We start from the raw sequence: 144,179 nt of genomic DNA on the forward strand, positions 1-144,179 counted from the left end.
AGAGAGGGGACATTGGGATTGAGCCTGCATGTCTATGAATAAAACAGTTTACCCACTTTTATTGTTTTGGACGATGTGTTTGACTCTCAGCTAACAGAACTACAGTCAGCTGACGACACTGGGCTTCCCCAATTGTGGTTTGTTTTCATTCAATCAGACAATACAGCAGTGGGTGTAGCAGACACACCTGGGTGGGTATCTGCACGGATTGCACCTTCTTTATTGAAATATATTCCTATAAAAATGTGAACAATCTGTTGTAAGTGCAGAGTTATGATACAGCAAAAGAATGTAATAAATTAAAGTAAAAGCCAAGCGCCCCCAACAACATGAAATGAGAATTTCATACAAAAGCAGCGATCCATCTCTTCCGTTAGCAGCTTCAGCGCCGCTCAAGGTCACCAGCAATCTGCTGCTGTGTTCAGATCTGTGCGAGGTTAAGATCTCTGGTGTGTTAAGTGCAGCACAGGCAGCTCACCATCTATCTGATCGATAGAGATGATTTTTTTTTCGGTGGTTTTTTTTTTTTTCCTTCTTCAGGAGAGGCTGCTCGCTGGACCTCACCAGGCAGCAGAGTGCATGTTGAGCTCCTTTAAGACTCCGCCTCCAGGTTCCTCCATGGCCACTTTAGATAATGAGATTCATGGATGATAGTGTCTCAATTGATCCATCATCCAGGACCCAACTCCCCCTCGCAGCAACAACAAACTGGCAGGAGGTCATGACCTGTGTGCGTGCGTGTGTGTGTGTGTGTGTGGGGCGGGGGGGTGATAAAGGGGGAATGGCTGCAGGCAGAGATAGATTTATAATCCAATACTCCTTACTAAGGTGGTTACCAAGCGGTCAATGGCTCTATTTTTATCTGCCGTGTTAGAAAATCTTTTAATATCTCTATATCGAGAAAGCATTTCTATAATCCAAATGCTCCGATATGTGCAGCGGCAGCCATTATCTTAATATAGGGATGGCTTTTCTACTCAGACTATAACTGACTGTGTTCACTCATATTCCTGTATTATTCCAAATATGACAATATTCAGAATTTGACACGACTCAAGGTAAACACATTTGAATATTGCAAATGAGGCCTGAGTGGCGAGCATTTTTTAACGTTTCAATTCAGACGTGGTTTTTTAGGGCAGTATTATTACAGTTTCAGGAGCATTCTTTGGACATGTGTATATAGCGCAAACAATATTGTTCTTTTCGTTGCAAAACTTGCAGAATGGCGACAGCAGGGGTGCAACCCTGGAGCACCTTGACTGCAGCTGGTAAAGAAGGCAGATTCAATTCATTTAAAAGGACGTAGCCGTCAGAGATAAATCATGGGTTGTTTTACGTTAACCGGAGTATGCACGGCCCCATGTAAACAGGAATGTGTCAGTTAACAGCTGAGGTTTTTTTCAGAAAAAGGGCAAAAACAGCATATTATGTGCATGTAAACTGTGCGTACCGTGGAAAGTAATCTGAGGCCCAGTTTGACGGTGCATTCCAGCTTTCTGTCTCAGTGCGGCCACATCTGTTTCCCATGTTGACGCAGCCCGACCGCAAACCTTCAGCTTCCAGGATGCTCTGCTCCCGTCATGTGATCAACCCGCTGACTCAGCCCATCACGGGATGTCTCGCTTTTACAGAAGTGTAATATAGAAAGAAGTAATCTTACATCACTGCGGGAAAAAAAGGACATCCCATTTTCGATATGCAGCGCCGAGCCATTATAGCCCCTTTGGGACAGATTACGCAACACTAATGCTGTTCCCTGTTGAAATGAATTGTGTGTAAGCACTTGAAAACATCATTTACATTCTTCCCCCCTGCCAGTCTACTGAAAGGCTAAATCCTGATCTGAACTGTGTGCACTTTTCACTGACCGGTTCAGAGATTAGAGCAGCAGACACCAAAGAGGTTTTGCAGGTTTGTTCTGATTCCAACAGATTAGACTTTGTTGTCTTTTTCCATTCCGAGCTCAGATTGTTTGTCGAGGGAAAAATAGGAAGTTTATCCGCTGTAAGTTGTTGTTGTTTGAGTCACACACAAAGATTGTTCCTCTTTCTGAATGTGTGAGAATGTTTTAGTGAACATTAAAAAGGAGCACAGAAAACAGTCAGTTGTGCAGTGAAGTTGTCATCAACTGTTGAACAAAAAGATGAGATAAAACAATTATCCATTATTTGTCAAGGCAAGCAATACGTTTGATACATGATGTATTTTTAGCATATTATTTTTGAAGACAATTTGTAATTTTTGGTGTTTAATTAATCATTATGACATCCACTGGATTGAAGGGAACCAAAACTGTTGCTTTAAATGTATTGATTAGTCATCAAAGGAATCGCTATGCTCCAGTTTAAAAACTAAGCGGATGTGTATATGTGTGTTTTCTGCAAATTTTCCCATTTTTTGAGGATGGAAATATGTTTAGTCCAGAAAAAAGCTTTTTCGCTTTCTTACTGGGATTTAGATTTACAATCTGCATCCGACGCTCATATCTGTCTGTTGCATGTAAGGCAACAGCTGCTTGTAGGACCGACATACAGCAACTCCACGCACATTTTTATACAAAGGACTTTCAATCAGACAAGAGTTCAAGACCAGTGATAGTCTCCCAAAGTGCTGCTGCATTATCTTGAAGTTACTTCATGGGTTCCTCCACCAGGAGACCCAGCAGCTCCAGAAGAGGATGGAAGCGGCTTGGATTAACAAAGAGAGCAAAAACAGCAAAAAGTGACATCTCTTTGACCCCTCACCACTTTAACTATGCCTTCAATCCGTAAATCTGATTATTTCTGAAAAGAACTGTTTGTTCTGTCCTGTGTAATCAGTTCATAAGAGAGCAGAGGACAGAAAGCATTTTAAGTTCTTGCATTCATCCAAGCAGATTAGACCAACTTTGAGCCTTTTGATTCCAAAACGGAGACTGTGTACGGCAAAGACTTAATATCTATTTTGGGAGAAAACAAAAAGTAATGTTGCAGCGCGTTGTTGCTGTTAGTAAATCCTATGCATTAGGAAACATTTCAAAAGGGTATATTTGAAAAATGCTCTGCCACCAGGTGACTCACAGTGCAGCCGGCAGAGAGAAGAGACATCCCTGTTCCCGTACAAATTACATTAGTGTATTCATATAATGGGGGTTAAGAGGGTTAAAAGAACTTCACCAGAATGTGAAATGAGCTTGAACTAACCATACGGCGTTCACGGGTTCATTAGAGGCAGCTGAACAATATCTGGGTCAATATTTATTGGGTTTTAGCACATATCCCACTTCTTGAGATACAAAAACGGAGTTGGAGTTAAGCGGTGACACGTGCGACTCCATTGTTTTGTAAGCTGCAAACAACGAAAGGATCGTGAGATGATAGCCGGTGGGCTTCCGCCTCTTTTCTCCTCCACCTGGACTGTTCACCTGCGTGAAACCAAAGCCTGCTCAAACATAATTGGTCAATACTACGCAGGCAATAAATGGAAAAACCAGGACGCTTGCGTTTCTCAAATCTTGTCCCATTGTCGACAGATTCTGCATATAAACGCATAATATAAGTTTAAAGGGATTACTTTTCTCTCTCATGGAAGATTTCCCTCCCAATGTCCGCCCAACTCTGGGTCCGTCTAAGTTTTGAACGTGGCAGGGACAGTTACATGCACTCAGTGTCGTTTCAAAATGAACTTCCAACACATCTTAACTCAGGTTTTAGAATTGCTTACTCATCAACAAAACATATATTAGTTTGGTTTTGGAAAACACAAGACTCAAACAGAAGTTTGACCAGATCTTTTGCTCTCTTTACGAAGCAAGTTGCTCTGACGTCTCATAACGACTGGATGGATTTCCATTGAGTCAGTCCATTGAATCAGTGAGGAAGTAAAGCTCAGCATTGCCGAATGTGAGAAATATGTTGTGGACGTGCGAGATTGGAGGGCGTGTAGAACAGGTTACTGTAACATTATTTGCCTTTTCTGTTTTTAGTTCAAGAGCAAGCCATTTCAATATTTGGTACACACAGTCACGGTCACCAGAGGATGAAATCCATCGGGATACTCCATTAGCTTCCTCTAGCGTCCCATGCTAACTCAACATCTACATTCGGCATGAGAATAGAAACAGGGATACAATGAACAACATGCCGGTGGTGCTAAAGGTGTGCACATTGATTAGAATGGTCCTCTTTCGCCTTCACACCTCCGGGAGTCAATGCATCCACGCTGTACAATACGTTTCCCTCGATCTACGCCATTAATCAGAGTCTCCGTTCCCTCAGGGCTTGCTTGGTGCCAAAATGAAAAATGGTCACAAACAGAGTGATTCCTCATCTTAAAAGAGGTTGTGGTGTTGTTTACAATTTTAAAATGACCTGCACAAGTTGGCATTGATTGCTCTTTGTGTCAATAAAGCAGTCTGATCAGGCATGAAAATGTGTTTCATGAATATGGAACATTGCGGCGTAGTTTAATTCTTAGTTTCCAGATAAATGGGTAGAATAATTTGTATTCCCGTTGGGGTTTTTAAATAAATTTGCCTCCAAATCTGTGTGGGTGGTAATTTAATACAGAGCCTGCTGGTGGGTTTGTGCATAAAAAGGGCCAATTCTTTTTCGAGTAATGCTTCTGGACTTTGGCACGTGAAGGTGTTTTTTTGGTCTTTTTCTTGCGCAAATATTCTTTCATCTTTTACTCGTCTCTTCTGGTTTATTTGTGTGATTATTATTATTACTTTTTTTTTTTTTTTTACCATGTTGAGGTTAATATGCAGATATCCTTTTTAAAATTTCTTGACATACTTTTCTTTTAAAGTAGGAGTGTCAGTGAAACACATTGGGGAAGGTACATAATCTTTGATCAAAAACTCATATCCACAAATTAAATCTACTTTCAAGATAGAAAAATGTACTTTTCAGAGTTGGCTTAAAATTTATTTTGAATTCAAAACAAAATGTGGACAAACGCACCTACCGTCCTTCGCACCTTATTAAAATAAAATTCATCTCGATTTACTTTTTTCAGACCATATGTTTATTGGAAAAAGAAAAACACAAAATTCTAGATTTGAATATGATGCATTTTTATGTCCATCTGTTGATAAGTAAGTACAGGAATAAATATGACAAATAGATGCATAATGATCTCTCAATTTGCAGTCAGCAACCACAAGAAACTGTCATCGGTCATGTGGGTGCGAAACACATGTATAAGCAGCCGATCACTGCAGAGGAATCATTCGCGCTCAGAAATGAAGCATAAGCACTAAATCCAACGCTGACATCTGTGCAATGTGTGTGTGTATGTGTGTGTGCGGGTGTGCGTGCGTGCGCTTGGGCCTTGGACCATCAGCTCATTCTGGACCTTCCCTTCTTTGTATCTGTGTCCCTTGTCGTTGAGAAAAACATCAACGAATCCTCAGTAACTGGCAGCAAAACAAAGTCATTCATGATTCCCGACATCTAATCTCTTTAAATGGCCTGGCCGCCGTGCAGCTGTGCCTTCGATTGATGCACACATGTGCTGCCACGGCTGAGGGATAAGTATTTACTCTAAGCAGAGAGAGAGAGAGAGAGACAGAGAGAGAGAGAGAGAGAGAGAGAGAGAGAGAGAAAACTCCCCCTATATAACTCACGGTGAAATGAAAGCCCGATTCACAAACACAAGCTGCCAGCACACATTCATAATTTCTCCGCTGGTTGATCCGTCACGTGCCGCTCTGTCAAGGATTAGCCATCGACATGCGATTTTAGAGTGCCTCACACTTCTGTCCCCTAATTCATATTTTTAGACGAGGGAGACGCAGAAATTGCTGACACTCTGGAAATTAAATGAGCTCAAGGCTCGTAGTTTCGAAGACACCCTCTTTATAGTCGTGCCGATCATTTTTAACCTCGAAGAATACTTGAGCGCTCTGCATTAGCTGGACTCTCATTAGAAAAGGCAACAGCTGAGTCCTCAACATGGATTTAAAAGCTAAAAGGTCTATTTGTGCTTGTGTGCTCTGGTTTGTGGAATAGCATTAGTGTGACCTTTGAAACCAGTTGATAGTCCAATAACAGCTTCCTTTCATAAAGATGGAGATTTACATCGGTGGGCTTACGGAGGTTTAATTATCTGGAGCTTCAAAGCTTCGGAGAGGAGCCATGTTGGAAAATGTTTAATCGAAAAACAATGAGAGGGGGATTAAACAAATAGCTGCCAACCCTTACGATGCAAACTCTGCAAGAACACTGTGTTCCTGCTCACAATGTGTTGACGATTCTGAATGCAGTTTGTATGAGTAAATGATTAAGTAGTGTTGGGGGACAATTGCTTCTGTTTTTTTTCTCAGTTTCATTTCCCCAAATAGCCCAGTTTGTCACAAACTTCCATAGCACCCTCTTGTTTTGAGGGAATGTGGGCGGGGGTGTTGATTGTTTTCTCTCCGTCTCATCTCAGGGATGCAGGACGGGCCGGATCTGCAAGAAAATAAATAATCCCTGCATATTATTGGTGGATATAGGAACGGGCCCGGCCTGTGTATGACAGCAGGAGGACCAGATGTCACTGGCAGCCATTATAAAAGGACGAGTTCTTGACAACTCCCCTTCCTCTCCTTTCCCACCTACCAAAACACTTCCTATTGGTATGCGGTGCTGAGGTGCATGCTGGGCAGAAGCCGGTGTTGGTCAGTGTTGACTAGGATTCAATACTATACTCTTATTGTATAGAGGTCTATGGGAAAATGACTCTTCTTCTCTCCTGATTTAATCCCTCAGTAAACATTGTCAACATGAGTTTATGTCTCAATCTCTAGTTTCAAGTCTTCTTCAATACAGCATGATGTTCATTTAGTAAATTATGGTCTGTTTGACTAACAGACCATGAAGCAGGGTATGCTTTAGGGCGGGGCTACGAGGTGATTGACACCACGGCGTTGTTCTGTCTGGAAGTTCGCCCGCTTCACAGTGTGTTCTCAGTTCAAGCTAATACATCGTTATGATTTTAGTCATACTTAGCTTAACCCTCTAGTTTCAAAAATGCGCTGACAAGAAGCCGACAGTCAAAATGACGAACTCAAGGTTTCAAACAGCAGTCGACAAACCAATGGAGCGGGTGGAGGGGGGGTGTCACGGTGCCTATGCAGGTGTGAACAATATAACCTGACATTTGAACTGTTACACTGATTACATTGGTGCCAACACTGTTACTGCCGCTGTTACCTCCACTACTCAAAACAATTTTGTATTGTTGATTATATTGCTGATTTTAGAGGTCCAAAACAATTGTTTTAAAAACCCAAATGAATTTCAAATGACTGATTAATGCAGCTTTAAATATTGTCACAACCCTGCAAGCAGGCTGAACAAAAGAGGGGAGGCCACACATGAGTTGTGACTCATAATACATTTATTCGTATTATTGACATATCTTAAAAAGGAAATTAGTGTAATGATAAACCAAATGAACCAAAACCAAACCGGGTGGAAGCCAAGGGGAGAGAGACTGGCTGACTGCCATCGGTTCATATCGCGCTGCAGTCAGACCGTGAGCCCGCCAGGCTCCTGAGGGAGAGGCCTGCTCAGAGAAGATCGACACAATATGAACAACAAATGTGATAAAGCTCGTACTGTCGGCTGACTGAAGATCCAGCATCGGTTTAACTTGAAAATAACGTCATTGCAGTGTTGTTGGTTTGACTCCCCAGTGGACGTCCAAAAGTTTTCATCTTTCCACAGTTTTGTACCATCAATCCAAGCAGAGACTACATGAAAATGTTTTTTGTCCACCCCCCTCTCCCTTCCCACACACATACACAACAACAGAAGAGAGCACTCGGAGGTAACCGACCCGCAAATTATTCTCCTCACATTCCCATGGACATGACGGACGTCAGCCGTGGATTTTGGTTTGCAAAGCGGCCGCATGCTGTTGAGAGTCTGCTCACGTATCTACCTAATCATGCAGAAACTGCTCTCTACAAATTACACTGATTTAAAGGCTCGGGGATGGAAGCAAATTAGGTTCATAGGTACATTGTAGTGCCAAGAAACTGATACAACCGCACAGCTGATGTTTACAATATGATTTCCCAGAGCGGCTGCGGTGTGAATATATACATATATATAAAAGTAAAAAGCTCTCTATTGAGAAACTTGTCTTGTCTTTGCCAGTGCTCCTATTATTTTTATTTATTTTTTTTAGGATTTTGACAGGAGCTGCACCTGTGGGCCAAAGGTCAGGCTTCATGAAAACTCCTTGCTAATTGGCTCTGGCCCCCAGGGGCCAGATCTAATTAAACCCCTCCGGAATTTACCGAATGCTTTACTGTCCTCCGAAAACCCCGACTGATACAGTTTCATGTAGATTATTTGTTCCCCTTCGGGCAACACCGTCCTCTATGTTCAGCTATTGATGAGCTGTCCATACAGTCGCATGTGGAGGCTCCCTCCAACATATTCCAACATGGTTTCCCATCGCGTTGTGCTGACTGCTGTAAAACCCAATAACCTCTCGCACCTTCCTATGCACCAATCACAGCCTCCATCCTCTCGTCGGTCAAGAGCAGCTTCCTGCCTGGCAGATGCTCGGTGTTCTGCTTCAGGGAAAAGAGGAAGCGCAAGGCTGCCCCGCTCTAATCAGAGAACCACAGGCGAATGAAGATTAATTAAAATGGAAAGTGGGGTTGAGGCTCAATCCGGCGTCGCCTACCAGGAGCCAAAATGCAGAACTTAAAGCGCTCTGAAAATCTGCTTACAGTCTGAGAAACACAATCTCTGTGCTGCGAAGGAAATCCCTGACGGCATGTACCTTTACAACTACCAAATTAATACTGCAGCGAAGTCGTTGACATTGTAAGAATCAGGAATAAAAGTCCCAGATGCATTCTGTCAGGTGTTTTGCTCAATTCCCAATTCAGCTTAAAACTTCAATATGTCAATATGAATAAACCACAACCTTGCAAGTGGCCCCGAAAGACTGCTTCAAACCCCCTTATATGAAGGTTTTGAAAGGAAAGAACTACATTTTATCGACTTTACAATTTGTATGGGCCGGCTGTGGCTCATGGGTAGAGTTAGGCTTTTTTTTTTAGGTCTAGCTTTACCAAGGGGCATTTTTTAAGGGTAGAGAGTCCAAAATGAATAACGTCCTGCATGAAGCATGAGCTGTAGCATGACAGGACTTCCTTATCGGACTGCCCGATAGATATTTATGTCATATCTTTTTGAAAAAGGAAGAAGCTTTTACCTCAATGGTACAACAGAGCAGATCAGGAGCCGATTGTCACCAGAGGAACCAGTCAGACCACGCCTTTTCTAATATTGACTATGAAATGGTTCGGTCCCGTCCCAAAACCAGACCAGAATGATGCTTGATAGCAGAGTCACGTCTCAGCTCCCAAAAGTAAAACCTGATTTTCGCAAAAAGAAGAGAAAGAAGTAAGGGCATCAGCATCCACTTTTTCACAAAGAAAAGTGAAGAGGTTCATATACAGGCCTGTTTTTCTGATAATGTGAATTAAGAAGCAATTATTTATTAAGGTTCAGAGAATTTTACATTCAAGAATGAATTACATTTAGACTGAAAAAGACTTCCTTTAGCACATTTCTGATAGAGTCTCAAAGGATCCCGCTGTTGTCGGAATCAACGCGTCTTTACAAAAACAACTTCATGAGTTTGGAACCCAACTTGCCGAAGGGAGTTTATTTTAATTTTCGTCCATCTCCACAGACGGCCTCGGTTTTGGATGTCTGCTCTCACCTCAGTCTCGGTCTTTCTTCCCAGTGTACTCGTCTGTTCCCGCTGTTCATGAATGGAGCTCTGACAGACACACTTGCTTGAATCCAGAGGGAAGGTTCTTTGGATGGGTGACTTTGCAGATAATGCGGGGATGCATTCACTGAAAATGTTTCAGCGCCAGTTGAATGCCTGAATAGTTTGACGATGGCCTTCGAGGTATGTTTGCTCCCTTTTGGTGGGTGTGCTGGGGCTGAAAACCAACGCAGCTGTGACAAAAAAAAACACCAGAGCATTTTAAAAACCGTCGCAATGTTCGCTGAGAATCACTCGGAGAGAGAAATGCCTGTACGTCCAGTTATTTATTTATTGGGTATCAGCTGCAACACTTTGGTGGATTGTTTAAAAGCATGTTTCACCTATTTTGAAATCCACAGATAAAATACGTCCAACTTAGATTATATTCAGGGCAAGTAAAGTCTGCATAAAAGTTCATATGGTGTGTGCACGCTTACTTCTATACTCGTGAAGAACTTGGGCAGAGACATTTGTGAACTATTAGGCAATTTTTTGGGAAAGTGGTTGCCGGCTATTCAAAAGGTGGTTTGCGTATGCAGGATTTGAACTTCACCCTTGGATCGTACCCGACATGAACTCCATTATTCGTCATCCGGGCACAACGTGGGGCGATTGATCGTAAAAGTCTACACTCTGCCCTGCGGTTATCCCGCCGCACACTGTGCACAGTGGAAAATACGGCCAGTTATTCGGCTGACAAAATGTGAGTTGACTCCGGGGCTTCTCGACTCAAATTATTAACATTTAGAGGCCGGCTCTCCTCACAGAAGCACTTCTGTCCCTTCTTGTGCACAATCGAGTGCAACACAAAGGATACCCTGAAGGACGGACTGTCTGAAAGTGTATTCGTTATCCCAAACTGGTCGGCAGGATCAAAATCCCAGTTTCATTTCATTGACATTTCATCAAACACATTTGGGACACATTAAATACCAACAGAAAACATGTTCCCACTTCCCATGATCTGAACTTGGCGAAGCGGTTTCGTTGGAAAGTGTGTGTGTTTCTTACATTATTTAAGTTGAGTATGTGAACGTGACTTTTGGTTTAACGTAGAATCCGAACAGCCATCGCTTGGGTGAAAGTCCTGGGTGTGACGCATACGTCCAGCCCGAACTCTCCTTGTGCAGATTTGCCTGCAGTTTAATTTCATTATATAAAAAAAAATTGAGGACAGGCTTCCAGTGCAGCATTTAGAACAGCTATAAACACTTTTCCCGTTAGAATTGGTTCAAGTACATTGTGCAGCTGTGTGTGTTTGTGTGTGTGTGTGTGTGTGTGTGTGTGTGTGTGTGTGTGTGTGTGTGTGTGTGTGTGTGTGTGTGTGTGTGTGCAACGTGAGCTCCATGTAAAGCAGGTGAGTTTTCCGCCCGCAGCAGGGAGCGCCTCTGTTGTTCCGACCGGAGAGGAAAAGGTCAGTCCACTGGAGGGAACGATGATGAAGAGGAGGAGTCACATTCTCATTTTCCAGCATCTTCGATCAGAAGTGCTTTTATAAAACAACAGCTGTTGTTGGCTCACTCGATGCACTCGGATATATGTTGGAATGACCGTGGTGATCCTGGTTTTAAAGGACATTTCCCAGCATGTCTGAACTGAACTCAGTTGATCAGTTTTTATATACAGAAGGCTCATTAAGCACAAGCAACGTGTGTATAAGTGTGTGTGTGTGTGTGTGTGTGTGTGTGTCTGCGCGTTGGTGTTTACGTGTGCATGTGCATGTATGCATGTGTGAGGGGACGAAGGGGGTATTCCTCTCCTCTAGAGTCTGAACCTACTCATCTTTATTGTACCCAGCTGTTGTTCAATCCAGAGATTTGGCTTACCAACGCTTTCCTGCCCATCTCTCCCTCCAAGCTGTGATAGTAATGTACTGTCCTGGACTCATGCCAGCACTCACTCAGTGTGGGGGATAACAAGAAAAAGGAAAAAGGAAAAAAATAATAATTTGCAAATCCCCTCAGAGCTGACAGCTTGGGGATTTTGCCACCCATGTTATGATTATGTGCACGTCTCCGGCACCCTGGATGTGTTTTAACTGTTACTTTGTTGACAACCACAAAAAAAAGCTGCTGTTATGTGCAGCACTGTTCTGGATTTGCAGCTGGGTTCACAGTGAAGCGTCACTTCATTTACTGACTAACATGTATTTCAGTAAAACAGATTAAGTGTTTGGTTTTTTTACACCACTATTATTATTTTTAAAGCTTTGGTCATCATTTCTTTTGGTTTTTGATAACATTGAGTTCAGCAAGTTCAATGATAACATCGAGGAAGACAACAGCAGCTTTAAACCTGGAACTTCCTAAAAATCTGCTTCAAACTGCACTTATGTGACTTTGATTGTGCATTAAATGTTGTGAAGGTCACATGTTGTATGCACACCCTTATACTTATCAACGTAAACTTTAGTTGTCAGAAGTGCAGTTATATCATTTGTAAATTGAAATAATTAATGCAAAATACAAAACTTTAATGTTCTTAAAATGCTCATGTCTTTGTGATTAGTGCTTTGAACAAAGTGCAATAGTAATATGCATAGTTTTACAATATTATTGTAATATTATTTGACACAATGTTTTCCTTCCAAATCCCGACTTCTATCAGAACAAGCACATTATTTCCTCTTATCATTGACTATTCATACAAGTGGTGGAAATATGAATAAAAAACGAACATGACCATTAAATTGATCTTTTTTTTTAAATTTGTAAATTTGTATTCATATTTAAAATGGAGTTCCGATAACTCCAAGTAACGACTTTAATCGGGTTTGTTACAACTGTAATGGATTATTCTTCCTTTCACTCGTTACATGGATTTAAGGCATTAGGTCCCCAACACATGGCGCGGATCCAGCCGTACCCGCGTGGTGTTTGTGCTCCAGCCGAGCGGAGGGATGGAGATGGAGATGCGGATGGCGCAGCACTCAGCAGCGCGCGGTCAGAGCGCGGCAGCTTCTCCACAGCATCGCGCGCACAACACGGCAGACACACACCGGAGTCGACCTAAATCATTCTTGTAGCGCAATTATCCCATCACTCCCCCGAGGAGTTTCTGCAGCCGAGGAGGAGGGGGGAAGAGGGGGGGAAAAGGACATTAATGAAGGAGAGCGAAAGTGGATTGCGCGACTTTGATGCGACAGATGTTGGAAAAGTCGAGTTGAATGTAGACAGAGGGAGAGGAAGAGGGAGAGGAAGAGGGTGAAAGTGTCCTGAATGAGATGTTTTTCTGCTGGAGACGGACGATGAGCATTGAAGAGGTGGAAGCTTTGCTGCGATGTCTCCTTCACTGAAAAGCTTCATCAGGTGAGTTTTCACCTGCTTCTGAGTTCATTTTGATGCGTATTCCTCACAAAACCCCTCCGACTGCTTTTTATAGGGTTTTTAAAAAAAAAAAAAAAAATCAGTTTTACTTGTTGTTAGACGCAAATTAGCTTACATATTTTGGCATCCTTTATATATTCATCCATCGTTTTTGATAGCATTCCTTTGGCGTGTGTCTATGGCAATATTCTTTGCTCCCTTATTTATGACGATAATAATCATTAAATGTGGAGATGATTTAAATGTGCCAGATAGTTTTATGATCGTATTCGTGCCGTCTTTTTTGGGTCCATTTTAGGATTGTTGCACAAAGGGAATTCAATAAGACTTTCCTCAAGATTAATTCAAATCTGATGTGTTGTGGCAGGAAGGCAAAAACTTAAAAAATGAGGCAAAACATGTGAACCCAGAGAAACTTTACAGGTGCGTGTTGAGATCAAGGCTGTGTCAGAAGAGACACCTTAGTGCAACCTCACGTTGCTGCTGGTGTAATTTTATTATTTTTATTGATGTGTTTTATTCTCACCTAGACAAAGCCAGATATAACAACGCTGAAAACACTGCTAGGATATTTGTAGCTGATGTGTTTGGCACCATATGGAGCTTAAACACTGACCTATATTAATATTTAGTTTGCATCCTTTCTTAGATCTCTTGAGCCCATCCTTGATAGAAAACTAGAAGAATATGCCATAACTTTTACTCTCCAGTGTTGTTGCCTTGTTGTTTGTGTATATCTGTCTTTTTTTTATTGCTGTTGTTGTGGTTGTTGTTGTGTCATTGTTGATTTGCACTCTGGCCGGCTATGTGAGCAATAATCCTCTGGATACTTTGTTCCATAAACCTAAAAAAGGGCCACAGCAGTGTTTTAACACAGCAGGATTACAGCCGTCAGTAACATCGACCTCTCTTCCCCCTCCGGGACGACGTGAGGCTCGTTTAAATTTCGATGCTTCACGCTCACGCCGGCTCCGATCAAACCTCCGATTGTCGCCCTTAAAAAAACTCTATCGTTTCCGAACTTGGCTCCTCCCGATTGATTTGATTATCATCTCACCTGCGGCCGGAAATAAGCCAGGATCAGCATTTCGGAGAGGACGCAGAGGTGAAGTCAGCACCAAACACTATGTCCTCTCCACTCCTGTCATTTAATGAGGACACACATCACATCCGTTGCAATGTGGCTCTGGAGAAGCAGATCACCATCAAGGGGGAACCAAGGATTTGACGCTTGGGATTCTGCCAAATGGGCAATTTAATCAGAGGGCATTTTATGCAGAGGAAGTATGTCAGTCTTCTTGTTAGGGGATGATTTATCTGGACTGTTATATTGGGCAGCGGTGCCACTTAAATTGATTTCAGCTTCAGGCAAAGAAGTATATGACATGTTTTAAACTAGTTTCTTTGCTTTGCCTTCGTGGCCTCAGTGGCTCAGCTAAATGCACTATTGTAGATTGGGGCAGCAGCTAAAAGTTTCTTTACCTTGCTGTCAATCATAGAACGTATATCAGTGGACGTAGGCGGGTGTCATCGTGATGGCACTCGTTGGTTTTGTCATCGTTATCTTGGATTACAGCCGGCGCCATCTTTTATTTTAACGCAACCGATGGACGAAAGTCACTATATCTGTACTGAGGAGGAGTGAGGTAGAGTGGAGCGACCTTTCAATCACCATGTAGCTCCACCCTTAGTCATACCATGCTTTATGGTCTGACTCTAAATGACCATAATTTACTAAATGAACAGCATGCTGTATTGAAGAAGACTTGAAATTAGAGATTGGGACCTCAAACACATGTCTACGGTGTTCACTGAGGAAATAAATCAAGAGAGAAGTAGAGACATTTTCTCATAGACTTCTATATAACTAGAGGAGTCGCCCCCTGGTGGAGAGTAGAGAGAATGCAGGTTTTAATACAATCGGCTTCACTCGACTCAAGATGTATAGCTTTAAGTTTTTAGTCAGGTTTATAGGTTAAGGTCAGGGAAAATAATTTGAAAAGTATTGGTCATCGTTTAAATAAAATGTCCTCGTTGAGTCCAGCAGATCTAAAATGTTTAATTCATGTCCTGCAGCTCCAGATCAATGTTTCAGTTTCACACATTGTGTAGTTTCTTGCAATCCATTATTTCGTTACTGTGCTACTCAGCTTGTCACAGGCAGACTTAGTGAGGGGTCTATGTTGTTCAGTGAGGCTGGTTTGACGCATCGATCTTGAACGCCCCTCGTACTGGGATGGTACTTTAGGCTGGTTGTGCTGGTGAAACGTCAACGTCTTCCCGCAGAGTGTACATCTGACATTTACATATATATACGTAGATGTCAAATGTATATGATACATACCTGCTGCATTAGAGCGGAAATAGTTAAATCGGTATATTAGAAGCTCATTCTGCTCATGTGTTAAATGCGTTAAAAAAATTAACTAATTAATCATGTAATTTAATCATAGCGCGTTAACGCGTTATTTTTCACAGCTCTAATTTACACACTACGTTTTCATTCCTAACTAAAATTTAATTCACACCGCAGTAGAGTTCAGTACTTTAGTTTGTGCTTTTCGCATAAGGATACACTTAATTTTCATATACATTGATTCAAAAGTTGAGTTTCTTTTCATCGAAGTCTTAACCGAACCTGCTTTTGCAAGAGCTGCACATGAAAAGATCTTTTCAGGGTAGAATATGTGCACCGCCCTTTTGAACCCACCAAAGTGCACAGACGCACTATTCAGGCCACACAGTCATTTGAAGCCTTTTTGAAGATGAATAGAAAGATGAGATGTTCACTGCCCCTGGAGAAAAGTAGTCAGGGCATGAATAACGAGGTGAATGGCACTGGCCCTGAGCTTGTGTCAGCAGCAGTCTTGTGTTGTTTGACCATAAAAAAAGCATCTTTGTATTTGATGGTTTCTTTTATGCATTTTTTCTTTCATGACATTTTTACTTTTCCAAGATGCGTGTGTCCTTTACAGTTTGATTATATCGTTGTGTTTTCTTTGCATGGGCTTCTTATCTCAGGCCTTTTTCTTTCTTTTTTTTAATCTATAAAATCTGTTTAGAAAAGTTTTTTGTAAACTTCAATTAAAGAAGGTAGTAGTATTTGCTAAACTATCCACCATTCAAATCATATATTTACATATATATGATCATTGTCACGGTTTTTGTGCAGTGGCCACAAGGAAGATGACCTAGACGCATCGAGGCAGAGCCGGTGGAATTATAGGAACTATACCAGAATCAAAGGGTAATGAACAGGATTGTCATTTTAAAAAGAGAGTTAAGTTTCAGGACAGGGACACAATACCTACAGCGGGTAGTAGTTGGAAGTGATGGTAAGGAAGCAACATCTACCTTGACCTTCCTTGAAGATCTTAAGACAACTTGAGAGTGGGAAAGTACTGCGGATATACGCTGGTGCGTAATGAGGGAACAAGAAACAGGTGTGGCAGGGTGGAACATGGTAGGCTGATTGGCCAGGAGAAGGAAACTCTGGTGGTATCTTGTGGAAAGGTTGGGAATAACAGGAACTGCAAAGTTCCAGGGGCCAAGTAGTCCTGTTTGGCCCAGTCCTGCTTACCACTGGGCTACTTTTGGTACCCATCTATCAAGCTGTCATCTTTTGTCTTTGGTGCTCAAGGTTATTTATAACTCTAAATGCATTAGAGCAATTTCTAAAACACAAATAAAAGGAGTCAGTATTGTTAAACACCATCTTAAACCCCCAGCTTCCACACCTTTTAACTGTCAGAACTCGGAGGGGATCCATCCCTTTATACCTTTTCGAAACCATCAGTCGGACAATAATTTATGCGACAATTGGCGACTTGGGGGCAAGGTTTGATCTTTTTTCTCAAGCTTTCTTTTGTTGCACACTTATTTCTGTCATGGTTTGCATGTACAACCAAGTTCAACACAATGCACGCCTTTGAGGACAGACCGTACAAAAGTGCACCCTGATCCTCATTTGTATGATTAATTGCATGCACACTACAAAGTCATGTAAAATAGCAGAGAGGAGGAGGCTATGCAAACTGGCTTTTTGAACCCCCACTGATCACCAGCAGTGAAGACCATCAAATGCAAAAGACACCCATTAACTGTACTTTCAGAAGTGATTTCATATGCATCCGCCTAGTTTACCATTTAGTCAAGGTTGTGGGGCTGGAGCCTATTTAGCATGCAACGGGGGAGGGAGGGACCTTGGAGAGGTGGCCAGTCCTTCAGGGGGGTCCAAACTAAAATAAATTTATATACTGATGTCATAGTTAAAAAATCGGGTCAAAGGGTATTTACACCCAACCGCTCGTGCTTACTGGTCCAGGTACTTGTACTGCAGCATTTTCCTCCACATCCCTCTCTGTGGAAGGACAAAACTCCAAAGCTTTCAGAAGCTATGACAGTATTGCTAATTTATTTCCATGCTTTGCACCTTTTGAAGTTGTACACTGGTCCAGCAAAGGCAAAAGTAGTGTAACGTTGTTATTCCACAAAACCTCTCAAGAGTTTGTCCTCATCCAAGTCAAGGTTTCCAAGTCGGTGTTGTATTTTGCATTAATTCTGATTAGAAGAGGTCAGGGAGGATAGTTTGATGTACTTTGCAATAGATCTCAACACTTGAGTCCACAATTTGGGTTCTGTCTCCAACAGTCAATGCTCCTTCCTTTTAAACATGGCTGCGATTGTTTCCCAACATTAATCCATTTGAGTTGCCCGATCTTAGTCCTACATAAAACATATAATTTTTAGAGCAATAACATGGGACTGACAGCAAATGCGTATTTTGTAATGTAGTTTTAGGGACTAGTTGGCAACTCCACATACCAGCAGAATGTGTTTCCACCAGTTCTCCAGCCTTTGATGTAGATTTGTGTCGACTACGGTTTTGAAGCCTTGAGTTCAGCAATTTGTCCGTCGCCAACTCGGTTTTTAATCTTTCCAAAGTTGTTGTTTTTTTCAACCAGAAGTGGAGGGTGGAGCTAAGTACAACCGAATGCTGACAAAGCCATGGTCACAAACTGAATACACACAGTGAAAGGGTTTGAGTTGTTAAATGGAAATACAGACTCCCAAACACTGAAAACGATGTGGTAGAGACCTGTCAATCACAAGGTATCCCCGCCCTAAAGCAGACTTTACTTTATGGTTTACAATGTGACCATCAATTATCAAACAAATACCATGGTGTATTAAAGAAGATTTGAATGCTCTTAATGGTCGGATTGTTTTTTGTTTTAAGGCAAGTGATCATGCTATTAGCAAAGAGTCCATTATCAGGAATTAATGCACTTCCTCCATGTTGTCCATTAAATCCTGCTAATGGAAACCTCCCTTATTTACTTTTCTATATCTAAAAAATACAACTGTTACAATTCAGGGCAACATATGAGTGCAGAGATGCCAGACGAGGATTAAAACTAAAGTAATTATACATACATCTATGTCTCTCTTCTCTATCCAGTCTTCATTGTTTCCCTTTGGAAGTGCTAGCAGTCTTTTGCATGTGTAGCTTACACAGCGACAGAAAAAATATATAATACAAACTCAACAGCAATGGACACGTCCCCTCACACATGCACAGCACACTTCTTCTTTTTTGTCTTCTTCTTTTTTTTTTTTTTTAACTTTCTGCTCGGTCCAGCTCAGGATCAGTTGGAAACCGGTGGGATTGCGTTAGATTAGTATGCCAAAAGAGGTAAAGCTCTACCTCCACCCTAGAGAGGGGAGATTAAAGAGTTGATCGCTTTTCTATACAATACCGCCCAAAAAAATGACAATAGTGATTTTTCCCCCCCCTTTTGCTCTTCAACTTCCTTACTGCCTCTTAATTTACCTGCAGAACAGAATCAGCACCTCAAAGCTTTCTTGGACATAACCTTTATGTTTTGGTAGAACAAGTGGATTTGTAGAGAGTTTTTGTGTCTGATGATTTTAAACATGAAAAATAAAAAGTAACTAAGGACATTTACTCGGATGTTGTACTTGAGTACAGTTTGACTTGAGTATTGCTTTCTCCTTTATGCCATTTCTCCCTCTTGTATCTGCTTATTAAAGAACGTCTCTTATTTTTCTCCCTATGCTTCTTTTCTCCCCTTTTTCTTCAACTTAATTTTTGCTTCCCAACTTTTATTTTTAGTTCTTGCATTCATTTAATCATTTGTTTTCACCTCCTTGCCCTTCTCTTTTCAATTTTTCCCCTCAATGCTTTTCAATGTCATTTTAAATGTTTCTCCTCCTTTTTTCTTCACTGCTTCCCCCCTTTTCTCGTCATTGGTACTTTCACTCCTCATTCCCTTCTTTTTGACCTCATTGTGTTCTCGTGTTTCTTTTAAGTGATCAGAAACAAAAAAAATGTGTGGCTTCTGCTTCAAATATCTTTTACTTTTGCTGTGTGATAATTTGTCATTTTCTATTTAACCTTTAACACTCACATCTTCTTTTCCCACTAATTTGAGGGACGTTTTGGTTTTCCTTACAGTTCTTCAGAGTCTATAATAGAAACATGGTGACATATTTGATATCTGACCGCAAACACCAACAGCCTGCTGCCCCACATATGAATGGATGTTGTCGTCAGTGTGCATGGCCTGATGAAGTTTGATCAGTGTTTGACCCGTTCCAGGTTAAGAGCCCTCTGTGTCCCATCAGTCAGCTCCACTTTAATGCGTGACCTCCGCTCATCCCCCTGATCCACGCCGATGGAACGGACGCATCGCCGCTGTTAACTGAGACGACCTAATTTGTCACATCGCATAGACGCTGCGCTGAGACTAATTCCCTTCCCTCATTTATTTGTGCTATTATTAATATTGCAGACGACGCACTTTGCGTGACGCCGCGCAGAGTCTTAACTCTCTCCTCGTCAGAATGAGGAATTACAGCAGAGTGCTTTACCCAACACGCAGTCTGGAACAAGACCGACGTGAGTGGATCCGTCACTGTGACCCACTTCCAGCACACGTTACACGGGTGTAAATACTCCAACACATTCATACTTATAGTGCGCTCGTCCCTTTCTCGCTCCCTCGATCTCCTCTCTTCAAACTTTCACATTCAGACAACCACTTTTGCGTTCACTTTTTGAATTTTCCCTTGACATGGTTTACATTGACGTTTCATGTAAATACATGTAAAGGAGCAAAATGGCATGACAAGAGGACGAGCAGACAGAAAACACAAAGAGAGACATTGATTGACGAGGCATGACGAGGGACATTAGAACGCACAAAGCAACAAGTTAAACAAAACAGCCACACTCCAAAACACACACACACACACACACACACACACACACACACACACACACACACACACACACACATACATACACACCATAATGAAAGACATTTCTGATTTTGGAAACTGTTGTGACAGGTCTAATCTCAGTTTGTTCCTGAGTAAATACTTCAAAGTATGCTACGTAAAAACAATCCAAACGCTTGCATGTAATGCATCTCCGTGTGTAGCCACAGAGGCAAACAATCAATATAATCCTGTTTGTCACAGACACTAGTTTGCTGCCAGACCGACGCACACTTTTTTATATCTCTCCCACCACATGCCAATTTCAACTACGCCATCAGGCAAACCCACCCTTCATCTGTGACATTAGTATTCATGGCTCTGCTTTTCCCTCACAGTCTTTCAGAATTAGAAAACGGCTCATGCTTAACCTCCGCACAGTCCGTAAAATGCTTTGCAAGGGGGCGCCAATATTATGTAATTTAGACACAAATTAGATGAACATTACATTCCACAGTTTCACCTTTCAACCATTTTGTCATTCACCACATTTAGCTAGTAATTAGTAAGGTAAACAAAAATCTGATTTAAATGCATAACTGGGTTTTTAAGTCAATTATTGTTCAATCTGCCAATCATTTATTAGAGGTCGACTCTGTTTGATTTATTTTCCGGGTTTTTCCAAATGGAAACACTCAGTCGTGTGTAAAAAGCAGCGACGTGGGTCACCAATGGAAGTTATCCAATAGTAATAATATGAACGCTCTCCGTATAGTCAAAATTAACTGTTTTGGAAATAACTGAAAGGGCAAGTCTGGATATTTTGAAGCAGGGTTGAATGTAAACCGAAGCCGCTACAGCTTCAGTTTGCCGTTGCATCGATAGTTTGTGTTATTGTGTAACTCTCTGATCCAAACAGCATTGTCATTGTGCAAATAATTTGACTTTTTGGACATTTGGTGTGTAATTTTCAAGACACATTTTAAATGGCAGATGAGAAATGACAACTGGAAAAATGTACTGCATTTCCTACAAAACTTTGATTTAGACATTAATTTCCCTGATGAAACAAGTCCACATTGCATCAGTTATCAACCAATCAAAGTCCATTTACAACATGCAACACTTCAGTTGCAGGCTGAACATGAGCATATACTCCCATGAGACATTATTTTATGTTCCTAATATGTCATCATCTGCTGACTCATTGGCGGGGCCCGCAATCTTTCCTCCATATGTCAATAATAAACTTATTTCCTCTACTTTTGAATTCTTCACACACTCCCCTTGTAGTGGGAAATGTGTTTTCCCTATCATGTCAGACATTTATTTGTTTATTTAACATGCAGGTCTTGTTTACAAGTCCTTTCGCCTACAAACTCAAAGGGGAAAGACCACGGGACTTTTTGTTTTCCTGCTCCGCGACCCGACAGCTGTTCTGCCAGCAAACCTTTTAATATTTGCTGCTTGCATGCAGGAGGTCTCAGGGGCCGTCACACTGCAGCAGGTGCCAGAAGCCCATAAACACACACACACACACACACATCGACTTCATCACACACTTTTAACAATTCAAGTGCACACACACTCACACAGCAAAAGAAAAACGAAAGTGCAAAGACACACGCTCGGGCTCTGTGATCCCCACACTGTTGTTCTGTTCCAGACGCTTTAATTGGGGATTTGAGCCGGGCTCTTGTCTTTCTCACTGTGTCGAGCTAAAAATAGCACTCTGACAAGTGTCAGAAAACCCAGCCGAGCTCAGACTTTTGCATTCTCTGTCAGATGGGGCCGCTTGGCACCGGCATCCATAATCAGGGCGTCCAAACTCGAGAGGGAAACAAAGACCGTCACTCTGCGGCCAGGTGTGAGGTCATGTTCCTGTTTAATGCACCTGTTATGCACTTGTTTAAAAAAAATATATATATATATATATTTTGCCAAGTGACAGGCAGAGATTGTGTGTTGAGGAACAACATATAAGGTAATACTTAATAGAGCTCCTTCTCAAAGCTAATGAATCCATGATACATGCAAGAAGAAGAGTTCAAGTCAATTGAGAGTCATTGCCTCCCCTTTGTTCCTTAGTACAGCAACACAGTGAGATGAGCAGCTGTTCACGGGAGCTTTTTGATTAATTTTGACGCTGAGCAGAAAACGCTGGCGTCGTGAAAACGTTCCATCAGAGCTGAGCTGCCGAACGAAGCATTTTCTGCTGAGCATGATAGAAACACGACAAACATGTCCATGGGAACACTTTGATGGGCATCAATGATGTCATTTCTTTAAAAGGTTATTTTGATCGATATAATCCTTTCATAATCCTAACAATCGAGGGAACAAATGTCGGAGAGCCAAGTACTGACTAAATGTGCAGCTGTGTGAGGAAAGTCCTGATTTAAACACGGGGTGGCAACTGTCCACAGATTGATAGAAGGCGATAGAGGCCGGCGCGGAGAGACTTGATGGGTTTTGCTCGATGACAGAAGGAGGGACGGATCGCGGGGAGTTCATCCAAACGTCGGCCGGACTCTGCCAAAGGATTGTCCGAAGCGTCCGAAGTGTCTGAAACACCCGATTGGCTGGGATATTGATTGCATCGAGGCATCGTGAGGGTTTATTAGGTAAGAGTTGGCTTCAGGAGAGTGGGTTTTATTTTTCATTTTTGAGTCATGAAAACATAGAGCAAATCCAAGAAACACCCAGATGGACGGACTTCCCTCGGTAAAGATAATTAAAATAATAAAAACAGAAATCCTAAGTAAACTCTGACAAGATGAGATGTTAATGTCATTTAAAATTTCACAATCACTATGTTACATTATGTTTTGTATCAAGTCTTAAGTCAATGTTCACTTTTGGGGTTTAAACTGGACATGAACAGCGGTCTCCTGGGTGAAGGCCTTGTGTTTGTTTTAGCTCTCATTACATAACAAGTGTTCCAACCTAACAAGCATGAACGCAGTCTCTTGGGTGAAAATCCTATGTTTCTGTATGGGGTAGTTAATTCTATACAACAAACTTTATTTTAACCCCAAACTAGAATCTTTTCTTTAAAGTAAGTCAATTTTTGGGAACATGTTTTTTACTTTTGTTAAAGACAACATACAAACTGTTGGACAAGAATACCTTGAATTAAATGCCATCTTTCTAATTACAAAAAATATATATTCTGCTCTTAATCTACGAGGTCTTCTGGGCTCGTCTTGGTCAATTGTTGGACCTTTTTCCAGCCTGACTCAAAGTAGGAAAGACAAGAGGGACTACCCTGGCAATAGAAGAACACTTTCTTATTAATTATGGTTATAAGCCAATATGACATTGTTCAGTATTGCATTTCTGAAGGAAGCATACATTAAAGCTGTTTTAAGTTCTCAAGTGTTTTACCAACAGATTTTCAAATGACTGTTCTAATTTCATCAACAGAAACAACCAGTGGCTGTGCGTAATAGAAAATACTCAGGGTAATTAACGCTGTAACGGGACACTCATGTGACTACGCTGGACGCGAGGGTGAGAAATACATGTCGAAATTACAAACGCATCTATTTCCTCGCTTTCTAATTTGACAGACGGGGTCAGTCCTGGCCGTGACTCCGGGGTCGCGACCTTCGGCTGGACCGTTGCTTTATGATGTGTCCAAAAACACAGGGGGAGGATCGATTCTGAGTTCTGATTGGCTGGAAGGGCGGAGAAACTGACAGCCGACCCGGCTGGGATATCACACACCTGCCAGTCTCTGTCTCTCACAAGTTGGGGGGATCAACACATTTAGAACACTGATATTGCTTCTTAAAGGCTAGAAGCCAATAATCAATTATTGAATATTTGCATTTTGGAATCCAGAGACAGAGAGACAGGTTGCAAAAGTGTCTTAAAGAGCATCATGGGACAATAAAACGTAAATATATTATATTTTTTTGTGGGAAATAATGCATCAGACTTACTTAACAAAAACAACAACAAAATTGATAAATGAGAGATGAAATGTAATACCAAGCTTTTGCAGAATGTTATGCTGCAACTGTGGCCAAGAAAGCCTCCCCCTCATCAACTATAACTGGCTGAAGTTTAATAAAAAACTAGTATCAGTGTCTGGTGGCGTCTGCATGCTGATATATTGGTCCAACGGGAGATTTGGGAGTCTCAGAGCACGAGTGCTGGGTTGTGAGTCAGTGCAGCCAGCCGGTATAAGAACTGTTTGCAAGAAGAAGCAGAGATGAGATGAAGACGGCGCAGCTCTGGGACTGTCGACAACTCTGCTACTCAGAGGAGAGGCTGCAGCGAGGGCGAGTCTGATGCCGCAGGTTAGACTCAGGCTGGCATTTGGATTGTCTTTTGCTGTATTGTTACAGTGTGATATGTAATAATATCTCTGCTTGTGATGAACAATGTTGCTCTATTTGAGTGAAGCCTATGTTTTGGGCTTTGAGCTTTCGGTCCCGTTGTGGGACATTGTAGGTAAAGTGTGAGGAATAAGAGTTGAATTATTTTTAAGATTAGTTACCTTTTTTTGCACGTACTGTAGCAAGTCTCAGTGGTGGGTGTTAGAGAGGGAAGTACATAATTTACATCACATACTTTCCTACCACCTGTTTATCCAACTAGAAAGGGTAGACACTGGCAGAATAATGTAATTATGTAATATTTCACAGTGCAGCACTTCACATTAATGGAGTTCTTTTTGGACGCCTTTTCTACAGAAATGCACAGGTTGCCTTCTTTCTTCCCACAGTTTAATCATCAGTAACATTATTGTTCATTTTAAATTTTCTATTTTGATGTGTCACTTTTTTAATCTGGTTTGGAGCACATTCATTCTACTTAAGATTTATTTTTTAAAAAGTACCTTTAAATCAGTGACTACCTAACTGTGATTTGGATGATTTGGATTACATTCTTTACATCATGCTGTTAATGGGGTTTTCATACACAACTGACATATGGATTTAAACTTTTTTTTATTTCAGCACAACAAAAAACGGTAATGGATGCTCGTAGTTAAGAAAGAAACCGTTGCAGATTTGGTTTGAGTTGTTTATTTATACAGTCATTATTCTAAAATAGTACAACAATAGAAATGAAATAGTAAATGAACAAAAACAAGTGTTGCGACATAAACTCACTTGTAATGTAATGTAAGTTATCAGCCCCACGGCCCATATTTCTCTCTAAGGGCTTTGCAATCTTTACATCATACCATGTATTCTTAATTTGGAATAAAACAAGTACCACGAATACCTTTAGGGAGCACAAAACCTCTGAAAGATGAGCAGAGTAGTGATGACGTCCCAACTTACCATCTTAACTCTGATTTGTTTACATTTTGTGATAACAAATACCTATAGTTTATTCTAAAAAAACTATATTACACTCATTTTGTTTCTGGCTCCAGTAGGCATGACATCGTGTCAATCGTGGGACTTTGTCAGCAGGAGAAATAGTGTCACCATATGTGGGTCTCCATCATACACCTGAGGACTTTTGGGGTGGAGGAGCTGAACATGGTAGGACAGTTAGAATCAGCTTGACTTTTCTTTACTTCAGGTCTACCTTGGCAGCTCAGTCATTCGTCTCCATGAGACTCGCTGGCACAAAGTGAATCTTTTATAAAACTAGGGCAGGACCGCCTGCTGAGAAAGTTGTATTTGAAGCTATTTTTCTTATTTTTTTGTTGTTTTTTTAATTCATCTGGTTTGCCATGTTCTTCTTTCTACGACAGCTGAGAAGGGTTGGACTAATGCAAACGCCACAACCAAAAAGATCACCGGAGATTGATTGTGCGCAGGCCCAGCACATCTCAAACAAGTAGATACCGCCAGCAATAATAGTTGCCCTGCTTCATTGTCAATATCTGTTGTATCAAAACAGAATACAACAGTCAAAGACAGTTGTGGGGTTAGATGGATTTATTCTAAAATATAACTAAGTATGTTGGGATTTTGCTTTGTGTTTGGGCATTAAGTTAAACTTTAAAGCCATTGTTTCTTAATTCTTGCCCAGACTTGTTTCTCCCTCTCTGTCTTGAATCCAGTCCACTCTAAAGGGCACGCTACTGACTGAATCTCTCCAGAGGACTTAACTCAAGTCTGATTCCAACTTGACTGCCACTGGTTATGAGAATCTGCACTCTGAAACTGAAAAGGTATGTTGACGCGCATTCTAAAATAAATAAGGAAAAATCAATGAAATGCAAACATATCCTGTTTGGATTTCAACCCTATTTCTTTTGGAAACATGAGATTAAGCATTAATATTTCTGCATGAATTGCCCAAAACACCTGCACTAATGTCTTTGTATGTGTGTTCTCAGGCAGGGGGTAAGATGTTTGTGGAGTCAGTTGTCCGATGGGGAGCTTGGAGCATCCTGTTCCAGTTTGGACTGGGTGTATCTGCAGGAGGTTGTCCTCCACGCTGCGTGTGTCGTCCTGAGGCTAAAGAAGTGATCTGCTCTGGCAAACATTTGAACTCTGTGCCGGAGGGCTTTTCCGGTGATGCCAGACGTTTGGATTTATCTCACAATAAGATTAAGACTGTTGGGCGCCGCCTGTTTTCTGGCCTCCTACAACTTCAAGAGTTGGATCTCAGTGATAACATAATCTCCATGATTGAGGTGGAGGCTTTCCAGGGCCTACAGAATCTCAGGACGCTTCGGATTAAGAATAACCGGCTGAAGATCATTCCGGTTGGGGTGTTTTCTGGCCTCTCCAGTCTGCGGCTTCTGGATTTGAGCCAGAATGAGATTTTGGTCTTCTTGGACTATACCTTCAAAGAACTGGGCAACTTGCAAACACTGGAAGTCGAGGAGAATGACTTGGTCTTCATCTCCCAGCGGGCTTTCTTTGGTCTGCAGAATCTGCAGGAGCTAAACTTAGATCGCAGCAACCTGACCTCCGTTCCCACCGAGGCATTGTCCCACCTCCAGAGCCTGATGCGTTTTCGCATGCTACGCCTCACCATTTCTACACTGCCGAACAACGCTTTCCGGCGACTACATCGTCTGCGTAGCCTGCTGATAGCAAACTGGCCAGCCTTGGACACTGTAGCTAGCAACAGCCTGATTGGTCTCAATTTGACCTCGCTTGTCATCAACAGCTGCAACCTAAGTACTGTTCCTTACTCAGCACTTCGTCACCTGGTGTATCTGCGCTACCTGGACCTGTCCTACAACCCCATCACTGTTATCCAGGGTAATCTGCTCGGGGACCTCCTAAGACTCCAGGAGTTACACCTAGCAGGGGGGAACCTGCTACGAATAGAGCCGGGGGCCTTTAGGGGACTAGCCTATTTTCGCATGCTTAATGTAACATCCAATCAGCTCACTACTTTGGAAGAGAGTGTCTTCCACTCTGTGGGGAACCTTCAGGTGCTGCGGTTGGATGGTAATCCTTTAGCATGTGATTGCCGGCTTCTTTGGGTTGTCCGTCGCCGCCTGCGCTTGAATTTTGATGGAAATCAGCCCACTTGTTCGTCTCCTGACGCAGTGAGACAGCGTGAATTCAGAGACTTCTCTGAGAAGGAACTCCCCAGGCTGTTTACATGCCGCCCTGCCCGTGTCATGGACCGCAGGCCGCAAGAGGCACGAGTAGAGGAGGGCACTACTGTTGATTTTTCCTGTAAGGCCGATGGGGATCCATTCCCATTCATTACCTGGATCTCATCCCATAAGAATGTAGTTACTCCAACAGGACGCATCCGAGTTTTACCCAATGGGACTCTAGAAGTGCGTTATGCCCAAGTGCAGGACAGTGGCACCTATCAGTGCCTGGCAGGCAATGCAGCCGGGAATGACAGCCTGACTGTTGGTTTGTACGTGAAGGGGCTCCCTCGTAACCGAACCATCCCATTCTTCTCAGAGGAGGGCTGGGTAGAGCCTTCAAACTCCCAAGCCGCCAACTCCTCGGCTCAAATGTCTAAACCATACCCGTTTGATGCAAAGACCCTGATAATCGCCACCACCATGGGCTTCCTGTCTTTTCTTAGCTCTGTTGCCATCTGTTTTGTCTTCATGTTCTTCTGGAGCCAGAGCAAAGGTCAGATCAAGCACACAGCAACTATTGACTTTGTTCCTCGGTCTTCGATGGGTGGTGGTGGGGAAGGAGCGGATGGCGGCAGGTTCACCATGAAACTTATTTAAAGCCAAGGAAGAGGTGAAAGGGGCCTCCACATTGACTGTAAGTTACTCTGCACATGGACCCACACTTGGACACTCAAAGACAGATACCTCCACCCAAAAGCCCCTTCTGAAGGCAAATCACAGCCAGTTTGTTGAGCGTGTGCAAGCCCTCTTCTAATTTTAGAGTGGAAAGTCTGAGCACCCACTTTGCTAACGAATGAATATCTCATGATCTTGGATTAGAAAGATGTAAACAGATGGACGGCAGAGCTCTCTCGCGGTTGTTGTGCGTTTGTTTTCAGCAATTTTTTATTTGAATAAAGCAAATGAACAATTACTTAGCACAGGTCTAATTTTGTATGTAGCATGTAAGTATAAAATAGTTGAATACATTTTCACAGATTTTGGGATTAACACATGAAAAGAGTTTGACAGGTTTATGCATCGTCAAAATACATCAGCTGCTTGTTTAAAGCATATTGTACAAGTGTTCTTGTATGTCTTCACTTACAAGCCATGTAAGGATTTGCCCTTTTGACTCGGGTTGCTATTTATGTTCACCCACATGATGATTTTGTCAAAGAATGCCAAAGTGGCATTGGCTGTAAGTGTATGTGACTAAAATGCTTTTGGTACTTGCAATAAATATATGGAATAGACTAGCCAAATCATTTAGGATTCTCAACTTTATGGTTACATTTTGAAGCTTCCCAGTATGCTTCAAGTATGCTGCATTGGAGAATGGTGTTGTGCTTTCTGCAATAGGTACTGCTTACTCTAAATAGATAATGTAGCAGTGCAAAGGGACTGATAGCATAACATAATGTACATAGGAATGTTTCCTCCTTTCACATACTCATAACAAGTTGTATCATGTTATTTCAACAGATGTCTCTCAGTTCCATCAGAAGATGCTATGATTTCTCTTTTTTTGTATTCAAGAAACTATTTTTTCTTTATTTTCTACCCACAGAAATCTTTGAAAAATATGTGCCTCAGTAACATTCTCACCATCGACAAAGAGAATGCTCACCTGATCATTGTTGTTTTGTAAATATTAGGTCAAGGGCGTTTGTGTGCGATGGGTTTATTCTATCACTTTATCTAGTTCTGGGGATTAGTGTCACTCAAAAATTGCACTCTTGTATGAACGTAACTGTTTAGATGCACTACGCACAAAGCAATGCTTCAGTATGCCAGGAAACGAGGATGTAAATGATGCACACATACAGCATTGACTTATTTGTTCATTACTACAGTTTTTTTCATTTTACTTTATTAAATGCCAATATCTAAACCTGCATTGTCTGTGTGGATTGCCTTACATTGTTTCAAATAAATTATCCTGGTGTGTTTATCAAATGGAGGAAAGAAACACTGATCCAATCATCTCAAAACCAATCTCACATTGGATCTTCTTCTGAAATGACTCGATTGTTTAAAAATTGGCAAGAGAAGGAGACATTTTCTTGCATAACCAAAAGCACTTAATCTCTGAGCTGTGAGTCCATTGAGGGGAATTTATGTTTCAATTCGAGACAGAAAGTGGCCCCGCTGCCCTTTTGGAAGACAACAAAGCTACGGCTGGCAGCGAGCCACACAAATGCTTGCTTGTCTTTCTGTGAAGAAGAAGGATTATGTGTGCAGAAGAATACCGCTGTGGCTATGTGTTTTCTTCTCACTCCTGCTGAAATAGGAATGGCTCTCTTTAGACATTTCCTGTCTCCCCTGCTGCATATTTTTCACTGCTGACTCCCTGTTAAAAGCATAACATTGCACTTAATAGTGATTAACCAAACGTTAACCAATGAATTACCTTCACTTCCTTTTAGTGCAGTTTAAAAGACCTGCAGTGCACCGAGTGGATTCACCAGACAGAAAATCTTGTAGTCCGTCTAACGCAGTTGCCTAGAATAACAACAAGGAGCTGATAATAATGTGTGTGCACAGAGATTAAAATCCACTTGGATTACCTCTGCTTGTCTTAATCTGTCATATATGAATGGCGGTTGCTAGCCTCCCGACCCAGCTTGGCCGTGGTCATATTATCTATTTTAATACAACTATTTGCTTCCATTGAACAGAAAGCCAAAGGGGCAGATTAAAGTGGTGTTTATAAGCCACTCCCCCCTCCAGGACTGGCATGCACACACCACTGAAAACATAATGGTCTCCATGCACCTGCTGCTACGTTAGTTTCAAGCTCCTCCTCTGGATTGATAGTAAAGACCAAGCATTTCTTGACAACACAGGAGGCATTTTACATCTATGTTTAAGGCATTTGGCTGGTACCGTTATCCGGAGTAACAGGGGGGAATAGGACTAAATGATTAGATGACCTAAATTAAGCAGCTAACGGAAAGGGTGGCAAAGCTGAGGCGCTGGCGAGCTGGAAATAGAATGAAAAGTAAAACGAAGGAAAACATGTTTCTCTTAGCTCTTGGTTTTATTTGGAAACACTCTTTCATATTATTGACTCTAATATATGTTATAAGAGCTGTGTTTTTCCCGAACAACTATAAAAAAATATGTTTTTCCTAAAAGGTCAATTTTCATGCACTGATTTGTTTGAATAAGCGGTTGTGCAGAACTGGATCATCCTAAAGAAATGGAACAATATTCTGGTCTTGAAAAAGGCTTTAATGAATTCTTCCTGCAGCCCGCCCTGCCTCGACAGTCATTAAACCTGCTTCTGACTCAGCTGGAGTTGACCTGCACTGGACGGAGGTGTTCTTCACAGCGCTTCAGTGAGGAGATGAGCGGTGACGAGAGGTCCTTGAAAAGACGAGAGAGAGCAGAAAAAGCCTTTCCACCTGATTTACCGTGACAAAAGTGAGCATGGCTCTACATATTAATTGAAAAAAAAAAACTCATATCAGTGTTTCAAGGGGAGGCTTCAGACTCAGACATCCCTGCTTGCATATTAAACCACTTTTAATTGGTAGGGTGATCAGCAACACTAGCAGCACTTTGGGGATGTAAATGTTGGATGGATGTACAATGATATCTTCGATACACAGCAATGTTGAAAAAGCACTGTTAATTTAGCTGTGAGTTTAGCTGAAGGCTAATTATGATGCAATTCTAAGCCATTCGGTCCTGTTAGTTGCATTCAACTTTAGACCTAAGTTGGGGGTGAGGAGCCATTTTGTTCATGGCTATTTATATGTGGAGTTGGGGAGTCGAGTAGATATTTATTTTTGTACATTTGGATGTTATTTGACAGGTAAGTTATTGCTTTTTGGGATGCATGTATGTATATTTACACACACAGTTGTGTTTACATCCCTTTAGAGGACATTGCATTGGCTAACATGTATTTCCCTTGAGACTTAATCATAACCATAACAGCTACTTGCCGACTACCAATAGGGGCAATTCTGGGGTTAATTGTCTATCCTAAGGCCACAGATATAACACAGCTGGTATTAGTATTTTAGCCATGCCCTGTCTGAAGTTCATATGAAGACCCAGAAAACCAAACAGCTACAGGTCAGTCATTACTCCTGCCTCTGCTTGTCAAATGATAATGCAGGTTTGGTAAACAGAGAGCTGCAGGAATGAGTCCAAAAACCCAGGAATGAGTCAGCGTATTCCCTCTTCTCAAAGTCAATGTTTTTTTAAACAGGATTTTGTTTAAATTACTGAAATAAGGTCTTTGGTTAACAAACACTTAAGATATTTTGACAAATAGGTCTATGTTAGAACATTTGTCAGCGAATACACCAGCGGGAACCAGTGAGGCACAAACACGTCATCTCTGCAGTACTCTATCTGATTATTTTGTCACAGTGTCTTGGTTTTCCCTATAGATAACCCGCAACACAATAGGATATTTTAAAGCTTTCAGTCTCACTGGAGAAATAGGTCAGAAAATCACCAACTTTTGTTTTCATTGTCCTGGGGGAATTATGTTTTACCAGCTATATGAAGTAAATTGTGATTTATATCTTTGTATAAATGATTTTTGTATTATCACCCCACTCCATTACTGTAAATCAGAAGTAACTAAACGTCAAACAAGTTTGCAAAAATACAGAATTCATCTTGTTACATCATGACATTGTTGCATATTCCCATTATTATCATGCAGCCAACTGGTTTGTACCTGCAAGTGTATTTTTGTAATTAATCCATGGGATAAATTACAAATAACAACCACTTACCAATTTGCAACAATTAGCTTTAAGTGTTTTGTGAGTAAATAGAAGTTAGGAGTGATGCGCTTGTTAATGTCTCAGCTGACATTGGGTGAAGGCAGGGTACACCCATGTTTTCATTTCAGTTAACTTCTGTTTGTGTCCCTTTTAGTTATAATTAACCTATTGTGCTAGTTTTGAGACAACAGGCCCTAGCTTGGCCCCACATAGAGGTAGTTCCATGTTTTCAATAGTATAATTGGGCACATTTTTGATAGAAAGAAAGATTTTTACCTTCACTCATGATAACCAACAACAACATAACTGAATGATGACGAGTCCTGCACTGGATCCAAACTACTGCATGAAGCCATCTTCCTCCATCTCTACTGGAATTGTGTCCTGCACGGAAAGAGCACATCAGGTGTTTTCACCATAAAACCTTTCACCAGAGACAGCTAATGGTTGCGCTATGCTGCTGAAGGAGACAGAGCGCTGCTGTTGCAATGATTTAAGAGGTAACATCATCACCTTAGAGTGCTGAAATACAGATTGAAACTTTTGCTTTTGCTACCATCTAGTGGTCAAAATATACCCCACCTCGGCGCTACACTACCGCCAGACAAAATGACATCACTATTGAGTGAGATCATATGTGCAACAGACTTGAAGTAATGCTTTCATCACCGTTTAGGGAGCGACTGATGGATACCAAGCAAGTGAACCGAGTAGAAGGAGAGGAAGAGGGTCGATGCTGTGACTAAAAACATCGAACCAATGCTTAAGCACTCTGTCGATCATTGTGAAGGTGACAGACATTATATTCCCTTATGTGTTTTGCCTATTTTAGTTTTGTGCAAAATATTCTAGTCAACTGCAATGATAACAATGTGTTTCGTTTGTTCCTTTTCTCAGCTGGCATTTCATAATGTTTTGAGAATCAATAAATACACATGTTGGTTGGTGATGATGCTTATTGTAACAGTATGAGGACCCCAATGACTCCAAGCGGTAGTCCTTAAATATGTTGATAAGATGAAGGCTATAAGGGTAGAAAATCTATTTTCGAAGCGTTCATCCCATGCATGATCGAGGTAGAGTAACATTACTGATTCTGAATCCCTGTCGAGTTTAAGGGGGCTTCATCCATGACTGAGCTCAAAGATGTTGATTTCAGGGCAACACTGAGGGACGATTAAAGCATTTGAAAAGGTAAATTGCCAACACCCCCCCCCCCCCAACACACACACACACACACACACACACACACACACACAACCCCCAGCAGGTGGGCTTTGACAGGTTTGTTTCGAGGACACACCTGTGTGTGACATACAGTGTGCTTTCTAAATTGAGGGAAATGCTTGACTCTCCTCCATTTTTCTAAATAGCTTCGCGCTGATTTTCTCCCTGTGAGAAGCTCGCTGCTCACAAAAGTCTCATAGAAACTCGGATGAGGCTTTGGGTGATGCCTAACACAGAGCACAATCTTCTGAAAATTGAAGCATCTGTTTGGTTGCTTCCACTTACAGGCATTCAACGTTTGAAGTGGTGGAATTTTAGAAATTTGAGTCAATTCACTTTCACAAATACAAATGTAGAGAAGCCAAACTGCTGGTTCGTTCCCATCAGGCTCTCAGGACCTATTGACACACATTGATTAGCATTACAGATGCAGTGCTGAGGCAATATCAGTATTGGCTGCAGGGCTTGTGTGCAAACAAAACATTTTAAAGAGAATACAATATTGCATCAAAATTTCATGTGGGCTTGTAGTCCTCATGTGTATGGGCGTGTTATTGTTTGTTGTGATTTCAGTAGATTTAGAAAATATGACATTTATCAAAAACGCTGGATGAAAAACTGATGTGATTCTCAGTGTATGAACGGATGTATAAAGGGAAAAAATGACTGAAAAACAAGATGAGTGACATGATTTCAATCTGTGGGAATCATCTTTCCCTTATCAGCAACAGGTTCGACGCGTAATCCTACACGACTGTAATTATTAACCTTTTTCTTTTCTTTTTTTTTTTTTTCGCAATCCCACTTTTCATTCCTGCGTCTCTGCTGCTAGAAAAGCTACACTCCCCCCCTTCTCTGCCGTTTGTTTCCGAGGTGGAGCCTGATACCCCGACTTCTCCAAACTGAACTGCCGGGTGAAGCAGACGGACTCGAGAGGACTGGGACCAGCAGTCGGTGGCACAGATCTGGGACGCAGCAGATCGGGAAAGGGACACAAGAATACGAAAAAAAAAGGCGACTGGAAGGAAGAAGCAGGATTTTGTGCAGCTCGTCGTACGGTTTATACATTTATTCATTTCCCACAAGCCGGAAACACACGAAAGCGCTTCAAGAAAGATGAATTATTTCATCCTGCTGTCGCTTTTTGCAACGATTATCGCCGGAAAGTCACCTCGGCTGAAATTTGTTTTGCACGGTAGGAGCTATATCTTTCTGGATGATGCCTATTTATTTTAGCATTTCATCATTGTTTATTGTTGTCTTTATGTTGCCAATCATGTTTTATTAACGTGTACCGTGGGTAATGAAACCAATGAATGGCTGAATTGATGGTAGGAAAGGATGGACGGATGAGTGAATTAATGAATAGAGTGAGAGTTTAGTCACAAGGTGAAGCCAGTTATTTTCCAGTTCCCCTCGTCAAACCATGTTGTTTTGTCCTTTGTGAAAGACGCACAGGCGGCACAGATGAAGCCATATTGACAGGGTTACCTCTGGATTAATGTCCTAAAAAACACCGCCCTCCCCCCACTGAGCGAGTAGTAAATTACGCGCTCGAGTATTCAGGCCGCGCACACATGTTCACAGGCAGGCTGTAACAGGATGCACATCTGGAGTAAAAACTAATTCGGCTATTAACAAAATGTGTTCCTGTTACCGTGATATCACGGCCAGCTGGGTCTTTTATTTCCTTTCAATTTCCAGTTGTCATTGTGTGCACATACGTTCACAGGCACGTTTGAATGATTGCGATGTGATTTATGCAACTTGTAGCTTTTCTGTTGGTCCTTTTGACCACTTGTGTGTGTGTGTGTGTTTCAGCACACTGCACGCTCACTATATGCTCGTGTTCAAAATGCACCGTCGCATGGTTGTATCAGTCAGGTGCACACAGGTTTTGGCGACCGTCCATCCACAGCCTCCTATAGGCGCACCGAGCGGAATGAACCCAGATGCACTTAAAAACAACCTTCTGGAGTAACATGGCCGCCCGTTTGCCCCGAACACACCGCGAGCCCTTTAAAACAGCCGCGTGCCTCCGCCGAAAAGCATCGTTACTGTGAAATACGACTCTTTGGAGGTTGACACGCTGGAGCTCCCGCGTCCTTGCGGAGCTGCAATGCGGGACACGGCAGCTGCTTCACACTGCAGCAGAGGAGCCCGGCTCCGTGGGAGAGATGGTTGCTGTTGGGTAGCAGCCACCATAAATACATGATGTACATTTACACTCATACAGACTTGGAGAGGATGGGGGAAGGCAAGGAAGGGAATAGAATGGAAAATTCCAAGTCGATTCCTAATATCTATTCCGCTCACGCGTTTTTACACCCCACAGTCCTCTAATGTATTCAGCAATCAGCAGAGATGGGGGCTGTGTGTCTCAAGTTATCTGTATCTGTATGTCTCCCCTCCCCGCAGAGGAGCACAGCACAAAACGTACAAGATGACGACCTGAAACGTGCAAGTCATATCAATCAATCTCCTTGTAATTGCACGTTGAGCTGTGCATGTCTGTCATTAGGACACACAGGCGGGCGCGCACGCACGCACACACACACACACACACACACACACACACACACACACACACACACACACACACACACACGCACGGATGAAACACTGTCAGAGAAAATCCATCAAAGGGCGCAGTTTGAGCCTGAAGTGCAAAAGCTTCACAACAAGATGCTGGAGCCGCTTCAGAGTTGGCGCGGTTTCAGCACCAGGGACAGCTCCGAGGTCCTCGGACGGCAGAGGGTCCCCACTATGCATGTGTGTGCCAAACTGGGATTTTTGTAACGTCATGGAACTTTTTTTTTCAGTGCTATAACCCAGTTTTAAGATGTAGGTTGAACCAGGGTTTAGTTTATGGTAAGATATGCTGTGATGGCTGAATACATTGTTGCTGAGGGATGCATTACATTACAATCATTTGGCAGACATTGCCCAGAGCTATTACAATAAGTGCATTAAACCTCAGTAGGAACGAGACATCATGAAAAATCCCAAGTGCATTCCTCCCAAACAAACAACTAAGAGCATAGTACAATTACTCCCACCCTCAAGACTTATAATTGTAAAGCTATTTTAGAGAATTTAGTCTGCCTTTTTTATATAAATGTGATATTATATCTCTCAGTATGATTCAATACAATTCAGCATCAATGTCAACAACAGCCTCCAGAAAGATTATTGTGTTGAATAAACACCTAAACATAAAGGGATCCTCACTGTACAACTTTAATGAATATTGTGTGTGTTGCATGTGTGTTGTATTCAACTGAAGTAGTTTTAGCCAAGTGTACTGGAAACAAAGCTAATATATTGTACTAAAAATGGATATGTAATAAACACACACCATAGAAAATACAAGAGCAGCAACCTATCTTTTGGCACTTTTGGGGGAAACACATATTTGACATATTATTCCATATGGAGTTGATATGGTGTATGTGTTGCTTATTCACACAAGTTATTCACTGGTAAACAAAGAGCACCATTTGGAGGCGTGTTTTTTTTCTGGCATAAGTGTCTCTTGAGCAGCTAAATGCTTCTCTATTATCATCAACTAATCCCCAACGTGTGTCTGTGTGCAGTTTGGTAGTGAGGAGGCTGCATGAAGTTGATCGATTTGAGCTTTTCCCCTAAAAACTGCTGACAGGGAAACAGTATGAAGTTGTCAGGCCAAAAATCAAAACAATGAGCTGAAAGATGCTAAAAAGCTGAGGAGAACTGCAGAGTGGGGTGATAATCCTCTTTGGGTTCATCGCCATGAGTGATCCCCTTCATATTACACATTGACATGTGAACCGATCCTAATCTACAAAATGCAGATTATTGCAGGAACAAAAATGGTTTGTATTGAAACATACATGAGTTCCTGTAAAGTATTTTTGTTCAGGTGTAAAGATGAGAAATGTCGTCAAATTGGAGATGTTGTCTTCTTTAAAAAGATCACAGTGAAGTTTGCCTTACTTTAATGTACATCATATGCACACCCCTTTTGTTCAATATGTCTGCTTAGGAGTTACAATAATATGAAAAGGCAGAGAGAAGCAATGGAGGACAAACACAGCACAAAAGGGGAGAAAGAAGAGAGACATATGCAAGAGGCAGAGAGGGTGAGTGAAGGACTGAAAGAGAGATAACAGCTCATCTCCCGACTGCTTTGACCTCGACGGCTGCATCCTAAATATCAGAACATTTGGCAAAAGTTCAGGCATGGTTTGTGTTGACCTTCTCTCTCAATACACCTTAATACACTATTGAACCATAAGCCTGAAAGTTTCTTTTGGTTAAGTTCATAATGGAAGACTTGAGGTTTATCTACAAAACAACTTTGGAGTGAAAGAGTCCATGTAAATTAAATAGCAGCCATTATATGATGCCAGGACAGGAAAAACTTCAAAAGCTTTGAGATCAAAACCCCTTAGACTTCGCCTCTGCTGGTTTTTTCTTCAATATCTATAATGCTTTATTCATGCTGTACAAGTGGAAGCTATTCCCAAAACTAACATCTGCGCTTTGCTCTTTTTTAATTAGCACATTTTTCTCCTGCAATTAGGCATTTGTTTCTAAAAAGCTAACTCACTAATTTGAACATGTTTTGACTTCATTTAAGGATCCCATGCTCCTCTGAGGGGAAGGAAACGCTCCAACCCTTGAGGTTAATAAAGCCCTTTTTTGGAAAAACAACCTAAAAAACAAGGCTGTTGTTCTTGTTTCCTAAAAAGCCGACCTTTTGAAAATTCAATGTTTTCACCCAACAGCAACGATTAAATGTCTCAGGAGAAAAGAAGAAGGAACATGCTTCAAAAATAGGGAGTGTGAGTGAGACGCTACGAGTTCAAATGACATCCAGAATGTGAAATAGCCAACATGTTCTCACTGCCCCCACTGCAGCGTCACATTTGGACGTGTCAGGGACAAAACGTCACTTTCCGCTCGTCACATGCACAGTGCCTTTTTTAAATGAACTTTAGTGCTCAGAAGAAACGTACACCATCTGCTTTGCCAATGCATGCATTCACTTTCTAAAATAAACTTAGCCTTGAGTACTTACACAACAAAACGACTCCTTTAGACTCAGGAGAAGATTGTAAATACTGACTTGGTTTCACATGGCACATGAACAGAAGTCTCCTGTGTGAGATTCGGCGTATTTAATACATTGGCAGTGGGAACGGTTGACATTTTAGTTGTATATGTGTGACCCTTTTAAAGCTGTGTAGCGGAAGACGTGGACTAAGGACTGTACATTCGGTCTCAGCTTTGTGCCTTTGTTTGTTGAAAGAAAGGGGACAGCTTCCCCGACAATCAATCACTTAGTTTATTCAGGGTAAGATGGAGGAGGAGCCCAGGTGATACAAAAATAGTTTATTTTGGTGTTACATTTGTGTTCGGCTTGACGGAAATTCAAATATGTTTTTCTTCCTCATAAAACAAATGTGCAAAGCTGTCTTTGATACAATTTTTAAACCTACATTCTTTACATTTCATTGCAGTCTTCTTCCTTTCTGCTTCTCGCTGATCTCCTGCTACCTGGAGATCACTGTGATAATGTAAATGTATTGGTGGGAATGTTTATCACATCACCCGTGTCCATATGTGTCCTAAGTGTGCACGAGAACAAATTAAATGGGGACCACCCACTCAAAACATTGCTCCCTTACGCCGGTAGTCATCAACAACACCACAGAGTATATTTGTAATAGTAGGTTGCTTGGCTAGCCATGCTTCGGTTAACATGAACCATGTTCAGTATGGTTTTCCTCAACAGAAAGAATCCAATTGTCTTATAACTTAACATGAAAATGGATGTAAACTGTTGTCTGTAAAGTCCTGGCAAATATATTAAATACAATTTAAACAAGGGATAACAAGGTAGTTTGTTGCCAGCTGTTTGATAGACTTTGATTTTATGGTGGTCAGTTTCCTGCACAAGTCTTATTTTGATTTGACATACAAGCAAACAGGTCGAGACATGTTTATTTTTTTTGGTATCCAAAACATGGTTTAGCATGGATTTAAGTGGCTGGGTTTTGCAGAACCGATGCAGCAGCCAAGCAAACAGAATCACATTTCCTTACAACTAAACTGCACTTTCTATAACAAACCATATATTTCTATGTGATTACGGTTGCTGTTTCAAACAGTTGGAAACACATTGTAAACATTGTAAAATGAAACAAAAAACAAAAAAAACAATACTACAAAAAAACTTTGTTAGAGTTAGTTCAAATTAACATAAAAACACAACAAAAGTTCTTTGTTAAGCTTAGGCAACAACATCACTTGGTTGTCTTTATGTAACAAAAGTACTTGGTTCATTCGGGACACAAACAGCAGTCTCTTGTGTTTGTTGTCCAAAGTGGACTTCTGCAGACTGATTTGAAACTAAATTGTGACTTCTCAAATATCAATTAACCTTCCTCTTGTGTTGCTTTCTAGTGCCATCTACTGTGTTAGCGGGTCGGTGGCGACCCGTGTCTTAAATCAGCTGTAAAATACACTAAAAACTATGTTCTATCATCCAATTTGTTTCTTATTTCTTGTTAATATTGTTGATGGGAGCCTCTGGGCCTTGTCCTTGTCAGTAAACCTTGATTTACTTTTGTTTTAAATGGTCAAATGGCTGAGGAGGTTACTGGTGCGGATGCTTTTTGTGTTGAGAAGATGAGAATCCCCTGAAGCTCACATGATTGGGAGAGAAGCTGGGTGTCAGTGTGTTGTTTGACAGTGCACCTATGATTTCAGTTTTGGCTTTAATTATTGCTTTATAATCTTATGTTTTATAACTGGGTGGAAACCGACCCTTACAACACAAAGGTAACAATTTCAACCAGAGCATTTTATAATTGAGTGAAACATGTTTTTTCTATGCAAATTCCTCCTCTCCAGACCGCCAGACAGGGAAATCAAGATGCGCGTCTGTTCTTACATCGGCCACATTTGCCCACCTTGTGCATCCTTTAAGAAGAAGCAACATGAAGTAGATTCCCGTCAAACAGAGGGGCCACTGTTTCCATAGAAACTTAGATGGTTGGCTAGCAACCCATACCAGTGATCACCATCACTTTACTCCAGTCTTTTCTGTCGGACTGGATTTCTTTTTTAATTTTATTTCAGTGATGAGAAGGAAATCATTACAAACACAATGTAACCAATAACTGTGACTGCATAATCATCTCTTGTCATTATTAGTGTATCTACTTATATTGAGACACAAGGAGCAAAATGCATCATTAGTTTTGAATTAAATATCGATGTCATGATGTATTTTTGTTGAAGATGAAAGGGGGAAAGTGAAAAGCTTGTTTTCTGCTGCTCGGATTATACGCTGCATTATTTAAAAAAGAAGAAGAAGCTCTAACAGGTAGCTGCTTGGTTTGCTTCAAAGCTTTTAAGCTCTTTATACTGGAATTTACTGAAATGTCTCTGCAAAATGAAATAGGAGAGATGTAGTTCTGAAGCAGAGACGAAAGGAAAGGAAAAAGTTGTCTGGCAGCCTATTAAAAGCATTCCAACTTTGATGTTTTATAAATCCATATTTTAATATTATCATTCATTATCAGACATGGGAGATTTTTTTTCACATACTTCTTTTATATCTTCACAATGACATTTTAGTACATATTCTGCATCTAACCACATCTTTTTAAATAGTACCAGTGATTTCATCTATTTTCCAAAGCCAGCACAGCTGCAGTGTAGGCAAGTGTGAGTCTGATAGGAAGAATGAATCAGAAATGCCATATTGTACTTCTGAGTCTGCTGGAAGTGTCCTGAGAGTAAGTCAATCAACCGTGTGATGGGCTTTGCCCATATGGTTATTGGAGTGATATTTATGCTCCCGCCAAATGCCCTTTTCCTCCAACACCCAAGCAAGGTGTCTGTAAAGGCTACGTGTTCAATCTAAAACCACAAAGGGCAGCAGTGTCGGCTTTTTGTTAAATCAAATCATTTCACATCCAGGAGTAGTCGAGCTGGCTCCTTTACTGACGGTAGATTACGTGTAGATTCAAATCCTGAGGTTTGGTCCAGGGCTTCAAGAATTTGATTTGACCTGCCTCAGGAGCTTAGGCCGGCTAAATCTGGATCTGAATACATTGACCTTTTGTTATTGCTTTTGACCTCGACTTTTTTGTTATTGTTGCTTTCGGTGTCGATCGGACGGCTTTTCTATAATTTGAAGATGTTTAACTGAGATGGGAAAATCCTGAATATTTTCTTCTTCCTGCTCCTTCTACTTGTTATTATTGACATGGTAATACCTCTAATTAACAACACAGAGTAGTGTTCTGTTATTGAAATCCAAAATGGTTGCTGTTGTTGTGTTTTTTTCGGTCTTTGTTTTCAGTTCATTTGTATTAATTTCATTTCAATCCCAAAAGGCACATTTCTTTCATTGCACAAACAAAAACATACATTTGAACAATTAAAACTGCAATGCAGTCTTGCAAAGCACTTGGCTGCCAGCTCATCTCTTTGTGTTGTTGTGCTCCACAGAGGCCTCCAGGTTCCACTTTAACAAACCTGAGAACTACATCAGCATGTACCACCCGGAAGGGAGCAACACGCTGTACGTGGGCGGCCAGGCGATGGTCTATGTGTTGACGTTCACTAACAGAGGGGTCCGTGACCTGGAGGTATGCTTTCCTTTTAGCTGTATCGCTGTATTGTACGCAGACAGATATTTAATCTCTCAGCTCCAGACAGACTTTAGTAATGGGCAACCACTATGCTGCCAAGTAGAGTGGTTATAGAAGATCAGTTGCCAAACATCAGCGGGAATACTCTTTAAGTCGGTCCACTTTCATAACCGCCAGTCAATGTTTGGAAGTGCTGTTTGCACATTAAACTTATATTTTCACACACGGGCCGTTTTTGATTCTCTTCATGCAATTACGCACCTCAATTTAAATTTTCAAAGTGTTGTTTTAGTCATAAGTAATTTCATAGAGAACATAATTATTACGCAGCAAAAAAAGCAGTTTATTGTAATTATGTGATTTTTTTTCGGAGCTGTCTTCTACTAAAGGCATAACCAATCATATTCAAATTCAAACACAATAGTGTACAACAATGAGTCCGAACCAAGATGGCAAACTCTTTTCAACCTTAACAAAGGCAGCGCGGACCAGATCTTCGAGTACTTTTCATTCCTTTCACAATCAAAGCCCTGGATATATACAAGACATACTAGTTTACCAGAGCGAAATCAAATCAAGGACATTTTCAAATTTAAGTTTTCATAAAAGTGTTAGCATTCAATAAAAGGAAACTCAATCAAAGTACAGTAGTTTCGGCTTTACAACAACTTGTTTGGGCAGCGTGTGCTTGATTGACATCTCCACAAATACCAAAACCGTTACAGCACATTTCGATTGGTGTACCGATTAAACAAACACTTCAATTTGTCAGGAGTTGGTAGTTTTTTAAGGGTTACTCCAAACACTGTTTGCCAGTCTCTGCTGAACTACAACAAATATGACGGCCTCCTGCTGTGAGAGCAGAGAGAGAGAGAGAGACGACTGCCGCTGACCCAGTTTAGCAGCTGAGGGCAGAGGAAGTCGGGTCATGCATACATTAATGAAGCGACATATCTCTCCCCCTGGGAAGAACAAAAACATCATTAACTGAGCCAACAATGTCAACATACCGGTTCAAGATTACACAGTGCGTGGGCTGCGGTATCAGCGCTGAGTAGTCCGACAAAATGAAGAAACTGTAAAATCCATGTTTCAGGCAAACATGACTATGCCCTATTTTTCGTAATGACTGCTGGCTTAGTGTTGGGTTCTCCTTATTGGAGACGAGAAGACATTGAGGGACAGCGTTGATGTTTGATGCTGGGTTTCCTGACAGCTTGTCAGGGGTGATATTCAGATTCGTTCAGCCGAGCATAACAGTTGTGAAATAACGCGGCACAGGAGTCCAAGGGCCTATTTTGTGGTGTTAAACAATTGTAGGGGGAGACATTTATTATTAAAGGGTCACTCGACTCAGTTATGTACTTTGCAATGGAGAAACAATGCTTGTTTGACTGAAGGGAAGTTTACTCTGAAGCATTAGTTCATTCCGCCTCTGCGCATATTGCTCCATCGGTTGCTCTCTCCATATGTTTGCACAGAGAGCAACACGTTAATGGCTATTGTTGACAATAAATGTGACATGTGACTGTAAATGTGTCTGAGAAAAGTACGGCAGACAGGCTGTCCACAGGGCGTACAACAAGGACGTAAAGGACACATTTAATGGGATGATACATTCTTGAATGCAGTGCACATCACATAGAGGCGTTGGTTAAGAAAGAACGTGTTTTTTTCGGTGAGGATTGTGTCTCAGCAGCAGCAGTGAAGTCGTAGGTTGTTTCTTGCTGAAACAGGGCAGTGTGAAAGAAGTTGGCACAAACTAAACAGTCCTTCCTCCCACAGATCCCAGCGGTATCCGACCAGACTGCAATTGATACCTGCAAGGCAAAGGCTGCACCACTCGAGGTAGAAACTCACCCTCACCGTCAGCACCCCCATCACTTTCTACAAGGCCCTCTCCTCCCTCATCAGTGTATTATCATCGATGTCATCATCTTTCTCATCATCCTCTCCATGATCATTTGCTGTTGCGCCACTGTGAAGTTAGTGCTGCCACGTTCGGTTCAAATAATTTTTTCTAGGACCTAAAAGGCCAAATAATTCCACATAAAAACAGTGAAGACACAAACATATGAATGCATAAGTGTAGGCGATTTATAAAGATGGGATATAATTACACAGCTTCACCTGAAACCAAAACACAGATGAATAAGCTGTCGATTGTTGCTCCTGCATAATAATTCAATGAGATTCCACGGGGAGACTGAACGAATGCCAACAGATTAATACCTTCGACCTGAAACAAGTTCAACGGCGTGAGGAAGCTGCAATCTAATGTGAAAGGCTCCGAGGCTCAGGAATAATCTTTAGCTGAAGGATGCAGCGCTGCTCGAAATGCTGCTCGTCAAAGAAAATAAGACATCCCGATGACTAAAAAGGTGCCTGGCAAGAGGATTAAATGTCTTCGTATTTTAAAGTTTTAACGACCAAGACTATTTTTTTCGTCCGTTCTACATCAAGCACATCCATTTGGGCATTTATTCATATTAGAATTACAGGAAATTATTCGATCTTTTATGTATTCTCAGGATCAAATTCTGCATTTTTTTCTATTGCTAAAAAGATAATACATTTTCACTTCCTTACTCATCACCAAATCTAATATTGCAATCATTCATTCATGACTATACTGTCTTATCATATATCTATAAAAGGTGCACACAGTGAAATGATATCTACCAACCGATAAACTGTGAAATAAGACGACCGAGTCAGTTTTTTGTGCATGGGCTACCGTGATCAGCGTGTGATACAACAATCCATCCTGATTTTGCTTCCCTTCCTTTGTCTCATGAAGACTTTTATCGCTGGCCAATCAGAGCCGAGTGGGCGTCTCCGAGGATGCTTAAGGAGACAGGCGTTTAAAACGGAGCGTTTCAGACAGAGGAGAATATATTAAAACGGTACAAGTAAAATAATGTGTTCTTTGGAAATGAATAAAGCACGTAGACTTGTTCTAGTAGAAACTCAGAGTAGGAACCTGAAAATAAGCATAATACAGTATGTCCCCTTTAAGGGAAAATTAAAATGTCAGCATCTGTAGACTAGAGCCAAGAGGCTCATGTCCGCAAGGGATCACATCCAAGTAATGGATGGATGGATGGATGGATAGATAGATAGATAGATAGATAGATAGACAGACAGACAGACAGACAGACAGACAGACAGACAGACAGACAGACAGACAGACAGACAGACAGACAGACAGATAGATAGATAGATAGATAGATAGATAGATAGATAGATAGATAGATAGATAGAGACAGACAGACAGACAGACAGACAGACAGACAGATTATTAATCCCGCAAGGGGAAATCTTGTCACGACAGCAGCAATAAATAGTAGAATAATAGGTAAACTGCGCAATATATACAAAACAAATATTATTAATAGAATAGTACTCAATTGAATGAATTAACAAAACAGAACAGTAGTGTAAAGATTTAGCCAAACAAACAACAGTGTAACGCTGTTGTTTGAACCAAGTGCATGTATGTGTGCACGTGTTTTGGACTACATCAGGGGCAAACCAACAGGGATAAGATCAGGGTGTAACTGGGAGGTGACTATATAGCAGGTCAAGGAGCATGTTATAATTCCCAGATGTAGATCCTTGTATAGATCATCAGTTTTGTATTCTTGCCAGATTTCACTGGTGGAAAAAAAGCAGCGCTTCCAGCAGCTTGTTGGCGTTTCTGCCTCCTGTGTGAATTTGGCCTGACGGTTAACAATAATCGGTGTGAATTTCAAGAGGTGATTGCTTCAGCCGAGCGCTGACAACAGAAAAGGAGTAACACCTTGCTTTCCAGCTCAGTTGTTCTGCTCGGTGCTGTAGAAGTTCTTAATTATTTTCATATCTGATTTCCTGTCGCCGCGTCAGACCTCAAAGCTCTTCAGTCTGCAGTCAAGCAATGTCTGCCTGGATTGTAGACTTTATTCAGTCATGTTTAACAAAGGCGGGTTGCTCCTATTTCAACACATAATGTCTTTTTTTTTGCCGAGGCAGCATGTCAACTGGAGTCTGCTGTGGCGACCGTGAGCATGTCATCATCAGGACAAGAGCACCTCTGCATTTCAATTGGTTAAGACGTCCATTACAATATTTCCAAACTATACCTGATCTAAGCTCACATTTGTGATTGTAAATCAAGTAGAAGTGTTACTTCAGCTCTGGCACAAAACAAAGAAGGCCCTGACTTGCATAAACAGAGCTGGCGCTTCAAACGGGTCTGGCAGTGGCAGATGGTGGCAAACGAGAGTGACACAGTAAATCTTATCCTAATAAAGACAATGGCTGTGGGAAGGAGAATGAAGGACAGAAGTCAACACTCATCAGTGAACAACAGCCACATGGTTTGTGGAAAATAACCCCTTTAATCATGCTAGGAGGTTAACAGACTATCTATTCAATAGACACACGCTCAAGTCCACCTCAGGTCCAGTTTGTCTGGAGCACAAACGTGAACAAATGAGACCAAGGAGCAAATACACTGATGGCAAATGTGGTCCAGGTGGAGCAAAACAAGAACTAAGTGTTAGCTAATCTATAATCTTACTTTGACCCTTAAAATCCCCCAAAATGACCCATTGTCAGAAGATTCTTTCGAATTCAGATTATATTTGGAGAGATTGTACTTATTCAGCTTGTGAAAACATTTGTATAATGTCCTCTGTTGCTCTTGTAGAGCCTTTTTTTTTACTAAATATTATTTAAAGATTTGACTAAAGATCCCTTCAAAGGTTTTCCGGTTTTCCGGCCACGTATAATTGGTAAGAGGCCAAGGGTTAAGACCAATAACATCCCCTTTAATGTCTCATTATTACGTAGATAACATACAAATTATAGTATATGTAGTTATGCATTCGTTTTTTAGAGGTATAGCTACGAACAGCGTGATTGGGCAACAAAAATCCTCAGAGGTAAGGTCTCCCGACCTCCATTACCTTTTGTAAAGCCACATTAAAGTAAAGAACACACTGTTTTCTGCGCTGGCACCGAATGTTGGCTTTCAAAATAACAAGATGCAGAATCATTAAATATGGACGCTATACCCACGGCCAATAGACTGGTATTCCAGCGAGCATTGTTTGTTAGCAGTAGTGAGAGCTTCTTGCCAAGCAATGCATTAGAGCAACATGTATGACAGAAGTCTGTTCAAAACTGATCCCACTGAAGAAGACAACCCCAGTCCTAGATCGTGTAAAGCCCCTTAAACAAACATGCCCAAACGCAAAGTATTTCTCTCAAGAACATAAGCACGCAAAGTACAAATGTGCACACTCGCACACAGATTACCCAGCCCACCTGATCGCCTACACAACCACCTACACACACTTACACAAGCTTTGGCCCTGCTTTTAGGATTCGCTGATGCACTTTCTGCATCTCCAGCTTTTACCAGCCTTGTTTTCATCAAAATTTTGTGATTTGAAGGTTTTCTAAAAAGCACTTTTTTGGGGGGGGTTATTGCTATAAACACAGTAAAAACATACGTGACCCAACATCAGCGCTACCTACAATCATTTACCCCTAAAGGTTGTACTCAGTATTCATTTCCATTATCCATCCAGTAATGCCTTTGAGATAGAAGTCCATTTTCTGTACTTAATGAATACGTCATGCATATGGGACATAGCGGCAGCATACTGCAGGGCTAAGCCCTCTGGTTGCTGTCTGCCAAAAATGTTCAGAGCATGAATCACCTCCAATGTTTCTTAAATCTCTCTCTCTCTCACTGAGCAATCCTCTTTTGGCTCTCATAATCTGTTTTATGTTGTACTCGCGCTTTGTTTCTCTATCTCTCTACTCCACCTTCCTCTCATCCTCTGTTTGTTTTCTCAGTCCCCTGGTCTTGTCTGCTTCTCTCTCTCTCCCTTTGTGCCGCCTTTCTCTCCAATCACTTTTCACATATCCTCCGCAGTCTCCAATCTCTTTTGCCTCTCTGTCTTTATCTTTAATCCCTCTCCCAATCTGTGTATTCCTTTCCTCGCTTTCCTCTCTTTCTTCTGGCTTATTTTGTGTCTTTTGTGCCCCTCTTTTGCTGCCTCTTTCTTTCACAGCTGGAATGTGATAATTTCATCACAGTCATTCAGAAAGTAAACGACACAATAATAGTGTGTGGAACAAATGCTGGAAGCCCCAGGTGTTGGATGCTGGTAAGAATTTCTTCAGACACATTTCTTGTAACGCTATTATTATGCAGCTGCTCAATGCTGCTGCTCTTCAAGTCTAAAAGATCAATTGCAATTAGCATGTATTTATTTGCTCACTTATTTATTTGTGCTGGTGAAAATAAGCCCGGGAGTTATGCATTGCCATGAAGGATGTTTTCAGTAATAAATATGGATAAGTTAAAATCTTCTAAACCCTGCATGGTGACAACCAGATAACTGAGTGTTGGGTCTTGGGCTAGCGCACTGCAAGATGTTTACTGCATAATGACGCATGGCGGGAATGAACGGGGTTTAAAAGGTCAGACTTCCTCCGGGCTCAAACGTCTCCTCTCTCTCCCGGCAGGTAAACGATACTGTGCTGACTGATGTTCAGGGCAACGGGCAAATAGCGTCTGCCTCTGACATCTCACCACCTTACCCTTCCCAGAAGTCCATCAGCTTGCCTGCAGGTAACAAACACATGGAAATAAATTACAGGCCCGCTAGCAGTTCATGATTCACTGGGCGGAAAAAAGTATTACCATCTTACAAACACCTGATTATAGATTCTTTATGGTTGAGTATCGACAAAAGGAAGATGCTGCTATCAAGAGTTGTGTTGTTGCGAGTGAACCTGAATGACCTCATAAATCAGCTGGAGGCAGGTTGCACACGACCTTGGTTTAAGCCTCTGTGTGCCTCTGTGTGCTGTGAGTGCACGGTCGCACGTGCACGAACGCAGGCAAGTGACCATCACCTGCCGAGGCACGAACACTGGTGACGTTCAACTCGTGCTTTTGGTAACAGTGGTCATGTTTACGCACATATTTTTTAAGAAAAGCTTGATGGGAATGTAAAATTTTAATCAAACTTTAATCATAATTGAGCTTAAAAGGTTTGGGAAATGCCTGCGGCGCCTAAGTTGTTTGGGTAATCAGTCAAAACCAGTTGTGCTTTTCCTGTTTTTGTGACTTTTTCGAAGTTTGCTTGAAACTTACTTGAACGGAACCACAGCTGGAGATTTGTAACGCGTTTTAGAGACGCCAACAAATTATACCCCACTTATATGTATTTTGTGGTTTAGATCGATTGCTTTGTTGATCTCAACTGTCCTCAAAAGACATATTTTAAGTTTGAAGGATATATAATGGAATAGACTCAATGATAGACTATTTTGCACCGTACAAATTTGCTTATCAAAATTGACCAAGGTCGAGCTTGGTGTCCATAATAACGGCCTCTGACTGATTTGCATGAATTGCACATGAAAGATCTTGTAATTATGAAATATTGCTATGAATAGAATGAGTCAAATCACTTATTACTTCAGGAAGTAATGCATGAGGTGTGTGTGTGTTAATTTAAAAAAAAGGTGTTACTTATTCTAGATATCGTATTTTGGAACAAAGCCATCTTCAGCTCTTTATGTTAACTTTGCTCATTTCAGTTCGGAGCAGCAGAGCGAGACTTGTGAGTCTCGAGCTCGGCGGAGTGATCTGTCTCTTATTATCACTTTTTATTCATAACATGCACATGAGCAGACGCTTTTATCTGAAGCACCTCACACTACTTCAAAGACTCAGTGCCCAAGAATGGTGTGTTAGTAGTAGATTTTAATAAATTATGTCGCACGGCTGATACACATGTTTTTTTTGTTTTTTTTTACCTTTAACAAGATCTAATGTGTTGCCTTATTAAACGTCCATTATTATGTGCTTTCTTCTAATCGGTCAATATCTACGATGAAAAACATCATTCTGCTTGTTTCCTTTCTCCTACGTTAAGATGTTGCAGTATAGCTTTTGTGGTTTTTCACTTTGTACGCCACAATATTCTCCAAAGAATTAACAGGACAATCATTTCTAAATTAAAACCCCTCCATCTGTACGCGAGTAGCTTTTTAATCAACATTTAACAAAAGGAGCCTCACTTAATTGAAAGCTATCGAGTGAATGAAGCAATCAGGGCTCTATAATCTATCGGTGCGAGAGCCATGCTCGACAGTATCTAGCCGCATGAAAAAAGAAGGAGATGGAGAGCAGCTTCATTAACATTTCGCTTGTTGGGTTTATTTCAAGAGAACTGGACGAACCAGATTAAAAGTGTTGCCGCAAAAGCGTCAGTTATATTTAAGCGGACCCAAATCACATCGCTCAAAGGACAATCTGTAGAGTATACAACACCCTTTATCCTTAGACATTTAGATATGGAAACTGTAAAAAGTTAAATATGAAGAAGAGCAACACTTCAGGGCCAGAATGACCCAGTTTTATTCCTGTGCCTCGGCAGAGCATATATGTTGTTTTCAAGTGTAACATCACTGGGGATCTCACCACCCGGACTGCCAAACACACACAGGAGTGGGCCATCTGCCGTTGTGCATTCACATGGAAAGGACTTGTGTAAAACATTGCTAAATGGAGCTGTTGAACTGACAGCACCGACATATTAAGAAATAGTTTAGACACAGGTTGTACAGACTACTGCATGCAAAAAAAAGAGAAAAGAAATATGGCAATGCTGTGTGAAATCAAACATTTCAATAAAAAACATCCTGATAAAAATATCCTTTTGATCAGGCTGCCAAATCCTTCAAAATGGGACCAGACATGTCCGTATCCCTGCAGGAATACTTCCATTACTCCATTAGTTGAGGTATATTCAAGCTTGGAGCGAGGAGGTTGTGAGGGGGTTACCCGAAGAGGACACAACTAAAAGGGGTCTGTGTTTCATAACATGTACAAAAATAAATGTTATCAGATTACTCATGAAGTGAATACAAAAGGGGAAAATTAGCAGAATTACAATTTTTAAAACATTTTAAAACCAGAAAGTGGAGTTCAGATTCCCGCCAGGTGTGTTTGTACCGACCACGGCTGCATTGTTTGATTGACAGATTCCACAATTGGCTCACTTTGTAATCGACGTCTTCAGGCGCACATCTCAGCTCCATCTCTCAGCCGCAACCAAGACACGACTTATGCTGCAGACAGAGACACAGGCAGACGATGAGACAAAGTTTCCCTTGTAGTCATTTTCTTTCCTACACTTATTATAATAAACCATCATATATTCCCACTCAAAATTCTGCCGACACATGTTCTCTGCTGTCGGTGAATCTTGTTGCCAAGTTTATGGTCCTAATTGCCAGTTTCAGGTCTTCTACAGCATGATGTTTTTTTTGTAAATTATGATATATTTAAAGTCAAATAGACCATAGAGCAGAGAATGCTTTAGGGCGGGGCTACAACAAGGTGATTGACAGGTCGTCTCATGGTGTTGTCCGGTAAGGCTGTTTCCGATTCAAACCTTTCACAGTGTGTTTTCTTTTCCTGAAAATTATTTGTAACAGTTTGGTCACCTAAAAATGACTCTTATACCACTTCTGGTTACAGAAAAAAACCCATGATGTCGACATTTAAAAACCAAGATAGCGGCAGCTTAAATGCAGAACTCAATGCTCCAAAATGGCCGTCCACAAACCAATGTGTGGTGTCATAGTCCACTTCTTACACACAGTCTGGGTGGAAAACACAGGCCTGCTCATCAGACGCTCTGTTTTTTTGCACACCCAGCTCAATTGGATTAAATAGAGAGCAATTGTTCGGGGTGTAATTCATCAAAAGAGGTCAGTTTGCGCTGTAGGACGGCGTTTTTTCAAAATAGGGATTGATTTTTTTTTTTTAAAGCAACGAGCCGAACCGTTGCTTTACTTGCGCTGCATTTTAATAACAACCAGTCCTAATGAAGATGCTGTTGCTACGATTTCAAGCACACCCCTTCTGCATTGCTATGGAGACAGAGCTGTAAGTGGGGTTTTACAAATATGTTGATTGGTGGCTGCTCATCACTTCAGTCAGCTATTCTGCCTTGATGTCTTCTTTCGCTCTCCTTCTCCTCCCTATGTTGTTAAATTCTGACTCCGTCCTCTCGGGCCTTCTTTTTATTTTGCCTTCACTCTCCCTCTCTGTGTTTAATGCTTTCTCTCTGTATCTTCCTCTCCGCCAGCTTCAGTCGATCCCCTTCTGTGTCACTCCAATCTCTGAACCGTGTGCCCTTTTCTTTTCTTTACCCACTGTTCACCCTCTCTCTCTCTCTCTCTCTCTCTCTCTCTCTCTCTCTCTCTCTCTCTCTCTCTCTCGTCTTTCTTCCTCACCGTCTCAGATGGGAGCCTGTACTCCGCCATGTCTTCGGTGGCGGGTCACGCCGGCTCGATCCGCCGTACGTTTGGCCCCCAGAAACTCCTGAAGACGGAGAACATTTGGCTGCTGAGTGAGTAGGAGGGAAGGGGGAGGGGAGGGCAGGTTTAGACTAATGAATATGGAGAGGGTGGGTGGTACTCTCTGTAAATCACCCATTATCATTCCCTTGGGGAGAAACAACATGTAGGAGTGTTCACTGTCACCGTGTTTGTGGTTTGGGTCACGATATTTACGGCAGAAAAAAACACGATACAGAAACTAAAAGCAGCCAGTTGATTCTCATACCGTCCTTTTTTTTTTACAGGGGACATGTCACCTCTGAAAAGAAAAAAATATATTTTCCTCTTACCTGTAGCGATATTCATCATTCTGAAATGTTTTGCCATGAAGACGTCTGCCTTCACTCCAATATAATTGGAAAAGATGGCACTGAAATGTTGCATGTTCTCCCCCGTGTCAGCGTGGGTTCTCTCCGAGCTCTCCGGCTTCCTCCCACAGTCCAAAGACATGCATCTTAGGTTAATTGGACTCTGAATTGCCCGTAGGTGTGAATGTGAGCGTGACTAGTTGTCTGTCTGTATGTCTGCCCTGCGATGGACTGGCGACGTGTCCAGGTGAACCCTGCCTTCACTCACTGACAGCTGGGGTTGGCTCCAGCGGAGGATAAGCCGTTCGAATAACGGATGGAATGGCACTCCAAAAACATTTAAAAAGACATGAAAAGCAATGTCTCTTTACTTTAACATAATCCACAGAACTAGTTGATGTCTCAATTGCCACGTTTGAATCTCATCACCAGATCCACAGTTTGCGGGTGCAGCCATAATTCCCTCTTCGATAAAGTACAAGGAGGAGATCTACTTCTTCTTCAGTGAGATCAACAAGACAGCCAGAGTGGACGAGGAGCCTTACAAGGCTCGCATCGGACGAATCTGCACGGTAAGAATTGCTCACAACTCAAAGATTGAAGGCTTCAGATCACAAACAAGTCACAATGGTTTAGAGTGAACATGCAACATAATACAAAGTGTTATAATGCTATCATTTAGAGTTAAAACCGAAGCTATGCAACGTGTTGGCTACCACCGGACTGATCAAACATGTTCATGTTTATGGCACCCGTTTCAAAAATCAAACCTCTGAGTCGACGTCATGGTATTTAATGTTCTGTACAAAGTTGACATAGTTAAAGCATCGAGGGACCTGAATTCTATTAATGCGCACCATGTTGTGCATCTACATTGTTTGCAAACTGTAAAAGGGTTGTAGTGGTTAAAAATAATAGTCTCTTGCAGGCAAAAATGTCCCAACTGCTCACACTGCAATAAATCATGTGGTTTCTATCTGACTTGGGTTACCATAAAAACCCTGTTTCAGATGGCACTTAGTCCCTCCACGACGCACAGTTCACAGAAGAGACTGAATGAAGGTTTATTACTCCAACACGTCAACTTTATTCATAACACTGACAGGTTTACAAATAAATGGGTTGGTCCCGGTCTCTCAGACAACGAGCATCACCTCTCATCTGGCTAAACCAACTAACTAGTAAACCCCAAAGCCTTTGGTGATAAATAGAATTTAAGTCCCACCCCCCCTCATCTGGTCAGTTTCCTGTTGCTCAACTCTTTCCCAACATCCAAGTGTTTTTGTGAACCTTTGATACTGTTATTTAATATCAGGGGACAAAACTGTTTGCTCCGCCAAAACCCGTCCCAACATTTCCCGATACTCTCCTTCCTCTGGCCTTCGTTGCTAGGCTGTGTTGTGGAAAATGTCTTTGTGGTTCAGGAGTAGAGTTCAAGTTCTCAATCAATATAAAAATGACCAGTTCTAGATGGATCAGCATGTGTCTCTTCGTTTATTTCGGCTTCCAAGGGAACAAAACTTCACAGACACAAAGTAAACCCAGTGACCTGTGAAGAAGTCTTCGACGTTAACATGTTAGACACGGTATTTTATAGGAACTTAAGCGTCTCTCCCATTGGCCCAAAGATGACCACAGGGAAGAAGCCCAAAGGTCTGATCGCATACCAAATAAGGAGTGAAGAGAAGGAGTGAATACATTAGTATATACGTTTTACCACAAAAGGTATTAGAATACAACATCATGCATAGGTCTAATATCATTACTAAATAAGGAATCAATGAAGCAAGTAGCATCTTCTAAAGAAGACGTATCATCTTTAAAGAAGGCGAAGCGCAAAGGAAGTCACGTCTACATTCATTTTTTCTGTATACATTATCCACCTCTGCATGCTTACATCTCAAGGTGGTGTGGTCTGGTCTTTGCCCTTAAAAAGGCCCAATCGTAACATATCCACAGATCTAGGAATGTCCTTCTGTACTCTTCCCAAGTTACAAACTATTAGAAACATTAAAATACATATTATAGTATTATACATTATTATTATAACATATTTTACCATTTGCATGATTCCTGTCTGCAGTTCAAGCATCCCTGTCTCACTCTCTCTGTGTGTGCTGTTATTCACACGGTTCTGATATCTGATTCTTCCCCTACAGCTAGTACTGACCTGAAAGTGTGGCTCGACCTTTCGCACATATACCAGTGACACCACTATGGTTGTACAAACATGATTATAGTTCACATTTTCCCTCCACAGGGTCTATGAGGGAGGGGGAAGGGACCCCAGGTATCAATGTCACATCTTGGCTCGAGGCACAAAGTAAAACTCTGTATCAATGGCAACCCGGCTGCCCTATTATGACTTTGTTGTCACAATCCTTTCATGTTATTTCCAGGTGGATGAAGGGGGCATCAAAGCCCTGCTGGCAGACTCATGGACCACCTTCATGAAGGCCCGGGTGATGTGCGGCGCCGGCAACACGCAGCAGCAGTACAACAACATGAAGCAGGCGGTGGTGCTGACCGCGCAGGACAAGAGAGCCGGAGTGCTGTACGGCCTCTTCTCCAACGCATGGTGAGCTGGAGCACGTCTTCACTTTGACCACCTCCTGGCTTTAGTTGGCTTCAGGGAAATGACATTGTGCGCTCGAGGTTCTTCATGCACTTTCAGGAAAGTGGGGATGTAAAAGCAAAGAAAGCACGAGATGCTTTGCTGTGTTGCATGAAGCTGGAAAGATATTTATATATGTGCAGAGAACGGGTGTTGTGGGTAAACACAGGTTACCTGATCCAACGCCTGTCTGAAGGCGGGATGGAAATGGACGTGAAGACAAAGATGAACGTGCTGTTAGAAGTATGAGATGAACGGCCATTGCCAGCGACGCCTTCAAATAGGTGCCGTCTGTAAAAGCATGAACATCATTTCATGTTTCTCTTTAATGCTGAGCCAATTTACCAACAAGGACTCATGTTTATTGGGAATAAAGTCCTTCTTTTATCTCATTAAGTTAGCTTTTTTTTTAAAATTATAGTTGTTCAAAACAAGCTAATTATAAGTCACTGTTATGCAGCTCAAACCTCTTTTCTTTTGATGGGGTTTTGGTTAGAAGCCTGAAATATTATATGTGGTTAACACAAGAATAGAGATGTTCACGTTTTGTTGTGCAACATCAAATTCATCAATAAATATCTCACTCTGGACATTTGGAGCTTTTAGATGTCTTACATGCAAATAAAAGAATGAAAGAACTGATATAAAAAACTAAGCTATGCAAGGAGACGGTAGCTGCAACTAGAAAAACACAGCAGTGCGCATCACATACCAACATAACCTACCGACACACAATATACACAATATATACACACACAAACAGACACGCAGACAAGCAAGTTCCTCATTATATGATATTTTGAAAATGTGTCTTGTCAGTGTTTCGTTTCCATTTCATTTTGCTTTTCTGTGGCAAAAAGAGTCGGCCAAAGAATTGTTCACAGAGTTTGCAAAGCCTGTTCCAGCAACATCAGCTGGCATACATCTGATAATAAACATTGGGATGTTCTGCAAGACATTGATAAAATATGTATCTAATTGCTTTGCAAAGGAAGTACTGATTGCAGTTCGTCCTGTCAAATGTTTTATTTGCTCACGTATTGCTGAAGTTATCTGCAATAGACAAAAGCAATTAATTTTTCCATGTTGAAAACACAAACCAGTTCTGACAACATAATAAAAAACAATGCTTTTTGTTTTGCTGTCGGGATAGACTTCAAATCAACCAACTTGTTTATTTGATCTTTTTGTCTGTCATGGCCTCGTTCTCTATGTTGAGAACACAAGAAGAAGATTTGACACTTAACTGCAGCAACACAACAGTTAGCTAGGCTAAGAAGGCATCGCATACAGCACTTTGTACGACATCTCACAAAATGTTAGTTTGTAAATTCTCTGAGAAACAAAAATTGGAATTTTACCAATTTCACCTTGCTGTTTTTTTAATTGTGATAAACGATATATTAATGTTGAGTAACTTGTCACGTAACGTCTACATAACGTAACGTTTCACGTCAATTTATGCCGCTTCCATATCAAACCGTGCTTAACCTAACGTCAACCAGGAGAGACTTGTTCCAGAGTTTAACAATCATTTATTATAAATGCATATTTTTGAATAGTGCAAAGTCTTTTGGCGATTGGACTCCATCCTGATTTAGGATGAGCGAGGGGGAGTGACGCTGACATCTGAGCCATCAGAATCCCTTTGGAGTCCAGATGCTGGTGGTGGTGTTGACGAAGGGAGTTGCTGTAACCCGATGATGAATGATGAGCAGGACTGAATGCTCATTGGAGGAGCCTGAGCTGGAGGAGGGTCGCGTCGGTTTCAGCTGAAATGACAATACTGACAGCAAGCGGAGTGGGGAAACTATTTCAAAGTTTGAAAGCAACACTGTGATTGGCCGTGATTGGCCGTCTCCGACTGGTTGGTTCATTCAACATACACGCCCCCAATCAGCTGACGGAGTACTCGCTGTGAGACTCGGACTGGCTTTATGAATGAACCGGAGAGTAGGGATTGTCTTCCTGACTGAACTTACGCTTGAGCTTCATTTAATCTTTCTCTCAAACCTAACTAACTAGTTTTCTTGCCTGAACCTAACCAATATGTGTTCTGTGAAGGAAAACTGCATGCATGTAACGAGCATTTTGCTGGACTTTTGTTGGAAAATGCACAAAGAAATCTGTTCCAGGGCCGCGAGCCGGCTGTGAGTTTGTAGCTGTGTCCCTCACAGCCACTCGACCTTCTTGTATGGGGGATGTATTTACGCTTCCCTCTGCTTTTGTTCAGGGGCAGGACAGTGATCTGTGCCTACTCCATCGAAGACATTGACCAGGCTTTCACCACATCCAAACTGAAGGGGTACAGCAGTCCATTCATTGGCAACAATCGCCCTGGGATGGTAAGAATACAATACTTTGTTTCTTTGTTTGTCACACGGAGAAAAACTAAACGGAGAGATAAATATATGCAATTGCATGAGTCAGTGCTATTTTTTTATTTTTTTTCTAAAGGGCATGCGTTAATAAAAGAGAAGCAATTTAGATCTCTTTGTTCAAGGGCACATTGTTTGTACAAGTGCCCCGCCGATTACATCAATTCTCCTCTCCAGTGTGTCCGGAAAAACTCAACAACCGGAGGTCACAACGACATCAAAAACCTCGGGGTGATCAGATACCACCCAGAAATCGAGGACGTGATCCGACCCGTCGGTGTGGCTCCGCTCGACCTGCCCACGGATGACCAGATCACGCACGCCGTGGCGGACATTGTCCTGGCGGTCAACGATGAGCACTACAGCGTCCTGTACCTCGGAACAGGTGCGTGTGCGTGCGTGTGCGTGCGTGTGCGTGTGTGTGCGTGTGCGTGCGTGTGCGTTAAACGCGGTTTGCATTGGAGAAACAGCGCCCTCTTTCGGATTTGATGCAGTGGGACGGATTACGTCTTCGTCAGGTTAAGGAATTGATTGCCGCGGCCTTGAACCTTTTTCCAAATGGCCTCACGTGCTGTTCACTTTAAACAATCTCTTGTGGCATTAGGAATTTGAGGGGTAAGACAGCTGACTATTTCAAGTTCTTGTCATTTTCCTGCAGCATCTCTTTGGCGTTTGATGACTTGTCTGAGTAGAGCACATCAGCTACAGCGATGCGCTCCATGAGTAAGCTCTTTAGCTGCAGCACCATAGAGCTGAGAATGTCCCAATCAGTTTTTTTATGCCCTCGATTCTGATCATTTAATATTCAATATTTGCAGATTGTAAGTCCTAATTCGATAATTATCTTTTCCAAGATAATCCAGCTGCTTAGTGCACACAATTTAAGTTAATATCAATCCAATGTGTAATGCAGATTGATTAGCTCTAAGTTGTGTTAAGAAAACAACATATAACTAACTTCTTTCCTTTTAAAAGGGATTTCTAGTGTTTGCTGCTTCAGTTTCCTGAATGAACAGTATTTATTTTTATAATCTGTATATCCTTTTGTGGATCACATTGTTAAATGACTCTTTTTAGGCTTTTTTTTGTATTAGCTCGCAGCACTTTTGTCGCACTTGCAGTGTTGTGCTGGGTGGTTGTCGTCGGCTTTTTACTGCATGCCAAGTACATCCTCGAGACACTGCGCAACATTATCATCCCACTAGAGTTGTGTTTGTCTTTTTGATGATTCGGTCTCCACCAAAAAAAGGCCTAAGATAATGTCCCCCCTCAAGGTCTGGAAAAAAAATAATCTGTCTCCTCAGATGTTGAATTGTCATCCTCAGCAAGTCGCTAACTTTGTCATTCTGCTATTTGGTGCTGAGCATGTAATGTACAGTTAGTTTATGGAGGCTGAAAACAGGTGCCAGCTGCTGCAGGTAATGTGTCTGAAAGAAAAGATATATGGCCAGACTTTGGTTATTAAAACGTCCTTAAAGCAGGACCTTTTTCTCTTCATTAGCTCGCCCATGGGCCTGCACCTGCTTCATTTATGGTGGTCAGTTATTCTGGCAATAAGAACGAATAGAGAAGGGATTAAGAATATGTAAACATTAATGCATCGCATCATTTGTTCTCATATCAGGTTGTAAGGCTCAACCAGCTCAGCAGCACAACACTGTGGGTGAGCAAAATGAAAAATAAGAAGGGAAAAAAACATCATTGACATAAAATAAATGCAAACAAAACCCATACAGCTGAAAGATACATTGTAATTGAAGCACTGAATAGAAGAAGAAGAAGAAGAAGAAGAAGAAGAAGAAGAAGAAGAAGAAGAAGAAGAAGAAGAAGAAGAAGAAGAAGAAGAAGAAGGAGGAGAAGAAGAAGAAGAAGAAGAAGAAGAAGAAGAAGAAGAAGAAGAAGAAGAAGAAGAAGAAGAAGAAGGAGGAGAAGGAGGAGAAGAAGAATAGATGCAAGGTCAAAATGTATTCTGTAGAAAATCCATTAAAACGCTTCTTGGCCTTCGCACGACTGTTTTCTATTTGATCAAAGCAGCAAAGCTGAGGCGCTGCTGTTGCCCGTTGCAGTTACTCACAAAATTGCATTGTGCCTCAGGGAGATTACTATGGCAACCATCACAAGTCATATGCTCGCGCGTGCATGAATGTCTCACCGCGCTAAAGTTCACCCAAAAGATGAGCGTCGAGTGTCATCTTTCTGAGCACAATTTATTCCTGCGGTGGACGTGTGCGCTTGTCGTTCACCAGGCAGTTCTGGGTTGCTTCTAATAAAAGATCACACACACACACACACATACACACACACACAAACACAACGTAGTGTTAAAGAAGTGAGATTGGCTTCTCGCTGTGGGCTTTACTAACTGTGTCAGGAACAAGGAGGAGAGGCCGGAGGGCTATGAACAGCCGAGGGTCTCTGTGGTAAAAAGAAACCAGAGCAGAGTGAGTCTCACTGGTATCTCAGGCCAGAGGAACAGGTTGTACTGGAGAGCTGCTCTTCCACACTCACATAATTAAGCTTTGTACCATTATTTCTCTCTCTCGAAGAAACATACTTGAATTGAACGTAGCCTATTCTGCTCAGAGTAACATTCAAGTTGTGTGCTATTCAATATATTAGATCTCATAACATAACTTTTAAATCGTTGCTTGTTTTCTCATTTGCAAAAGTAACTTTGCATTCATTGGTTTGTATTACAACAAACACACACACACGCACGCACACACACACACACACACACACACACACACACACACACACACACACACACACAAACACCATTAATCTGATTTGATATTAAAAAAAAGAACAAAGAAAGCACCAAAGACAGGATAAGGCCACACTTGGGGGGTTCTGGCGGCCCCTCGAGGTCGGAGCGCCGTCGGATAATTTGTGCTTGACTCCTCTGATCTTTTCTGAAATCCCGTTTGATCACATTCCTTTTTTCTTCTTCTCCTGTTCAATATTGCATCACCGTCAGGGCCCCAACTATCAATATTCAGAGGATTGCAAAAAAGCCCCGCTCACCAATCTGCATAATTAATAATTCCAAAACACGCCCATGTAGCTGTACAAACGATGGAGAGAAGCTCCATCCTCGAAATAATCCAATCTCCGGTGAGTGGGGCAGACAGACAGACAGCTCTTCCTGATGGATGGTTGCATTAAAGCCTCTTAAACCAATCAGAAGAGGAGAAGTGGCGAACCAGAGTCCGCCTCTGGACCCCATACAAGGAAATCGAAGCGCATGCTTTTTGGTTCCCGTGGGACATTAGTCTTCCCTGGTGATGGAAATTCCAATGAATATCCTTTCACAAAGTCGAGCTCAGAGACACAAACCGCACCGCCTCGAGGGCAAACGTAGAGTTCAAACAATAAATATCATTGAAGGGGATGAGGTCGCTCTCAGCGAGGCTCCCTCTGTTGAAGGCAGAAATCTATTAAGTGCACTTTAAATGAACCGTGGTGCACGTTTCCCCCCCCGCAGGAGTCTGAGCTGAAAGGAGTTTCTGCTGAACCTGCGTGATTTCATCTGATTTTTTTCACCAGAATCCAACTCAGTGACACCGACGATGAGCGCTATAACGGCTTAATAGAAAAAGACAATGATGGGCTTATTCATTTATGAAGGTCATATGGAGGCGTCGGTCCTAATTCGAGACTGTTTTCATGACCATGTTGAAAGTTTCTCACGACATCTTCGAACGTTAGCCGGCTGTCGGCTTCTACGCAGGCGGGTTCGTATGTGGTGCGAACGCAAAGTCGACCAGCTGGCCCACACGTAAACACGTGCATGGATTTAAAAGGCTAAAACAAATAGATTCACTTGATGTGGGCGCTAATTATGGCAGTCCTCTTTTTCCTCATCACGTGTTCTTCTATTTGCCGGCGCTGTTGCCCGCCCTGCGAGCAGGTTGTCTCGTCGAGGTCGATCTCTTTTTTTTTTCCAGCTATGGACGTGTGCACAAGAACGAACACGCGTGAGTCTCAGTGCAGACGAAGGCACAGGACAGCTTGAATATGTGTATTATTTTCAAGGCGAACACTTGCCTGCTCAACACTTAAAAGCTCAAGCAGAGTGACGAAATAGCGGATGGCACGCTCAAGGGCACCTTGATAAAAGCAGAGAACATTACTCATCTAATTTCCCCCCCACACACACACACACACACACACACACGTCGTGCTTCTTCTAGTCACAGTCGTCTGGCGAAGTGATGACGTTATTTGGAGGCCAAAAGAAATTCACTTTAAAATGTAAAACTGCCAAGACGGTGCCCTGCAGAGTCCCAATTAACTAAACGTCTTACTGCTTACTCTGTGTTTTAAACCCTTTCTAACTAGTCTCGTGGGGGACTTCCCCTGTAAGAAGCACGCTGACGGAACGCTGCAGGATTTGACACAGTTAATTTCTCTGTCTTTTGATCACCAAACAGCAACTACATGAACAGAACTCATGCATATAATCACCATATTTTCATATCCGTCAGCAGACAATAGTGTTCACTGCAAGCGGCTCGCAAAGCTGCTTTCCTACTGTTACAGACTCAACGGGGTGCAGATTGACTGACAGAAAGTGGTTTTATTATGACATGACGACCGTCAAGAGAAACTCTTGCAGCATCTTGGTTGTGGTGATATGACCTTTCTGTGACATACGCCCTCCTCCAAACCTACTGGGGTTTAATGCCCCAGTTAACAGTTGGTATTATAGGGTTTTTTCTTGCAGGCCTTCTTAATTTTATTGGAGTACCTCTTAGTCAGAAGTGGCTCAACTCCAAGGAATATTTATGGCAATAGATACAGCTGGAAATACAGTACTGTACTCAATAAAAGTCCTGCATTATAAGATCTGGTCCAAATTAGGCTAATTGAAGGCCAGAGCAAGTGGATTCCTTTCTATACTTGATTTGAGTTGTTGTTTTTTTTTTACCAGAGATAACACTGACATCTCTGTGAGACGCCAAATTGTTTTTAAATACCTTTCATTCTTTTTTTTTTTTGCCTAGTTTTGATGTTTCTTTTTGTTGAACTGAAATAAAATGAATATCAATTTAGAAATACTAGTTTATTAAACTTAAGTTTGGTTGAAATCACTGATTCCCTGCAAGTCAGGGCTATATTAAGCTCACAATGCTGGACACATTGACCATGAGCCGGGCTCTTGAAATGCAACGGCCGTGAGGCGCCTGCCTGTGAGAGTGTTGTGTCAGGACCCTAAACCTATGACAGCTTTGTGGAGCTCAAGTAGCCTCTGAAGGCTGGCCGTTGTTGGGAATGGAACAAAAGAACAGGCAGGAGTGAAATATTTATATTCCTTCTGTAACTCGCTGACAGATTGGCTACCAGAAGATGTAAAGCTGCTTGGACTTTTTTTTTTTTTTTTTTAACTAGACAGCAGAAAGATCCCTTTGGGAAATGGAAGAAAGGCCAGAGCCATACACTTCTCTTTACTTTACTTAGTGTTTGAGATCAGAAGAAATTTGTCTTTTAACTCACTGCGACACTCGAGGCGGCAGTGGCTTAAAGGTTAGAGAGGCAGATCAAAAGGTGGAGAGCCTGGCAGAGAAAAATAGTTTGTTTTCCTTGATATGCGAGTGACGGCAACTCAGTGTTCATGTGCAGAGGTTGCAACCAAGAGAGACGGGGAAACGGACCTTCTTAACAAAAGATAGAGTTTGAGTCTTTAGGCCAGCTGGAACATTTATTTATTGACCTTTGGGACAGAAGGCCAACAGGCAAAAGTTCAGGATAAGGAGTGTGTGCAACTGTGTCGATGTTAAAAATGGACGAGGAAATGTGTGTTTGCTAGAAAAGAATATGTGCACTCAGCAAACTCTCCCTGGATAAAAACCCAAAACTGATTATCTCAGCAAAAGTCACACGAGTTCAGCATTGTCACCCTTTTATACCTGCAGAACGTCGTGCTGCTATCTTTGTACTGACACACCGTCTTGATAAAAGAGCTGAAAATAGCTGCGGACACGATTAAAGAATCACATAAAAATAAAAAGGATGAAATGAGGAAAGGTATCTTTGACGACAAGAAGAAAGAAAAAAATGTATAACAAAAACAGATTTCAAGTTTATGAAAAAGAGACGAGACAGTTTCAGGACAAAGGAAGTCTAAGTGACGGCAAGAACCCGCCAGCATAATTACGATTGTGAGAGTGCCTCATGGAGGGAGCATGCAGGAAATGAAGAAGTGAGATAAAAAGGCATCAGTGTAATCACATTTTCACAGTGAGGAAGGTAAAAAAAAAACATCTTAGATGTCACAAAAAGAAGATTACAACGTCTTTCTGAAAGGAGCCTTTAAAACTGTGAAGTCGTTACTTCGAAAGGAAAGAGTCGATGAGTTACAGAATCCAAGTAGTAAAGTGGAAGAACATTTTCACTGCCGCTCAGTCAAATTAAATATCATCCCACTTAGTACCAAAAACGTAAGCCATAAAGAAAACACTGTGCAGAGCACGGGGTGTAAACAGTCTGCGAGAGAGATGCTGCACTTAGCTGACTGCTAGCGGAACGGCTTTTTGCACAAAACTGAGCGAGGGCTCGGAGCTACAATAAAGACGCCGTAAGTATTCATTTTCAAAATCCAGCTGCATGCAAGACGGCGCTATTGACCCACAGCACAGCACAGCGTTGATGAAAACAACCAAATGGCAGCAGGCCGGTGGGGGACAAACAGAAAGAAACCTAGTTTATGAGGCAGACTTCATTTGATAGTCGGAGCAAATATGCACACGGCCTTTTCATCATTTGTGCAGCTCTGAATCCCCCCACTCCCTTCACCATGTTGAAAACACAAACACAGGTAATCGTTTTTTTGTCTGAAAAGAGACTTCTTTTGTGTGATCTCTTATGGCTTTTGTATTGGAAGCAACCAACTGTGACTGTTGCTAACTCAACTGTTATTGCCGTAATGTTCCAATTAGCTAAACGTTAAAGGGTATTGCGGTAAGGTAACATATCAGACTCAGCTTTATTAGCCATTTGTGTTTACACACACATGAAATTTGATTATTCGTTGCTCTTACGCACAATATACAATACACAAGATAAATATAAAAACGACACGAGACAATTAACGACAACAGTCGTCGATGGACAAGTCTGGTTAATTGTTCATCAGAGTGGCGGCTAGTGGAGTGCAGTATTTAGTTGATCACGCTAACAGTGTAGCTACTTAAAACAATGCATTTGATATCTCGCAAGAAGTTCTTTTCTTATGTTTCCTTCTAAGTGTCCTGCCGCACAAGCGATCAGTGCACCTGCACTAGCCCAGTTTTATTTGTTCCCTGTGTCACACACCGGCTTAGGGAATGTGACAAGGCAATACATTAACTTTAAACAAACCACGAGGTGTCAGCAACGCGGGCCGTGCACGGAGGTGAGGCCACTGTGCTGAGGAGGTGTTGAAGGTGCAGAGAGAACACATGGGCAGCTTTTATAATGTTGATAAGGCCTATGTGAGCTGGATCAGCGGACAGCCCTTCCAGCGTCTCCTGTCCAAACCGTGTGCTGTTTTTCTGTGCTTGAACTGGTCTGAGGTCTGTTGGTTGGTACTTTGATGACAATTCAAACGTCAAATAATAAATGAGCAACATGTAAGCCTGAAACTGGGATACTGAGGGTTTTGAGGCTTGATATTTCCACCCTGAGTCCGCTTGATTTTTACTGCAGAGCTCAACCTCTGTCTGTTGTGTTACTGTTGCCAGTAATGTGGCATTGGCTCCACCCGAGGTTAAGGTTACTTCTCTTCCCAGAGCAGCTCCTCCTTCACAGATGCTCGTTCAAACAAATAGTCTCTAAAACTCTCGCCTGCCATTTTGCCTGTGGCCCTCCAGCCTACCTCGTGAGTGGAAGCTGTCCAAGTCAAATGCATGTATTTATAAAACACTTTGGAAAGCACAACAGGGGCCGCAAAAAAAGAAAAGAGAAAAACAGAATGCTCAATTTTCCACAACACCGAGGAGGCCTTTTTCTGCAGATGAGTTGATGCATCCCTCCACTCCGTTTACAATGTCTTGTCCTTCTGTACTTCCACAGATCAAGGCAAAATTCTGAAGGTTCTTCACACCAGCGAGGGCGTCTTCATCATATCTCAGTACTCTCTGTTTCACAACGAGGGCCCCGTTCTGAACATGGCCATCGACTCCCAAAAGGTATGAGGAATAATGTCCGGGGGTGGTTTCAGTCATGTTCCTGGTTTCACCGCAAAATAAAATGACATTATTTGTGATTTTTAATGTTATTTTCTGAATATAATTTCACTTGTTAAACAATTAGATGGTCATTTATAGTTGGTTGCTGCAGCATCACGATCATCTACCCTGCAGCCTTTTATCTTCACCCAAATGAGGTTATTTTTGAAGGGATTTTGGATTGTTTTTTTCATTTAAGGGAATTTTAGAAATACATAATTCCCTATTTTCTCTTGTCAGTTAAATATTCAATCCAGTCGGCAGTAAAACTGTTGGAATAGTATGTTTCTGTAAACTACAGGTTTCAAGTTTAGCCAACGGAACTACTCGGATAAATTGGGAAGAATGATCATAGTTTTTTGGAAAGAGGAGCACATGAGCGCTTTCCTGCTCGTTGTACTCGTTATTATAGCGTGCAAGTTTCAATAAAACGTAACCGCTGCATGTCGATATATAATGCCAACATGTGGTGACTGGAGTGTTAATCTTTATATCAGCCTTTAGAAAATATAAAATGTCTTCCAGTCAAGTCATTTGTATAGGTATTCCTCATTTTGGGTTTGAATTGAGGTTTTTACTGTCCCCTGTTGGTTTGAAAGCTGCTTCAGAAAAGCTCTGCTACCGTAAAATGAATAAAACAATTCAGAAGATATTGACTGCTTGTAATTACTGTGTCGTAAAAATTGTCAAGGGAGCAGTTTTGAATGGCGTACAGGCTGATTTATTCCAGTAATACTGGTGACGCAGTCCATCGCATCTCTTCCCCCGTAGGGACACCTGTACGTCGGTACAGCGATGGAGGTCCAGCGACTGCCGCTGGCTGACTGCAGTCGCTATGGCGACACATGCAGGGAGTGCATCCTTTCCCGTGATCCGTACTGCGGCTGGGACCGGGCCAGGAGGAAGTGCATCCCAATCCCGCCCGGATACAACGTCACCACCGGGTATGATTAGATGTGATGTCACTGCTGCAGAGCCATGACCCGTTGTTTAGTTTTTTTGCACGAGTCGACCAGAGGGGGGAGGGAGAGAGGGAGAGAGAGAGAGAGAGAGAGAGAGAGAGAGAGAGAGAGAGAGAGAGAGAGAGAGAGAGGGAGAGCTCCCGTTAAAACCAGGGCTGATGGCCTGAAGCCAAAACATGCAATTAAAAAAACGCGGATGAAAATTGTTTTTACTAATAATAAATTGCAGCTTCTGTTTGGCTTGCTTAGTGAATTGCTTTGGCTTCAATATATCTTGTGTATTTCAATTTTTTTACAAATCAATCATGTGCTGTAATGAGCCTCTGACTTTTATTTTTTTCCTCGCTGACATTGTTGGATGATTTGTCCGTGCATGTTTTAATTTGTGACTAACGGTGGGTTTATGTGGCGGTTCTAAAGCCATTTGTGAGACTACTTAATATTGCTAATTTGTCCCCTGTATTATGATTTTTTTTTTCTCCCAACAGGACACTCATTCAGAACCTGGACCATTCAAACTCCTCTGTTTGTGGGGAAGCTGCTGGTGAGCTCTTATCTGCACTCTCCCACTCTCTCTGTGTATCTTAATTAAACCAAAATAGGAATCTTTTTCTGAGCTGCTTCAGTAAAAAGATGATTATCATATAATTGAGCAGAGTCCAAAAACCCACAGGGAGATTCTTTTTTTTTGCTTTTTCTTTTTTTTTTACATCATGGCCTGCCCTGTTTTAAAGCTCAAAACCCAGTTATAACCTCAACTAATCATGACAATTACGTCCCTCCGTCGGGACGACTATCTGATCTTAACACTGCTCTTATTTCCAGCTGTGTCAGTGATGCCACAGGTCTGGTCACAAGGTCTATCTATTCTCCCCAGGAAAAAATAAGAGGTGTTTTGATCTTTAACTAATATCTTGGAGCAAAGGAAACATACAAAACACAGTAAAGGTTCACACAATATGCTTTCATCAATTTACTCCAATCTGTTAAATAAAACAATACATCATGTTTAACTTTCACTGAATAAAACAATTGATGACGAGAAAGACAATCAATATTCACAATCACAACATGAACGGATAATTTTGGGATGAACAAAATGTATGTCTTTGTCCCTCCAGCCCTGAAGCAGCGTCGCACTTCCCCCAGAGAGGTGATGGTGCAGTCCAACACCTCCGTCTTTCTCCCTTGCCCCGTGCGCTCCTTCCACGCCACCTACCGCTGGGAGAAAGACAACTGTGTCAAGAACTATCCCTGCCTCTTCTCCGGAGACTTCTGCATCCTGGGGCCGGCCGTCGACACGCCCCTGAGGAACGGCGTCTTCCGCTGCATGGCCACCGAGGACGGGTTCAAGGTGGAGGTCATCTCCTTCCGGCTGATGAACCACGGCAGGCCCTTGGCCGCCTCCCTGGCCTCCACCTTGGGGGCGTCGCTCCTGCTCGCCATGGCTACTCTGTGGCTCCATTAACCGCAGCTACCGCTAATGCTAACCGCTCATCCTTACTGGCTCCCAATGCGAGAAAGACAAGGAGCCTCTGTCAGGCGGTTAGGTTCGCAGAGCATCAAAGTACATGGTTGTGTTGGACGGGAAATTGGAAATTGATTGATTTTTAGAGAGAGTCCATAGCTAATTCAGTTTTTTTTTCTTGCATAAAGAGCAACATTTATGCAGCTATCTTGTTAAGATCAGAACTTTTAAATTCATGCTGAAGGGGCTCGAAGATACTGTCCACGAATTAACACGTCCTGCAAGTTCGATCAACCATGATTAGGTGCTTTTGCGAACCTTTCCTCTCTGACTCGAAACATATCGTATGAGTTGGGGCGAAAAACCACCAATACCAGGCCAATTGTTTTCACCATTCCTCTACTTATTTTCAAATTGACTGTGCTTATTTGTGAATATATAAACCTTTAATACCGCTCTTACATCTAATCATTCATCTTGTTAAACTTCATTGGTATAGCTCATTAGTACTTAGAAAATTGTCTGGTATTGAGATTTAAAAAGCCTTAACACTTCGGGGGACATAAACTGCTAAGCACAATTTTGCAGTCAAGGCAGAATCCTGCAGCCTCAGTCGGACCTGGCGCTGTAATTAGTGCAGCCGAGTCTCACAACATCGCTGGGAGGAAGTGTCAGCTTTCTGACAGGAAGTAGGCGGGTGGGCAATCTCTCATCCTCGAAAACATCACTGTGTCTCAGCACTTCCTCCTCAGACGAGGCAGTTTCTTGCATCTTTTTATCAGATGGTATCAAACGTCGTTATTACTCCTTGTTCACAGCTTTGTCCGTTGTTTTATTTAGTTGTTTTTTTTACATGCCATCGTCTTTCCTCCTCCGTTGAGCATCAGAGAGAAAATACTTAACAGAATGTGAAGGAAAAAAAAACATTGCCCACATCTCCGTTGGAGTAAATGTAGCTTAATATTAGCACTACGGAGCAAACGGCCTTCAGAGCCTCTCAACACAAGAGTGTTCAGAATAAAACCATGAAATAATTAAATAGAACTGTTGATCAATAAGAAAGTGATAAATCTGGATAATTTCTGTCCGATCATTTATTGTGAAGAGACGATGGTTGCAAGTTATGTAAAACAGCACAGACGTTTGTATTTTTGGGTGCTAATTACGACTCCCAGGCTTCCATTAAATTTCAGGAAACAGAGCGGAGCGCGAAAAAAGACGAGCTAATCTGCTGCAAATGGCATCCAATTCAACCCGACAATGCGTAAAGATGTGAACAAGGTGTCGCGCTATAGCAATTTCAATAAATACACACTTACATTATCATAAGGGCAGACGAAGCTATATGGAACCGCATATTAGGCTTGCGTTTTATTGTTTGCTTGGAGAAAAAAAAAAAAAAGGCTTGTACTTAGATCCGTGAAGTGTGTTCTGTATTTTATTGCTCCGCAGATGCTGATTTCTACCATTGCTGCCTACTTGTGTGACATTTTGTGTTGATTGTTTGGGTTTTCATGCCATAGTTAGAATGTGATACGTAACCATTGACCGCTTTGCCTCTTTCCCTCGGTACATCGGTGCAAATATACAAGAGACACGTTATTGTTTTCCTACTTTTGTGTCTTTATACTGTGAAACAAAAAAGGCTTGATAGATTCTGACATAACGCTTAAACGACGTACAGCTGCAACCACAACATGTTATTATGACCAGGAAGGCAGATTAAAGCTAAATGTAAAAGGAAGCTAGCTGTGTATGTTTCCAGAATTTCAGATGCACTGAAAAGCCCAAAAAAACGAAAGCTAAACCTTTTGAATAATGAACAGCTGAATGGAGAAGTAGGCTTGTGCGGTGATGAATTATGCAGCGGATTAGCACGTTCTCCAGAGCTTTGAGAATTATCATTCAGGAGTGTAACATAAATCTGGCCGTGCCGAGCCCTCCACTGTGGCAGAGATGTCATTAATAGCCAATTAGACAAAGGCGCCGACTGCTCATACAATGTATTATAATTTATTTTACATCGTCAGGGATAGGAGCAGAGAGCATGTTCTCAGCTGTGAAAATCTCAGCGTTGTGTTCCTCACTCAGCTCGATTGTGTGTTGCTGCTCAAGAATCTGCTTGTTTTGGGCATCAATTTTAAAACAAAGCTACGTTGAGCAACCTTGTCCTCCTTCTTATATTCATTTTCAAAAATCCCTCGCGCCTTACACCTGACATAATAGTTTTTCCTGGGTCAAACTCGAAGCGGGTGTACAACATCGGTCTTCCCCACAACCAAACTCACAAACCCCTGACATGCATATTAATCGTCTTTGTGTCTCTGTGTCGACATCACGGTGGGAAATCAACACCGGCCCGTGGCCAAGTGCTGGTAAACATTGTGTGGAGGCTGTTGACAGTACAGTCAGAGACCTTTGGCAGGGAACTATCTTACCATGCACAGATGGGCTCAGATTTTCCTGCGTAAACTCATCTATACTTTAACTAGAACTGCTGTGTATTTGTTGTGATTGGACTCAGAACAAGCCACAATGAGAGGAGAAGCCAATGCTATCCATTTTGGCAACTTGCCCTGTTATTATAAGCTTCCTCAGTCCCAAGCCCATACTATAGAATCAACCCAGTCGGCAGAAAATTTGGGGGGCATTTTACGACGAGAAACCAAAACTGCTTTTCCTCATGTTTAGCTTGCAGAAACGTACAATGCCATGTGGTAACGTTGTAAAATGCTTGATAAAGTTTGGGCAACACAACTACTAACGTAACTCAACGTAACGTCGACTCAACGTAATGGAACAACGTAGCGTAACAACGCAACGTCAACGCAACGTAACAACGCAACGTAACTGCGTAACATGGAGCTTGCATGGACCAGTAGCACATTTGCCCGAGCATGAGACTGGTAATGGGAAAGTGATTTAAATAGTAAAGTTTCAGAAAGCATACGACAGGATGAATCCGACTTGTATTATCCTGCACGAGTCGTGTGAGTTTGTAAATGGATATTTGGATGTAGTTTTGCAATTGTTAAGCGCGGCCCCAATTTACTTCAATTTATCGAGACTTTTCTCCGTTTCTTGATTCTTCGTTAATTTACAAATGGTCTTTGCTCGGACTAAGTATTCCTTTAACAAAGTACTTTACATTGCCTGAAATGACAGTTTATTTGGCTGACATCTAAAGTGTGGATTTGGGACACAGAGTTTGTTTTCTCACCAGAAGAGATAACCTTGAGTTTAGATGGGGTTGTTGCTTTGCAGAGCTAATTATACTTCTCTTCATGAGGAGCAGCGCTGCTCCTCAGGCAGATGAAATCCAGCTTTCATCACTCAGCACTTTACCCGGTCATCATTCTCTACGCCACAAGGCTGTTTTCCAGCTGTTGCGTGGCATTAAGATTTATAGCATTTATACCAACTCTCCAAATCTCTATGTTCAAGTCCTTGCTTTGATACGGATGTTCACACGGCTGCTCTATCAAAATTCAGTTATCACTCACTCACATCCGTCATGGTCCGCCAATCCGATGACAGCTTATTTCCTTCAAAGCAAGCTCTTGATTTGCCTTCAGGAAACCAATTTAATGGATTGCGCTATCTGCTGTAAGCAAATCAACGTTGAGTGAAGCGGGTCACTGATTTTGGTTTTGGTTTTTGAGTGTCAAGTACTGTACATGATGTGTGCCGACGATTCTGTGTCTCGATATATCTAATTTTAAAGTAACATGAACTCTATTATAAAAAAAAGAGATTTCTATTGGTGCCATGCCAGTCTAATGTCATCTCATAACATGTATTTTTAAAAAACAGATATCTATAGTGGAATAGATATTCATGTAACAAACCCATATTGACATGTGTTTCCCTGAACATGTGCGGTGAAAATTAATAAAACATAAGTATAAAGAAATTATTTACTGTGCTTATTTGAAATAATTATGTAACTGAATCATTGAATTTAGCTTTACATTCTGTTAATGACATAATCAAGGTATTTAATGGGAAATTAAGGGTATGGATTGTAGTATATAAAATGATTATGACATAGTCGAAATGCTTTTTTGAATTAAAGGGTGATTGTAAAGTTGTTTTAATGTTGAGGGGTTTTCTCCATTTAAAAATATAAAATGCATCCATACAGAAAACTCTTTCAACAATCATAATTGCAAACAAAATCCATATCCCAGACTTTACCAACAGTAAAACAATTAGATACTTGAACAATGAACAATCTAAAATATATCAATTTACTCGTATGTTTAAATTAAAATCGATTTACGTAGTTAAGTCAGGTCTTTTCACTTTTTCAGAGAACAGTTGTTGGAAAGGTGCACATAGACTTTTACACAAGCAGAATATTGTGGAAATCTGCATCACAAAATGGTTGACACGAGGTTCCTGTCAAGACAAGCAGGTTGCATCATCACCATCTGCTGGCCAATAGTTGTTGTATTGGCTAAATGTGTAAAAGGACATAGCGTCCATTCAGCATGTAAAATCAACTTACATGAGTCATAGATCCACTTGTGATTGGTTATTCTTAAACCCTCAAGCTGATTCCAGTTGTTGTAGCCTCCCCAACCTTAATTAATAATATTTTATGAGTCCAGAACAAGCAATCTTCTCCATGGATCAAAAATGTGGCGTGGTTGTCAACCCTGTCAGAGATTGTGTTGCACCAGCCAGCAGGCAACGTGATAGGACTTGAGAGGGAAAACTGTCTTTCTCAGATTGAAGAATGTTTTATGGAAAATATGTATCCAAACTATGTATCCAACATATCCAAATATGTTTGTTTTAACAGTGTTTATTATTACATATTATGCATATACATATGTATTATTTTAACAGAAAATACTGAGTGAACTGAAGGCACCAAAAGTCAAACGGTATTTGGGAACCTGATTACATGCATGCACGCTGATTTGCTTTGTTAAGCAGGATACAAGTTCATACTACAGTGTATGTTGTCCCAAAATACTCCAGTCCCACCTTCTAATGTCTTTATTTAAAAAAAATAATAAGTTAATGACATAGGAGAGATACAGTGGCAATTACACTTGTGTGGGCGTGTGCATCGTTTAGCCCAACAATTGCAAATACCAGCCATGCTTATCCTCAGAGGACCTCGTTGTGCCCTCTTGTTGCAACGTGTCCTCATAAAACAGTTTGATATCTCACAGAAAGAAATTAGATGGTTAGTTGAAAGAAAACTAAAAGAAGTTGACCTTTTTTTCAGGGTGAAGGCTTGTGACTGCTGTAAAATATTAATTCAAAGTTTAGTTTTGCATCAGCCATATAAAAACCGTTCTAAAGATAACTCAAGCTTTGCTAAATTAACAACTTTTGCCAGCCAGATAGTTTTGTGTTTTGTTGTCTTGCTTGCAGAAAGTAACGTGAGAAGACAACTCTCCTTCAGGAAAAGCAGCGTGTTGCACAAGTCAATCAATTCCTGAGCTTTATCCTCAGCAACAAAGCCTTGCTTAACAGGAAGACCCTGAGTGGGAGTCTCTATCTCACTCTGCAAGCTCACAAACAAATTGCTGCCTATCAACTCTATTCATATTTTCTGGCTGAAATTAGCAGAAGAAGCTATTGAATATAAATCCTCCTTTCTTTGTAATTGGTTTGGCACATCCATTCTTCTGCAGTTATCAGGAGCATACACACACACACACAAACAGTGAAGAAGTTCACATGTCAATCTTCTCAGTGGCAAAATACACAGACACAGAAATATATTTCAAGCCACTGCGCCAAAAATACATCAATCCATATTTCATTATAATTGCTTCCAGAGGTCATATCTCTCCAAACAATGAGGTAATCTTTCATGAAAAAAAGAGATCTGCTTCTATTATGGGAAAGGCTTGATTCCAAGAACTAGAATAAGTGATTGGTATCCTCTGAGCCGTGAGCAGAGACCGAGTCCTCCCATGCTCGTGCTGGACGATGTCCTCAGCTGAGTCAGGCAGCGTCCCAAGCATGAAACCCCAACTTAATGCTTTGAGTTTCTCTTTCTCTGATCCAGCTGTACCATCCCCCATCCCTCTCATCCTCACACTCTGCACTCAGTTGCTCACTGACATCAGTATAACACAAACACACATTTTTACTTCAACAGGATACCCTCTCTCCGTTAGAAAAAAGAGGAACTTGGTAACTTCACTCTTGCACACAACCTCGTTCTTCCCGAGCCGACTGTATGAGGCAACATTTCCACCCGTTTGGTCTACAGAATCAACATAACTTATTGCCTTTGGCTTATGAATACATCACAATACACAAATGCAAAGTGAACTTTTATGTTATGGTCATTTATTATATGTACGCTCTGTGTTCCTTGGACTGGTTTATTGTCTAGTATGCCTTTCACTCAGAGCACCTCTTTTGGGATCTCAACTCTACTTGACAGGGTGCCCCACTGAGCGCAAGTAAATACATGCGAGACACGTATGAGCAGAATGCAGAGACAAAGGCAGCTTCCATATTTTCATTCACATGATACATGTAAAAATCCTGTGTATATCCTACCTGGCACATCGTGGCCTTCATTATTTTGTAAGGTCTTGCTATATATATATATATATATATATATATATATATATATATATATATATATATATATATATATATATATATATATATATATATTCATTTCTTATTTTTGTATATATCTGTTATCCCTGTTCCTGTTATTATTTTATTTTATTTTATTTGTGTGTTTAGCTTAGTTTATTTATGTTTATGTCTTTATGTCTAAGTCTGGGATGCTGCGACTATGACAAAAAAAATTCTCCTTGGAGATTAATGAAGTGCTTTTTATTCATTCATTTCAACACAGAATTTAAACAGTATCAGATGTTTTTAAACAGTATCAGATGTGTTCTGGTGAGCCAGTCTAAAAGACTCATAGTTTCTACTGTGAGACCACGCGGAGAATACATGCCAACTTTTCTAGGATAGAAAATGCTCAAACCCCATTTAGAGATGTAAAGTAAATAGTTAGGATTGATAAATATTGTTGTGTACAAATGACACTAAGTTTATTCTGCACGGCTGGAAATTATGACCGTGATAATGTTAACAAACCTCATGAATGTGACAGACTTCTGAACAGGAAGAAAATCTCTCATACACATTCCTGAGCAACACACTCACACACGCACACACAGAGAGAGAGACAGAGAGAGAGAGAGAGAGAGAGAGAGAGAGAGAGAGAGAGAAAACTGAAAATAACCAGTGTGTAAGAATCACTTCTCACGAAGTGTCTGACTTTTTCACAACACATTTTAACCTGCGCTGTCTGTTGAGTCCGACTGCCCCCGTCAAGGTGAGTTGATTTTAACTTTTTTCGGTCATTTCTGTTTCAAGGATTTACAGGTTAAAGGTTCCTTTAAGTAATTTTAACGATGGTAAAAACACTGGCACTGTGTAAACAGAGATACAAGACTTTGAATAGAATTTCGTCACTCGTCAACACTGACCAGAAATCTGTCATATAACACTCGCCCATTTCAGATGTCATCAGCCAATTGAATGAGCGTTATCCGTGGTTATCGCTACTGTTCTCATGCTTTAGATAGGGGAAAAAAAAAACTTTAGATTTAATAAACTATCAGTCATTTTACCTGTTAGCTGTCAGCACGGCTTTCCTGGATTAAACAAGTATGTTCAGAAGGAATGTAACTGAGTGCATTTACTCAAGTACTGTTCTGAAATACTATTTAGAAGAACCTGAACTTTACTCTCTTTCCTTACTACACCACATTCAACTTTTACTTCACTACATGTTATAGGGACGTATTGTGTTTTTTTACCCCACTACAATTAGCTGGCAGTAGTAGCTATTGCTTTACAAATTCAAGTTCATGCATAAAAAAAACAAGAGTTTGTAAAATATATGTTGGTATAAATTAGTACAAAGAGGTACAGCTAAAGTGATTAACTGGCAAGGAGACATTTTTATGCATTGAGCACTTTTACTTTAAATACTTTAAATAAATGTATGCAAGTCCAACCAAGAAAAAGTTTTAAAAAAAGATTTCATTGCAATTTGTTTTAATAAAGTATTTTTACAGTGGGGTTTGTAATCTTACTTAATAATGTTAGAAAATTATCTGATTGCTTCTTTTATCATTAACCATCACTTGCATCCCATCTTTGCTGACGACTCATATATATACACACATATATATATATATATATATATATATATATATATATATATATATATATATATATATATATATATATACACACACATATATATATATACACACAAATATATATATATACACAAATATATATATATATATATATATGTATATATATATATATATATATACATACATATATACATACACATATATCCCATACATGATTAATTAAGGGCAGTTGTAACTTTCCCCATAGTTGTCTGTTGATAGTTTACCTGTCTGACAAGAAGAGCAAAAAATGGAAGTTAAGAGTTTTCGAAGGATAATTTAAAGAATATGTTGGTATGTTGATCCAAATCTGTAGGGGTTGTGCCTCTCATATCTTTATTTTTTAAAAGTGTGGTTCTCACAACGTTGGGTGCTGGTTGCCTGCTCAGTTGTCAGACTTGTTCAAGTGTAAATCACTTAACACATAGTGGATGGATTGCCAGAAATGTTAGTCCTGTCGTTCATGTTCAATGAGTCCAATATGTAGTTGTTTATGCCCAAATACCAGTAAAACACATGGCTTTCCCACATGTATTACCAACAAACTGTTGGGTTAAGTCTTGTGATGGGATTGGTTGATAAAAAATAAACACATAAACTCTCGCCAATCTTTTAAGATACCCGTTTCCTCAGGCAGTTAGCCTGCTTAATTGTTGGCACCTGTGAAGCTCCAAAACAATAAATTGGCTCATTTCAGGCAGTTTAGTGCAGCTGTTACGGCCTGACACATCACGTCTGTAGTGTTTTCTGCAGGGCACAGACATCTGACATGCTCTTAGTGGGATAAAACCATTTTAGATGGTCGTTAAAGGTGGATTGTATTGTTTAGGCCAAGACTCCAGTAGTTTAAGGGACTTGTTTGTCTACTGAAGTCTCAGGTTCCCTGCTGATGTTTTACCTTCTTGCTCAGTGCCATTTATTTCAGTCTTTTACAACTATTTTTGTTGTGAATTCAGTCATTTAAAAAGGTCATGTCATACCCTCTAATGGCGAACCGGCTTTCCAACCTTCCCTTTTTATCTTGCATTTTCTCGAGTAGCAGCCTTAGCCACACATGCTTGAGTGCTGCCTTAGTCAGAGAACCGAACTGCAGATTTCTGGAAGTTAAAAAAACAAACTCCCATTTTGAGTTTGAGCAGTGGATTTTTTACAGACCATTTGACTTGCAAAACAACTGTGTGTTTCTTTGATAGTCAGACAAAGTGTTAGGTAATATAACTGGCCCCGCCTGTTCTGGTTATGGTCATTAATCGATTACTCATTCACTGGCCAAGTTGCAAAGCACAGACCACAGAACAATAGTATACAGGTGGAGTCGACTCTTACCCGGTACTCATTGTTCTGTGTGCTCAGTAGTGGGAAACAATTTTGGAGAGGAAAGGATGACTTGATATACGATGACGTGAACAACCCAAACACACAAACATGTAAAGCGTTTGTCGGTGTGGAGGAAGAACACCTGGGAGCTGAATGTTCACAACTCCAGTACACACAAACGTGGCGCATCACAGTAACGAACGCGACTGCTGTCAAATGAACGCGTCGTATGGCGGCTGTGGGCAAAGTGCTGTCAACACGAGTCAATGAACGAGCTGTTTGCCACCGACTATTGACTGCTGGGTAAATATCACACTCGGTAATAGAGCGCTAAACTCACTCACATGACGCCATCCATGGCATATTAAAGCGATATCGTAGTTGAATCAATAACAGAGCCATTGATTGATTCTTTTATATCCTGATTGCTAATTTAGTGCAGGACTACCGAGGTGGTAGCTCAAAGTGTTGCATTGGGTTGTTATGGACCACATACTGCCACAATACAGTGTGATTGCCTGCAGAAAAACATGGATCCTCATGTAAGCCTGAATACATTAAGGTAAGATATGTTAGAAGAGGATTATTGTCATATAATTTATTAGGTGGACGCAGGTTGCAAGCAGCTTGCAGAAGTAGCAGCAAGTGTATACGTCCGCTGAAGCAGCTCAAATAAGGCATGATAGTTGCCAATTGGATGCATTGAAGAGAATCAACTGCTTTGGACGACCGCTACGTAAAATTTTTAGGGTAATTTTGGCTAATGTTTAAGTTTCAATATCCAATACATTATTGTGAAATATTTGCCCACAACACAACCCATTACTGCGGCAATATAATAGGATTCAGATTCATTTAAATTTGTACATAAGGGGGGAATTTCACCACTCGTACGCTGCTGTGTGAATTCTGTTGAAGCGCATCAAGTGATGTCATTCGAGTCAGCGTTACGGCTGAAGACTTAATTTTAAATCTTTTTGTTATTCTTTTGTGTATAAAAGCTTGAACTTCTCCACCCAGATCCTCATGTCGGCTTGAGGTTCTTTTGACCACTGCTACTGTGTTGAGGGAGGCCTGTCATTCCTATGAAAGCTGCTCAGCAGCGCTTGAAGACAAAAATATTTTCCTGTGATCCTGTACAGCAAGTGCACCAGCGGTTTCTTTTGGGTTCCGTATGCGCTCCGTCTCCACCTCTTTCATATGAACAGAAGAAGGAAGAAACCTGTTTGCTGCTTCAGACAAATAAGCTTCAAAGCCCAGCACTCTTTCTGCCGGCTAAAGCATAACACAATCCAGCCTCTGACCTAACTGTTGGTGGTTTTGTTGCATTGTGGGTAAAGTCGGTGCCAGGATTTGACAAGGAATCAGTATGCATAGTATAAAAAACTATCTTGAGTCAACATTTGGTCCGAGAGGTATAAGCTTAGTTTTTTTCCATCACTGATTTTATTGTATATGACACGGAGTGTATCTTTCAAACAATGACACATTTGTTTTGTTTTTCTCTTCCTTCTGACTTCTTTCCACACGACTGACTCAGGCAGATTAAGTGTCAATCTGCATCCTCGTGTCGCAATACCAGTTCAGCAGGGTCCATTGATGAACAATGTCATTGTTGTCATGCAGTGGCAGTCTGTCTATTTTGAACATGACAGAATTTATGAAAGCTATCTCTCGGATGCAGACAAAACAAATATTTTCCCACTGCTCGTGCTCTCTGGGGATTTCCCAGTAGTCTCTCCACTTCGTCCTGAACCCGGCAGCAGGCCAACCTGCACATGCAAGATATTGACCTGGGAAAAGGGCCATATGTTATGTGAGCGTACACAATAAGCCGCATGCGTAGGTGCTCTAGATTGTATAACCTAGAAATCTTAAAACCATAAATGTGTTGATCCTGATGTGATTGCAACATGCCCTCTCCTCTGAAGCTGGGGAAAATGATAACCACGGTTGAAATAAAGGACAGCCTGCAGCTTTGCCAGAATATTAGTGCACATTCCTTTTTACAGATAAGGGTGCACATACCACAGAGAAGGAAACAGCACACATGAGTCAACTGCAAAATACTCGACAGCAATAAACTCCTGCCGGGAAGGTTAATAAGGTTGTATTCCTGTAAAGACAAATTATATACATCTATTTCAAAGGATTTCCTTGAGCAATCCCTCATGAAATTAATAATCTTCTTCTTCTTTTTCTTCTTCTGCGTGCGCGGTCCGATTGGTCACAGGCTGCCTATTAGAAAGAAATAGACATTTGCGAGAGAGATCGAGTGAACTCTTTGGGGCTTTTGTGGTCCGAGATCACAAAGACAAAGCCTGCACCAACTCATTGGTGATAATTAAGTATTGCTTCTCTAAGACCCGTGTCTACTTACCTACTATAAAAGATTATGGATATGCTCAGTGCTATTCAGTGTTCTTTGACTATTTCAACTGTATTTCTGCGGAAAATACTACAATTCCCTGAGCCGCTTGGACTTGCCCTTCAACATGTATGAGTTGCCACTAACCCCCTAAACAACGTTAACATTTTGGTTATGTGCAAAACTCAGTCAGATTCCTTTTTTTTTTTTTTTTTTTTGTGACTAGTCTGGGACAATATTGTATGCATTCTCAAAGCTTGGTTTTTGCCGGATATTACAAAATCATTTAGCAAAAGTGTCTTTCATGAGCTGCGTTTTCACTTTGTCAATGTTATTGATTGATTATCATAGTCTGCTGACAATTTCCAATAACAGCTGTCTACTGTTTGCCAGATTAGATAACTGAGGAGTGCTTCTGGTTTCCTCATCGAAGCAGCTTCACGACAGCTGTTTTCACTTTCAGACATTGTTTATATATCAAGATAGAAAGCCGGTGGCCACCCTGTAAACACAAGATGACATTTATTCATTCCAAGCCTACTATTTTCTTTTCTTTTTTTTGCCGTATCCAGAAGAACCTGTGAACAATCTCAGGTGAGTCATTCATAGTGTTGACCCAAGAGGAACGAGAAGTGATTTGCTGCATATCAAAAGAACAGAAGGAAAAAGAATCAAACGTCACAATTCATCTCATTCCTCGGGGCTCACGTGGCTGAAATTAATATACATCAAATGTGGGTTTTTATGTGATAACAGAATACTGTAAACATCTTAATTATGTTGTGATTCATCAACTCTGGAAAAGCTACATACAATATATATTCCACTCAAGATAATTGCTTTATCGGCTGCCTTACCACCATTTTAATTTAGTTACAATGAAGCCAAAATTAAATTATATTTATTGATCCCCCCATTCCGGTATATTCTGGTGGTTGTCCAAGCTATCAAAGATTACCTAAAATAAATAAGGAAACACTATATTTCTTTGCTACCCATAGCCGACAAAAATGTTTATTCAAGCCACGTCACTTCTGGACTACATAAAAATAACACTGTTTGTTTAACGGCGGCTATAAAGCTTGACGGCTCCTCCGTGTGAGGGCCAGCATAGTCTGTAGCCTTGGACCAGCAATATAAATAAAGGCTGCCGAGAGGGAATTTGAAGAGTCTGCATCAACACCTTAGGCAGGAAACTATTCTTGAGCGGTAAGTACTGTGCAGTTTATACTGCAATGAGTGCTGCTGTGTGAGGGGGGACCAATGAAGATGTCCATTTTATATGAATGTCTTTTTCACTGCAGATTTGCTGCCTGAGAGCACACAATGACTGTAGGTAGAGTGATGTGTGAAGTCTGTTTGTTCTGCAATGGCACATTTATGATTTAATGAGAAATGATTGAAAATTGCTCACAGAGCTTGTCGAGGATTTTTTCACAGCATGCAACCTTCTTCTTGATTTCTCTGCTGTCTCTCAATGCTATTTTTAGCGTGAATATACTCCATTTTGTTTGAAATAATCCATGACTTTTGATTGAAACTCGACAAAGGCAAAAATGTGGTCCGCGACAGACAGTAATGTGATTTCTAGCATACTTTATTGTTGGATATGACTTTTGCTACTGAAGCAGGTGTCAATCATTTGCAGACTTTACCCCACAATTGTGATTCACCGCAACCAAGAGTCTGCCTTGAGCACACAATCAAGTATTTGACTGATGATTTCCTGTAGTTTAGACAGATGAACACACACACACACGCACACACACACACAAAAAAAACAAATGCCTTATGCCCTCCATTTCGAAATCAACTCGCAATGGTTGTCTATTGCCTAATTTTAGCGGGTTTTCCCTCATTTAAAAACAATTGTTAACTTTTCATGTAAACGCAGCAATTCTTTGGAAGAGGGTTATGACTAGACAGTCACACTCAGACCCAAAGTAGCAGAAGGAAAGGAGAAAGAAAAGAGTATACAAACGCACAGACATAAGAATGAAAAAACAGTCATAAACAAGCACGTAAAGGCACAGAGACTAGGAATAAATTAAGAAAAAAAGAAAACTGACAGAAATATAGAGCACAAGAGTAGAAAAGAGCACAAAAGTAACGTAAAGTGATAAATCTCATGGATAAACCAGTAAACTATTTGAGTCAATGTTCTGCAACTTTTTCTGTGAAATAAAGAATATAATGCCAAAATGTAATCTCTCCTTTTCTTTTCTTTTACAAGTCTGTCTGATGATTTGGAACTTGCTTCATCTTAGTGCCCTCCTTATTGGAGCACTCACATCCCCAACTCCATCCTCACCCATCACCACCATCACCCCCATCACTGACGAAGGACCCTGTCGCATCTACAACTTTGGCCGTGCAGCAGACTGTCTGGGAAGACAGCTCGACAGTGTCCCATGGAGACAATTTCCATCCACACTGGAAAAGATAGATCTCTCCTACAACGAACTTCAAGCTGTCCGTGCAGACGACTTCCTCCGCCTCCCTCAGCTTCGCATCCTTCAGCTGGGGTACAATAACATTTCACACATTGACAATGATGCCTTTAAAAACAACGCGCTACTGGAGCATCTTGACATCTTCAATAACTCCCTGCAGGAAATTCCTGCCACAGCTCTGACTCCCCTTTTGAACCTGAAAGAGCTCTACATGTCCAATAACCTTTACCAACATGCAACTTTAGCGGAAAGCTTCTCCAAATTCGTCAAACTCAAAGTTTTGTCGATGGGCGGCCCCCTGGTGATGGGTCTAAAGAAAGATGATTTTCAGCCGCTGAAGAATATCAGGTTACAAGGTTTTGCCATCAAATGTTCCAACAATCTAAGTTACTACGAGTCAGGAAGTCTAGAGGTCATCCAAACAAAGCAGATGGGCTTTGATATGGCCATAGATCAACGGCCAAATGCTCTTCCTCACATGTTACGTGACCTCGCCAACAAGACCTTCAGTATCGTCCAATTCCGCAACCTCTTTGAGTTCAAGTACTACTTGGAAGAGGAGGACATTTTCCAGAGTTTAAAAGAAATCACAGCCCAGCAGCTCATCTTTCACAGAGGTAAATTCAATGAGAATCTCCTCAGGATGGCTTTAATAAACTTGCAAGTCACCCCTATCAAAAGGTTGAGACTTCAGTACATCGACTTTGCCCGTTCACCCACATTTGTTGACAGCGCAGCAAGATCCAGCATCACAAACCTGGCACTGGATAATTTGGATCTTTGGTGAGTGTCTTCTAATTTGTGGGCCTCATGTGCTACAGTGTAAATTGTGTCTTCCAGAAATTCATGATCTTGCAGTCACACACATGCTATTTCTAATTCAAGTGAGTCTCAACATATGTGAGACTTCTCAACCTGCAGTTTGTCTGCACAAAAATAATTGTGAAACTGGAAGCATTTTTGCACATTTAACCAACTGCATGAACTGCAAACTCCTCCAGAGCAAGTTTACAGAACTGAAGAATTTCTAATCTAATTTCTAAAACTAACCATTTGGTGTATAGCACACTGGCAGCACTACACATAAGGTACATGAATTATAGATGATGAGTGATATTACCACATAAACTGTTCAACAACACAGAAATTGATGATTAATTTGATGTCATTTTCTGGTACAACATTTGGCACACAAAGACAATATAATAGATTTATTCAAATCTCTATTTCTTGTAGGTATATCAGCAATCCAGATGTGCTGCGATTTGACTGGCGCTTCACCTGGTTGAACAAAATTAAGAAGCTGTCTATAAAGCACATGTACTTCAACTCTGTGCCTTGCGATGCGTGGGTAGAGATGAAAGGCGTGACATTTCTAGACGTCGCCAACAATCGACTTGAGAACGAGTTCGTCTTCAACCAGCGGTGTGATTACAAGAACGCCGTGCCAAATCTTCACACCTTTAAAATGAGCTCTAACGAGCTGACCAGTTTGAAAGACTTGTCATCTTTAACAAGAGAGTTCCAGCAGCTGCAGGAGTTTGATTTAAGCAATAACAAACTGGGATCTGCTGATACCAGTCGGGACTGTGTCTGGCAAAAAAATATCACTCGGTTTATCGCTCACCACAATCCATTCGTGAGTGAAGCTCTCCAATGTCTTCCCACCACGGTGCACTACTTGGATCTGTCCTACTGCGAACTTGACCAGCTGGACTTGACATACTTTGAGAAAGCCACCAACCTAAAAGAGCTCCTGCTTAGTGGGAATAAAATCAAGTTCATCCCATCCATGTGGAAAAGTCCATCGCTGCAGTCGCTAGCTCTGGATGGCAATTCCTTTGGTCTCATAAGCAGGGCATCCTTCCAGGACATGCCTCAATTGTCTCACCTGAGGGCAGGGAACAATCCTTTCCACTGCACCTGTGAGCTCCACGCTTTCGTCCAGGACACAATGTCTAAAGCAAAGGTTAACCTCACGGACTGGCCTTGGAACTACAAGTGTTACCACCCGGAGGCCTTGCGTAACACAGTCATATCCAAATACATCCCAGGTCGAGTGACGTGTGACATCAGACTAGTTATCGCCATCTGTGTCGCCACCACAGTAGCGGTGCTCTTGATATTGATGCTGATATGCTATATTTTTGACCTCCCATGGTACACTAAAGCCACATATCAGATTGTCAGGGCCAAATACAGAGCTCACAAGGAGGGAGCGGCAGGGGAATTTGGGGGTTTCACTTATCACGCATTCATATCGTACAGTCACTCTGATGCCGACTGGGTGAGGAACCATCTCTTGCCGTGTTTGGAGAGTAATGGGAACTCCTATCGTTTGTGTATTCACGAGAGGGACTTCATGCCAGGAAGGTGGATAATCGACAACATCATTGACAACATTGAAAGCAGTCGTAAGGTACCGAAGGGGTCAGACTTGTACATGCCAGAAGTAGAACACAATATTACAAAGCAATTGCAATCCATGTTTTCATTCTCTCTCTTTATCTTCATCCTCAGGTTATATTTGTTCTCTCTCGGCATTTCGTTAACAGCGAGTGGTGCAACTATGAGCTGTACTTCGCTCAGCAGAGAGCAGTGGGAAAGACCTTTGACGACGTCATACTCGTGGTGAAGGAGCCCATGGATCCCAGCTCCCTGCCCAGCAAGTACTGCAAGCTTAAGAAGATGCTGAGCACCAAGACGTACCTGGAGTGGCCCCAGCAGGTCAACCAGGAGCCGTTTTTCTGGGCGCAGCTGAGAGGTGTCCTGGGCAAGCCAACAAAGACCCGGAGGAGGACACTCAGTGCTAAGAGCAGAACATCATCTGTGAGAAGCATTACTGTGATTGGGCCTCTCATGGAGGATATGAGGCCACAAGTAGCAACACCTAATGCAGACAAAGAAGCAGAACCAAATAATGGGATTATTAAATGGAATAACGAGCTGCCAAGTATTAGACAAATCCCTGTGGTTGCATTCTAACGCAAAGGGTTAGAAAAACAAAGATTAGACATTTCTTCAGTGTTGTCTCAGGAAAGGCCTGAACCCAAGTAACCTTTTGTGAGGGTTACGCCAACAGCTTGGAGCAAAAGCCAACATCTCATTATGATGACAATAACACAATCCCCAGCCGGCTCGGGGCATTCTGTCATGTTGCCCCCGAGGGTTCAAGCTGGACGCCCTCTGCTCGGCTCTACCTGTGAGCGTCTGAGTGCCCGGGGTGGCCGGCTGACATCTGCTGAAAGGCCTCGGATGAGATCTCCCATGTCGCACTCTGCGTAACAAACTCGGTGCCAAGAAGATGTGGTGACAGGGGCCACATGGTGAAAGGGCCGTGCTCTATCAAAAGCGACACAGGACATACAATACTTCACAAGGGGCCTCGTGCAAGTACGAACAGATTTGTACTTCTGAGTGATTTTGAAGAACTTGCCACTTTTGCCAATTTTCTCGGATTTTACATTTTCTTTTGGATACGACCACAAAGTACATCGTAGAAGTCTTGAGCAATAAGTCGGCTGTTATCCCAAAGGATTTTAAATCAAGAATAGTACATTTCATTACTTTGAAGAAACTTTTAATACAAAAACCCTTCATAATAATGTTAACTTCATCTCAAACAGCAAGACAACGTACCTTATTTGATCCCCCTCCCTTTTATATATTTAAAAATTACGTCTTTATTTAATATAGAGTATGACTCTCAGGTGACAGAGCATTAACATCAGTTAAGTCCCTAAACTCTTTTGGCTCTTCTTTATGGATTTTCGAAAGCAGGATTTCAATATAGCACATAAGGGGAACGTGTCACGTGGGTTCTCTCTGTGTTCTCCGGCTTCCTCCCACAAGACATGCAGCTTACTTTAACTGATGCATCCTAATTGCACGTACAGTGGGTGTGAATGTGAGTGTGAATGCTTGCCTGTCTCTAGGTGTCAGCCCTGAGCTATTTGAGTTCACGCTGACGATAGTGTTAAAGTCCATAGACCCCCTTGGTGTCTCAAGTTGAGTGCTTTTCTATTTAACTATTACATGTATGGTCAGACTATCACCAATTTGATTGCTGCCAAATATCTTTTCACATGTGCCATGATGATATTTGTTTCTTCAAAGCGTTCAGATTATTTTCCAAATGCATCTTTTCCTTTTTACTTCAAGTATTGGCTGAATGTGACAATTAAAAGTAACTTTCACAAGTTTACATGTGAGGACAGTTTGCATAAGGCCGGTAGATGACACCATTAAACATATTACTTTCTAGTTGAAGTCCTGCAGAGAGACAGAGATAAAGAATACTGCCAATAATAAATATGTTCATACTTACAATCACAAACTGCCACATATGTTATGTGTTCGTGTGCAATATTAGCATTATGTAGGTTGACTGTTACCATGCACAAGAAAACAAGCACTGTGGTCAATGTTATGTGATGCATTGTATTGTATTATGTTGGATACGACTGTTGCTATTTTAATGTTATTGTATGTTTATTTATTTTATTATTCATTATTAAATCTGTCAAATACAATAATAATAATAATAATAATAATAGTACTAATAATTTGATTTACAGAAAGAGAGAGAGAGAGACTACTTTAAAGCATTCCAAAATGTTGTGCACAGAATCATATCTGCAAAACAGACACAAGTTTGTAATTTTTATGTTTCTTATTTAAAATATTGCGTGAGCCTCATTTTTATTACTTGTAAAATCCTTGACATGTATCATACGTGTACTTCTGTAAACTGTGTTCGTTGTGACTGTGTGATTATGTGGACTGTCTCACATCCGCTTCTCGTGCCTCTCTGTGGTGGATTTTAGTAATCAGAGATGGTTACTTTGGTTTCCCACACAAAAGAGAGAAGAGAGGCTTACTTTCACACATCCAGTGGGTCTCAGTTAATCAAGTCAAAGAAAAGGGTTTCATCTTCACTTTTCCTCAAACGGAGAACCCAAGAAATGTGTGTCTGATCTGAGAGAGTTTTAGGTTTTCATTAATAAAAAAGCCAAATGTTAAATTTGGAAACATTATTTTGTCTCACGCCAGTCCTTCCATCCTCAAAAATACCATACTGCGTTGTGCACCTTTTACTTTTCCAGCTGAGAAGCATCTCTCATCTCACCCGAGGACCTCAAACTGTAAACTGCTGCGGAGGTAAATGTTTAACGAGAAGCATGCAAATGTCCATATAGCCTTTATCATGGTGATCTGGAGATGCTGATGTAAAGCAACCCCAACGCTTTACATCCTGTGAAAAGAGCACTTCAGATGCTGACTCCTGCTTCTGTTCGATTCATGTAAAGTGGCTACCAAAGTTTCAATGGCACTGGGTTTATTTCCATTAATTTATATTGGAGGAACAATAGCCACATTTGGTTTCATCGTGTGTGTGTGTGTGTGTGTGTGTGTGTGTGTGTGTGTGTGTGTGTGTGTGTGTGTGTGTGTGCGTGACTGCAACAGGCCTCAGAAATGGACAGCACATCTTTGAAGGAAAAACCCCTATAATTTACTTTATTTAGTTTTAGTTATTTTTGTTCATTGCACCTTATTCATTCAATGATCTATCTCATCTTGAAACCAAATAGGTGTGTGTGTATATATATATATATATATATATATATATATATATATATATATATATATATATATTATTTTCATTATTATTATTATTAATTGTATTTAATACAAATAGCAGTTTAAAAAAATCACAATTCACTTTAAAGAAAATTCTTTATTTTCATTTGACCCCAATATGAAAATACTTTTCCTGAAATAATAATACACTTTTTGAATGTGTTTCACAAGATGTAAGTCAACGCTTTGCTGCAACGGTTATTTTTTAGTCACATATAATAGGGGGTTGGTCCCTATGCTGGTAGGAGGAGTTTAACACGCTGACTTCTAGGTTTACACTTAAATGGTCATACTCTGTGTTATTAGGCACAGCTGTGCCGTATGAAGGGGTGGCAATAATCAACTGCCTGTGGTTGCCGTTCATGGCTTGTTGGCTTACCAGGTGATGTCTGAGGGGGAGGAGCTTATCTGATTCTGGCTCCTTTGCACACAGGTGAGGAGCCCATATAACTGATGGGATGAGAGCTGAAGCCACTTCCACCAGCAGCTGTCAGCGTCAAGGTGAGGTCTGGCTTGTTTGTGTTTCTTTGCTATTTAATTCCTGGAAGTGAAAAAAAAAAATTAAAGATAAGAGGGGCCAGATCTGTGAGGTGAGCTTTCAAGAATCATTCTGATGTGATAAAACTCTATTTTGTATTATTGATGTATATTTTCCTTGTGAAGTGGCATCTGCAGTCTGGTTGTAGACACTTTCCAAATTTTTTTCCGTGCTTTCGTCTCAGTCTCAGTTAATTAACACCAGCGTTTGCATGTGACATTTCAAAGGTTTTTAATTAGCTCCCCAATTGCAGCGGGAGTGAATGATTAGCAGCAATCATAGGGACTAATTGAGGGAATGTGGCGCCGCATCATTCCAAGTAGTGATGGAGCACTCGCGCCTTTCTTCATAACGGCAGAGCTGGAGTTTATTCACACACACTCACGCAGAGAGGCAGCCGCTTCGTATGGATAGGAATCCTCAGACAATTGAGTATAGATATGAATCACCAGACATACAAATGATATTTGACACACCGTCGACCTAAAGCTTCAGGAGCAGTTAATTTAAGGTCACGGAGGAAGATCTGAATGTTTTTTTCATGTGCAAGCTGCAGGAGGTCTGTCCTTTAGTGCTCCTCTGGTTGAATGAGGGTGGAGGTGAAATGACCCCCTCCATGAGGCCGCTTCCATCTCAGGTGTCTGCTCGTGAAAGGGCAGGAGGTGTAAGTTTAGATATTCAAACCATTTCAACTCTACCTGCATTTCAATTTGTCCTAGACGTGTTTGTTCACTCGACGTTCGACTAGATGGCTTATTTATTTTTCAAACAAATAACTTGTGTACCATGTCGTCACACTCCTGGTTAATTTTCTAAGAAACATTGTAGTTGCCTGAAAGCCCAGTATCTCATACAGACTTATTGGCGCTTAATTTATCTATTATAGTTATGACACTAGGGCAGAAATCTGAATAACAATGAAAAGTGGGGGGTGACGTTCTCCTGTCCTGACTGAGCTGAGGTTGGAAAGAGGAAATGACAAATGAGCGATCAGAGTTGTACTGGTTCCTCAGTTGGATCAGGCCTCCAGTTAACGCCAGCCTGCTTGGAGAACTAATTATCTGAACTGTAGGAATATTTATTTTTTTAAAAATTAGGTGATTCAAATGTCTCTAATGCTGATGGACCAATTGGTTTCTGGGCTTCGAGGGTTGAGGAGCAAACAAATAAGGAAATTGGTAGATTCCTCATTTTTAAGTGTTGCGTGTTTCCTGCTGGCTGTTTGTAATTGGTTTCAGCAGTTTGGTACCATGAGCAGCACGGGGAACGCCTCACACGTTTAATGTTTAGTTTTTTAGTTTTTTAGATCTAAAAGTTAGGATTCCAACATGGTGTTTAATTCTTGAGTTTTATATGTAAAAGTATAGAATTTTCCACAAAATGGCTCCCACAAGTGCTAATTATATAATGACTCTCAACTAGATGCGTGCAGAGACATCTGGTAGGTGTAAATGCCGGCCAATTGGCAAGAATTTATAGCATTTTAACGTACTTGAGGAACTGAGACTGCAAACAATCTCAGCCGCTACATGCATTCTGTATGTTAACATAAGTGAAGTTGGACTTTGTGCTGCGACCTTTTGCCTGAGGAAATTCTCCTTAACTAGACCTTTTTGATTTTTAAATGATGACAATAGAAATAAATATCAGCACTAGAAATGATGTGATCAAACATTAATAATGAACGCAGAAATTAGAGTAAGGTTTTTAAAATATGCTTTATGTTAAAGCATTTTGTTGCCTGAAATCAACAGCATAGGAAAACTAATGGAGGTCAATCTATTGAAGGATTAAACTGTGCAGCTTCAGAGAGAGAGTGAGTGAGTGTATACTCTTTTAGGAATGGTTTGAAGTGCATCAAACCACTTTACCCTCTGCCCTTCATCTAAAGTAACATCTTTAGTTTCTGCGGTGACTATTTATTTTTTTCTCCCACTGAAAGTAATTTACTCTTCCTGCACTTGGCGCTAATGGCGGCTGCTGGTCCCCTGCATATATGTGTCACACTGTTCTGATTAAACTCGTCTCGATTTCTTCTTCTGGATATGTTTTATTTTTTTTAAAACGCAGCATAACGCAAAAGAAATTGTTGAAATGCCATTTTCCTCATGCTGATCTGTAATGAAACGATTTTTTTTTTTTTTTTTTTGTAGGACTGCAAAATGACGTCCAATTTGCAACCTTCCATGGAGGGCCTCATCAAGGTGTTCCACAAGTATTCTGGAAAAGAAGGGGACAAGTACAAGCTGAGCAAAGCGGAGCTGAAGAACCTGTTGACTGACGAACTCGCCGGATTCTTGACCGTGAGTATTTAGACCGAAACTAAAATGTTTTGCGTCAACTAATAATCTACTGGAATGTCTGACTTGGATACAATACATTGATAAATGTATTTTTACTTATTAGATTATTTATAAATATTGAAGAAACGCAGGTTGTGTATTGATGCATGCGGAAAATATGTACTGAAGCTTTTTTCAAACGTGCAGTATCGCTAATTTGCTTTTTAAATTATTTTTTTAACATATTTATTACAACTACCGTTAAGCTATTGAATCAAGTGTCCTGATTCTGCGTCTCCAGGTCAGGTTGTCGAACCTCCGTAGTACAACTGTCCCCAGTGTTTTGTTTGTCCGCTCTGGGCTCCAGTAGAAACAGAACTCTGACTATGATGTACATCTTTCTAGAAAATATTATTTTCAGGTTTTGCACAAATTAAAGTCATGAATTTCTGCCAAAATAAATACCCCTAAATCTGAAACCTTTTTTTTTTAATAAAAAAAGTCCCATTTTCAACTTTGTTTCTAGAATACAAACATAACCTGCACATTAGCAAGTGCTGCATGTCTTCCAGCACCTGACCCTGAAAAGTGCCCCGTCTTTTTTTTTTCTTTTTTTTTATGACCGCAGATTCATAATTGATGAAACACAGGCATGCCTAATCTTTTACATTTAAAAAAAAAGACTAAATTCTGCACTGGGTTGTAAAAAGGGCTATTTTCTTTGTAAAAAAACAAAAATAATTGGATGTTAAAGTTGAGTAGTTTTAATAATTACAGTAACTGTTTTTGTATATGACTTTTACAACAGGTCTAGATTTCTGTTCACACGTGAAGGGAAATTCTATTAAAGTGCACCACTTGACACTGACAGAAGGGTGGCTCTCGGAGTAAATAAAACACAATTACGAATCCTCCTGCTACTTCAGCACTACGGACAGCGGCAATTTGTATCGCTACAAGGCACAGCTAGCCTGCCGATGTTTCAGCGCCAGGGTCTAACTTTGACAAACCCCTGTCAGATAAAATCTACCTAAAGGGGCGCAAGAGGGCTCTCATCCCCTCCCCAACCTTCAAATGGCTGAAACTTCAAGTGGAGGCTCCATCGGAAGTAGGTCTTGCAGAAATTTTTATTATATATATTTTTTGAAATGAATCCGTTTTCAGGCCGACAAGGACGCCTGTGAGGTCGATAAGATCATGGCGGACCTGGATGAAAACAAGGACGGTGAAGTGGACTTCCAGGAGTTTGTCGTTCTGGTTGCTGCGCTGACCGTCGCCTGCAATGACTTCTTCATAGAGGACAAATGCCACGACAAGGGATGCAAGGGGCCCTGTGCTACCAAGAAAGTCTGATATTGAATCAATAACCTCTTTCTCCGTGTTGGTCATTTTGGGGACGTGGCTTAATCACCGCACCTGTTTTAGATACAGAAGATAAATTGGTGCAAACCAACCTCTTGTTGTCAAAGTCTTCCATCTCCAATAAAAAATATCATCCTATCTTCACATGTCTCGTCTTTAAATGTGTAAGCTGGTCAGCGTGATCTCTTTAAACATTCTGCAGACACATTACAGGAGTTTGTTCCTGAAGCAAATTTGAAGACTTCACTCGACGGGCTCAACAGCCGGATTGCTTTGGGGCCGCTGCGCTGTGAAAATTGAGTTATAAGAGACCAGATCACACATGGCACAGACTCTATAAGCTCTCTGCCAGCAGTGTGCTCCACCTAGTGTCTGTCGGATTGGGAGGAATGAGATGACGTCAGGACCTTCAGGGCTGACATGAATTACCTCATCAGAGCGCCGCTCATCCAGCTGCTCCCTTTACTTCAGTTTTTATTCTAAAAGGGATGAAAAAACGCTGGCACAAATGACATCAGGCTCCGAGACACTCTTTTTATGTCGGGTACAATGTGGCTGTTCATTTCAGGGGGTATGCTGTCAGGTCGCTTTGACTACAGCAGATAAGAGCCATTCGTTAAAGCAGCACACTGAGCTCTTATGAACTCATGAAAGCGTTTTGAAATTTGAATTTCTCTCTAATGGTCTCCTTTCGTATAGACGGTTGCATTACGTTCATCAGGAACTTAATGACTGACCTTTTCTGATTGAATAAATAATGCATTTGTGACAGGAGATGCAAAATATTGAGCTGCCTGTTAAATTTATTTTATAGGACTCGCACCCTTTCTCTAAATGTCAGCCTTCATATGTTAAGTCAAGTTTCAGACAGGCCAGCATCAAATTTTCAGTATTTACACATTTCATACAATGACACTGGCAAAAATCTTTATTGATGTAATTTAGTTTTTATCCTTGATATAAAAGTATCCTTTCACATATTTGGTTCGACGCATCCGATCTAAAAGAAATGTGTGATAGCTCTTTGCTTCAGACTGATGGCTAAAGTGTCACACCTGTCTGCAAAAAACAAACATGGGCTCACATGGGCTACCGTCTGTCAACTCAAGGAGAGCAGAGAAGATTTTGAGATTAAACGCAGCCTTTATTAGGACCGCACACAAAGCAGTCTGGAGAAACTCAATATAGGCCCACACAAAGTCATGGAGCGCAATTAATTATGAAACAGCAGCTTGTCTGACAGCTTTTTCCTGCATAAATAACATGTCTGAAACTATGCTATGTTCTAAAGTAGTGCATAATATTGATAACATAGATTATTTTTGTATTAGTACTAGAAAGAGGAGATTGTAACCACATGGCTTTTGATACAAGGCTGAGATTAAAAAAACATATTTAAATCAATGTATCACACAGTCTTGGGTGTTCCTCAATTATGTATTTTCAATTTCCCCAAAAGACACAAATCAAAGAAACCTGAAAAAGACTTCACTCAGAAAGTTTACATGCTATGAAGCGGAGTCATCTTCAAGTATTCAAGGTAACGTAGAGCGCTAGGGAACTGATTCATATAAAGAGCAGTTACCAGGAGGAAGAGGCTGCATAGACCTACTGCATGAAGGCGACCTTGAACGCCACACAGGCTCCTGACGTCAACCCTTCCTCTCAGTCCAGCAGCTGTGCTCCTTCTGTTTTGTGTTGAAATTAAAACGCTTGCTGTGCATTCAGAGGCACCGAGACGTCGGCTCTCATTCATCAGACACATTATGTTCATTTCAGAGGTAGAATAAGGTCACTTTGACTTGCAGGCAAAAACAGTCCTTTATTACATTGACACACTACAGGCAAGGATTTTATGCAATTATGGATCTCGTCTTTGCATTGACAGGATTGCATTACCACATGCATTACCACACCGGTGCTAAATTACTCCTGGTTTGATATCTTTACTATCCATGCTAATCTCGTTGAGATTTATGATCAATTGCACCCAGCCAAGAAGTAGTTCCATGCAATACCTCCGGTTCTGTCATGTGAAGACAATGAAAAAGTGTTCAAACGTCCATTCTCTCTAATGCCCACCAAGGGGTGACTCCTCTGGTTGTATAGAAGTCGTTGCTTCATATGTTGAACCTGCATTCTCTCCACTGACCACAAGGGGGTGACTCCTCTGGTTGTATAGAAGTATTTTCTTAATGTGTTAAAGCTGCATTCTCTCCACTGACCACAAGGGGGTGACTCCTCTGGTTGTATAGAAGTCGTTGCTTCATATGTTGAACCTGCATTCTCTCCACTGACCACAAGGGGGTGACTCCTCTGGTTGTATAGAAGTATTTTCTTAATGTGTTAAAGCTGCATTCTCTCCACTGACCACAAGGGGGTGACTCCTCTGGTTGTATAGAAGTATTTTCTTAATGTGTTAAAGCTGCATTCTCTCCACTGACCACAAGGGGGTGACTCCTCTGGTTGTATAGAAGTATTTTCTTAATGTGTTAAAGCTGCATTCTCTCCACTGACCGGTCTACAGGTTGCTGCCATTTCACGCTTCTGCATTCCGAATACGGTCACGTCCAATCACTGGTTGTGAAAAAAAAAAACATGCCGATGGCCTTAATCGAAGATAGCAATGGGGAAATCAATACAACAGCAGGCTTTATAGCATCAGACCTCAAACCAACGGGGGACATCACGATGAGTACGTCCACTACCTATTAACAGTCTGTGGATATGACGTGATAATTGGTCATCTTTAGAGGTCTTTGTTTGGCCTTTGGACAGAGCAAGGCTGCATTGTTTCCACAGCTAAGCAAATGGGCTGCAGACTGTAGCATCAAGTGGAATGTAATGATAGCATCTTCACATCTATCACTCGAAAACCCGACAAGATCGCCATGACATAAAACATCAAGGTCAGTGAGGACGGTGACACATTGAAGTTTTTGAATCCTTGAACACAAAGCACTAAGACATGAGTTTCTTCATCTCAACGAGACACAGAGAGAGAGAGAGAGAGAGAGAGAGAGAGAGAGAGAGAGAGAGAGAGAGAGAGAGAGAGAGAGAGAGATGATAGAGAGAGAGAGATGATAGAGAAAAGTCATGTTTTCAAAAGCTCTCCCGAGAGACACTGAGGATCCTGGCATCCACTCACAGAAATATCTAGAAAGATAAATTTCCAGCAAGCAGTGAGGTGAAATTGATACAGCAGAGCCTCACTTCCTTTGCCTTCATTAACACACGGCAAATTAGCATTGAGGTTGAACGCAGCTCTCAAAATATATATATAAATAAATAGGCCGCACACAATGTAGTCTGGAGAAACTCTATACGAGGCTCTCACAAAGTCTTGTTCAATTATGTAACGGCAGCTTGTATGACAGCCGTTTATGCAGAAACTCCTCCCTCGCTCAAGCTCTAGCTGCTCGAAGCTGCAGCCGTGAGCGGAGACCGTAAAATGCAAAGCAGCATTTATTAATCGAGATAAGGAAGACGAGGCCGTGCGGGGATGTAACGTCAGGGGAAAAAAAAACAATCAGCAGCGTTGTGACCACGAGTTAATGGTGCCATCAAGAGAGACCTGCACACTGTGGAATCCTTCATTTTACTGCAGGATTTGAATGTTTTTTCCCTCAATGTTGCATTAGGCCCATAACTAAAAAAAAAAAAACAAGGTGCACCTGATCTGTCTGCTCCTAATTTGCTAGAGACACAAGATAAATTCCAGATATGCGTCTTATCTGAAGTCACGAGACGTATAAGTATGTTATACTAAAGATATGCAATAAACTGTGCAACATGAACAGGATATCTGTGACATCCTTTTCAGGGGTTTTTACTCCAGTGATCACTCAACCTATCTACCTACCTTCCTTCCTACTTTCCATTCTTTTCTTTTTTCCTTCCTTTCGATTTGTATATACAAATCAATCGCCTGTTTGCAGCACATGCTCCTGGTCTGTGACGTGCTGCAGCGAAGCAAAAAAAGACAGCTACCTGTCAGTCACAGTAAGCCCCGCCCTTAACCATACCCTGCTGTATGGTCTGTTTTGATTAAATGTCTGAAATGAGGTATGTGGTGAACACAAGCTGTTTTGCACAACAATATTAAATACATTCGGTTGCTAATTAGTGTCTAAATGAGACCAGAATGCTAGTCCTTTAGCGTAGCGGTGGTGATAGGACCGGTTTTGTAGTTCATTTATGTTCATTAGTGGCGATCGTCTCGCTGAACAAAAAAAGACGATGTAAGTATCATAAACGTGTTTGTCACAGAGCTTATATTCTGCAACAGGCAACAATCCAATGGAGATCCCCTTCCCTGCAGCGCTCTATTCAGCGAGCATTGGAGATGATGTCACTGAAGTGTCCCCTTCACAATCACGCCCACACTGAGAGGGTCACACTGAGAGGGTACGTCTGCAGAAACACGGCATGGAGAAAAGCAGTGAAATCATGTCATAAGATGTGTGATATTGACCAACATGCTGCGCCACAAAATGCAAGACCATGCAGCTCTTTCAGTAGAATACCAAAATGTAATAATACTAAAATATCACAAAGGCCGACTAGAAGTGAGGAGAACATTTTTTAATGTGAAAAAACAAGGAAAGACGAAGTTTATGAGTACATGAGTATTATATATATATATATATATATATATATATATATATATATATATATATATATATATATATACACACACACACACACACACACACACACACACACACACACAACCTTAGACACCCCATTGCACATACAGACACACATACATTATGTATGTGTGTCTGTATGTGTGTTCACACACACACACACACACACACACACACACACACACACACACACACACACACATCCATACATATACAACGACATGTGTTTGGGATCATTATTTCTTTGTGTGGCATACATTTTTTTTCCAAATCACGGTGCGGTACCACAACTGACCAACAGATGGCGAGAAAGACCTCACAATGACAAGCCGCCCTCATAGATCCACTGTCATTATATGAACTCTACTTTTTGGTTTGGATGACGTTACCCCATTTCCCCCAAAATCCTCTTTTTTTTAAACAGAAAATTCATCTGATAACATGAAGAAAAAAGATTAAATGGTTAAACTTTTTTGCAACGCCACCCACACATACTGACGTTCCTACAGGCTTAATAAGTCACACTTATGTATTTCTTGCTTCACTGAATTTCCTATTTCGCTAAAACAGACAGGACACAAGGCAGTATATCTTCAAAGACTTGAATTTGGGCCGGAGCAAGCAGAAACACTGCAGAATGCTGTACAAACTGAAGAGCAGCCAAGAAAATTAAACCCGTGGCAGGAATTGAGCGGCCAAGTCCTGCCGGTCCAACAGAGAGCGAGACAGAGAAGGTTCAGTCTTACGCCCACATGCTGACGAACTGATGGATCAATGCAGGCAGCTGCACAGCCTCAGCTCTCTGCTGCGGAGGCTGAGAGGGACCTCTGGTGGTTCTGGCAGATAGCACAGGGTTCAATAACAGCCAGCATGAGGAAGACTAAGTTCAGCTTCTCATGCATGCAAACCTGACAGGCTTCTCCTTCAAAAGAGTGTAAATGTTTGGTATCTGATAGCCTCGCCTTGTTTTTTGGCCGATTAAATTCTATAAATCTGCTTAATTCAACATGTTTTACCCCTGAAAATATGTGCCTACCCATCTCAAAGAGGTTATAGTTTGCAAATGTGTTGTTACCTTAGCGCAGTGGTTCTCAAACTGTGGGCGGCGCCCTTCCAGTGGGACGCGAAGGTATTACAGGTGGGGCGCCGGGGAGATGCAGATTCTTAAAAAGAAAGAAAGAAGAAGAATCCTTTAATAATCCCACAGTGGGGGAATTATTCTCTGCATTTTCCCATCCTTAGCAATGAGGAGCGTTGTGCTGCTGTGAAGCTCCGGGGCTTCAGTGTCTTGCTCAAGGACACTTCAACATGAAACTATGGGGAGAAAACAGGGATCCAACCAGCTTCCTTTGTAATCTTTTTTGCCAAACATGAGTTATTTTTTGCACATATATAACTTTATTTGCATTGTTTTAACACATTGATTGCACATGTTATTAGTTTTTGTCAGATGGAGCGATCTGGTTTACTTGAAAGGGATTTCAATTTTCTTTAATCTATTAATTAAAAAAGCACGGACGGAGGAGTCTCAAAAAGTTTGAGTTAGCGTGTCCAGGCCTTTGCGAACACGTTTCTCCCGTCCGCTCGCTGTTTGTTTCAGCCGTCATTAAAATGGACGCGCTGGCCTCGTGCGCAGCTCCAGCCAAGCGAGACGTTGACACATGTTAGCGGGCCGCTGCTTTGTGTGTTTGTTTGTTTTTACGACCGAGGTCGTACAGGAAATATGCTGTATGGATCTTATTAACAGTGAGAGTCACCGAGAGATTCAATATCCTGACTTTAGCGTTTGCAGCGACGGCTCCTGAGAAAGTGTTTACTCGCGCATGCATGAATGTGTGTTCCCCCGACATCACGGGGCCATAAAGCCAGAGTTATTGAGTGAGATCTTGTGTTCCGATTACCTCCACGCGTATGATACCGCAAAGTCTTTCCGATGTGGTGAGGGAGAGGCTGTTTACGGAGCGAACTTTAAAATACACAGCATTTAGAGATTGAATTATAATCCTTTGGACCCATGTGATTAAAACATGGGAAAGTGCAGAGAACGACTCATTTAACGAATGGAAGGTTGTTAAACCGAACTAATTAGAAAAACGACATTGAGGAGTGGTCATTTCTCTCTTCTGGTGATGCATTTGTGGACAAATGCCCCTTTATGTGCACATCCATATGTTTGCTTCCAGGTGAGGTCCGTGCAGGAGGGCAGCGGGCTTGTCTACACGTGTGCCGATCCGGTTAGCCATTAACAGCCATCTTGTATTGCCTTTCTTCTTTTGTTTGAACTGAAGTAAAACCCGGTTCTGTGGTTTTTACTGCTTCATCCTCCCACTTTGGGTTTCCTGGATCCCTCCGACACGTCTGCCCACTAGAGCTGCTCCCCGTTTACTAGGAGGAACCCATCAGCACGCTGATGCAACACGAGGCAGAAAAAAAGCCTCTCAGCTTAATCTTTTAGGGGAAGAAGCACAAAGCTACTATTTTTGAATGAGGTTTTTTTTCCCCAGCAAAAGTCGTGGTAGACTTTAATACAAATAGAAATCCCGGCTGCATCTCACCAGCACTTCACATGGACGTGACACCATGAAGCTGATGGCCGGTCCGCTCAGTGTATACGCTGAATATAATTTGGACCCGGCCCGGCTTTAAGTCCTAGGTTGCAACAAACTTTGAAAACAAGTTTCCATGATTGAAAGTCAAAAGAATCACCAAAGTCAGAAGCAATCGTCCTCTGGACACCACAGATAATTTGTAACAAATCGCTAGTGCGTAATGATTACATCGACATTCAGCAGCAGAAACGCACATTGAAGAGCCGAGGGTCTGGTCCTCCTTATCAGACGATACTGAAAAGTTTTACGGCTCGGAGTGAAAGAGAGTTATCAGTGCATCCCTTGCTGTTTGCATAGTTTCTCCAGTGAAAGATGGACCTGGACAAGCAGCGATAGGACTCAGGTCAATGTTTACCTCTCACCTTTCTTATCGAGAATGGGAGGTTGCCCTCGGCCCAGACAGAAGGCCCCCTCGCCTCCTCCACCTTCACAGCAGTTAGAAGATTAACAAAGTGAGAGCTGTGAGAGCTGAAAACCGCCAAAAAAACATCAAGGACGTCCCATTTAACAACGGACTGAAGGCAAAGTACCTGTGCTTGAGTGTGTGCTATGAACTTTAAGGATGTGTCGACTACAGACTCTTTTCAGAAAGAGGTTAACCCTTAATCCTAAATTTGACTACCATTGACGGTTTGCTTCTTATCTTCCTCTGAGTTCACCCTCAGTCCAGCACCGCTGGCTTTTTCCTCTTTTCTTTCAAAGCAGGTGCAGCCATTTAAACCGTCTGGGACAAACTTCACATTGCAGCCACCAAGTTTGAGGGGCATGCAACCTTTGGAGAAGATCTGTCCTCACCGTGACCTCTGCCCGATCTCCCCCTAAAGGTCAGAGGTCCCAATCAGCTCAACCCCCAACACCACATCGCCCCATGTATCCTTCATCACATCTCTCTTTCTGTTTTATTGACGTATTAGGACAAGCTGCTTTCTGGAATCTTTGAATGTTTTTGGCGAGAACAGCCAACAATCAATAAATGCAGCTGTAAAGCTTTGCTTTTCAATATCTTTATATCAACAGTAGGAGAACTGACTTTGTGTAATGTGGTTCCCATTCTCAACGTATCCTCATGCAGTGCAGCGTATGAAATCTTACCAAAAGAAAACGTACAACTCATTTTTTTTGTGCATTTTCTGAGGAAAGTCCAGCAAAAAATAACAAATGTCTGCTTATGACCTGATCACAGTTTTTCTCAAATAAACATACGTCTTCACAAGAAGAAACTGAGCTAAATTGGGTGAAATATTGTAAAATACTTACAATAGATTAAGCCAACAAAAGTACCTGGTCTCCTGGCTGAAACCTATTTTGTCTGACCCGTCCGTCTACTCATGTAGGTTTTTTGCATTCTTCTTTTAAACTTCCTGGTTCATGATCACATGGATGACATATAGCACAGCCTGCTCCTCTGCCCTGTGAAATATTTTGAGCATGCTTCAGCTCATTGCATTGTGTTTTCAGACCCAACATTTAGAGATCTCCACCTCCACCAAGTTGTTACTGAGAACCGCTGAGAACTACGTGTGATGGATTTGGACCGGCCTCTCCAACTGTTTATATACATGAGTGGGGACGTAAGTGGGAGCCACGCGGGATAATGCACTGCCATTGGTCGACGACGTCTAGACGCCATTGAGACTTTGGATTTGTTCTTCTATGGAGGCTAAAAAGTTATGTTTTTTACCCCAAACCTAACAAAGTATTTTTTGTTTTGGTTTTGTTTAAAACAGTTTAAAAACGTCTCCCAATACAAATTGAGAGGGCTGTTTAGGGTTATGGGAACGTCCTTCTGTAGAAGACAGGTTTGTTGCTTATTGTGTAATGATTTCCTTGAGGTTTGCTTTTTTGTTTGGCAAATTTTGAATAAGGTGGTGTATTAGTTTTTAAAGTTGTTATTACTTTCTTTAGGCCTAATTAATATTTAAAAACATATGTGTTTACTTAAAATGGTCTGTCTTTATTTTGACCTTGGCCAAAGTGGTTTGTATAATTTCATCATGAGGTATAGTAAATAATTAAAAAAAAATTAAATAAAAAAAATAAAAAGATGGGTATTATAAAGGATTGCATGTGTTTGTTGTAAAACTGTTTGGGACTGAACATTAAAGATGATGCATCTTTTATTGACCTGACTGCTCATCACTTTAGATAATCTTTGAACTTTTAACACTTTGTAACTCCACGCCATGTTGTTCTCACCAAACACAGTCATTATTTTTTACGTCAGAGGGGTATGACTCCTCTATGGTGTGTCCATATATATATATATATTTATATGTGTGTGTGTGTGTGTGTGTGTGTGTGTGTGCGTGTGTCAAACCCCGCGGCCCTGCCCCGTGCAGCAGCAGTCAGGACAAAGGCACGCCGTCCCACAGCAGACAGAGAGTCTGCAGGCAGAGTGAACACAGAGATAAATTATGTCGACTAATGGCTCATCAAACTGTCACACTGAGCCCAGACAATGCACGCAGCGGCGTGCCACCACAGAAGAAGAAGAGGAAAAGGAAGAAGAAGACACATATAGAGACACAGAAAGACTATACTTAAAGCGTCGGATGTGGAACGTCACTCAGGATTACTCAACAAGGGGCATGACCTGCACATGGAGTGATTAATGTGTGTGTTTGTGTGTGTGTGTGTGTGTGTGTGTGTGTGTGTGTGTGTGTGTGTGTGTGTGTGTGTGTGTGTGTGTTAGGCGAGCCGATAAGCTAATAAAATAATACGAGGACAGTTAAATAAATACTCTACTGTAAATACTTTCTTTTTTTAATTTTTGTATTGACTAGGCCAAAGTTAGCCGTTAGGAATGCAGAGGTTCCCTGCAGCTGTCAGAGGTGAATATCTTGCTCAAGGGCAACGGACGTACTCTCAGTGATGTCACCAAATGTCACCGAACGTCATCGAAGGGACGTTTCGAGGGGGTCAGGGTTTGATGTGACAGCGAACCGTCGTCTCGGTGTCTGGCATCCTTATTTGGACAAAAAGGGCGGGACCTGAGAGTGCTGTCAATTAAAGTCGTGAATATTGTGTTAACAATACAACAACAAAAAATCCAATATCAGAATATTTTTGACCAAATACTTCAATATTTTATTGTAAACATATTGTCAGGTGCTTTAACAAAATATATACACAATGTTATTTTTGATAAATAATCATCAGTAATGTAGATATAATATCTATATATATATATATATATATATATATATATATATATATATATATATATATATAATATCTATAGGTTCACAAATTTGCATTTTGTCCGCCTTTAAATCCACAAAAAAACCAGCACGTATGTCATATTAACCTATTCAGTTTCAATATATTGCCCAATATATTCTCCCCAAACAATAACACTAGCCTCATTCAGAGTGAACTTGGTCCCCTGTTTGCCTTCATAAAACCTGCTTTAAGAAACCTGGAGTAATGTTTGACACTCAGTTAAACTTCCAATCACAAATTTAAAAAAATGTCCAGTCCTGCTTTTTTCAATTGAGAACCATATCCAAAAGCAAACCCATACTGTCACACCCTGATCTGGAAAAAGTCATCTACGCACTCATTTCCTCCAGACTAGACGACTGCAACTCACTCCTCTCAGACGTTACCTGTAAATCTATCGCCCGCTTCCAACTAGTCCAAAATGCAGCAGCTAGGATTCTTACTGGTTTTAACAGACAAAATCACATTTCCCCAGTTCTGGCCTCACTCCACTGGCTCCCAGTTGGTTATAGAATTGATTTTAAGATTTTATTGATCACTTTTAAGGCCCGCCTGGGTCTGGCCCAGAGTACATTAGTGAAATGCTAACGCATCTTTAAATGCATCTTTAAATGCATCTTTAAATTTATTAAACAGAGTTTGAGCAGATTTTGTCAATAAAAGGCAGAAACCACACACTGAAACTAAAACTTGCCTTTTGCCAGAGCAGTAAAATAACTTGCTTCAAGGAAACAGAACTCCTGAGTGGATGTTCGCGTCACGTTTACAAAACATACTGAAAGTTTTCTTATCGAAAGCGGTAAATGTCTCAACAACAAAAAAAGCTTCCTTCTGTAAATGAACACATTTCAACCTTTGTTTGCTGACTAAAGAAGACAAACAGAAGACAAAACAGTGAACTTGTTTTCCAGCAGCACCTCCCTGATTTACACAAGTCAATGCATTCCTACTGGGAGCCGCCCAGCATGACCAGCCTCTGTCCATCTCAAGTAACTGGTGAGCTGACTGCAGCCTTTGTGCACAGCGGAGAACCAAAACACGCTTTCACAGCTTCCTCTAAATGCCTACAGGGATTGTATCAGTCAAAAGAGACTTTTATCCAGACTTTAAGATTCAAAACATGAACAAACACCTGATGAGTGTGAAATGCCTCAGTTTGAGGAGTAGAGCCGATGGAGCGTCACACTCTCTGTCATCATTGTGACCGGTCAGTGCAACTCCCTTTCAGGGCAAAGTGAGGACACTTAAACCCCTGGGGGTAAAGTGCGTGTGTGTGTGTGTGTGTGTGTGTGTGTGTGTGTGTGTGTGTGTGTGTGTGCGTGTGCGTGTGCGTGTGCATATGCGTGTGTTTAAAGACTGATGGTGGCTGTCAACCCTCTCCGGCCCTCGCAGCTCCTGGCAGAGTCCTGTGTTGGTTATAACACACACACACACACACACACACACACACACACACACACACACACACACACGCACTCTGTGTATATGGGTATTATCAGGAGTGGAGGGCATCCGAATGAATGACCTTTGACCCCCAGAAAGGAGATCCGGGTAGGGGAAGTTGAGAGGAGAGGTGAAGAGGGGAGATGGAGGGTAAAGGGTGGACACCCAGGCGCCACATTATGCCTCCTGTCAATCAAACAGACACCCGTAGGGTGAAGCATCGGATCATCCACTGAAAGTGAGTACCATTCAGCATCAACGGGTGCATCACGACGAGACCAAAAGACACGGCAACAACACACAACTTCCACAAGGATCTCAAAGGTCAAGGTCCAGAGCGGGTTAGCAGCTAAAATGTAGTTTATCATAAAATGATGAAATGTAGGTTTGATTTCAAAGTCTATTGGGACACAACACTGAATGGATTATGTCAGTCCGGGACACAGACATTCCGGTATGGAACCCGGACATTTTGGAATGGAACCCGGACATCCCGGAACGGAACAGGGACATTCCGGGACACGGGCATTCTGTTCTACGATGCATGTCAGAGTTCCAGAATGGAACACATGGATTAATTCATTAATTCATTAATTGATTGATTGAATTGCAGAGGATTTAGACATTTAGATTTTGACTAGTGGACCTGCAGGATGCAGCAGAACACTGAGGTCACTTCAATGACATTTGAAGTCCTGACACAATCGAAGGCGATAGACAAAGTTTCAACCGTTACTCTGAGCCCAGAGCGGTTGTGGGCCGTCAGGGCCTGCTAAGCCTTCACTGCTGGCCTAAACAGAATCACAAAGTTATAGCTATTTTATAATTTATTTGTGTTTTACAAATACACTACGTGTATTATGATAATTTCCACCGATTAGCTTGTTTTATCATTGCACAGATCCTGTCTTCCCCTGTTGCTCTGCCTTCACCCTTTAGCCTGTAGCGCAGGCTAAAGGGTGGCGTTGTGTTGATGTGTGCTGTTTTTTAGGCGAGGCAAGGTTGTGCGTCCGACCGAGAGGCGCTGTAGAGGCGCTGCGTGAGCTCTCCCAGAGGCGCTGCATGATTGTGCGTTGTTCGGCGGGGGAGTCCGCTGGTGGTTGAAGTGGCTCCGTGAGTCGGTCCACGCGCCCCACGTGTGAGCTCTCCCCGAGCCTAAAATGACGCTCAGTAACTGCGCATTGCTCAGCTGGAGTGTTCGCTGTCTCTTTTATTTTCTCTCAGAGTGGTGGAGTGGTGGCGTGTCTCCGAGGGTCGGTCCCCATCATGCCCCGTGTGACCTCTCTCCATGCTCGTGGTGGTGCCGTGTGGCGGAGTGGTGCCGTGTGGCGGAGTGGGCGTCTGCTGTCCACACATGGTGGTCTGTATGAACGCGCTGTGTATCGAGTGACTCCCTGGTAACTCCCTGGACACTTTACACCCCCCCCCCCTCCCTCTCTGAGGTGGACTGTGGCATTGAAAGCCTAGGTCAAAAACGCACGGCCTGCCACTGTGTTTAGGTGTAGTATCAACACTGTCAACTGTCAGACTAGTCGCATTGTCCCGCCAGTGAAAATCTAAATTAAGTCATCATAGGAAGAACAGCATAGTAATTTAATTTAGTAAACATGCACTCAGAGTGCACGAGAGCAAAAAGTAAAAACAGTAATTTAACAGTTTCCATGTTCCTAACAAATGTCAAATCCAAAGTGAAAATTTAAATTGTGCTCCTCAGTCGTCTCCCCTGAAGCTAAAGAGCTTTCAAAACAGAGAATTTCACAAAGTGGTTAAAGCAGAACTGAAACGTGAAAGAGTAAGTAGTAGCAAAACGTTCAAATAGTTCAACAAGAGGCAAGGTAGAAAGAAGAACACACACACACACACACACACACACACACACACACAGTCACAGACTCATACACACAAACAGAAAACCTTAGAACCCATCCAATACTGCTGGCTGCATGTCCAGGTCATCTGTGATTGGCTGAAGCCTACTATAAGCCCCGCCCCTTGCCCTGACCTTAGGGTCGGGGATTTTAATGCAGCTTCAGTGGGGTCAAGGCTGGGTCGCTGCAGAAACCTAATGACTTCCTCCTAACAAAGACGTGATGTATGAGTGCTGTGATTGGCCCCTGAGATGACCAGCAGGTAACCCCGACACCAGGAGAGAGGGAGAGAGAGAGAGAGAGAGAGAGAGAGAGAGAGAGAGAGAGCGAGAGCGAGAGAGAGAGAGAGAGACCTTTATGTTCTAACAACACAGATTCATCAATTAGTAGTACACTAAATCAATACAAAAATACATATGAAGAGAACTGATAAAAACTTTTACAATGTTAATGATATGTAGTGTAAAAGGACTTTCAGTCTTACCAAGAAAAAATAAATAAATATATATATATATATATATATATATATATATATATATATGTATATATATATATATATATATATATATATATATATATATATGCATTAATTTGATGAAGTTACTAGAAGTATGGGTAAATGTAAAAAATACAAATCAAAGAGCCGTATCAGTAACCTCTTACATGTCTATATCTATTAATCTTTCTTCCTGATTCATAAACTGTTATTGTCTCTGATCCAAATGGAACTATTTGCTTCACGATGCAAAAATACAATTGCACATAACTTCGCCTGTAGTCTTTAAAATGGAGCATGTAGTAAAAAACATACTTAATATCTGTAAAAAAGCTCCACGCAAGAGACTTACTTTTGGCCGAGAAGCTAACGGTTGTCTGTCAATCATTTTCACTACTTTTGTAATCCAGCTTTGAACTGCTGTGTTTTTTTTTGAGACTTCATTAAATAAATCCATAACAATATCTGACGCTGACGGTTTTCTGTGATTATTTATCCCTTTTTTTCGTTTTGAAAAACAGGTACCTGAGTCTGTCGACCAACCACAGGCTGTTTTGCTTGGATCTCAAAAGCATTGCGCAGTAGAATAACATGCGATCAGGAAACGACCGTATATGGTAATTATGTAAAATAATGTGGTTTGACTGTGGTGGCGGTCAGAGGAGTTAACGCTGAGAAATCATTTTGCGTGTTTCCTTTTAGTAGCTTCCGGTCTTCATACAACATTTAAAAACACACGTAGGACAACATGTGGTCCAAAAGGCTTGTATTTATTAGAGTTATTTGCATTTTTTTTTAAATCCCAAAGGGTTAGACCGTCTTGGGGATCCTAGAATTTAAAGTGAGGTTTCACACTTTGAGGTCACACACTCATACTTTTGAAAACTGAAGAAAAACAAATGTAAACGTAGTAATGTGGATGTAACCTCAGATTAGAGATTCTGCATCTGCCACAGTGCTCACAGTACACTCTGCTACAGTGTCTCTGTACATGACAGGCGAGCAACATTAGACAAAGGCCAGGAGATGTCGGACCAATCCCAGTTAATGAGTATCAACCTCCAACTGTGATACTTAAAGCGAAGTTTGCCCTCTTTGAAGTCCAGGCCGAAAAGACAATTAACAGTGAACACTTAACTTCAAGTTACTGACCTCGCAGGCACAAAACAGGAAGAAAAAAAAGAGGAATATTTTTCCTCTGTTTCGATGCGTCTGCAACAAGGTTTCGGGGGCAAATGAGCGAGCAGGGGTCCGCTTGATGTCAGCGGTTGATTAGCTCTGAAAGAGCAAGATGGAAAAACGGAGTAACAGGATGAGACGAAAGGGAGAGGGAGGGAGCGGGACGTTAATTAAGGGTAAAGGAGAGTTCAGGGAGACAGAAGCAGAGCAGCATCCCGGCAGAACATCCAGCAGAGAGCAGCCACCGCTGGATGATAATTCACTGCAGCCGTGAGCTCCGGGCTGCTTCCTCTGACTGCTGCGGTGGCTTCAGGAGAGGAGGTGTGTGTGCGCGTGTGTGTGTGCGCGTGTGTGTGTGTGTGTGTGTGCGTGTGTGCGTGTGTCTGCAGAGGAGGGGGGTTATTTGAGCAGGATACTTGGAAACTCTGATTCATTCAGATGTTAAGTTGAGCTGTAGTAGTTACCCTGGACTGGTTTTACTGGAAGGATTACACGGCACCATAAAACCAGACATCACCCCCTCCCCTTCCATCTCCCAGCACTGAACCCTGTGTTCCTTGTTCACTTTCAGCAACATGCAGCTGTAAACAAACAGAGGTCAGTTGTCCTTGTTGGAGGCCGACCTTTAAGCTCATCGCTGCGGATTCATATCGGGAAAATTCGATGCTGCAGGTTCGGACACACGGCTCTGAATGCTTGGAGGAATTTGGTCAAATGGACCGCCGCTTTGTGATCGCATGGACGCAGCATAAAGACGCCAGAAAGTCCAAGGATGTTGTACGGGTCAAACAAACAAAGGACTATCACACCAGGAGGCCACTGACAGTGTCCCGTGTGACTTCACCTCGCTTCCAAACACCTAACCTCAGTAGTTTTGTGGTGTTATTAAACCTAAGTATGCATTGCATCTAAAGACGGGAACTGAACCACAAAGTATACAGAAACAATACGAGAGGGGGAAGGATCTGGAGGAGAATAACAGCACAGTCTGTAGATCCATACTGTGCATGATGTTACGAGCTTGCTTCAGCTAAGGTTGGGAGTCGGCGTGCCGATTTTGCGGTGAATAAACGACAAAGTAGCGTAAAGTAAAACTTTACTTTTATTACATAATTGATCCAGATCGATTGAGATTTGTTGTCCTCCTCATTGGAGCAAATGAACTCGGCCAGTAAACTGGGATGTCGCTGACAGCGGAAACAGCTGATCAGTCATGTGAGTTAAACGTTCGCTCCATCAGAAGTTAGTCGACAAAGGACTTTTTCATATTCAATCCAGCGCATTTTTTTGCTATTTTTTTTCAAAACTTTTAAGGCCACTTGAGGAAGTTCTATCGCGTTTTCCATACAGCTTTTCTTATGCGGTAATTCAAAATATACACAAATACACTCAAATATTAACAGACCACTTAAGGGTCTGCAGTCTAAACACACACACACACCTACACACACACACACACACCTACACACACACACACACACACACACACACACAAACACACACACACAGACTTTCAAGCTTGAAGTCAAACATAACCTGAGACTGAATGAAACGAAGTCATGTCATTAGACATTTCTAGCAAGTCTGACTTAATTCCACTGAGCAACAGACGGGAGTAGTTGCACTTTTTCTTCAAATAAAAGTTCAAGTTTGCTCTACTTTTCACTCTCTCCCTTTCATTCACTCCCAACAGACTGTAAAGAAGTCATGACACCAGGAGAAGAAACTAAATATGCAACGAGAAGGTCAACACAACCTGTGTCTGTCAACACGGACGGACAGAGAGGGTCACCGATCTGTAACCACAGACACAAAGATGTCAGATTCCCTACTAAACCTTCCAGAGGAAGACAACAAATAATCAACGGCAGATTTGAGTAAGTGTGTCTGAAGTGAACGCACACGCTCACTCTGAAGTGACCTCAATTGAATTTTACGATATCTTCAAAGTTTAGCGTTCATGAATCCTTTTTTAGATAAGCAGCAACATTTCTTTTTTTTTTCTCCAGTGTTGTCTTTTTGACAAAGCACATGTGTAAACAATATTATAGATGATGATGTCATCAGGTAACGTAAGTGCCGGTTTAACTGGGACAAGAGCCGTCAATTATGTTTATTAAATACACCTGCGGTATCACTGTGAACACTAGGTGGCGACACACTGCCAATAACACACACACTCTCTCTCTCTCTCTCTCTCTCTCTCTCTCTCTCTCTCTCTCTCTCTCTCTCTCTCTGTCACACACGCGCACACACACAGATGCACACACATAATTCCTGCAATAAATGAGTTATTCATCTGTCCACTAGATCCTTTAAATTTCCTCTTTTCATTTGATCTGTCACACAAACCTTTTCAATCTTTAGCTCTTATTATGTCTATTGGACTTCGATTTATTGTTGTTGTTTTTTATGCAAAACATCCAGTAAGAGGTCAACATTTGTCATAGAAGAAAAACATTAAATAATTAAGAATTATGTGTGTAAAAAAAGAAAGAAAGAATAAAGGGAGGTTTGTATTAATATTTTCTTAATAAGAAACTGTATATGAGAAATAATATTAAAATATATCTTTCTGTTAATATGTCATTTAGTTTTCATCTCTCCTACTGCTGTTTTCATGTTGCATTTCTATTGTTTTTGTATGTTTGAAAAGTGTATTGAGACACTAACAGGAGGAAACAGTGTCACGGTCCAGTTTGAGAATAAGATAAGAAGGACAAAGAAGGTAGAGAAACACATGAGGAGAAAAATAAATAAAATCATTAACCGGATCAGTTTAGAGAGGAAGAGATGATGGGAAAAAAAACAAGAGCGGAAGTGAAAAAGAAAGAGAGAGGACGGGAGGAAGAGGGTGAGACTACAGAGAGGAAAAAGATGTAGGATTTATGGAAGGAGTGGGTAGTAAGTAACAGATAAAAGGGAGAAGGGATGGAGAGAGAGAGAGAGAGAGAAAGGGAGGAAGAGAGATTAAAAAGGAGAGGAGGAAGAGAAAAGGGAGAAAGAGGAGGGGGGCGGCATCTGTTTCCTGTCTGGAGTCCAGCTGGAGGAGGAACAAACGACAAAAGAAGAAGAGGAGGACAAGGAGGAGGAGGAAGTACCGGCCGGCCTGAGAACCTGTCACACACACACACACACACACACACACACACACACACACACACACACACCATAGAAGAGGAAGTAGGATTCGTTTTTTCCCTGAGGAAGTCTGCAATTGTGTGTGTGTGTGTGTGTGTGTGTGTGTGTGTGTGTGTGTGTGTGTGTGTGTGTGTGTGTGTGTGTGTGTGTGTGTGTGTGTGTGCGCTAAGAACTGTGGCTCAGGAATTACACATGTGAAATTATTATCTGCACTGATTCCATATCAGGATAAACATTTCTCGATGTCAACAATAAATCGGTCATTCTTTTGCCTCTTGTGTATTTGTTTCTGCGTATTCTTTTATAACCTAAAGTGCATGTTTACAAATGTTCTGCTTCCTTACTGCAGTTGAATTGACAAATCAGCTCACTTGACGGCATGAAGTGAAATTTCTTAAAATATGTGCTGTATTGTGCGTAATGGAAGGCCTCACCAGTTCCCTCTGGTGAACATTACAGCGTATGTGTGTAGAGTTTAAAGAAGTAAAAGTAAGAACAGAAAGATGTATTTCCACTTTTTAATTATGCATGTCATCAAACAAAATAAATGAAATATCACTGTGTATGAACAGTCTTCCTGCAAAGTTTGACTTTGAATAAGTGAAGTTAAATATTTTTAGTAATTCATTTAGGGCAGATTTCGTGTACCGTAGATTTAGGTCCGCTGCAGGCAAGGATGCCCTAACTTTCTTCCTGGACCTTGGACGCCTCTGGTTCCTCAACAAAGGGGCTTAAGCATATGCACGAATACATACCAAGCAAGTATCATTTCTTCAATAAGTAAGTCATATTGAATTCTTTTGGCTAGATTTTTTGCTGAGGCTTTGTCTGAAAGTGGTTTTGATGCAATTGGGTGCTGTGGGTCGTAAGCTTTCCAAGGTGCACCAATCATGTGTGGCTTCAAGCTAGGCCTAGAAATATGTACATTTTCCTAACTTGGGGAGCTAACTCGAGTCACTTTGGAGTCCTTTTCGAGTCATATTTGAGGTTTATGTTAATATGGTTGAATTGTGTATAAACATGTCAAATTGACTTATTTGTTCTCGTAAGGCTTTGCAGTGTTTTTTTTGTTATGTCACATCAGTGGCTTTGGTGTCAATTCATGGACGTACGAGGACTTGGAGAGTGAGGAAGAGCTCCTGATGAAGAATTCTGCCCCCATACTTGGTTTGCGTTGGGGTTAGTAAGGGTAAAACATGATAGGAGTCTCTTTCTCAAAGTCCGCAGATTTGTTTAGAATAACTGTCCCGTTGTCTGTGATGGATTGGACAACTCAAGCAAGTTTCATGTCACGTGGAAATGAATGGAGGCTGGAGCAGATTCTCAAGCAGATTTATTTTTCTTGTGCCATTTCGCGGAAAGCTGCGTCGCCAGTCAGTACGGTCCATGTTGTTCTAACTGTTTGCTGGATGCGGACGCTCTGCTTGTGTGTGGATGTGTGAGTGTGAGTGTTTGTTTGTGTGACAGCTTAGACTGAATTCAGAACTCACCAGAGAGGAACTCACATTTGGAACTAATTGCGGCCACTTCATTATCTATATGCATATGTCCTACCTCTAAAACTCACTTTGCGGTCTTTCAGAACATGCCTCAAGGCTCGCCGACGAGGATGAATTTACAAACCCCCCCCAAACTTTTTTTTTCTGCTTTATTTCTTTCCAACAACGATTCAAGATATTATTATTACATTCTTATATTATGTGCACAGCTCTGTTTATGTTGATTAGTGAGTTACTTCTGCACATGTGTCCTGTGTCCTCCTGCAGAAGATGGCTCGAAAATATATTATATATTAAATACAGGTTCAAGTGACACAAAAGACACGATAAAAGTGAGCAGGGATATAGTTACCCTTCCCTGCGTGTGTGTGTGTGTGTGTGTGTGTGTGTGTGTGTGTGTGTGTGTGTGTGTGTGTGTGTGTGTGTGTGTGTGGACATGTAATTTGGAGAAGGGGGTGGGCTGTAGGATTTCCTGATTTGTTTGTTCCTCTCACACACTTTTCTTCCTGGTTCAGGCTGAATTTAGACTTCCTGTTGAGAGCTATTTTCAGACACATACACACACACACACTCACACACACACACACACACACACACACACACACACACACACACCCAAGTACATTCACATGCTCATGTGTATACATTCATACCCATAAATATAAGTGTTTTGCACGTGCATGGCTCAGCACGTGTGCAGATGTCATCAAACGTCATACAAAGCGCACTTTTAATGATGATACACATGATTCAACAGAACTTAGAGGCCATATACTTCAAAAAGCAGACTCCTGAGTGAAAGACCTGTGTTTGTTCGAGCCATCCAACCTCCAAAGACTTTTTCGTTAATACTATAGCCGAGGATCACTGATTACTCGGTCGATTCTGCCAACCAAAAATGACGTGTGTCCAGGCCTGCGGTACAAACCCATGAATCCAATATGAATAGACGTCCTCCAAGGGTGGGACTTAGACTCAGGGGCCCGCGTTGATCGCTTTCTGTTCATGTGCCGCTACGTCACTGAGACACATGACATTATATCCGTATATTCACATCTGTTTTGTTTTTTTCTGACCCTTACTCAGTGGTTTGAACAGAAAGGCAGCAGGTGCCTCAAGCACACACACACACACACACACACACACACACACACACACACACACACACACACACACACACACACACACACACACACACACCTAAACACACTCACGCACGCTGCAGCTTGAAGTCCAGTTTTTCTCACAGCTTTGACAATCAAAGGGATGAATCCTTTCCATTGTGCCTGTGTGTTTGTGTGTGTTTGTGTTTTTCCTGTTTATGTTCATAAGCAACGGCTTCCCCTCCATCAGGTCACTGGACCCACACTGGTCACTCTCTCCTCTGTGAAGTTCACCCATTCAGCGATGTGTTTGGCTGCTTAAATGCAGGTCTGACAAGACATTTAGGATCCACAGTGGTTGTATTGTACGGTGCACCAGTATGATGTAACCTACTGGGAGTGGACATACATGTCACGACACTGCTGTTAAAAGATCTTTAAAAAAAAGAGCGAGAGAGACAGAAAGTGTGGAGAGCTTACAGTGGAGAGATGTAAAACTTTATTTGTGAATTACTCTGATACACTTACTGCATGACGTATTATTAATTTCATTGAGATGTTTTTAAAGAGATGTTTTAGTACATAATGTGAGACGTGCGCTTAAAAAAGAAAAAGTGAAACCAATAAACGCAACATTTTATTTCCCAGCTGGAGGTTTTCACCTGTTTTTCTCAGAAACATCCAATGCTGGGCGGAGTCAGAGCGTCCCAGTTCCCCTCCTCGGCCTGCAATTGGTTGAGAGGGGGCCTGTCACTCGTCAGTGTCCGTGGAGACGGTAATTACTGTTGGGGGATGTTTGTGTGTCTGCAGGATCCTCCAGCGACAAAACACGAAAACCACAACAGAAACGCTGGATGTCTCCTCCTCTCCAGTTATTTATAGGCATGTTTATTAGACGCACATAGATTTCGTTGTGTGTCTCCATGTGCACTTTCTGCTGCATGATGGATAAGCTTTGTGCGTGAGTGCGTGTGCGTATGTGTGTGTGTGTGTGTGCGTGCGCGTCTTTGATCGGCCTGATGAATGAGAACGTTCACAGCATCTGCGTGTGTTTGTGTTTGTGTTTGTGTGCGTGTGCAGCAGAGAAGTGGGATGTTTTTTGTTGAAACTTCAAAGCAAAAAGTAGAAAGGACTATTGAGACTTCCTACCACACACGGAGAAACACGCTCATGCTTCTGTAGTTGTGGGGACCCTCGTTGACAAAATACTACTTTAACCCTCAAACTAAACCTAAACCGTAACCCTGTAACCAAGTCTTACCCTCAAACGGCTCTTTGAAGAACAGAGGACTGGCCCAAATGTCATCACTTTCTAAAAATGTAATTAGAAAAATCCAACTGGTCCGAAGACACACACACACACACACACACACACACACACGCTGGGTCTGAGTCAAAGCTGAGGATGAAGGAGGACGGTTGGACAGAATGGATCCAGCAAACCAAGTGCTCTGTCATTACCACAGATCTGCTGTGTGAGTATGTGTGTGTTTGTGTGTGTGTGTGTGTGTGTGTGTGTGATTTACATGTGTTAGCATCATTCCAAACTGCCGCTTGTATTCTTTAATATATTTCATGTTGAGAGTGTGAATATGTGACTGAAGTTAGTGCAAAAGGACTAAAACCACATCATCATCATGACGATGATGATTATCATCTGGATTCAAAGCATCTATGCAGGCGTATTTAAAGGGGGGCCAATTTGTTCCGCGTGATTAGGTCACACATCCACTAATATTTTCAAACTCCTGTTTTTGTCATGAGTACTAGCAGTTTGTGATTGGAAAAAAACATACACAGTACACATACTTATGTATACGGTGTAGCTGTTTTCCAGAGGGAAGTCAAAAATCACTGCAAAAGGAAACTTAAAATTCCCTCGTATCTTAAGTTGTACAAAAGTTTAACTCAAACCGGCTGCTCCGGGTCAACAGGATCCTGATAGGAATCTATTCAAACCTTTCATTATAGTTTTGGCATTTAGGTTAGGCCTTTCATCCTGTTTGATAGTACAAGTAGTAACATTTATAAGACTGAAACTGGTCTAGTTGCACACCAGTTTTCCAATTTGACAGTAGTTCAGCTGTCATGTGAAACATTTGCACCAGACAAAAATCATATACAGCATTCAGTGGGAACTGAGATATGATTAAAAGCTGATAAGTTTGATAATTTTATGAGTCACAAGTCTAAGCCTGAGCGCTGATTAAAATCATCTGGTTATTCGTCTTTACCATGTGTCCAAATTGTACTGATCTTGGACATTATATATTTTGTATTTTGATGTGTTCTATTTTTTTACTGTACAATAGAGAATATATATATATATATATATATATATATATATATATATATATATATATATATATATATATATATATATAGGAAATCCAGAAATCCCAAGGAAGCTGTATATAAAAACTAAAAACTATTCACAAGATTTAGCTAGCTCATCGTGGTTTGTGAAAACACTATCAGTCACAAAAAATCTTTAAAACATGAAACCAGATGTTCGCTGCTCTATATAGCCTCTTCTATGAATCAGTTCTTCTATTTGTGTGTGTGTGTGTGTGTGTGTGTGTGTGTGTGAGTAAGTGAGTGTTAGTCAGTTGAGTGTATTTGTGTATGAGAGAACTCACCATTCACTTAAAGAGAAATCACACCACACTACGAACAATCAAGCGACAACAAAATCCCCAGTTAGCTAATTCCTGGTGTTGCTGTCCGTGGAGTCTGACCGCACACAAATCAGCGAGTTAAAACCATTCAAAAACAATCCTTGTGGATCAAAAAGAAAGGGGAGGGCGGGGGTAAATACACTAGAAATACGCCTTAAGTCCTCTCCCAACCACAGTTTCATCATGGGTAAGCCTTGGGACTATTGTTAGCTTAGCTTAGCTTAAGCTAGCGTGACTGCGGCTAAAGGAGCGCCAGTCCTGCGGTCCACTGGCGCTGAGCCGGGGAGCTGGGGCCGTGGTCAGCGCAGGGCGAGGTGACTCCGGCTTGGGGGTTACTAGTGGTCGTGAGTCTGCAAGGGTGTGGAGAGAAAAGGGAGATCGGCGGCAGGGGATTAGCTGTACTCACCTGGGCTCCCGTTGGGACACCGATGAGTCATTTCTAAAGAATGGATTGGAAAAAATAAATATACTTGCATGTGATGTTAGGTAACTCACGCTGGGTGTTTGTCTGTGAGTCAGCCGACTGTGTGTGGCTCAACGGGGAGTCATTATTGACATATTACAATCAAATCCATGGAGGCGTTCAGCCATCAGCTATGGCTTTCTGGGAGTGGGTTAATAATTATAGAGCTGGCTTGTAGAGACTTTCTGGTTCAGTCTTCGAAAGGCCACCATGAAATAACAGCAAAATAAACACATCGTTATTTATTACTCACTGATTTTTTTTAAAAATTATTCCTAAATCAAATTGGTAAAAAAAAAAGAAGCACTATAAACAAGTTTCACCATTTGTTTCAGAGTATTCTCACGTTTAACTCTTGGTTAGCATAACAGACTCTCTCTGAATGAATGAATGCAAAGTTTTACTCATTCTTAAAACTTAGTGCAAGTGAACGCCTGTCTTACTCAATGAGGTTTTTGGTTTGTTCGGTTCAAGACTATGGAAAACTACTGGCCCGATTTTCATGAAACCTGGTTGAATACCGTCACCTATGATGTCACAGGAAAACATGGAAGCGGCTGGCAGTTATATTCGTGCTAACATTGTTAACCTTGGGGGAAACTAGAGGGTTGGAGCTATGAGTCACTGCCATATGAGTGCGATGCAGAGCGACGGCAAAATGCTAGCTAGCGGGGCATGAAGGAAGGAACTCACAGCCTGGCTGGCTACCAAAACAAAGCACAAATAAGCACAATAAACACACAAAAAGGGAGTTTGACAGGGATAGACATTACTGTATATTGTTCAGGTCAGTGGACGACACCTCTGGTTGTATAGAAGTCTATGCTTCACATGTTAAAGCTGCAGTATCTGTACTGACCACCAGGGGGAGGAGGGACTATTCTGGTTGCATAGAAGTCTATGAGAAAATGACTCTAGTTCTCTTGATTTAATCCCTCAGTAAATATTGTAAACATGAACATATGGTCTCAATCTTTTCAAGTCTTCTTCATTGCAGCATGATGTTCATTTAGTAAATGATGCTCGATATTTCCAGGTTCAAAGTCATTGGTCAACAATGACACAACAATACAATGACAGGTTTAGGGAACGGGATCGAACACCTGCAGATACACACACTCTCTCTCTCTGTGTCACATGTTTCCAGCTGCTGACTGATGACAAATTTGTGTTTTGTGTGTCTCCAAAAGAGAAACAGCGTGCACGTGTGGAAGTGAACTTTGCAATCGTTTCCCAACATTGTGAACTTCAGACTCGAGGCCATTAAAAAAATTAAAAGTGTGAGAAATGTGGCGTCGTGGGACACAATGCATCCATTCTTTTGCGCCGCTGAACTGCAACATCCTTCCTTTTGTTTTTCCCCTCCGCAGCCTGTTTTTAATGAATGAAGGACTTGAAGCACCTGCAGCAGCAGCAGCAGCAGCAGCGATGGGAAGGGACAAACGAATGAGTGGGAAAAAACACATGCACACACACAGGTGCTTGAGCATCGTAAACACACACAGGAAAATCCTCCCCCACCCCCTCCATGAATACTTTCAGTTTAACATTTTAACATTAGTTTGTCTTTTATTAAGAAATTGTTCTTGTTCACATTTAGTGACAATTGACATGGGTTCTTTGTGGAATAAAACATACTTTTAAGTCTAAGTATGGTATTTTGCTAAATTAAAGAAGTGTTTTTACCTTAACATAACCACAGTTTTGTGATTTTGTGTTGAGAATAATATGTTTATCTCAAAACGAGTCGACGGTCGGATGCTGAACTGCAAACCTTAAATTTCCCCTTTAGAACGAGACCTTTTAAACGCAGCAATTGAACATGTAATACCCGGGTAAACACAGGTGCAATTGATCAAATTAATTATGGTCTTGTTCAGGCAACCTAAATGGCCCACCTAAATGAAACAGAGCCATAAAGCATGTTATTAAATAGAGCCGTGTTCAGCCTTCAACCATGGGTTAAACCGACTGCTGTAAGAAGGGCTTAATGAAGTGGATCTTCACCAGTATTAATTAAGGGTTTATTTGTCTATCTTCCTATATCTGCTCTGCAAATCACCTGTGAAAAATGAAGAAACATACATTCAAATATATAAATATGTAATATACAGTGTCGCACAACCACATTAGCTTTTCTGCCAAAGTCTTCTTATCAAACTCACAAAACATTTCGTCCCGCAACCAATCAAACTGAGCTTGAGTAACAACAGCTTTCAAATGAACATGAAAAAGTAAATTGTGGAATACAATAGTAAGCAGTGGAATGGAAGAATAAAGTGCAATCAAATGGAAATACTGGAGTTCAGATTTATACTTGAAAAGAAAATGTTGTTTCTTTTGAGGAAATGTCAATAGAAACGACAGAGCCCATTACATTAAGACTCAGAGAGAGAGAGAGAGAGAGAGAGAGAGAGAGAGAGAGAGAGAGAGAGAGAGAGAGAGAGAGAGAGAGAGAGAGAGAGAGAGAGAGGATATTAGGCTGTACAACAGGGCGGCGTCCAAGTGGCAGGCCGGCGCGGTAAAAAAGCGTAAATAAAGTGTAAACAGTAAACAGCAGCTGGTATCAGTCGAGTGCACGCAGGGAGACAAGCCACAGAGCCGTGTGTTCTCTCACATTCTGCAGGGATTTGAACCAGCGACCGCTGCTGTTTACATTCCTCAGTCTGTGTCGCTTGCAGACGCTGAGTCACAAGCACATGGGAATGCCCTCGATCTATGTGTGTATGTGTGTGTGTGTGTGTGTTTTTGTTCTTCAGCATGTAGCAATTAGCAAATAATTTCCCCATGTGTGGGTGCAACTATGTGTGTACTGTACATCCCTGTGTGTGTGTGTGTGTGTGTGTTTGTGTGTATGTGAGTCATTAATAGCCAGACATGCATCGGGTGAGTCAGCCCTGTCTGACAGCTGATATGGAGGGGAACAGGGCTTTCCCTGGCAGACACACCTGGAAACACAGCCAGCAGCAGGACGGAAGAAAACACACTGATGAGCCGATGAAATGGAAAGTTAATGACTTTATTTTCTTTTGACTCGCTACTTACCTGCTCCAGCTGGCTCGCTGTTAAAGATAAGATAAGACAGATTCAACAAAAAAGCGATACAATATAATAATATATGAACATATAGTATGAACAATAGTGTCAAAGAAGTAATTCTGACCAAAGTGTTAAATATAAAAGAATAGCAATAACAGTGAGTTAAAAAAAAATTGAATAATAATAGTATAAGAAGTATTACTAGCAGTATAACATCATAGAAACAACAATAGAAAAGTAATAGTACATGATATTACGAGGGTTATACTCAGGGATATTGAAAAGTAGTAGATAGTTAAATTACACATAGTATAATGGGAAAAATATTGCACATAAAATGTAATACTCCCCGATGTTGAAAGAAGGATTAAACATGTAACTCTGTCCGTCTGCCGTTAGGGGATACAAGTTGGGACAGATATTCATGACGCCCAGAGGATGAAGCCTAATGATGTGGGCGACCCCTTCATTTTTGAATCTAGTGAACATTTTAGTTTCTTCTTCCATTTACAGTAAAAAACTTGCAATGACCTGTGATGTCACCCATTGGTTTATGACCTGCCGTTTTGAGTTCGCCATCTTGGATTACGGCCATCGCCATGTTGTTTTTTTTTGCACCCGATGAACGTAAGATACCATATTTGGACTTTGGAGGAGGGACATATAAACGATATATGTATATCTGGTAGCGGCAGTGACCTGTCAATCACAGTCAGGTATATTTGACTGTAAAGTGACCACTATATTAGTTCCACCTTCATCATCAGACAAAACGATTGAACCATGCAGATTCACAGAGGTTCGGCCAGCCCACCGCCGACAGACCCACATCCTGCCGCCATGCTAGCGCTAGCTAGCTCCAGCAGTTGCAGAGACATATTGCAACTGCTGGTGCTAGCTAGCGCTGAAGGTAGCGGGACCAGCCCTGCGGCTTGTTTACATTTTATTTAGTAGATTATAAAGGCTTATAAAAGGCTGGGCTTCATAACTTGCACTTCACGGGAACTTATGATGCAGCTTTTGAAAACAAGGTGTCAGTCAAATTGAAAAGAGGAGAATGGGATGATGGGTAAGACACTTGTGCATGTGTGTGTGTGTGTGTGTGTGTGACCTTCCTTCCCTTCCTCCCTCAGTGACTCCTTCGCCTCTCTCTCCTAACCCCTGTCATGTTTTCACCATCCCTCTCTTATTTATTCCTTTCTCCCCTCCCTCCCCCTTCCTCCTCTCACCTTTTCCTTTCACCGACTTCTTTGCCGATGTTCTCTCCTCATCCCCCTCTCTTTTGATTTGCTTCTTTCCTCAGGGTTTGAGTAACGGTGGAGGGAGCAGATGGGAAATTATGTCTTTCCTCTTTCTTTATCCCTCTCTCTATTTTTTTTTCATCATCCCTCTGACCCCTTGGTGTAAAATGAGACTGACAAAGAGAGACGGATAGAGAGAGTGGGTTTTCATCTAATCTGGTTTTGCCGTGACCCCGGGGGCCAAAAGTGCTGAGTGATTTAAGGGTTGCCAGTCATGAGCAGGATTGGGCTGAAATCCCCCCTTTTCCCACAACTCATCTCCCGCCAAGGACACACACTGACACACGACACAGAAATAATTCACTGCTGTTACACTGATCAACCTGACACACACACACACACACACACACACATGCAGAGTCGTACTGTACACACATGTCATGTCCATGCAGCAAACTCCGGTTCTGCCATGTGAAGCTGATGTAGAAGTGTCTTAAAGCTGCAGTCTCTCTACTGTCCACCAGGGAGTGATTTCTCTGGTTGTATAGAAGTCTATGCATGATGTGTTTTAAGCTGAATTCTCTCTCATGTCCACCAGGGGGCGACTCCTCTGGTTGTATGGAAGATTATGAGAACATGACTCTATTACTCTCTTGATTTATTCCCTCACTAAACATTGGAAACATGAGTTTATAGTCTCAATCTCTAGTTTTAAGTCTCCTTCAATACAGCATGGTCCATTTAGAGTCAATAAAGCAATGTGTGCTTCAGGGGCGGGGTTACTGTTGTGGACCAGAGACTACATCACTCCTCATTCCAAATATGGTGACTTCCGTTCATTGGCATGCAAACGACACGTAATGTTGCTCAGGACTTAAAATCTGATGAAAGCTCTCAAGCTCTCAGGCCGTATCCTTTATGGTTTATGCGAAATTGAAGGCTTCCAGCATGTTGTGGTCTGTCTCTTATTCTGAAGGCTTAGTGGAAATGAATTTCCATGTAAGGACAAATCGAATCTATTTGTTTCCAAAGACGTCATCACCGTCAGCAGTCGTCGTTGCTTGTCTCGTCTCGAAGCCGTTCAAAGTGACTGCTGCTTTCAAGTTTAACAATCTTTGAAAAATAAAAGACTTGAACCAGAATCTTGTTTCAATGAGAGCCGATGGGGCCAGACCCCTGTGACAACAGACCGTCATGTGATACGTGTGCTGTTTGTTATGACAGAGACACACACCGATACCTGTAATTTACCTGTAGGACGGCCCCCTTGGTGTGGATGGATTCTCACTTACTCACACACACAGGTCTCACACACACACACACACACACAGGTTATCAGGTGACACCGAGTGCTGTTCTGATAATCATTTTCACCTCTTTGACACTGACCTTGTGTGGGATAAACATGTTGCTGACATGAGAAAAAACCTCCTCAGTCCTTTAAAACTGCCTCCTTGTTTTCATTCATTAATCTCATCGAATAATCTTTTTAGCATAAGAGATGATAAGAAATGCTCTAAATGAGGCTAATGAGACGGAAGCACCGTTGGGTGTTTCTGTATGGTGAAAATTGCGCTACTTCCTCTGATCCTACAAGTGATCCGTACTTTTGCTGCTCTCCTGCCACTTTGGTGCAGCGTCACAGCTAAATAGAGCGGCCGAGCTCGAGACACTTTTCCACCGGACGGACGGGAAAGTGAACAAAAAACACTGACACCTGCTCACATCTGGACTTTGTCTTCAGCAGGAAAGATTACGATCTGCATTATTCAAGAACAAACTACTCTGTGTCGTCGCAGGTGTTGTTTGATGGACACATGACATCTTGGGGTGGATATCATAATTAGAATCAACAGGGATTTGGACAAATGTTATGAAAAAAGAACATACAACCTGTGACATTTTAATACATTTTATTTCGTTGATCATCGAAACACACGTACAAAAAATTGTTACAACAAATCACAGAGTTAGATGTGAAAAGAAACCTCGTCATCAAAGCTACTAGACTCCATTGAAAGTCACTGTTACATTGTCACTGTTTACTGAGTGTGTTTTGCAGCACTTCAGGACATTGGACGTCTGAATAAAATGCATATATGAGCTAATTATTTGCAGTGTTGACTTGCATGTTTGCTTTAAGGTAGTCATACGCTTGCTGCACGTCTGTCATGTGGCACCACCCATGTGTGGGTTTACACACCAAAAGAAAACAAAAAACAAAAGAGGCCGTGGCGTGTTGTGGTCTTTCACCGTTCAAAAAAAGATGACATAATTGTTTATGTTATTAGTAAGTATTCAAGACGCTTCTGCTTCTCAATGTGTCTGAAAAAGGGCTGATATTTGAGTCGGGGAAGGAAAACAGAGTGATTAATTGTGATAATTAGCAGCTTGAGAAAGTCATGTGAGGACAAAACTGTGTTGCAGATGTATTTAAGAAGAATGCATCACTGAAAGCAGTAGTTTGTCTGTCGTGGAGTTACATTTAGAGAAGATGTGTGTTGTGTGTCCAGAGGGCCTCATCTGTCATCTCTTTGGGTATTGAATCTGTTTCTTGGAACAACCGGTGGCTAACTATTCTGGTGTGTCTATGTGTGTGTGTGTGTGTGTGTGTGTGTGTGTGTGTGTGTGTGTGTGTGTGTGTGTGTGTGTGTGTGTAAGAGAAAGAGATTTAGAGAGTTCAAGGTGTGTTGTGAGTGTTAACTGCAGAAGCCTTACAGCCTGGTATGTAGTTTTTGTTGTGTCTGCACATGTGTAACCTATGTGTGTTTGTGTATGTGTGTGTGTGTGTGTGTGTGTGTGTGTGTGTGTGTGTGTGTGTGTGTGTGTGTGTGTGTGTGACTACAGCACGCAACCACCTGCGTCTGCATGTGATAGACCTGTGCTCTGATTGGCTGGTGGAACGTCAACATGTTTACAAAATAAAAGTCAGCCAGCTAACCATTTTCTAGAGTGCTGTCTGCTCTGAGCATGTGTGTGTGTGTGTGTGTGTGTGTGTGTGTGTGTGTGTGTGTGTGTCTGTCTGTAAGCCAGACAAAAACATCTCGTGTAAGGTCAGAGCGATTGGTCTCATGACACATTTGGGAATTCATATTCTGACATTTGACCCTGAACCACAACATATGATCTTTTTATGTGTAACGTTCCCTCTGGCAGCCATGTTGTCTTTATCTGTCTGCTGAGAACGGCTTGTTTCATCACTCGTCCATTGAACTGATTTTGTGTACTTTCCAACTTCCCTTCCCCGTCTGTGAGCCTCAAGGTTTCAAAAATATGTATTTATTCATAAAACAGCTGGGTTGTTTTTTGTTTTTTTAACACATGACTCAAATTATAGTAAATAATACATTCAACTGCACGTGGACGTGCACCTGTTTATTGTAGCTCTTATATTTATTATATATATATATACATATATATATATATATATATATGTATATATATATATATATATATATATATATATATATATATATATATATATATTATACATGCATAAACAAATTAATACAAAAAAAGGTCTACAATACACCAATATTAGGTGAAATATCATAACAATTTATTTGGTAATAATTAACTTAAGCTACATATCATCTTTACGTTTCCATATTTAACATACTTTGCACATTGCTTTTGAACAATGCGACATAAATCAAGTCAAAGTGATTATCATTATGAGTATCACTTCCGGATGCAGATGGTGTTGAGCTGACTTTCTTGCACGTGCAACATGTGGATTTGGTGGAGAACGACGGGGCTGATGGGAAACGTAGCGAGGGATGACATCTGACATGTGAGGTCATGAGTTGAATTTGAACTTGTGATGTTGTGGTGAAACCCTGTGAGAGCTCACTGGTGACTGATGTTGGCGGTGTTGTGTAACTGAAAACCTGCTTCATTTCCTCATCATTGTTATGATATAACTTCCCTGCCATCTTCTCCAGGACGCGTGTATTATATTCACATGTTTGTTTACTTAAAGATGATTTCTGAATCAGGATCAGAGTCGGCCTCGCGCTCTGCTGGTTCATCAAGTTCACGTCATGTGTCGTGGTGGGCTGACACATTCAGGGACAGCGACACAAATTAGAGCACAACTGATGCAGGACAAACTGCCACGGGATCTGTCAGTAAAGCTGAGTCTACCGTGTAGGACCAGAGACATGGACATGTGGTGAATAGTGACGGACTGACTATTGTTCTTCTGCAGCAACAAAATAACTTTGGTCATCGCATGTGCTAGTCTTATGACTCCTTCGGTTGTATAGAAGTCTGTGAGAAAATGACTCTACTTAATTCGATATGTTGCCTCAGTGAACATTGTAAACATGAGTTTCAGTCTCAATCTCTAGTTTCAAGGCTTCTTCAATACAGCAAGATGTTTATTTGGTAAATGACGGTCCATTTAGAGTCAAACAGACCATAAAGCATAAAGCCCTGCTTTAGGGCGGGGCTACAAGGTGATTGACAGGTCTCTACCAGAGACAGATACGGCGTCTCTGTGTCACTAGTTCTCAGTCCTCGACGGACAAAATGCCAAACTTGAAGCTTCCTAACGACATTCCACAAGCCAATAAGTGACGTTACAGTGACTATGTCCACTTATACAGTGACCCTCCCTGACAGGGACCTGTTATGTGCTCCTCATTCACGTGACTTGGACTCAGATTCAAGTCAAGATCATTTCACTTGGACTGTAACCTTTTGAATTGGAATGACTTTCTTTCCCAACAGTAAAGACTTAAAAGCACGAAATAAAACAAAACTATCTTCCAGACAATGTCCATAGAAAACATAAATAATATCCTCTGGTCCTACTGCTTTCAAAAGGGTTTTTCATATTGTCAGAGCTAAACCCTAAAAACTGCAAACCTTTTGATGCCTCTCCCCTCTACCTTTATATTTTTACTAGATCATTTGAACAACAAATCATAATTCAATAGAAATTTGAACTCGTTTTAATCCTTCCCTTGGTGTGTCTCACTATTTGTGTTTGCTAAGTGGAGAATTACACACACACACACACACACACACACACACACACACACACACACACACACACACACACACACACACACACACACACACACACAGACATCCAAACAAAGATTAACTGAGCGTTGTACACGCACACATACACACGTAAAAACACACATAAACACACACATACACACACACACACACACATGTAAACACAGGTAAGCTGAGCAGTGTACACGCACACACATACACACACACGCACACAGACACACACACACACACACTCACACACAGACAGACAGATGTAAATGCAGGTAAGCTGAGCGTTGTTAGGGCAGTCATGGTAAAGCAGCACGCAACACCCACGCAGTGACTCCTGACTCCAACCAGAGGAACGGGACACCTCGCTGTGAATATGTTTAAAGAGACATAGAGACAACAAACACACAAACACACAAACACACAAACACGCTGCCACCGAGAGAGCTCAAAAACGGTTTCTCGCAGAAATCCATGAAATGACCACAACCTTTTGAAAGTGCCTCACGTGGTGATGGCACGGTTGCAAAAATGTTTGTCACCATGTTTTTGTTTTTTTGTATTGACATGCTGCTGCTGCTGTGTGTGTGTGTGTGTGTGTGTGTGTGTGTCACTTTGAGATCCATCAAAGGCCTGGTTGAGGGCTCAGACTTGGTTTTAAGGTAAACGTCTGAGGGAATGTATTCTGTCAACAAAGGTAGAGGTGCAATGTTGCGCGAGCGTGCGTGAGTTTGTGTGTGTTTTTTAGTGGTGTGTGAGTGCAGAGGAAGCCGATCCGTCTGAGCCGAAGGTAAACTGTATTTAGTCTTTCCGAGCCCTGTAGTCATGACACTTTGATGTGAGGATGGAAATGTGTGTGTGCGAGAAGATAAGGAGGGGACTTTGTATGTGTGTGCGTGTGCGCGCACGTGTATTAGAGTGTGTGTTTGTGTCATTGGAAGACAACACCGCCAATTTGGCCTCCAGGTGTGCCCACTGGTTTTGGGACAGACGCCAACTTCAAACAGGCCTTCGCCCCTCGTTCTCTGACGGATGAAAGGACGAACCAGGAAGACCAGAGACAGAAAACACAGAGTGCATGTGAGCATGTTAGTGCATGTGAGCGTGTTAGTGCATGTGAGCATGTTAGTGCATGTGAGCGTGTTAGTGCATGTGAGCATGTTAGTGCATGTGAGCGTGTTAGTGCATGTGAGCGTGTTAGTGCATGTGAGCGTGCCCGCCTGGTTAGCTCACAGCTGCCACTCTGGATTGCGCTCACAGGTTAGAGCTGATAACCCGCCGTTGCCCCTCAAGTAAACTACTACAGCAGTTTGAGTTGTCTAGCTCCGTCTAGCGCTCATCCGTCGCCATGTGGAGAATCGTTGAGAGACAATAGAAAAGATCCCTACCTCATATTGTCTTTCAAATAAACGTTTTGAAAAACAAACCACACATTCCCTCGTCATTGATCCAGTTGCACTCGCTGACAATGACTCGTGTGTGTTTTGAAACTTAAAGTTGAAGAATCAGATGTGGACAGAAACAGAGCAGACGGCGAACCCAACCCTCATCCACCTCCGCAGAAACCTGAGCGATGCTGAGGTGAACCCTGCTCTGAGTCTGGGCGTGGAAGGTGTATTAAGGTGTGTTAAGACTCTGGAAGCACAAACTTACACTGTGGGATTTCCTTAGAACTTCAGCTCAGGTTGACTTCACCCCCTCCTCTTCATCGTCATCCATCCAATGAAATCCCTTAAAATACTGAACAGCATCCATCTGAAAACACAAACGTCTGAGCAACTAATGCGTTGGAGGATTAGGTGGCTAGAGAGGCTAATATAGAAAGGAAAGAGAAAAGGAGGTAAGAACTTAAGAAAGAAAGCAAGGGAGGAATAGGACAGACATGAATTTAATAAGCGAATGAGGAAGCGCAGAATAATCAATAATCAAAACAAAGACGAAAACACAACGACGCAAAGGTCAATGTTTTATTCATGACTTAATAATCTCAACTCAAGGTCCTGATCAAGCTTTGTCTGAGCTTTTAACCGCAACTCATGGTTTCCACCAGCGGATGGACCGGAATCAGGTGTCACCATGTGACCACCATGTGACCACCATGTGACCACCATGTGACCACCATGTGACCAACATGTGACCAACATGTGACGTAGCGGACTCCTCCATCTTTCTCTGGTTTGCGTGGTTCAGTTTTTTTTATGAATCTAATTAATTAATTAATTAAAGTTCAATAACATCAGCTGTGGACAGAGACACTTTAAAAAAAAAAAAGAGCAGAACCCTGAGCGATGCTGAGGTGAACCTGCTCTACGTTTGGGTGTGGGAGGTGTTTTAAGACTGCGTTAAGCCTCTAGAAGCACAAACTCCATCGTGGGATTTCCTTACTTCAGCTCAGGTAGACCCTCACGCTCCACCCCTCCTTCATCATCCACCCAAGGAAATCCCTGTTGCTATAAGATACTAAACAGCATCCATCCGAAAATACAAACAAACCTCCGAGCAACTCATGCAAATTCAAAGAATCATTTATTGTCAGTGGATCTGGTACAATGGTTCCCTCAGTGCTGAGGCATCGACGTGAAGGAAACAAGCGTCTAAGATCAAAGAGTCATCTGTCTGTCACACCCTCGCAAACACTTTTTTTGTGTAACCGAAATAAACAAAAATCCGACAAAAAACACCAACTCTGTTCTTACTCCGGTGCATTGATTGGGGACTAGTTTCAGCATCGGATTTATCCACTTTTGGTGCTCTCACATGTTTTTAATGGAGTTCTAAGGAGCAGCAGAAGAAAACATATCCGGGGACACGCAGACACGATACTAATTTATTCTTTTTTTTTTTTTACAGTAAAAAAATATTCACGGAAAATCACCACTCTCTTGTACAATACGTGGAGGTGTTGCCTGTCACCTGCTTCATTATGAAAAGCAAACTGGAGGGGAAAAAAGCTGTTATTTGTCCGAGACTTTTATTTATTATTTATTTTTTTAAAACAACTATTTGTTGCATTGATGTTTGTAGTTATGAATCAACACATGTGGTTTGTTTTATCGTATGTCATCCAGTGTGTTTGTGGTGATGCACGTAACCCAACATGCAATTTGTTTAATTTCTGATCCAACTTTGACTTGACTTTCGAACCTATGGACAAAGAAACAGACGCTACAATTTTATTATTTGAGTATTCGTCATTATTTTATAAGCTAAAATGTATTTGAATCTGCAGACATTTCCTTCTCTATATGGATTCCCCTCTAATGATGAACGCCAGCCAGTGCACAACCTGAAATATTTAAACCCATTTCTACTGTCAAAACACAACCACGGGAATATGAAGGATACTCTCAATTGTTTTTTTTTCTGGTTCTGGTGAAGTAAATGAATTGAAAACAATGATCTCTCCATTAGGTTTGGATTATTCCCTCGCTGTGGCCTTGTGACAACACCCTTCACTCGAATGTCGTTTTGGCAACAGAGCGAGTCTGCGGTCTCATTGGGAAACGTTGAGACGCATGCCAGACAGGTTAAAAATAAGTAAACACATATTTCTATCACCCACTGTCTCGATGCCTCTCCTTTCCCTATCAAAACCACCGTCTGTTGCCCAACCTGAACAACAATGAGGACTGATCTCGGTTAATGCCGCAGCGATTAACCGCGTACGTGAGTCACCTCTGAGACAGACACAATCGAAAGCAAGAGGGATTCCATTGCTAGTAACCTGCTTACCAGCCCACACACACACACACACACACACACACACACGCACACACACACATACTGACAAACACACACATGCAGCAGATGTAAATGGGACGAGCAGGACAGACATTAACACACCCTGAGTAGGTGTGTGTTGCCGTTACAAACATAAGAGACAAAAACAGATAAGGACAGACAAGCAAAGACAAGCCGAACACACACAAACGTACCACACACACACACACACACACACACACACACACAGAGTGTGGGCAGCGGCACCTTATTTTAAAACAACATAAGAGTGAAATTTAAAAACAAGAATTGTCACAACCTTGGCAGATTTCTAACAATCACTCGTTGCACTAATTTGTAAGTCATACTTTTATTTATTTTTTGCCAAAATGGCTGTTTTGAGTTCAGAGAATTGGACGTGGCCCTCATTGATTTCAGTGAAAGTTGCTTTGCTCTCATGTTGTACCTACAGACATCGCTGCAACACTGAACACGATACGATCTTGATCTGAACCCGAAAGCGTCTCGTTCACACAAGCAGAAGAAGGTTGAACACGCCGAGAGATAGCGAGCATGTCTTGTTGGAGCTCACCACAATATCTTTCCATTATGATATTTTATGCACAAAACAATGATTCAAAATGGTATTAAACCTGTTTGCAATAAAACCCAAAGAGATCATTTTAAGTTGAGGTGATACGATGAATGTGTGTTTAAAATGGTTTAAAAAGTCTTTTAAATGATATGATTTCGGCAAAAAGGCCTCAGCATTTTGCTGTTGTTGAACGTGGCCTTCATTTTAATCAATGAATTAAAGGATTTACTCTGTTCCGCACAAATTGTTCTACAAATGGTCTTTTTTTTTTGTGAGGGAAGTATTCCTGTTTGATGTCAGGAGCCCAGTCTCCTCTTCTTTCCACCAGGATCAGAGGCGTCCTCTTCCCGCTCCCCGTCCCTATTATTATGTCTGTTTGGGACCACAGCTGTCGACTGAGCGAAGCATCAATTTCTCGGCACGCGACACATAAAAAAAAACCTCTGCCGCCCGCTTGACTATGTCCACGATGACCGCCTTCTTTTCTTTGATGTCCATGGCCACTTTTGTTTGGTTGGTTTTGACCTTTTACGTGTTCCACCGTATCTCTTTTGTTTGAAGTAGAATCTTCTTAAATGGGTTTGAAAGTGTGCGCGTTACAGAAGATGAGATTGTCATGTTTACATACAAAGCATGAACACATTGTGTATTAAAGAGCATCTATGATTGTTGCAGGTTTATTGCTGATTTGGGGAGATGAAGACAAACATGTCGCACTTCATCACAGACTGATAACGACACCGAAGAAAATGTTCTGGTCAAATCCGATCTGGTGAGTTAAAGCAACCAAAATGAAAGACGCCCCGAAACAAACACACCCTTAATGAGAGAGAGAGAGAGAGAGAGAGAGAGAGAGAGAGAGAGAGAGAGAGAGAGAGAGAGAGAGAGAGAGAGAGAGAGAGAGAGAGAGATGAGGTTGACGTTACCGTCATAGATCATGTGCAACAATCACTTGCAGAAGAGTGAAGCCCACACAAGTCAGAAAAACCACAGACAAACACATGTCTGTGCGCACACACACACACACACACACACGCACACACACACACATGCGCGCGTAACCTAATCTACACAGAAACTCAACATAACACACGTCTAAAAACTCAAAACAAGTCTGCATAGACACACACAGACCTGTAGCTGCACAAATACAGAAACACACAAACACGCACGCACGCACACACACACACACACACACACACACACACACACACACACACACACACACACACCCTTACTATGTGTGGGTGCAACTCCCTGAATTTGGAAAAGAGCTCCTTTTAAAGGAATAAAGCTAATTTACAAGAACTCAAAACCACAAACGATCATTTCATCCAGATGTTTCATTCAGTCACCTGATAAAAAAATATATATTTAGCGTACAGTCACAGATGAAAGTACCGTTTCACTGAATATTACGTTCCTAGTAACTCATGACAAATGACACTACTATACTGTGGGTTTATCTGAAAAAATAAATATGAAAAGTGAAAGATTCCACGAAAAACAAAATCAAAAAATGTCACAACTGCTGCACCTTTTTTTTTCAGAACAGGGTGTGTTGCTTTCAAAACATGTGTCACACCAGTAGCAACTCATCTTTCCCACTTCACATAGCTGCTGTCTATGAAACGTGGACACGCCTGTCATATTGTCTTAACCTTAAAAGTTTGCTTATTTATCTTAAAGGTTCACCTAAAAGGGAAATGTAAGATGGAGAGGTAACTTACCTCTTTGAGCCTTTCACTTTATAAACAACAAATCCACAGTAGCAGTACCGGCAACACTAGCAGCATTTATTGAAATATAAGATGTGTATGGAAAAATGTATTTAAAATAACAGAAGAATAAAAGCGTTTTTAATGTTACATAAACCTTTGATTATTTCAAGAAGACTTACATTTTATAGTTTTTTTAGACCATATCCACCATACTCCACCATTGCAATGAGCCTTCAACACAATAAACTAAGCAGCTCACACCTGAAAGATCCAAAGAGGACGTGTACGTGATGACCACCAACACCCAGCAGCGCTTCTACTCTTCACAAAACGTTGTGTCCAGAAGGTAACCCACAATTTGTGAAACTCTCGTGAGATGTTTTGGCTCAGGCATTGTCCTTGAACGGTTGAGGTTAAAACGGGTCTTCGCACAGCGAGTCGTTCAAAGCCTTGCAGCCACGGGGTCCTCGGTGTGATGAAGAAATGAAGAAGAGCATATTGAAGGGTAGGGTTTGACCATGGTTCCCTGAACTGCCCCTGACACCAGAACCAGATACTTAAAACTGAATGCGAGCTGCAACACTGAGCTAACGCTGTTAGCAGGAACACATGCAGGATAACCTGCTGAGGTTGAACACAACATGGGCGGCATTATTCTGGACTATCTGCAGAAATTTGGTAAAAGATGCCGGGACTCCAGCAAGGAGGGAGGTACAGTAGTCCATGACCGAGACAACAAGGGCCTGGACGATCACCATTTTCTGTCTCCCTCGTGAGGAAAGAGGGGTAAACACTGCTTGTGTTGCACAGGATGCAATCAACAGGAGCTGGTTACTACTTGTCTCGAGCAAAAATCAGATTTTTGCATTACCATCGTAATCAGTGGTGATGGACCAGCCTAGTGTCGTTCGCAGAGTGTCACATACTGACATTTTGTCACGGCCCTCGGTGTATGAATCCGTACGGCACCGGGCTTTCAAGTAACTACAGCGTTAACCACTCTACGGTAATATTAAGACGCATATAGCGAGTCAGGTGACAAAGGGGGCAAATTCTGCATATAAAGGAGGAAAAGGTGAAAGAGGTAAAACAAACACTGTGTTTTTTACCCAGGAGACCTCTGGTTGTGTCCCGTTTGAAACCAAATGTCCCTGTTGACTTTAAGTTATAATAATACTTAACTTATTATAACAGGAGTTACATCACATGCGTATTTATATTCACCCAAACCCAATTAAGTGATGCCAGGGGGTCCCGTCCGAGCGTCCAGGTTCTCAGCGCAGGCCTCCGTGTCCCTGGAGGACCTCCAGCTCGGTGTTGTGCAGGTATCGGACCGGGGGAATGACACGCATGTGTGTGAATGGGTGTCGTCGGCATAGCGGCAGGAGTCAAATCCAGGCAAGTGGGTGACAGAACCAGGTTATATTTTGGGTAAATGTTGAGATGTTGAAACATGAAAAACTACAGGGTGTCTTCTGGTGCCACGTTGGACCAGTTCCAGTAAACTTAAGCAAAGATTTCTCAGTTCACATCTTTTGCTGATAAATATTGTATGTATATATATTTCACTGTGCATGAGTATCACCTGACTTGTGTCTGGGCTGTATGATTGCAGTGTGAGTCAGACAGCCAGACAGATGTGGAACTAACTGACCTGGATCCATAAAGGGACTTTCCACCTCGTCTCTTCCTCCCTCACTTCTTCCTCCTTTTACCCCCGAAATACTGTTTTTCTTACAGTGTCCGACAGGGAAGAGTGAGGAAAGTTAGGAGAAGTACTGTTGAGTTTTTCATGACTTGTTTTTCTTGCCTGAAATGTTTTCCAGTTGGTTACTGTTGGGTTTTTTTTTCCACGTCTGGAAAGAATTGTTAAAATAAATGCAAACAACTTGATCAAATACAGTGCACCGCATTTTTTTTTCACGCATTTGTAAAGTTTCTTTACTTTTTCATGAATTCCTGAGAAATCGAGGGGTTTTCGGACTCACACGCTAGTCTGAAACGCGGTTATTATCGTCAACTAAAACTATAGAACTAAATAGAAAATCAGCGGTGAAAAATAAACTCAACTGAAATATTGAATGTCTGTCAACTTTCGTTTCGCTGGCACTTTGCTGCATTTGTTTCATAAGTAATCCTCGTTTTTTTACACGCAGTAAAAATCATGATTCAAATATTGTAGCATCTAACCGCCATGCTATTCTGCTCATCTCTCATGATAACCAACTGGAGTCAGGATGAAATATTACTCTGATATTAAAGTTACATTTTCTCTTCATTCGTCGGTCTTTACCAGCACCTCCTTCTTGTTATACTTCCTGGCTGCATCTCATCTTTAGTGCCTTGCAGAAAGGTCGAAAGAGGACGGTGTCAATTTAAAACCTGCATAATTGAACTCAAAAGGATGAGACACAACACATGTAAAACACACATGTTGTGATAAACATCATGATGGTTCCACTATTCACTGTCCTGTGCAACGGTCGGCCTCCTCGGTGCTTGACTTTGGCTTTAGAGCGTCAGATCGCTTCAGATCGGTCTACTTTTTCTCAAATGTGTGTTTTAAGTCGAGGTGATTTCATTCATCCGACACAAACTTCCATAATCGTCACGAACAGTTTAATCAGGATTATGATGCAGGGTGACTAACTGGGTGTGTTGCTTATGCTTTTCAAGCACTACAGAGGATGAACTTTATTTTGCAACTTGTCTTGCATCAGAGCTGTTATTTTAAATGTGTTAACTGGGCTGAACTGTTCAAAAGATTAGTTTATTGGTCCCCGTGGACTGACTTTAGGATTGAAGGAACAGTATTTGTCCTTCATTACGCGCACTGGGGTGTATGGATTGGTTTAAATTACACTCAGACCAAACGACTGGACTGAAACCAAAGAAAACTAAACAAAATCATACAACTAAAAATGTATTAAGCAAAAACGCTACAAAGCTACATGGTTAGGTTTCTATAAACAATATGATTTTGGAAAAAGATATGTATGATTGTTACGTTACGGACATAGATTATAGTCAACATTGACTAAAGCACATGCACAGCAGTCTCCTGGGTTAGAGTCCTGTGTTTGTTTGACACATCCACCTCGTCCTACCTGCACAGACTTCTGCAGAGTATGATAAAAAAAAGGCATATTTGTGATTTCAAAAGCAACTACAACAACACACGGATACAAACCACCGGTGCGCTGCTTCGGTTTCAACTAAAACATCTTCAGATGGTCCAGTGATCCGTTGACGGGACAAAATATATCCATCATACGACAACTAAAAAAAAGGCGCTTAATTGACGTTAACAGAGAGAGAGAGAGAGAGAGAGAGAGAGAGAGAAGAGAGGCAGTGAGGTTGAGTGGAGGAGGCAGTGGTGAGTAGGAGGAAACCACACACAAACACACACTACCAAATGCTGATGTGGTGAACACAGAACTCCCCCTCCATACATCAGGATGTACAGAAACCATAGTCAGATATATTCCCTTTAGATGCAATCAGACCGAGATATTTGACCAAGATACATAAAACAACAGGTGATCGTGCGAACACAGCATCACCTGAACAACCACTATAAAAGGAAACTTGAGTCCTAAAAAAATGCTTTCAGACGAGTATAATTTGTCTGTCCTCGTGCTTCCTCCTCTCGATGGCAGCGGAGCATCGTGAAGCCAGAACGTGAAGTGGCCCTTGTGTAAAACTTGATGCGAGAGGACACATGAGGATAAATTAGATTCTGCGCCCTTGTCTCTTCCTCCCGTCCTGAAGCTCTGTCTCTTCTCTGAAGTGCAGCTCTTGTCCAGAGCGAGCGGAGAATGAAAACAGGCCTCACGGACGGACAGACCTCCATTGTTTCTGAACATGTTTGAAATAAAAAAAAAAGGACAACAGCGACGAGGTTTGTTCCTCCTGGGACCAACAGCACATGGAAACAAAGTCGCAGCAAAAGTCCCCCGATCCGGTCCGTCTGTCTCACTTTTTTCTGTTGTGTCTCTTTGACTCACTTCTTGTTCTGTTTCTGACATTTTTTCTTTTTCTTTCATCATTTATTAATTCAGTGTTTCGAACTTAGTTTTCATTGTCTTCGCTCAGCAGGGCCCATTCAAAAAACCCTCATGTGAACTATCTGTGTTGCGTAAAAGAGAACTCACAACACTCTTGACACTCGCAGAAGTTCACAAATGCTCCAGCTATGTTGTGTGAGTCATGCACAGACATTCTGCCTCTCTCCTGTTAAAAGTAGGCCATCGGTTTGATTACATTATGAGTTAACGATGAAGCAGAAGTCAGCAAAGAATTCGATTAATAAATACAACTTAATTTTTTTAAGATGATGCAGCAGTAGAAGGAGTTGGTGTGGTAAGGCATGAGCAGTACTTTCATACAGCTCCTGATATGGTTAGAAAATAAAGGCCAATTCATCCTTTCCATGTCCTCACGTCTCCACTCGGGTCCTCTTCGGTGAACGTGTCGTAAATGTCTTCATCTGCTTACGTCCACGAGGGTTTCCCCGTGTGGACGTCTACATGCAGCCTAAAATGTGTGTCCATGCAGATGCATATAGATTGCACACGCAAGAAGAAGAAGACAACAAACTCAGAAGCTATTCTTGCTGTAGTGAGGTTGCCATTTCTTTCCTTATTCACATGCTTCTTCTTCTTCTTCTTCTTCTTCTTCTTCCTCTTGATCATTACAGCGATTAGCAGTCAACTTCATGGTGGATTACCGCCACCAACTGGGATGGAGTGTAGATCGGGAATTGCGAATGTGTGGAGCAGCCAGACCGACGCCGACCCTCCATTGTGGCACGACTGCAGTCTGGAGCCGCGTGCGTCACTGTGCGACCGGCAAACGTTTGCAGAAAGTATGAAGTCTTCAACCTCAATGAGATGAAACGCGTGGATTAAAACGTCGCATCGCTTCCTGTCATTCCCATGAGTGTGTGTGTGTGAAGGTAATTTGTGTCCCCAAGACATCTTTATGACGCATCCCTTTAACTCACTGCCACATTGCTGTCTTCATTTTGCATTTCAGCACTGAGATGACATGACATGGACCGCTGCCGGACTATTCACTATAAAAATGTGTTGTGGTTTCGTCTTTTAGTGCCGATGTCAAGTTGGACAATTGTGTTACAGTTGCCAGAGATGTTGATCATGTATTCAACTGGGTATTTGTTGTTGTTTGGTCATAATCGGCCGCTATATTTATGCTTTTTTGACTTAGATATTATTGCTGCTGTGTTTTTGCATTCTGTGTAAATGTGAGTTGGACACTCAGACTTTTGATGTTGGATTTCTAGCCCAGTTGCATTCAGGACCTTTACTGTCCATCTACTTTCATGTTTTGTTCTATGCATTGCACTCGCTCCCCTCTGGCAACAGCAACAAAAGTTGACGCTTGAAGCTCTTTTCTTTACGCTTGTGTCACATTTTAGTAAATCCTGGCGAGTTTGTCCGGTTTGAAACATTAGGATAAGAGTAGGAAAATGTTCTCATATGATAGTTTTTTATTTTTTATGCCAGTCTCTTCTCTTCCGATCACTTCCAATGTTTTTACTTTCACAGTCACTTTGAGGAAATAGTGCATTTCATAAAGGAATGTGTTTTATTTATTATCAAATGTAAAATAACAGAGCTTTCTTTTTAGTCAATTAATGTATACATTTCCAGTTTCTTTATGATCTGTCATTTTATTTTCAACAGATTTTCCTCCTCTTTTATTTTTTGTCTGGCTTTTTAAATGTGCTCTCAAGCTGTCTGCACACCCTAACGTCTGCCGATCTGTCTGTCTAACTTACATCTTAATTTATATCGGTCTGTCTGACTTACATCTTAATGTGCGTCTGTCTTTATGTCTGTATCTCTGTCTGTCTCCATCTCTCTGGGTGGTCTGTGGTCCAGCAGCCTCCTCTTCTCCCTCCGGTGGTGGTGTGAGGGCGTTCTTGGGAGGGGGATAGTGAGATTGGAGGGGGGGTATATGTTGGGTATTTGAGAAAGGAGGGGGGCAGTTACTTCCTTACCCACTCTCCTCCCACCCCTATTTACCCTTCACTTCCTCCCCTTCTGATTGTTCCTGGCCCATAAAGAACATAACGTGCCCACACACCGGTGCTGGTGCTCCAATGCCCCCCACCGATCTCCAATCCCTCTGAAAAATAAAAAGTTTAGGGGTTAACCACTGGAACCCAATGACTGCTAACACCCCTGCCTCTCCACCAACACACACACACACACACACACACACACACACACACACACACACACACACACACACACACACACACTCACACACTCACACACATACACAGTGCCACCCCCTGCTCAGCTCTGTGTATGTAAACAGCGGTTGCTTACAGGCGGAATGACAGACAACAAGGCGTGCACACGCACATATATATACAGTACAGTCATATTCTCCCACATTGATACACACACAGAGAAATATATACACACATATGCACACAGACAGACATATACATGCCACACGCAGAGATTGTCCTCAACGCCGCCATCAAAGAGCCACTCGTCGCTTCCTCTCCTCCGTGTCTTCCTTCTTCTCCGGTCTGGTTGCCATTTTACCATCAATGGCCTGGTTGCGTTTAAGGGGAATTCCCCCCACACGCCCCTTCAGATCTGGCAACCACAACAATCGTGGAGTTCTACAGTGGGCTGTGAGAGGAGAAAGCGGCGAGTGATTGGCATGTGATGAGCGTTCGTAATAATCCACGAGGGAACGATGCTACAACAGAATGTCACCTGGGCACACAACGAGACGCTAAGGCTGAACTGAGCAGCCAGTATTTTTTTTTTCCACTTTTTAAGAGTTTATTTCTGATAGTCAGACTGCAAGGGCCTGCGTTCACGTGCCGGCCTCGAACCGCTTCGTTGAAGAAGCGCTCACTCCGACTGTTTACCTACATTCAACAAAACATTGCTGCAACGTGATTGGTCAATTACTACACAGACTACAGAAACCAGAACTTTCTACAATAACTAAATCTTGTCCCATTGCCACAGGGGTATATCATTATTTTACTGTTACAGAACGTAATTTAATTCACATCATCATTATTACTTTTGTGTTTTCACACCACTTTAAATTTGATTCACCTTCTACGATAGTGCAACATAAATCCACTGTTTATGGATTATATAACTACATTCATATACTGTATTAGTCTAATGAGCTGTAGCACAGTATGTGACCGTTTTTGGACATTTGTGCTGCTTGCAGTGGTACCTAAAGAAGATGACATTTTGGCTAAACTGGCTAATGGCTATGTTTGCTTTGGACTTTGTATTCCTCCCACAGCGTTTTTCCTGGTGGTTGTAGTGAAATGCTGACCCATTTTATTGAAAGCGTGGTTATTACAGCAAAAAAGGTAAACAGAATTTGAAAAAGAAAGAGTCTGAGCCTCCTCGTCACAGCTGAAGAGAATTTAACACTAATTAGCACCGAAAATGATTCATGTTGACCACACATACGTCAGTAATCTGCAGTGATTATTTCCCAATTCTCTCCCACACACACACACACACACACACACGCGCACACACACACACACACACACACACACACACACACACACACACACACACACACACACACACATTAAGACACACAGAGCAGCTGCAGATACATTTCTTAATTTGCTTCAGGCGGATTAACCAACGTGTGTTTCTGTGAAGCGTCTCACAATATGACTCATTGCACTCCTTAGTACGGATTAGCATGAATTTAGCATTTAGCTCCAATAGCAATTAGGCATCGGCCTAAACCGTCCCCAAGACTCACCAGCCGGGGATTTGCGTGAATTTAGCTTTTAGCTTGATGAGCAGTTAGCGGGGCATCAGCTGTATCAATGACTCATCGCCCGGGGATTAGCAAGAATTCAGCATTTATTGTGATTAGCAATTAACAGAGCATCGGATGTAAACATGACTCATAAACTGGGGATTAGCACACATTTAGCATTTAGCCAAGTTAGCATAATTAGCAAAGCATCAGCTGACACACAACACAGACGAGGACGCAAACGTTTACAATCTTAAATTCGTTCATTTCAGCATCACGTCAGTTGAATAATGGCTCAATATAAAATGATATGTTTATTATTATGTTTAAATGTCCATCTGGAGTGAACCAGTGTTAGTTTTCAAACGAGTGCAATAGTTCTTAGAGAATAAAAGGTCCTTTATCTTCTGCGGTTGACAGTTTTCTATAGAAACAATGTAAGGATGACCAGGGAAAATAACTATATTGCTCACTGGTTAATCTTAGCAGAAATGCTAGACAGCGCTAACTATACAGACACTTAGTCACTAACACCTTTAAAACATTTCTGCTTTTTCATTTGCCGTTTATTGAGGATGCAAAGTGTGAGAAGCAGAAGAAAAAAGGCAAAAATACAACTCAGGCTATTTTAGTTTGTCCGCGTGTGAATAACGTCACCAGAAGAAGAGTTCCTTCTTCTTCTCACGCAAAAAGCAAACAACTGACTGACTTCTGCAAGCTCCGAGCAGGAAAGAGCAAGGGGCCCGACGGTGTTTGTGCAATCAAACTCGAGCCGTCTTCACTCACTTTCAATACGCCGTTAGCCGACCTGCAGCCACACATGCACGGCTGCAATCCAACACTTTTCACTTTTGCATGATGTTTGTTGATCACTTCCCTGAAGTGCAAAATCACTGTCGGTATTTTTCCACTGCTTACAAAACAATTTCTCTCCAACAACTGTTTCCAAGAAACATGACAGTTTGTAGCTGACGTAAATCCAGTGAGAAATTGTTGTATTATTGAAAAAAATGTATCTGACCTCATTTATTTTTTACAAGTAGGCAGGACTTAAAGGGAAAAAATCTGACTGCTGGTTTGCTCTTAAATGAGTTAAAAAAAAAATAAACAGTTCATGCTCATTTTATAAGTTGTAGTCTATCTTGTAATTTTCTCAAACAACCCTCATCTAAATCATAGTTGCTCAACCCTTTTTTAAGTCAAGGACCACTAAGTTGATGCACATAGGTCAACCAGGACCGATTTTACTTCAGGGACCTTCGTCTGAAAAGATTTTGTTTGCCAGACATGTTTCAGATCATAGTTGTCGACTGCAGTTGATCAGACAGTCATGGAGGAAGTGAAACCTATGATCAGAAAAAATACTGTTACTAACATTGGGCTCCGTTACAATTCAATTACGGAAATAAACTATGCCCAGTATTTCTTATAGGGACCGCCTGGAAACTCCCTCAAGGAATCCATGGGGTCCCATGACTGCTGGTTGAGTACCACAGGGTCTAAAAGGCTGTTTGGAATAAAGTTCAGAGCTCAGATTAACGACAATTCTGTCAAATTATCAGTGTTTGTAATACCCTTTCTCTAGAATGATTGTTGTGTATGCAACTATTTTAAACTTTGGAGAAAAAAAAAAACACTAAAAGAGGTGATGGACTCATTTTCAAGTACTCCTTTTATTTATTTTTTACAAAACTTGTATTCAGTCTTTCTTTCAACCTCTCAAACTTGGTGATTTTTGGAAAAGTGAAGAGTTTTTTAGATGGTTTTAATTGTGTTTTCTTTTCGTTTAAATGATCATCAAAGTACAATCACTGGCTTTGAAGAGAGCATATTAATTGAATGTTTTGTTCATTACGTCATAATAATTTAGCTAAATACCCGTTTATTTGTGATATAATCACTTTAACACTTTGACTCATCAATTTTGGAACAATAAAAGAAAATACTTTGTACATTTTGGTCGAATTGACTTTTATCTGGAGGCTGCTTGCAGCAACCTCTGAAAACATCCTCTCCTGTAAAAAAAAAAAAGCCTGAACAGACATGAAATGTTCGCAAAACTAATATAAAAACATTTCAAAGTTCACAGAATGGTGCAAAAAATATTTATCTCCATCCATGTCAACATTCAAAGATGATGTTGTGTCACTTTCTTTTTTTCTTCGTCTTTGACTTCACACATGGATCTCATTGTCATAACCGTGCGGTTGACCAGACCAATCACTGCTGCACTTTCATTGTTACTGACTGTTTACCAGCCGCACTGCCACGCAAAGCGACTTCGCTGAATGTATATTTTGTAGTTGAGGCATGTATAGTCTTCTGTCATTTTGTTCTGGGTGTGGGGTCCCGTCGCCCTGTACTCGTGCCTCCTGCACGGTTCATGCAGCTCTGGGGAGACTCTGTCCATGGATCACTGCATGCAGTGGAACCACTGAGGCCCATAAGACAATACGGTCAAATGCGAGGAGAATAGCATCTAAATTGCGCTGCAGATCATGTTATTAGTACCGCAGACTTCTTAATTTAATTTTTTAACTTCTGATTTTTTGAATTGTTCCACTGAGTAAAACATGATGAAAAAAAAAATAGGATTTGTTTCCACACAAACAAAATCTAATCTGTGTCACATTAAAACATAAAACAAATTGCCCCACACTTACTTGTAATGGGAAAGTATCCTCACAGAAGATGACTGTGGTGGAAAAGCTCCCAGTCTACAAAGGGGGAATTATAAAAGAAAAACCACAGGACTATAAGAAGTGGATGTAATCATAGTGGCGTCACCCGTTGGCTTGACGACTGACGTTTTGAAGCCTCGAGTTCGACATTTTGTCCGTCACCATTTTGGATTACAGTCGTCGGCATTGAACAGAAGTTACCATATGTGGACTGCGGAGGAGTAACCTGTCAATCAGAGCAAGATCCGCCTAAAACATACCCTGCTTTATGGTCTGTTTAACTCTAAATGGACCTACATTTACTAAATGAACATTATGGTGTATTGAAGAGGACGGGAAACTAGAGATTGAGACATAAACTCATGTTAACAATGTTTACTGAGGGAATAAATCAAGAGAGAAGTAGAGTCATTTTCTCATCGAACTTTATACAACCAAAGGAGTCGCCCCCTATTGGTCAGTAGAAATAATTCATAGTCGAACTTCTTTTTGCAAACAAAACTAGAGGTTGCCTTCTGATAAGACGTTGAGCTTATTTGAGCTTTGCTTGTTTTTCAGACAGTATCAGTTTTCATATTTTAGCACAATCCTTTAAAAAAGCTTTTTACTGGTCAAGTTTTCATTAAATAAAAAAAAACTGCTGAAGGGGTAAAGTTTCTGTTCTCACCTAAAAATGTGAAAACTTATTTGAAAGCCAATCTTAAATTGTTGGCACGAATTCTGGATTTCTGAATGCAAATTCTTAGTGACATTAGAAAGCAGAGTATATTCATATTATTTTATCTGGAGGGGATCTCTATGTCCGAACACAACTAGATAACAATGAGCATTTTCAGTGCAAACTCATTCAAACGTCATTCCTGCACCCCTGAATTCTGCAGTGAGACCTTGATTTGTTTTGAGAATGAGCCAAACAGGACTGTTGACAGTATTAATGATCCGTCTCTACCCTTTATTCCCCCCCCTCCCTCTCTCTATCTCTTGTTCAGCA

At 41.5% G+C, this 144,179-nt stretch overlaps 3 protein-coding genes across 8 annotated transcripts; all 3 read left to right on the forward strand.

Moving 5' to 3' along the window:
- Positions 1–12,765: 12,765 nt before the first annotated feature.
- Positions 12,766–72,756, forward strand: lingo4b (leucine rich repeat and Ig domain containing 4b). Of its 6 annotated transcripts, XM_068569457.1 has the most exons (15): positions 12,766–13,082; positions 34,675–35,037; positions 42,351–42,490; positions 44,279–44,341; positions 48,559–48,654; positions 49,016–49,121; positions 52,816–52,923; positions 53,653–53,792; positions 55,620–55,798; positions 58,068–58,179; positions 58,390–58,597; positions 66,268–66,383; positions 67,194–67,366; positions 67,873–67,928; positions 68,506–72,756. In XM_068569457.1, exons 2-15 carry the CDS (start codon positions 34,959–34,961, stop codon positions 68,850–68,852), a joined length of 1,923 nt encoding a protein of 640 aa, XP_068425558.1. In that variant the 5' UTR covers positions 12,766–13,082; positions 34,675–34,958; the 3' UTR covers positions 68,853–72,756. The 6 variants fall into 6 exon arrangements, with proteins under 6 accessions (XP_068425558.1, XP_068425561.1, XP_068425564.1 ...); XM_068569460.1 differs by lacking the exons at positions 34,675–35,037; positions 42,351–42,490; positions 44,279–44,341; ... (9 more) ...; positions 67,873–67,928; positions 68,506–72,756 and adding exons at positions 22,769–26,487; positions 26,656–29,761; XM_068569463.1 differs by lacking the exons at positions 34,675–35,037; positions 42,351–42,490; positions 44,279–44,341; ... (9 more) ...; positions 67,873–67,928; positions 68,506–72,756 and adding exons at positions 26,346–26,487; positions 26,656–29,761.
- A 3,374-nt stretch (positions 72,757–76,130) lies between these two features.
- tlr18 (toll-like receptor 18) lies at positions 76,131–87,200 on the forward strand. The gene is made up of 4 exons (XM_068569456.1): positions 76,131–76,188; positions 82,981–83,983; positions 84,437–85,619; positions 85,721–87,200. Exons 2-4 carry the CDS (start codon positions 82,989–82,991, stop codon positions 86,183–86,185), a joined length of 2,643 nt encoding a protein of 880 aa, XP_068425557.1. The 5' UTR covers positions 76,131–76,188; positions 82,981–82,988; the 3' UTR covers positions 86,186–87,200.
- A 2,075-nt stretch (positions 87,201–89,275) lies between these two features.
- s100a1 (S100 calcium binding protein A1) lies at positions 89,276–93,013 on the forward strand. The gene is made up of 3 exons (XM_068569788.1): positions 89,276–89,341; positions 91,532–91,681; positions 92,825–93,013. Exons 2-3 carry the CDS (start codon positions 91,541–91,543, stop codon positions 93,011–93,013), a joined length of 330 nt encoding a protein of 109 aa, XP_068425889.1. The 5' UTR covers positions 89,276–89,341; positions 91,532–91,540.
- Positions 93,014–144,179: the final 51,166 nt, after the last annotated feature.

The sequence above is a fragment of the Clinocottus analis genome, unplaced genomic scaffold, assembly GCF_023055335.1.
Source record: "Clinocottus analis isolate CAN_PGR_092001 unplaced genomic scaffold, fCliAna1.0.p SCAF_9, whole genome shotgun sequence".
NCBI classification, from domain to species: Eukaryota; Metazoa; Chordata; class Actinopteri; order Perciformes; family Cottidae; genus Clinocottus; species Clinocottus analis.

Excerpts from the sequence above, each read along its gene's own strand:
- lingo4b (XM_068569457.1), top strand. The coding sequence starts at position 34,959 with ATGAATTATTTCATCCTGCTGTCGCTTTTTGCAACGATTATCGCCGGA. Across the intron at positions 42,491-44,278 it reads GAGGGGTCCGTGACCTGGAG|ATCCCAGCGGTATCCGACCA; the intron begins GTATGCTTTCCT and ends TTCCTCCCACAG. Across the intron at positions 53,793-55,619 it reads GCATCGGACGAATCTGCACG|GTGGATGAAGGGGGCATCAA; the intron begins GTAAGAATTGCT and ends TGTTATTTCCAG.
- tlr18 (XM_068569456.1), top strand. The coding sequence starts at position 82,989 with ATGATTTGGAACTTGCTTCATCTTAGTGCCCTCCTTATTGGAGCACTC. Across the intron at positions 83,984-84,436 it reads CTGGATAATTTGGATCTTTG|GTATATCAGCAATCCAGATG; the intron begins GTGAGTGTCTTC and ends TATTTCTTGTAG. Across the intron at positions 85,620-85,720 it reads ACATTGAAAGCAGTCGTAAG|GTTATATTTGTTCTCTCTCG; the intron begins GTACCGAAGGGG and ends CTTCATCCTCAG.
- s100a1 (XM_068569788.1), top strand. The coding sequence starts at position 91,541 with ATGACGTCCAATTTGCAACCTTCCATGGAGGGCCTCATCAAGGTGTTC. Across the intron at positions 91,682-92,824 it reads AACTCGCCGGATTCTTGACC|GCCGACAAGGACGCCTGTGA; the intron begins GTGAGTATTTAG and ends ATCCGTTTTCAG.